The 144,179-nt window shown below is 44.9% G+C and overlaps 1 protein-coding gene across 2 annotated transcripts; it reads right to left on the minus strand.

Moving 5' to 3' along the window:
• Positions 1–442: 442 nt before the first annotated feature.
• On the minus strand, positions 443–93,843 carry RNF149 (ring finger protein 149). 2 transcript variants are annotated; one of them, XM_069204411.1, is made up of 8 exons: positions 93,081–93,789; positions 76,209–76,343; positions 33,588–33,838; positions 28,378–28,446; positions 23,637–23,719; positions 12,467–12,563; positions 8,701–8,893; positions 443–1,193 (listed from the first exon to the last, which is right to left on the minus strand). In XM_069204411.1, exons 1-8 carry the CDS (start codon positions 93,559–93,561, stop codon positions 1,126–1,128), a joined length of 1,377 nt encoding a protein of 458 aa, XP_069060512.1. In that variant the 5' UTR covers positions 93,562–93,789; the 3' UTR covers positions 443–1,125. The 2 variants fall into 2 exon arrangements, with proteins under 2 accessions (XP_069060512.1, XP_069060514.1); XM_069204413.1 differs by lacking the exon at positions 76,209–76,343 and having other exon boundaries at positions 93,081–93,843.
• Positions 93,844–144,179: the final 50,336 nt, after the last annotated feature.

A 144,179-nucleotide genomic window follows, 5' to 3' on the forward strand; every position in this document is an offset into this window, starting at 1 on the left:
GGCATTTCACGTGTAATTTGCATTATTTATTGAGCAATGGGTCAAATTGTGACCAGTAGTCAAATCATATTTTGTAGAATGAGTACTCAAAGAACCCATGTGCCATATTTACCCAAGGCTATTTGTGGTGTATTGGGTTGTTATGTATTCAAAACTTTTCCGAAGTAACCAATACCTGAAGGGGTTGGCCTGAAGCAACCTAATCGTCATGCTATTGACAGTAAGTACAGGCTAATTACTGCAATACCTAAAAAGTACTTCCACGTATAGCCAAGTTGTGAAGAAACCTTAAAAATGAACAGATACTACCACTGTAATAAACGCAACTTATCCTTGAAAACTAACTGCTGTTAAAATGACACACTAAACTCTGTGTCCACGTATCTGCCCAATATATGTAAACACTGTTTTTGACTTAAAATATTTGCAAATTACAAAAAGATCAAAATATTAATTTTATTTTTTTTATGTACAATAAAATCCGGCCTTTCAGCTTTAAATACATGCTACATGTGAACATAAAAACAGGTTTCTGTGCCTAAATGGGTCTAGCCCGTTTAGAATCCATTTACACCTTGCACAACCTTGTCAAGAAAAGGCAAGTGGAGCTTCCGCTGCGTTAAATAAAGTCAAAGGATGCCTTCTTGGTGCCTTGTTGTGCTCCAAAAAGTGTGCTCAATGAGAAGCTCTGTAGTCTGGCAGCCGAGCTCAATGTCCCAGGCGGTATTCCTCCAGTACATCACAGCACCTCACAAGAACCAGGCTCTCTCCTTGTTTCAACTCGCCCAGCGAATCAGGCAAAAGCATCAGGTCCACAGAGTGTATCCATTTCTGTCTTGCAAACTCTTCCTGTTCCTCATCTTCACACCAACATCATGGCGATTTAAGCCACAAAAGGTACATTTTCATACGAACAACTTGAAGGAACAGTCTTTTTTTTTTTCATTTAAAATCTCATTAATAGTTAGCTCTTGTGGAACAGGACCTAGAAAAAAGTTCAAAAGGTACAAATCTCCCACAATTTCTGTGTTTGTATAGACCACGCAGAAATTAATGTGGGCTAATAAAATAAAAAAATAAAATTACTCTAGTCCATTTCAATGTCTTATTTGTGTGTGACGCCGATCAGTGAGAACTGAAACTGCCAATGCAGGCTACATGATCTTCATGCCCGCTACTGGTGCCATCGCCATCTGAAAGAAAAGAAAAATAACAAGTAAATACCTCGAAAAAAATGCAAAGACATTTTCCGAGACCAATGTCCCATACTGGACTTTTTATTTGGATTGTTGAGTAAATAACGTCAGCATCCTCCATACTCAGATTCAAGTGCACTGTCCTGTGTTGGTTCATCTCATACCTTAGCAATAATAAATGGCTGGTGAGACTTGGGTATACCGTCAATGACCGGGCAGTCAAATACCAAGCACCACTCTACTTTGTCCCCAGACATTGCTCACCATGTTCATGGATCAGATGAGTGGGATGATGGCGGAGGTAGGTGTGTACATTCAACAATATCCGTATGAAGCTCAAAATAACACGATCATTATCACCTATGCCACATCCTTAATCCTAAACCATGCCTAAAAAGTATTCCAAATTCTATGTAATTGAACTTCCTCAGGCCACACTTCCTCACACCATCTAAAGTTCAATACAGACGGCCTTACGAAAAGTAAAGCAGATGTTTTTCTCCCTATGTAACTCTGGAAATTAAATCATTCATTCAGAAAACTTTATTTCGGGGTGACACCCCATAAAACATACATAAAAACCACAATACAAAAATACACAAAACAAGTCTAAAATGACTAATTTCATAATAGAAGTGCATGTGTATAATGAAAAGATGGACACTTATTCGAAACTAGTACATGGCAAAAACAATAATTCATTACACAAAATATTAAAAAAATAAAAATTAAAAAAAAACACAACAAGATCAACGTGCTTCCCAATTAACCAAACACAATACATAAAACTCCTAAGCAAAACACAATACAGGGAGGTGTATCCGACTTAAACCCTCTAAAGGAAGACAAAAACTGCCAGAAGCCTAAACTGAGGCACAAAGGGCAAATCCACCTTTTTTTTTTTTTTTAAACTGACCTTGATGGGGTTTTGAGATCGCTGATAGGGCAAGCAGTAACAATGCCGTATGCAGAAACATAATGCAGGTAGGTCAAGTATCTCTTCAATAAGATCATATCAACACCCTCCCAGCTCCTGTGCAAAGTGTCACAGTTGATATAAATCAGGAATAGTACACATAACAATGGCAGGGCATGGTTATCTATCACTTTGATCATGACCGTGTTAGTGAGTGGTCCAGTGGGTGCATCCATGGAAGGCTCCCTCAGATCAGTGAGCATGGCTGTCCAGGGTAGGGAGTCTTTCTCTATTTTGTCATCCCTGCTGACATGTTTCATTCGTACTTCTTCTGCTGAGGGGGCCCATTCAGTCATATTCCTGAGCCAGTTGGCATATCCAGGAGGGACTGCACTCAACCAAGTTATGGCTATTCGGAGTTTGGCTAGCGATCCATCTCCTTGCTAGATCATACGCTGACCAGAAGAATAACACATGCTCCATGTTTTCAATAGCATGATTATTACATAAAGAGCATATGCTGCTATCATCAGAGCAGCCTTTCCACCTTAAGGTGAAGCTTTTGATTTACAAAGTGCCAAAGTGAAATTTTTAAGGAAGGTTTTTTTTTTTTGATTGGCGAGGCTGTAATTCATCCATAAATGTCTCCAACAAAGGAAAGCTTTGAGGGTCTAAAAATGTTGTCATTAATCTCCCATTAGTAACACTCTGGTGCAACAAATCTACTACATGGTTCCAAAATAGATATTATATAAGGCTTTGGTAGCCGGAAAAATAGAAACAGGATTCAACCCTAATTCACCTAATCCCAACATCCCAACACACCTAGCCAGAAACAAACATGTCAGAGCCAGGAGAAGAGTGACCAGTGTATCAAGGTGCATAATTTCAATTAAACTGTCCCTGTAAGGGGTTAATTCACCAATTGTCCATAATCTGAGCCAAAGTAATAAGGGTCTCAGAGCTGCAAAATGTTCAACTTTCTTTAGAGCCATGTCAAATATAAAGGTATCAAGGGGGTACTTTGAGGTAAACTAAGGAGAGATCTGACAAGATCATTCGCTTTTACAGATTAACACCTTAGCTTTTTCAAAGCTCCACATCTTTACTCTGTAGAGAGCAGCAACTTGCACCCTAACTTTGTAAGCCTCCAACACTGGAGATAAATATTATGAAATTGTTGCACGTTGTCATTTTAGCACTGCTGCAGCCCTGTGCTGTGGTATGGACCTACCCTTCGCAATGTGAGGAATCCAAGGTAACCTGCTATCAGGTTTGATTCGTATATATACAAATCTTTCCACCTTTTCCAGATGGCTAGACCCTGAACTAATACTCCCCCTAATAGACTTATGCGGACTAATATTCTTTTGTAAATTTATTTTCAAGCCCTTTAAAAATCTCATAAGGCTTTACACTTGGCCAAAAGGTTCTGTAAATTCCTAGGATGTTCCTGTTAATAAAGTATCCTCTGCAAAATGTAGGGCTTAAGCAGGGGAGTCGTGTACAATCCAGCAAAGTCTCAATGACATGATTAATGTAAAGAGAGAAGAGGATAGGAACTGGAATGCATCCTTGGAGCACACCCCTGTGGACAGGAATGTGTTCTGTAAGCTCCCCCTTCCTGCCCAGCAGCCTAATGTATCAGAGCTAAATTATCCATGTTGGAAATGGCCATCTCTTCAAGGGTCAGTCCAACACTTTTTGCATCACTCCTCCTATGTTTGCTGGATTTTTGCTTCTGTTGCCCTTAGGACCCTAGCACTGGTTAACAGTGGTAAAGTACACAAAGTGCTTGTACTTACTCCCCTATCTATGGTTTGATTGGCATATTTAATTTAAGTGCAAGCCCCAGTAGGGTGGTAAACCAAATATCCAAGGCTTGTAAATTAAGTGCAAACAGTGGGCCTGCAGCACTTTGCAGGAGGCTGGCTCTCTATGTAGTGTGCAAAATCAGGCACACTGTGCAGAGAGTCCATGAAACCACGCGTTGGTTTACAGAGGCAAAAGCTATACCACCTAATGTTCTAATTTTTAGGGTAGCTTGGTCGAGCAGGTAGGCCAATCTTGGAGACATGCAAAGCGTTTGTTGCAATCACAGATCTAATAAAGTAAGACACACACTCAAAGGAATAACTTGAGACCCAGTTACAAAAATACTTCAGATTTTTATAAATGTTTTCAAGACCAAAGATCATCAAAATCAGGTAGGTATGTTTTAAGTAACTTTGAGGGTTGCTTGCAGGTCAGCAGGGCCACCCTGTGTGGTGGGGGGGTGTTCTGGTAGTTTCTGAAGTCCCTCGACTGGTGCTTCCTCCTCATCCTTTGGAGTCCGGTGTGGACTTTTCTTCTTGATGTCCGACACTGAGTAATCAGTACCCCAGGCTATTGCATGGCTCAGCCACTGGCGGGCACAGTGCCACCATACTTGGCACACTTGCAGGGTCTCTCCTCTGGGTCCGTCAGGTGAAATTTGGTCTGGCTGCGGCGTCTGGTTCCTTGGTCAGCAGCCAGTCAGTGAACTGGACTTCACTGGTCTTGTTGCAAAAGAGTGATGCCTTCATTCTGGAGGGAGATCTTCGGCGATTTTCAGCAGAGTGGGGATATTTAAGAGTCCTTCCGATGTCCAAGCAACCCCTCAGTGGTGACTGTCCTGGGTGCAGCAGGCAGGGTTTGGTGCCTTTTTCTTTGTGTAGCAGGAATGCATTTCTCGATTCTCAGTCTTCTTTGTTGTTGGCCTTCTGGTGTCCTTGGAATCTGATCTGCAGGTCTAGGGGTGCGCACTAAATAGTGCATTTTGTGGCGTGACCAATGGGTCATCTACCTTAGGGTGGCTACACCCACTAAGTGACCACTTCCTGTGGGCAGAGGTCACTTCCCTCTCCCCGATTGGCTCTTTCCCTACCATGCAGGAGGAAAATAAAATGTAGGGGTCACCTCCCATGCAACACCTTAGGAGTGGTGCAAGCTGGGGGTGGTCACTCCTCCTGACCTTTGTGCATTTTCCCGCTGTTCCTCCCGCCAAACGTGGGGGTCTGCAACGGGGCTAGCAGCCCGGCTGGGGGTCGAGTTTTAAGGGCGGAAAGCCCTTTAAAGCTCATAGGCAGGGCTGTGCACTTTCCTGGAGGAGGAGGAGGTGTAACACTTCCAGGAAGGGCTTTGTTTTCTGGACCAAGAGAGCACAGGCTCTCACCCCAGGGTTCCAGAATCCTGTCTGGTGGTGGCAGGCTGGTTGTGATCGGCCAGCAACAATGCCAGGGTAGTTAGCTTTTGCAGGAGGCACCTCTAGGGTGGCCCCTGGGTTGAATTTGCAATGAATCCAATACTGGTACCAGTTTGGATGCATCATCCGGAGTTGTTTGATAAACAACCCAGGGTGCAGTGGCCATCATATGCCTGTGAAACCTGTACTGACCAGTGTCCAGCACATGCATGTAAAATGGCTGATTTGTTCACTTACCATGTCCCAGGATTGGCAGGGAACAGTAGGGGCATATTGCTCAAGCATCTATGCCCACACATGCAGTATAGTGCACCCTGCCTTAGAGCTGGAAGGCCTGCTAGAGGGGTGACTTGCCTATACTACGTGCAGGATGTAGTGGGAGGCAGTGTGTAATGGACAGGGCACTCAGTGTACCAAGTCAGTTTTGCATTTTGGGATTGCACCAGGACATTCAGCCTGCAATGGCAGTACTGGGTGCACTTGGATGCATGGTCCCCGAGGGTGACACAATCTGTGCTGTTGTCCTCAGGGGCCTATCCTTAAGTACCTCGTGCACTGGGCACCTTAGTATCATTTACTAGGGACTTATAGGGGCACTTAAATGTGTTTAAATTGTGCCATCACAACAATTTTGGGAAACAGATCAGGACCAGGGAACTTGGTTATCAGGGGCCCTTGGCACTAACAACTTTGAAACCACATCAAATACCAGGCAAAAATGGGGGCTACCCATGTCAAAAGAGGCCCTTTCTCACACAGCTATTGTGCCATCCACTTACATCCACTTAAGTAGCACCTTAAAACATGTCCCAGGCCTGCCATTGCAGCCTGAATGCAGTGTCCCACTGCCTGTCAACTTGCCATCTAAAACCTCTTGCCAAGCCTTAAGTTCCCCTTTTATTACATATGAGTCACCCCTAAGGTAGGCCCTAGGAAGCACATAGGGCAGGGTTCTGTGTAATGAAAAGGCTGGAAAAGTACTTTTAATGTTTGTGTGTCCTGGTACCCCTCCCATAAGATCACATTGGGGATTCCTTATTACAGTCAAACTGTAAGTCCTAAATGTGAGGAGGTAGATATATCATGTTTGGTACCTATGAGATGGTAAAGATAAGCCCTCTTTAATGGTAATGTCAGATTTATCATTACAGTTTTGAAAATGCTACTGTTAGACAGTTGGCATTTTCCTGCCCCTAGCCATTGGTGTCTGCAGCCTGTCTTAGGTCACATGACCTGGGGTAGCTGACAGATAGACTTTGTGAATTTCTACCAGACAGTCACACAATAGTGTGATCAGCTGAGCCTCAATGGGCCATTAACTGGCTTGATGGTGCACAGTAGCTAAGCACAGCCCCATTTGCACCTGAATTGGCTATGCCCCATCGCCTCACAATAGGCCTAATGACTCTGTGTTGTCCCAGCAGCTAGGTTGGATCCAGGGCACGGGAGGCAAGAAACTCTCAGAACTTCAAAGAACCTTTCAATAAGCTTCTTCCACTACCTAGGAGGGCACCAATGTATGAAATAGGGCTCTCTGACCCACTCTTCAGTTCACTACTGGACCTGTGGAAGGACTCTAAGAGGACTATCTGCTGCTGTGTCCTACAGTGCACTCTGCTGCTATAACTGGAAGGACTGCTTTTCTGCCTGGTGCCTTCCTTGAACCCTCAAGATGCCAGCCCTGCTGTGAGCCCTGTATCTTCACTTGCACCCAGGACTTCCAGAAGTGACTCCAAAGGCTAGATTGCTGGCTTCCTGTTCAGAGCTACAGGGACATAACAGGCTCCCACCATCTTAAAGCCGCACCTTTACCTACCCAGATTGAGTCAGGAACCCCCAAGAGGTCTTCATACTCCTGGACCCTTGGTTGTGGTGCTAAAAGTGACCAGATATCCGTTGTTGGCACTTTTATCTTTTAGGCACTATTTTAAACCTTAAATTTTAAAAATTCATAGCTCCATTTCTACTTATTGGATTTTTGTCGTTTTGGTGCCACATGATGTATTGAAATGTATACTATTTTTCAAAATTGGTTTGGAAATTTTCTGGTGATATCTTTACACTTTATTACTGTTTGTGTTAATTTAGTGACTTTTTGTGGTTCACCCTGCAAGGGATTGTGGCTGTTGTTGGACCGGGGCTCACACCCTAGTCAACCAACAGCCTAAATTCTCACACTCCACAAAAGCATAAATCAAGTGCAATGAATCATTCTACCGATGGAAGCACATAAACACTCATTTGCACCAATGAAGGTGGTTGCTTTAGTAGTCAGGTGTTTTTCTGACTTTAGTCTGTGTGGCCATACCACTATCACTCTGTTTTTAAGAAATCTACACTGGCTCTCCTAGAAGGATTTTCTAAGTCATTTAACAACAACCCGTATACCTTCACTCCACTCTAAAATATTTAGACTTTTTTCAGCCCCTGTCTGGCTTTTAAACCAAAAACAAAACACTGTTTAGTTCACAACTTAAATTTCGCTAGGGGTTAAAAATCTGTTGATGAGAAATCAGCTTTGTGCCACCATGTGAAGGTGGTATTTCAAAGTGTGGTCTACCAATGTATACAAGCAAAAGAGTGATTGCCAAGATATTATGGAATGGGCTGATTGTTGTGTATATCCCGGAGTACAAAAATGACGATGTTCAAAAGTGCTGGTCGGCAGTTGACATTCTGAATGAAACAAAATCAACTGGCTGTCAGGAGGATACCACATTTGCACCTCATTGATTTTAGAGTTCCACTTAAATGCCAGTGCCCCACACATAAATGAGGACATAGAAATTGCTCCCAAGTGCCAATTGTTCCATGCTTCACTACAAGAGCACTAAAGTCATCTAGTATGGATTGTCCTTCGTGGGTCATCTAGATGAACAGGAGTTCACCAAGTATCTGGTTTACAATTTAAAAATGCCTTTTCTTTCAAATGATAACTTAGCCTGCATAAATGCATAATTTAGACAGTTCTATGTATAATACACTAAGCAAGTACACCCACTTCCTCCTGGAGGGCCACAATTAGGCAACCCAACTGAGCCTAATCTGGTCGCTTTCCTCCATCTGTTTAAAAAAAAAAAAAGTGAATAATTTGGTTGTAAGAGGTATTTTCACTGTTCTGGTCCTGTCTGGGGTCCAACGTGTTGTGTATATGTGAAATTTCAAGTGAAACAAGGAGCAGTGGTCTTCTTTATATGTGTATGCCTGGAAAGTGGTAACATTTAACTGTGCAGAAGGCCGTACAACAGCATCCCACACTTAGACTTATGAGATCACATTTTATATGCACTAAGTAAATAACTAACATGTAGATAACATGTTATGTTACTCCAGACCTCATTTTACAAGGTTAAAGGAATGTTTACCAAGTAAGGCTGTTGTCTCTCCGGCATCCTCCTTTGGGCTGTTGCAATGCTCTACAGATTCCTCAGTAGACGAAGATGGTAAGTTGTTTACTTCGCTCCTGTTATCCTCCTGAGTGATGCTCAAACTGCCAGCTGACACGCTGCCAGCCATAGAATCTGGAACAGCAATGTCAAGCGTGTCTTCAGCATCCACCTTAAAAATGATAAGGAAGGGTTACTTAAACACTGCCACTTATGCATAGCATTCTCAGCCTCCATGTGGCACGGGTAATCATGTTCAACTTTAATTAGCATTGAGTAGACATCTTTTTTTAACCAGGGGTATGGTTAGGCAAGCTTACTATCACTAGAGAATACTACTACACTTTAGATTTTAAATTTTAGGGGTGGGAGAGATTGCGTAATTATTTCTTCCAGATTTTTGTGTAAATCCATTAAAATTCAAAAAAATTACACAGTTCTAGCCATATGTGGCTTGCTGGTATCACATCATTTGTTTTTCATCCAAATGTGCATCTTGCATTAAATATTTTGTGAGTTAACAGTAGGAGGCTGGTTTAAATAGAAAATAGCTCTTTGTGAGATATTTTCTACGAAATCCAGTATCCACTGGTATAACACAAGACTTTAACCAACATGTGCGGTCAGGTAAAAAAAAAAAATGTGCAAAATCATGTAATGTGAAATTTTGAGAAATTTCAGGTAACACAAAAATTTAAGAATTTTGCCAGCATAATTAAAATTTCGCCCAACCTACAAAATAGCCCTTTACCTCATCTTTAAGTAAACGTTTCAGATTTTTTATATTGTTTTGTAGCAGGCCGTAGAAGACTTCAAGTCAACAAAAGTATTTTCAGAGGCTTCTCTTGTTTTGCATTTCTGTATATTTTACTTATTAACAAAGTATACAAGAAACAAGCAGCTTTGGACGTCATGATTCTAAATGAAATTACAGAGAAAGAAAGTGCAATTTGTAGTTAAGGCGGAGATATAATATGTCTAATTGGAAGTATCAGTGCTAAAAATCAAAATCGTCTGAACGCCAACACCAGCACGTGCTTCAATTTTTCCTTGTACACCTCCAGGCAACCCACCATGCTCCTATATAACACAATCCATTAACGGCAAGACAAGGTATAATAAATACAAAAAATAAAGACACAAGGGGGGCAGGAGGGATATCATGACCCGCTTTACCGCACTATCAGACACAGCAAATGGTGGGAGAATCAAAAATACTCTGCTGAGGTAGGAAAAAAAAAACAAGCAGTGGCAAAACCAACATGTCTGGCTTTAATGTACTTCGATATATAGACAAAGACATTCACAAATGCTATTTACGTGTGTTGAATGGATGCCATTTATCGCATAGAAGCCAGCCTTACTGACGTTGACATTGCTGCGAAAAAAGTAGCAAAAAATATGTTTTTGGCTATCAAATGTGTCTAGCAGATTAATATTTGAATGTGACATACAGTATATTGATTGAATATACTTTTGAAATGGAAGCACTTCTAGGAAGGCTGAATGATGCACCAAATAGCCAATGACATGAAGTGAGAGTGCGATCCTCCTCTAGATGCAGTCAAAAAAGCACCAGTAACAACAGGTCACACAGAAAGCTGTGCTGTTAAATCAGACCTTCATAAGGGAAAGATCAGCCATTTGAGTCTCCACTTTTAGCCTCACAACGATTTAAACACACAGAGAAGAAAAAAAATGTAGAAAGTAAATCAGGAGGACAAGTGGGGGGGCCTAAACCACCACCTCAAATACAGAAAAGGCCGCTATTTGAATCTGAAAAGTAAGGAAAAAAGAAACAAACAGCCAAATCATAAGGCATCAAGGATATTCACAGTTATCTGAGTGGCTGTTCTTGTCCACCTCGCCCCATCGTCTTCCAAGAGTGTGCTCCGAGGGCTTTTTTGAGCGTTGGAGAACAGGGAGGCTCTGCACAGAAGGCGACCATACCGAGTATGGCTTCAGGCTCAGGGGGAGGATTGGTCACGTGTGGCCAAAAGCCGTACCCTAAGGGCTGTGACAGCAAGTGCGGGGAAACAGGAGCAGGGTGCGACCTGTGGCAGAGGCCTGGCAGCGAGTCTCTCTCTCCCCCGAAGATTTGCTCATAGGCATGAATGAACAGTTCAAGAGTCTTGCCATCTTTCTGTTTTCTTTACTGTACTTAGCTCAGTTAAAATACATAAAAAGGACATTTTGTGAAAACTGCTAGCATTAGTCCATCTTAATCTTGGTCATAAAAACACAATCTTCATAAACTGCAGGCTATACAGCTTGGGTCAGCATTGTTTACTGACACATAGAAAATGTAATGTCAAATCACAATGTTGACATAAGCTTCACTGGCTTCAATTTAATAATATTGATTGTGTGAGGTGTACACTTCTATTTAATGGACAGCCAAAAAAATGTTTTTGCACAGTTAGCAGTTATCTAGCCCTAGGACCACATGACTATTGCAGGAGGGATCAAGCTAATGTAAATGTATGAAAATAAAATATTCAGTATATTATTTCACATACATAGGTAACCGTGTCAGCCTTGAACCCCTATATAGCATGGTAGCAGAATACTCACACATAAAACATATTTGATTCCAACTTTGCTTGAATTATGGAAATAAAAACGTTTAGAAATGTGCCCACCAACCTCAAACAGCAAGAAAGTAAATGCACATTTCCAAAGGCTGAAACTTCCCACTGGATGAAGACCAGCTGTCTAAAGCTGAACACCGACAAGACCACAATTGTGATCTTAAGGAAAACCACATCACTGAGAGACTCCACCTGGTGGCCGATAGAGCCAGGACGGACACCCATCTCCACCACCCATGCCAAGAACATTAGGATAATCAGCAGCAAATTCAACATGCCCCCCCCCCGCAATTCAAACTTCTTACCAACACTTTGAAGGCTCTATATAACACTCGACCAGCATACGTCAACAATCATATCTGTTTTCACAAACTTCCAGACAGCTCAGCTCATCCAGACACCCACTTCCACAAATCCCACACATACCGAAAACCAGGTCTGGCAGTCGAGCCTGCTCCTACATTGCTCCTAAAGTGTGGAAGGACCTGCTGCTACACGCAAGAGCCTCCGCCTCGATTCTTGAATTACACAAGAAGCTGATGGCCTCGCTTTTCAAGCAATCACACTAAGCTCTAGGTGTGCGTACACTCCACACCTGCTCAGTGCCAGGATTCCCTCCTGGGTGATCGTGCATTCTAAAAATCCGCATAACACAGCAACAAAGAAATGGAAGTAGCAAAGATAAATTGGGAGCAATGAGTACACACAGCCAGATAGCGCACAAACAGCTATTTTACAACAGAGGAAGACACTCCTCTACAGTATTTGATATGAACATGCAGTAATGCAAGTGACGCTATAATTAAAACAGGTGGTGCTGCAGAACATAAAAAAGGCCGAAATGATAAAATCACCAACTAGTCATAATAACCTACACAGGTGATTCCAATGGTTTCCGTATTTTTATGTCATGCAGTATTATGCCACGTGATCCACGTTAAATGGGTCACAGCAGAGGGGCACGCGCTACCATCTTTCTGACTCTATCATGATTTTAAAGAACTTGCTCCACTGAGAACACACTGCATGATGGAAAAGAAGTCTTTCTACCGCTATTGCCTCTTTTCATGGAGCTCCGACAATCCACAAGCCTTCGCGCACATCATGTGGTTCTCTCTTTGCTGCATACGCAGAAGCGAATGCATTATACCTACCCAAAACCCAAGTGCTTTGATAACATCCAATTTACACATTGGACAAGTTCTGTGTTCAAGCAGCCACGGGTCAATGCACACTCGATGGAAAATATGCCTAGGAAAAACAAAGAAGAGTTTATTAAAATATGTTAATCAAAAATCTGCCAGCATCTAGTTTAATATTCAGCTCTTAAGGTTAAACTAAACATCAACGGTAAACAATGACTATGGTGCGGATACACCTGCAGGCAAGGAAGGCTGGGCGTTCAAGCCTACTACAAAATCGCACTCCTGTCGATTTATTAGGAGTGTCTGTGTCTCTTTCGTATTGTTCAAACAGAAATAAATGTGGTATAAAACAAGGCTTTTAAAAATTTGCAGAGCCTCAAATTATGTTCACATTGAAACTAAATCTAGGATGGAATGCTCTGCATCACTGTTGAGACAGACCAACGATTAAAGGACTCTGCTGCAGAAGCTATCTAGTGCCTAGATGCCATTGGTAACAAACGTCAGCGAGCTGGATCATTCGTTCGGAGCTGTAAAAAGAGATCTATACCACCAGTGGTATAACACAAAATGATGGGGCCCTGTGCAAATGTGATGAGGGGCCAAGAGCCTCCCATTTCTTCCAAATATGCACTGGCCATCGGCTGAATGGGGGCGCCAGGCCCCTCAAGGGCGGCTTTCACTCCCCCAAGCCTCCTATGCCGCAGAAGCCTGTGTTACGCCACTGTACATCACTGAATTAGTTTGCACTGACACCGGTCTTCGACAGAGTTACAAAGAGGGAGGACTGTGGTAGCAATCATAACATGAACTATAACTCATATGCCTGCTTAAAGATGCTCTCATGATGCACACAACGCCGAAGAAATAACAAGATGAGCTATGAAAACTCAGAATGATCTACACAACTCAGTTTCGCAAAGTGAGGAATTTTGGATAGTTCACATCCACATCGATTTTGAAGCCATCAAAAAAACCTTAACGGTTTTTCTATAACGCCAGGTTTGACCTATGACAACACTTGGCCTCACAGAGATGGGTGCGATACCCCAAGTCTGGCGAGGCCTGCATACTCAAGGTGCCTTATGGTAAAAAAAGCTGTTAATTTGTCACATGCAAATAGAGGACCATTACACGTCTAAGGTTAGAAAGTCCATAAAAATGTCATGCTGAAGAACAACGAGAACCACTGCAAGTCATGCAAGATGGGGTTTTGGGCACCTGAAGCAAGGGACAAGTTTCATTATTAAAGCTGCATCAATGGCCCTTACCTTGTACTTGTGTGTGAAACATACCGCAAGCTTTGCATATAGTGAACTCAGCATTCAAGATGTGATAACATGCTTGGAAGTGAGAAGAGAGAACTCCATCTCCCAAAATTCGTCAGAGCGAAAAAGCCTCAGTAGTCATGTATGCGCCCATGCCCAAACTGTGGTAAAATGTTGTCTAGGTACGTCACAATTGGCGGGGTGCACTTTGATAGCGACTCACACTCCTGTAGTCCCAAGAGACTTGCAGAAGCCACAATTACAAGTTCCACCTTGTCCATGCTTCACTTAAATGCAAGCCTCTACTCCATTGGCCACTTTGGCCAAGCGAGGGTCAGAGAACCAATAGAACATTTCAGGGTCACCTTGGAATTAAACAGCGGAGGGTGTCATCAGCATGTCGCCCAATGACACTTCCAGTGACGTAACGTATACAATAGCAGGGGGCGTGTAAAGACCCCTTCAGGACCTAAAGCGCAGCTACAGCCACAGGTTACACAAGGACTCAGTGCTCATGGACCCCACCATATTTATTTCCTTATATTGTCTCTGTTCCAGTTACACGGCTTCAACCCTTTCAGACATTCACATTTCTTCCAATGAGTAAGACATTGTAAGGACGGACTTTGGCAGACACTGTTTAGTGTTCTTTGTAGAACATAAAAAGGGTCCGGGGTAAGAACAGAACTATATAAAGCAAAAGTAAAACAGCCGCCTGTTGCAAAGTGGTCCCCAGGTAGTTGCGTGGCCACCGAATGCCACAGCAGCACCTCATGATCATTATCACAGGCCGCAGAGTACTGATTCAAAGGACTGAGATAGTGTCCCGCTCGGAGGCAAAACCAAAATTTAAGCTTCAGAGTAAACTGCGTGCCATCCAAGAATCCATCTTCCCTTAGAAAATATTCTAGTCAGGTCAAGACAGCTTTCTCCAATAAGTTCCCTAAAAAAAAACGATTTTGTAGAGAAGATGATAGCTGGTTTCTTCATTAATATGTAAAAAGCCATGCAAAGATAAATCCGCAGATTATCTCCACGAAACATGAAGCGACTGCTTTGAAAGTTTCCATAAGAGCCATGGTGGGAGTGGAATAAAGGCGGTCTACTCCACATCAGCACCAAGCACAAGCAGTGCACGGTTGGGAAATAAGTGGCTTTCTCACAAGAGGTGCGCGTGACACTTGGGGCAGACTAGGGGCTGAGCTGATTGGCCTACGCCAGCACGTACTTTATCCATAACAAGTCAATGGAGTTCACTGCATCATATTTCAGTCACAGAAAAACATGATGAACGCGCAGTCTGGGAGAATCAAGCTGCTCACCCATCTGGGTTGTTCTCTAAATGCTGATGGCAATAAAGGCTTTCTTCATAGTAAATGCCATTTTCTGACACTTCCTCTGGCCGAGTCTTAGAGCTGCCTGGCTAAAACCCTATACGGATTACACAAGCTCCTAGCATGTACCCTCAGAACCCTCGACAGGACACTACTGGCCTCTCATTGTCCCTGGATCAAGAACCCCTCTGAGAAAAGCATCCTCATCAATGGCTGTGATAAGTTTGAAATGGCATTTCTGCACAAAGTCACCAGAACTGTCATTGATAGAAGGATTGCTGTGCAAGCTCTGCCTCATGTGTCTCGTGGCTCTCTCAAACATTTCTGTCTGCCCTGAGCCCATCAGCAAGCGAGAATCGGGGAGATCACACAGCTGCTATCAACTAGTGGAGAAAACTGGCCATGCTAAGCAAAAGTAAACTGTGAACAAACTACAGTGGAAATGCTGGCCTCACCACAGATGAGAAAATGTGCAACTAATTAAAACCTGCCTTCAGGGTCATAGGAAGATGTTTGTTCAACACTACCACTGTCGGTTTGTGTGTGGTGTCCAAGCCGAAAGAATGTAAAGAAGACCAGGACAAAAAAAAAAAAAAAGACGATTTTAACATTGCCAGAAGCACAAAACAGGTGCCAAGAGAAGCGGACTTCACAAGAACACGGGAACGTTTGTTCAGATTCAGACAGAGAGTAAAAATTTACTTCTGCGACATGATGTACTCATTCCTCGAGACGAGCTAAACACCACTGCCGCACATGACAAAAGTATACCCCAAAATCAAGACATAGATAACTACATCTGCCTCGACGCTGGGGTACAGTCAACCAAGAAGAAGGTCGGGGGACAGTGTGGTTTACAGATTGTCATGTGAATGTTCCTTGTAACCTGCACACCGCAGCCACTGCTCCCTTCCTCCCATTATTTTCTTGCCAAAGGACAGAGGTTTGAGATCCTTTCCTGAAAAAATGAGGAGGATTGTGTAGTAAGTGTCGAAAACTCCACAGCTGCGCTTTTACCAAAATTCAACAAGACTACTGCTAGGTTGGGGCCATGGGTATAAATTTTAAGAAATGGAGACTACTTGCAAACTATATTTTCTTCCTCACCCCGACCCCCCTCATTTTTCCGTAGATGTTTAAGATGTCATTGCCAAAGTATTTTATGAACTATGAACACATAGAAAATACATTTACAAACTGATATGTTGCATAAAGCGAAACATCGCCTCCTTGTAGCCAATGGGCTGCAGCATGCTTAATACTCTCAAAGCTGCTTGTGCTTCCTCACAAGCAACTGGGATACTGAGATAGCTAATCCAGCTTTGGCAAGAGACAAAGTTCACTGTTTATAAAATTCTGCCAGAATTGTGCTGGCCACATCCTAATACCGGAGGCAGGAACTAGGTGGCATCCGGTCACTGCTGCTTTTGCTAGATATCTGAAATAAATTATTACTGATGAATAACACTCTGCCAGTGGCCTCCCCCAGAGATTGTTTGCCAGTCTATCCGAGACGAAAGGAACCTACCGAAGGTCACTGCAACAGTAGGGTGACCCAGCATTACAAACCAGCGAAGGTCACGGCAACAGTAGGGTGACCCAGCATTACAAACCAGCGAAGGTCACTGCAACAGTAGGGTGACCCAGCATTACAAACCAGCGAAGGTCACGGCAACAGTAGGGTGACCCAGCATTACAAACCATCGAAGGTCACGGCAACAGTAGGGTGACCCAGCATTACAAACCAGCGAAGGTCACGGCAACAGTAGGGTGACCCAGCATTACAAACCAGCGAAGGTCACGGCAACAGTAGGGTGACCCAGCATTACAAACCAGCGAAGGTCACGGCAACAGTAGGGTGACCCAGCATTACAAACCACCGAAGGTCACGGCAACAGTAGGGTGACCCAGCATTACAAACCAGCGAGGGTCACGGCAACAGTAGGGTGACCCAGCATTACAAACCACCGAAGGTCACTGCAACAGTAGGGTGACCCAGCATTACAAACCAGCGAGGGTCACGGCAACAGTAGGGTGACCCAGCATTACAAACCAGCGAAGGTCACGGCAACAGTAGGGTGACCCAGCATTACAAACCACCGAAGGTCACGGCAACAGTAGGGTGACCCAGCATTACAAACCAGCGAAGGTCACGGCAACAGTAGGGTGACCCAGCATTACAAACCAGCTAAGGTCACGGCAACAGTAGGGTGACCCAGCATTACAAACCAGCGAGGGTCACGGCAACAGTAGGGTGACCCAGCACTACAAACCACCGAAGGTCACGGCAACAGTAGGGTCACCCAGCATTACAAACCAGCGACAGTCACGGCAACAGTAGGGTGACCCAGCATTACAAACCAGCTAAGGTCACGGCAACAGTAGGGTGACCCAGCATTACAAACCACCGAAGGTCACTGCAACAGTAGGGTCACCCAGTATTACAAACCAGCGAAGGTCACGGCAACAGTAGGGTGACCCAGCATTACAAACCAGCGAAGGTCACGGCAACAGTAGGGTGACCCAGCATTACAAACCAGCTAAGGTCACGGCAACAGTAGGGTGACCCAGCATTACAAACCAGCTAAGGTCACGGCAACAGTAGGGTGACCCAGCATTACAAACCAGCGAAGGTCACGGCAACAGTAGGGTGACCCAGCATTACAAACCAGCGAAGGTCACTGCAACAGTAGGGTGACCCAGCATTACAAACCACCGGAGGTCACGGCAACAGTAGGGTGACCCAGCATTACAAACCAGCGAAGGTCACTGCAACAGTAGGGTGACCCAGCATTACAAACCACCGGAGGTCACTGCAACAGTAGGGTGACCCAGCATTACAAACCAGCGAAGGTCACGGCAACAGTAGGGTGACCCAGCATTACAAACCAGCGAAGGTCACTGCAACAGTAGGGTGACCCAGCATTACAAATCAGCGAAGGTCACTGCAACAGTAGGGTGACCCAGCATTACAAACCAGCGAAGGTCACGGCAACAGTAGGGTGACCCAGCATTACAAACCAGCTGGCTGACTGCACTTCAATGCGATCATGCAAGTCCAACAACTGACTTGAACAGGGCATGCTGCCATCTACCAGTCTGAGTTGCACCACATCTTGTGCGAGTGGATGCTTCGTGTTGCTGCAATGTAGCTCTGTACTCACAAGACAAGTTGCACAAGTTTTTCACACACAACCGATCGGATCACTGTAGCAACTGTCCTTGAGGCGCAGGCTGTATTTTTGCCGGTTAAAGGTGGTACAGTCCGAATCCTGCAGAATATGATGTGCTTCCTGTGTTTATCTCGACCCCCCCTCTGCACTAGAACACAGTGCTCCGCGGCCCGGGGGCTAGCCTTGGCCGTAGGACAACGAAGCGATGTACAAGGCAACAAACAAGGGCAGATTTCAGAAGCGCCAGCGAAACACTTTCTCAACCAGCGCAGCTCCAAAAGCTGTACAGCGGGTCGCTGATCTGGTCACATCCAAGGGGCAGAGTAATAGATAAATATATTAATTCCCCTCTGAAACCCAAACAACACACCTTCGGTGCTACGCACTGGTGAATCGGCCTCGGCCTACAGTAAACGTGGTGCTTTTGGCAAGAACCTGACAAGCCAACCTGAAGGGCTTCAAGGCCAAACTCCGGGCAAGGGCTTCAAGGCCAAACTCCGGGCAAGGGCGCGCTGTACAAGAACCCGATCATAGCCGGCACTAACTGATTTTCACATTTCTTAACTCTGGGAGTGAATTACTCTCATTAAGTATCACGTTTCACACGCATTTTGTCTGTTCTGCAATATGTGCCGCTAAAAAGGGGAAAAATTAACATGCGGATACCTTTATGTGGACACTATGTGCTTTTAATAAAAATATAATCAAAAAAACATTTACTGGTATGGCCATTATACGAGTGATCTTCTAAAGCCGTGCCATGCATTTTCTTACTTGTAAAGGGGACAAAAGCAATCAACAAGGCATTCAAAAACAAGCGGGCTACAAGGTTACAATGTCACAAACACTTTATAAAGTAGGTGGAAAATAAATCCCTACTCAATTCGAGACTCGAAATGCAGGAAAATAAACAGCCAGAAAGCCCTATAAAAGAATAAATTAAACGAAAAGTACACTTTAATCCTGTTTGGACACTACAGAGAAAGGAACAATTTTTTGGTGGATATGAACAATGTGCGCCTTTGCGCTGTCACTCAAAATTAAGGGAGCCAATGGATAAAGTGAGCTGACCCATGGCAAGCTGTGGTGGACGGAAGCAAAACGAGATCGAGGATTTAAAGGGCCACTGCACCCTGCATGTATGAATGTTTGTTTTTTCCCCCAAGAAATGCATAATCTGGTGAAAAAACTAATGCAGCCTTAAAGGCCACACTTATTAAAAGCATGGGCCCTGGACAAAGCGCGGGAAGGACAGATGTAAACACTGACTTGTTTGTTATACTTGGGCGCCAAAAGCACATCTAGTCTAAGTAGAGCTCCCGTTTTTTTGGTATTTATGTTTTCAACATTTCTGTTTGTATTTATCCGTATTTATTTTTTTGCCAATCTGGCTGGTACTTACACCCATATTTATTTAGTATTGTGTGAATAAATGAAATCGGAACTTGGACATATTCCACAGTTACTTAAACAATACATGTGCATTCATAATGTAATGGCTGGCCGGCGTTACCACATTAAACATCTAATTATAATAAGGTCCATCCACATAAAAATATTAGTATTCGAGCACAAGCATATGTTGAGATATGCAGCTGTTTAAGCAAATCTCATTCTGTTTTTTTTGTGTTTATTTAACTCCCAATGCTCTCAGTATGCACATCTATTGGCCTGGAATTCATGAATGACAACATGGTCAGTCACTTCTGTACTTTTCTGCTTTTGGAAATAAACACAGAAAGGAAAGACTTTGTTTTCTCTCTGTATTTATCTGTAAAAATCAGTAAAAAAAACAAGGAACAATGGGAGCCTTTATCATAAGGTCCTACCTTTCGAAGGCTCCGTTTTCAGCCCGAAGGAGACACGTTGAAAAACCACTGACGCTTCAGCGACTGGAAAGTAAATTATTTTAATAAGGTGTGTTTTCCAACTTATTACTTTAACCCTCAGATAACCACACTCTGGCGCAGTTACCGCTGATCGTGGTGCTTTACTGGAAACAGAACATGTAATGTGTAATTCGATGAAACCCACTACAAGCGGATATATTTTATGTGCCAGGCCTCTCGCAGCAACAGAACCCGTCGGAATGAAGCTGATTAAACGCCTGTTACAATGATCTGCACACTGGTGACGTCGAGTCTCACATCACAACTGCTGCAGATTTTCAGACACTGTTGCTCCCTTCCTTTCCTGTATCTAGCTACTACACTACAACATGATGTTATCCATCTGCGTATCTACAGAGCCATACGCAACAGGCAGTTTACAATCCTCTTCTGGGCTTGTCCTTTGTTGTGGGCACAGATCCTGAGCACAGCAGGATTCTGCTGCTTTATCTGTGCCTGTGCTGCGTCTTCATTTCCCCCGAGGCTCTTTGGGAATTTACAAAACATTCTTTACAAACCATTTTTTGTTTATGCAAATTATGGTTTTCTGAATGGGACTTTTCTGTTAAGATGCGTCAACTGTTTGTGGTGGGGGCAAATAAAAATCTCCAAAATCAGTCAAGCACAACAATGCACCTGCGGTTCACGTCAAAAACTAAACACACACACACTTGAAGAGGCTACCAAAAACAGCCTGCCTGCTTTGAGGACAAACTAACAAGCTGTCATGACATTCAAACACACATCTAAAAAGCTTGGACCTTTACTTTTCTGAAAGTGTTTTCCTAGCCCGTCTTTCTGTTAGAGATCAGTCTGGGTCCCAGGGTAGGGAACTTGGTTAGACATTGTAACTACCTGGATACCGCTTTGGGGTCTCCGTACCGGATGTAGGGTACCAACAGATGATTTAAATCCTGAAGTCTCAGGACTGGTCTTCAATATAAACTCCTCAGAAGCGCCGGAGTTTGGTTGCAAAGATGCCTCCTGGGAACCCAGTTTTACGATGAGCACTAAAGACTGATGTCTGGTGCGAGGATCTCCAGAAATATTCAGACCAAGCCGGGTGTCAGGCCCTAGAGCTTCCCACAGTGTAGTATTCGCAAAATCAACCTGCCAGAGATCAGGTGACCACCGGTGGTGGTGTGAAGAGGTTTACTCATGTTGTACTTTTGAGTAAACACCTCTCCGCATCTCCCAAAGAGTGCGGATTCAACAGAAATCTGTTCACTGATGCCACTGGCAGAGCAGAGTCTCATGTGTATGCGGAGGATGTGGTTAGAGAGCAGGCAGTCGTATTACTACATCACACGCTTCGTTTAAAGGCAGTGAGTGTCCATTGGCACACAAAGAGTTAGACTGACCACAATAGCTTTAGAGGAAGCCTTGAAATGTAAGCAAGGAAATAAGCAATAGAAGTAAGAAAGTTCGATTGCAAAAAATGCATGAGGCTTGTCAGTTCGTCTTTGAAACCCTTGGACACAAGAAACTAAAAGCTAGAAGAAGACAAAGTGGCAGGGACAAGAGTGGGTCCAGTGAGGGGGGACAATGCACACAGTGGACGTGTACATTTCTTCTGTCTTTGGTGAAGTGAGAAAGTGCTTCGGTGCTTGGAGAAATGTGTGGCGCGTGAGGATCACTGTATCGCAGTAATATAATGCAGGGGGGGCATTCCGAAGCAGATACCTTAGGCACTGAGCTACATCGGAAACATATCCTGCTCCCTTGGTAGCGGACTCGTTAATGAAACCTGCGCAGTAATGAGGCCTAATCTGCAAATGCTAGGTAAGAGGACTCTGCTGTCCCCCAGCTCAAGAGTCACTGTCAAGTCACCCAGCCTTCTCATTAATGCACTATTACCTGCTTGTTCACGTTACTCGGTTTTAACATCAGGTACCGTCGTATCACCCCATACTGAAAATCCACACCGAGGATGCACTTAGTTTATACTTTGTTTTTCAAAGTAATATTTATCATCTGGCCCATTTGCTCTTTCTTTTATCACAATGTTCGATAGTGAAACCTCCTGGAATACGGAAACAATGATATCAAACACAAAATCAAAACCGGTGGCAAGAGTTGAAGGACATAAAGCATGTGGATAAGGGCTATACAATATTGTTTTAATATAATCTTGCCAGTCCAGCCTATTTTTATTTTTTTAATCCAGTCTTTTGATATATCATCATCTATCTTTGATTTTGTGAGTCTTTTAGTGATTCTTTTCATTTTCCCTGAGGTCCAAGGTACTTTTTTCCACTGGGACTCTAAAGAACGGAATGACATACCTCTTATCTTCGTTTCAACCACTATGAACAAAACGAAAAAAGTCTCACCCTTTGGCTTTGTCAATGCATGACCTATTGCCTTGGTCTTCTTTTGGCTAGTGTTCAGCAACGGCAAAAAGTAAAAAACAAAACAAAAAAAACCGAGTGTGATGTGTATACGTTTGTATGCGTCGTAATACTACGCCAGCCCCTGCACGATGACATATAGGTATCTGTGGCATGCAGGCACAGTGGTCATTTATTGCTGAATTCTCTCATTTTTATCCTGCTCTACGTCGTGTTTGGTTGCATCACAATATATTCCTCTGCTGTACTCACAGCTAAGATCACCCAAGTTTTTTTATTGGTTTTCTCTTGTTTGGCATGCCAGTACTGGCACTTAATCAGGCATCCTGGTTTATGCTTTTTCACGTGGTGTGAACTCACTTTTTGTCTTCACAATTTTTTCATTTTTTTAATCATGCCACGAGTAGTCAACAATTTGTCCTTCGTTCAGTGCATGGTTGGCCTGCTTCTACATGGTTGCGAGTAATATTTCACCTAGAATATTCTGGTTAAGGGAGAGTCCTTATTACTGGTCATTGGCAATATTATAAAAATACATTGTTTTCTTAAGTAGTCATTTGCAGCCTTGAGAAAGTCCAGAGGACGAAACACGTGTCGGCTGCCGTTTTGTTGAAGATATTGTCAAATTTTTCATTTGAGAAATAAAATAACTACTTCAAATAACTTTGATCAACTGATTACTGGACTTGCTCATTACTTATTCAGTGCGCTCTGGTGTGCGCAAATAATAAGACTCCTTGCGTTCACATTTAACAGCTGGGACTTTATGACTGCCCGCATCAAGATCCTCGGCAACAAGGCTGCTCCTTAACAGTAATGAAATGCTGGGATGACCTATTAAAGTGAAAACGAATTTATGGCTGTGTTATGAAACAAAAAAATCCCAGCAAACCTTCTCCAAAAACATTGAGAAGTATTCATGGCCCAACCCATGAATAAAAACACTGACCGTACTCATTGTGGTAAAGTAATTTTGACTTAAACACAGTGTAATGTCCTAATCCCTTCCGCAGACTGCAGGATCCTAGAGCCATGAGCGTACGATTAGCAACACAGGCCTAAACACTCAAAAACACTAGGAAGAATGGAGCCAGTCAGGAAATACATTTCTGTTTAAGCTATAACATTTTAAAATCTTAAAAAGTAGTACTAAAAGCAACATACTTGCATGGCAGAATTCGAACAACGTCTTTTGGCTTGTAGTTCTCAATGCATACGGCACAGTTTTCTGCATCGACATCGACCCCCTGTAAGAAAATTACAGTCAGCAATGTAAAAACAAATGGTAAGAAGTAACTTCAACAGAAGTTTATGGTCTCTTCATATGTGAGCCTTTGGCCACTGACCATGTAATCCGGTCCCATAGGTTGAGAAACTGGGTCTGGGCACATGAACAGACCTTTCTCTTTTCTTTTTTCAAACAAACCACTTCCTTTTCGCGGCAAGTGATGCTCACACTACTTTATCCACTATTAGACCTAAAAGGCTGCAGAAGTGTAGTACACTAGCTTAGGCACAGGCTGTCCCATCTACGTATTTCTGTTATTCTAAAGCAGCCTCATTCAACCACGGTGGGTTACCCTAAAAGTGGCATTCTTTACTGTGCTAAGTGGGTCTCAAACAGAACAAAAAAAAAAAAACAAAAAAAAAAAACACAGGATACCAGCTACTGGGGGTGTGGTGGAGTGGGTTCGAGGTGAGTGGGGTAGTGTGAGATAGATTGGGAAAGAGTGGGGTAGATTGCGGTAGAGGGGAGTGGAGCAGATCAGACTGGGGTAGATTGTAGTTTAATTGGGGTATATTGGAGTGGGGTAGACTGGGGAAGAGAGGAATGGGATGGATTGGAGTGGGGTGAGGTTGATGGAGGTGGGTTGGAATGGAGTGGGGTTGACTGGGGTACACTGGAGTGCGGTAGAGTGGAGTGTGGAAGATTGAAGCTGAGTGGCTTTCGTTAGAGAGGGGTGGGTCAGAGTAGGGTAGAATGGAGTGGGAAATAGTAGAGTGGGGGTAGATTTGAGTACACTGAAGTGGGGTGGGGTAGAATGGGGTAGATTTGAGTGGAATGGGGTAAACAGGAGTGGGGAAGATTTGTGTGGGGGTATACTGGAGTTGAGTGGGGTAGATTGGGATGGAGCACAGTGAGATAGATTATAGGGGAGTGATAGTAGACTGGGGTGGAGTGGGTTAGACTGAAATGGCATGGGGTAGACCGTAGTGGAGTGGGGTACATTGGAATAGAGTGGGGTAGACTGTAGTGGAGTGTGGTAACTGCTTCCCGAGTGAAACCAACGAAACACACAAAACTGTTCCTCTGCATTGAGTAACACACTGCCACCATGGGACCTGGGGTTCGCAGCCTGTGGTGGATGCCTCAGTAAACAGCATGGTGCGGTTAAACCACAGTACTGGCCCAGACTGTTGGAAACTTTGGGAACTGAGACATAGCCACGAGATGGCTGGAGGACAGCCTTATATGACAGTTCCTCGTGCCACTCTTTCACCCCTTCTCAAGTTCTTTGACAATCACCAACCAGATGCTCTGAACAATTAAGAAGCCAGACTAATCCTCTTTCCAGCAGCTTAGAACAGCAACTGTGCAACCAGAGGGGAGGAGAGAGAGGAGTAGAAGACCTAGTACTTCAAATAACGTTGAAAGCAGCAGATAGACACAAAGTTTGACTTTTCTGTGCTTGGTCCCTGCTCCACAGAGAAAAACGGAAGTGAGGTGGGCCTGCGGTGGCCAATTAGGAGGCAGCAAAGATGAGTGAAAGCCTTTATTTAAAAAATAGTGTCTCGCAAGTGAGCAAATGCTATCAAAGACTCAACCTTAAAAATGGGCAGCTTATCTACTTAAGCGAAATTACCACAAATGAGATTATGAACAATAAATGTAAAAAGGACACACAATAATCCAGCATTATTTGCATGCATAATGGGTTTGGACAAAAAAAAAAAATTCTTACTGGCTCTAGAGAACCACACCAGTCTAGTGAAGGGTCCTCCCCTCACAGTGGGGACACGTCTACTGTCACATCACTAACAACAATGGGACACTACGTTATGACTTGAAAGTCCTGGATCTAGAATAAACGTGTATTGGCAAACCATTTTGGTGGATGGCCAACGTAGAACATATATACTAGTTGCTTCTAACTAGTGCATGCTGTGGGCTACCTCTCTAACTCCTAGACAGACTCTATAGAGAAATATACCCTTATCACTCCTCTGTAGCCTCTAAAGAGCATTACTATGGCTAAGTTTCCCCAGGGGCTTCCTCACTGTCTCTGGATGGACTCAGACCACATGAACTTTGGAGCCTCACTTGGTTCACTGGAATCTCTAAAATACAATAGATGCTCCTTCCTTGGTTGAAAACACATCCTTGTTGAACTAATTCTGATAAACATCATTTGATTAGACCTTTTATTTGATGTGCCTGCTAAATACAGTCCTGTAACTGCTACTGTCAATGGGATTATGAACAAGCATTCTGCTTTACTCAGTCCACTATGCAGACAGCAGTGTTCTGCTACTACATTTTTGATGGCGAGATAGACCTAAACTCCCAAGTGATGAGGCAATTCATAGTTCTCTTTCTACAATTTATTTTTGAGTCAGCAAGGCCAATTGTAAACATGTCAGCTTTTTTGGTGGAACAATGCACAGCCTATTAATCCAGAAAAGATTTAAGTTGCAAAAATGATGTTCAAAGCAACTTTGAATCCTTCCAAATATTGAAACACTATCCTCTGAAGGAACGCGGTGGCAAAAAACGTATCAATTTTGACATCTACACATTTCCTTTTTTTTTAAATTTAATTAAAGATATTTAAAAAAAAAAAAAAAAAAAAAAAAGAACTGCAGCGTTTGGTATTTTGGCAGACAATTTAATCCCTTCCAAGAGCTTCTCAAAAAAGCACTCTTACTTGTATATATTGACGGACTGGAAGCACAAGGAACTTTAGTTGCAGTCGTGCTCACTTGAGAAACCTCCCCGGTGTAATGCAGAAAAAAATCAGTGCCGAGTAGTTCTTTAAAGTATTTCTCAGTCCAGGCAACATTTGCCCATCGTAAATCAGTGAACTAAGAGGCAGCCACAAAAGGCTATCAAAATGCATTAATTTTCTATTCAATGTACTTAATTTTGAAAAATCAAAACTTTTGAAACACTTTACAAATGGATCAGTGGCGAGTAAGCCAATTCCTCAAGGGAGGTCATGTACTGAGTTGAAGGCACTAGGTTTAGAGACAGAAGTTCCTAAGCCTGTGTGAAACCTTGAGGGAACCTGTTCATCACGAACATCACTGGGCCGGAAACATTTTCAATAATGCTCAAAGGCGTCTCTGCCAGTATGAAAAATAAGGACAAATGTGCCTGCATACATACCTATTTAGAACATATTGCCTACTCCTTGTGACAGACTGGTTTTAAACAGATCTCTAATTCCTCCCTCTTAAGAGATGCATTTGGAGAGTGCTTATAAGCTGAAGTACTTCCACAAAAATACAAGTGGTTGAAAAATTCCTATGGCTAAAAGATTAACCTATGAAACAATTACTGCAAATTAAATGTAAAACATACTTGTTAGACTGAGCATGTGAGAGAATAAACTGCATAATATTTACTAATAAACTCCTGTGACACTTTAATGTTTCAAATCATTGCTCTATATGTGTACACACACACACACAAACACACACACGCATAGATAAGCACACACATATATTTCAATGACCTGTTGTATTGCGAGTACTTTATGTTTCACACCAAAAGCTGTTGAGATGGCCTGCATCTTTACGTCTGTTCAATATTTGGGAAATCTTATGGTCTAGCCAAGAATGTGTGGTTTGCTCTTGCCTACCAAAGGGGAGACATCTTTCAATGGAAAAATGAGAATTGTTAAGCTAATTGCGGTAATTTTCAACAATATGCAACAATTGTTTGAGCTTGTTAATAAAAAGAATTTAATAAATATATATTTGGGAAATAATTCTTAGTAGTTTATAGGCAAAAAGAAAGCTGCTGGAATGTGGGCTGTTTGCACACATAGCATAAGCCAGTGGAAACCTGGCGAGGCAGCCCAACATTTTAAGATATAACTGTTTGTAATGACGGAGGGATTAGAAACATTTGTAAGTAAATGATTCCATTTATGTCCTAATGAGACCCAGTGTAACAACCTATCCCAGGACTCAATATTCCCCGACCGAGGGACTAACAACCAGGGAGTCAAGGGGAGTGGGAAGAAAAGGAAGACGTGGAGAGGGAGTGATAGGGAAGGTGGGGGAAGTAAGAGTGGGAGGAGAAGTTGGGAAAAGGAATGGGGGGTAGGGTGCGGTATAGTGAGGGAGAGAGCAGGAGGTGGGTGAAGAGGGGATGTAGGGTGCGCCAATTTTAAATGTAGGTTATTTCAAACAAGCAATAGAAGCCTCGGTTCCAAGATTTCCCATATTCAGCGGAGGGGGGATATCTTTGTGTTATGAGTCAGGCAGCTTTCAGTGTCACTGTTACATTGGATCAGCAGCACTAGATATTAACTGAAAATGAAAATATAATAACAATGCACCATACACAATCTAGATCCTTGCCTACAAGATCTAGCTGTGTCTCAATGTCACTCCGCGACAAGGAACAATATTATAAAACATTTAATACACCAAGTCAGGGAAGTGAGCAGTTGCACTAAAATTACTCATGATATGTGTCATATTTCATTTCCTTACTACTTACACATGCCAACAAGTAATTAACATCCGGCCTAGCCGGATCCAATGTTTGTTTCTCGAGTAGAGCTAAACCTCAAGGATAAAGAGGCACTTTAGTCCCAAATCCTTACCAATGAAAAAGTTACAAGTGAAACCAACGTGGGCAGAGCACAAAATATTCTGCTATGTAACCACTCACCTTCTCTCCTCGCTTTACAGTGTGAAGCTGAAGCTGGCTGATGGCCTTCTTTGTTTCTTTCCGGTTATTCTTTGGATGGAAAAACAGAGTGCCAGCATTAGAAGCCAATAGTGCTTACATGTCTGAAGTACTGTGCACATGAAGGGACAAAATGATAAAAGAAGCTACTGAAATGCCTTTGTGGGGCTCTCCAAAGTATGGGCTGACAGAAAGACACACAAACACACAGATACAAAAGGTTAAGTGTTCCGCAAGCACAGCTTTGGATTAGGGAAGTGTCATTTCTTGGTTTACCTTGAACATATATTTGCCTCTCCTTATTTCCCCTTGGCATTTTTTTAATTGAAGCAACAATTTCACTGGTATTAACAAGAAAACGGACTTTAGTGCAGAATTCATTGAATGTTTCACATATATAGACCACTTCTGCTGTTCACCTGCACAAAAGAGCCCAGGAGGGTGTGCCTGCATCACACAAACCAATCCCATCCCTACCTTTTCCCTCTGTGGGACGGTGTACATACAGGGTAACACAAGACAGTGTCTACATATACTTTACATACATGTCTACCGAAACTCACTCGCTTTTACAAACTTAATACCGTGTGGCCCTTAAACACTGGGTTCCGTGTGCGGACACAATGGACGCATAATAGATGCTGGTGGACTGCTCCTGTAGTTGTTTGTTTGGGGGAAGGGGAGAGGGCATAGTAGGAGTTTACACCACAGTAGCAGGATTTACCTATGCAAGAAGACTGGGCCCATACGGGGCCATATACTTTGATAGTGTATACTGAAGTATTTTGTATGTCATTACTTCATTATGTGTTAATATATGCTTGCTACTGACAAATAAGCAATAAAGTTTGTGAGAAAAAAAAAACAGACCACTTCCGCTGTTTTCAGCAGGTCACAACGCACATTAGTCTTAAGCATTGATGACACTTGTGTCCAAAAATGTAAGATGTTTAACACTGTCATTGTCTTAGCATCAATAAACGAATGCATATCTTTATCACAATCCCCAAACATGCAAAAGTGTACTCCCACAATGCATTTCGGAGTGTAGAATTAGCAAAACAAAGAAGAGGAAAGATCAGAGCAGCCTACGTTTTATTTAATTAAACTGGAGGACGAGGGGATTTATTACTGCCAGTATTGTCTGAAGATAATGGACCTCGGAATACGAATCAAACGAGGTTTCACCAACCATGTTAAAGAATATCAGAGGTTATTTCTCCATTTTTATCAACAAAACTAACTTCCAGCTCTATAAACCAACAGAAAAATAAACACGGCGTCTCTATTTTTTTGCATATGCCACAGGGGTGTAGCTACTGTTGCTGCAGAAGGTGCAGTGGCACCGGGGACCAGAGTCCTGAGGGGTCCATTGAAGGCTAATGATTCCTGTATTTTACTACCACAACAGCAGTTAAATGGGTTATATTCCTTGATTACTCCTGGACTTAAGGCATTCAAGCTATGCTACTGATCTGTTGTGTGACTCGTTAACACAAATAAAAATGTACTTGTTGGTATCCAATTAAAATTAGCCCCACCCCCACATTGCAAAAAGCATCACTGGGATGAATACTTTGGAATAATCTATTAAAGCTTGCCTTTAGATCCTTTCCATTTTCCCAAACGAATTGTGAAGAGAGGTAGAACGAATAGGGGATGTGTGTGGATAGTAATTCTGGCATATAGTTAAGATTCAAGGCCTCGTCATAGCTAAAAAAATTCTCAAAAGGAACCCTGCTACGCATGAAACTAAAATCACATTAAACCATTAGAAGCATCACTTCACCTGAATTATTTCATCTATGAATCTCTGTTGAGGGACAGCGATTCCTTGATCAACTTCAAAAATCCCCGGGCTGCCCTGGTTAAGAGAGTTTTTAGTCTTTTCCCTCCCTACATTCAATTTATTAAGGTACCAGCTATGCTTAATATGTTTTTTTTTTAAAAAGGTGCCAGGGCCCTCGTTAAGAGGTCACGTTAGTGCTGCCAGTGGTAGTACAAATACAACTAATAACCATCATCACTCCTGCAAGTTTGACAATTCAGAATATTCCAGGCCCCCAACGCTTTAAGAATTGCTTGGGCAGCAGTCATTTTTTTTTTTAATGTATATTGAATTAATAAACAACTGTTGTGGTGCTCATATCTAAATAAGATAAACAGCGCCACCACGTGGTAGACTTTCATAGGTACCTGTGTTGACAATTAAGTGTCAATGCTAAGCACTGGAAATCACCAGCTCAAATTAAGCACTGGGTACCAGACATGTATTTTATTGTTTTTTATGACAACTTTCTAATTTTTAAGCTCCATCGCTGGTCTGCTCTTCTCTTAGTTTTGTGAGTTCAGTTTACAATGAAAGTAATGGCTTTGACCGGCCTGCTTCCCAGACCCCAACTGATTCTTTTGAGGGTTTTTCTTACTTAAGTCGTCATGGGGGTAGCTCCCCTACTTATCTCAGTCATGAAGACCTCTTACCATTGGAAACAGGCGGAGCCCCAGTCTTCTCACTCCGGTTGCCCTTGTAGCATTCCCTGATCATTTTAGTTTTTGATTCAAGCTGCAGTACATACAGGTCCCACACCATTGATATGTCCATTCCAGGCATGCTGACCAGAGCCGTAAGCTCCTGGTGTGCCACTGCTTCAGAAACCATCACTCCAGAGCTCTGTGAAAAAGTGGCCATGGCAGTGCCAACCCGCTCCATGATTTTCTTTGTAAGCAACATCTTACCTGTATACAATTCTCACTTCTCCTCCTTTCCATAACATTACTCTTCGTATTTCCTCTCTTTACCAGATTTCTATAGCATTACCCATTTCCCTTGTCATTTCAGTTTCCCTTTCAAGCTCCTCACCTAGCCCCTCCATCTCTTCCTACCACTCACTTGACCCTCCTAACTTGAGATCTCTTCTGCTTCGCTTGGGTTTCTCCACTATCTGCCCCTTGCTTCATCTCATCTGCTCTTCCGCTCCCTGTAGCTGCTCCTGCTGCACCCTACCAGTCAAAGGGCCACCCCCTGCCACCAGTACCAACCAGAGAAGCACCCAGGGCAAGGACTCATATCAGAGCATCACAGCACCCTGGAACAGCAACTCTTGCATTTAGTCCATGTACCAATTCATGTGAAGCTTTCTCGTACGGGAACTACATGGTACTGACATTGTTAATGTACATATCACAAATGATAAACATTTAGTGTCAAGCAGTGCTTAATCTGTGCCAGTGGTTTCAGGTGCTCAGCACCAGCACTTAATTGATAACACTTATGACAGCGGCCATATGGTGGCGTTGTTTGTGTAATGTAGAGATGAGGAAAACTACACTTGTTTATTAATTCAATATACACTAAAAAGAAATAACACCTACACCCTAAGCCATTCTTATAGCTTTGGGGCCTCGAACAGTCTGAATCGTCACACTTGTAGCAGTGAAATGGTCAGTGGTTGTGTAGGAACTGTCGTCGGCAGTGCTGGCAGCAGCAATGGATAGCACAAGCACCAGTGGCCTCCTGACTAGGGCGATGGCACTGAATGATTTACCTATTTATTTTACAAACTAAGCACCGGTGTCAAGCCTCATTTCAATTTCACTCACGCGTTAACACTTTCAAGGTACTCTTGCAACTTTGACTGTAGAGACTTAAGGTCCCCTGTGACCCTGCAATGGGTGCAGAAAGTTCAAATTAAGGTATCTATAGAGCAAGAGTTACATATTTAACGACAACGCCAAAACCATTGGATTTGACAATACTTGTTTCCTGCTATGTGAGATAAGTGTCGAAACCTCTTAATTTGTTTGTCAAGGACGACTGGAACAAAGACAGTTGGCCATACTTTTGACAAGGAAATTCGCACTTCCTCTGGTGAAGTCGGGTTCCCAGGAAGATAAACTGCCAGGGCTGATGGCTATTTCTAGCTCTAAAAAAACTCACTTTGTTAAAAGCTAAGAAAGAGAGGAAGTATGGCAGAGATCACACACTTGAAAGGTGACCCCAAACAACATTAACTTAAGAAAAGCACTTAAAACATTTTAAACCAGGCTGGGGTGGTTCATTGGCAAACCACCTTTTTGGACTACATAGGACCCTTCTGAAAATCTCCAGCGTGCATGGTACAAGTTGTCATGATAAACTCTGCACTGTTTAAACATCACACATTTCTTTACAGGAAATATCTAATCTTGGTGCGATACTACCTGGCAATATCACAAGGTGCACACATTACTTGAATGCTCTTAACCCTGCAATGTTAAGAACAAATGCTCGTCAAAGCGAACCTGCATTACAACAAAATGACTCTAGATGCACACCACTTTATCCGTGCTTGGTCTCTCTCTTTGAGGGCCTCAAAAACACAACCAGGGATCTTTCATTTTTTGAAATAACTTTCACCATTTCTAATTCCACAACACGCTAGCCACGCCACAGTTGTACTATTTTCCGTGGGCTCTCTGCAAAGTCTGTAATTTGTGCGCCACCTATGCTGAAATTTCAGGGCACTTCAAAACAGTTGAAATGACTCATCAAAAAGGGAGTCAAAGGTTTCTATGTTGTTTTAATCTTTTACCAGTGATAAACAGCTCTTGACACCTTTGGACAGAAAGTTATTCTGGGGTGAGCCGTGACTAACAAGTAGTTATCATCGGTGGTTGCTCCAGAAGCGAAGAGTATGGAATGATCATCTTTACTAGATGATTGGTCATCCTGACAAGACGACTGGTCATCTTGATATAGGACGAGAGAATTGACAAGACTGTAGACCATGTAAACTGAATTAAAACTCTTAATCCGAAACTGACCCGATTTATCAGTGTGTTTTTAATATAAAAAGGCATCCCAGCCCGAGTCGTGCAATGATTGCAGATGAGTTTTAATGGGGCTGTTTGGCCCTACCGTCATGATTAAAAAATGATTCCCTTATTGTAATATTAGTCCAATGGCTTTCATCAACATGGTTTTGAGAAGGTCATCTTTTGGCACAAAAGGTGCTGGACAACAGTGAACATCAAGGAAACACAGGCATATGAAAATATGTGTCACAAATGAAAGTACTTGATAGTTTTCAAAAGGAGTCAACGGCCTGATCAATACTCTAAAAACAAATGACAACGATGCCAAGTAATGACACACCCCACACTGTATGAACAATAACAATAAAAAAAAAGAATAAGGGTCACCAAATCCTTACTTGATTTCCATACTGTGCCCCAGTGTAGAGAAACCGCTGGATGTAGTAGAATATCAGCCAGGCCAAAGAGATGATCATCATTGTGATGAAGGCTATTGCTACAAAAACCACAGACTGACCGCTGATGTACTCCTGGACATGTCGTGTGCCAACAGTGATCATCATCTTCACCGGGATTCTACTTCGCACGGGTTCGAAGATCTCCATTCCTTTTGGATACCCTACCATGATCACCACTGTACTTCCAGTCCCTGCGAGAGTAAGGAAAGAAAGAAGAGAAGAATCAATTTACATAACAGTTTACAGCTGCCTTCTTTGGTAGGGTTTATATTCATTCAATTGTTTTTTTAAAAACAACATCAGACCGACAATACAAAGAAAAGTTATGTAGCCAATCTTAACTGTAGTGCTTCTGGTTAACCAATCCAGAAGGGGTACCACCACTATACACTGATGTAAAATCACAACCTAAGGGGGACGGGCATGTGCATCACCGCCATCTCACCAATGGAATACCCCTCAATCTTAGTAAACCCTCGAGCATCATTAGAGCACCTCACCTTCAGTTACTAATATTTCAGTAGCTATGCAAGTAAGGAAAGTTAGTTGGAAGAGTTGAACAGTCTAAAGTTGAGGTACTGGAGTTACTAGAGGAATACACATTTACTTTCTCATTAACTCCGCTCCTCCTTGATTTTAACGTAAAAGGGAACAAAATCAATCTGATGGACCTGGTAGATGGGGCACAGGAGCAAACAAAAACAGACTGAAGTACAACTAGGTCAAATGAGTAACCACCTTGGTGTCCAAGTCAAAAGACAATAATAATCTCCTGCTTGTCCGTTAGCGAATAATGCAACTACACATCACTACAGGTCATTAAGGACATTACTTCCAATCCTTAGCTTTTCACTTACAAGTAATTCTATCAGAAGTGTAAGTTCAACTGAAGCAAAACAAGACTGAATGCATTAGGCTACCACATAAACATACAGAACTGCAAACAATGTCTGTGATGAGAGGCATTTGGTCACCCTATATGAAGACATTGACCCTATGATTTTGGAAGCTGTTTCTAGACTCAAAAGTCAAGGAATCCTTTTTTACTATGATAAAAACAGAATACACAGTTAAAAACGTCTGTTTACAGCCTTTTAAACTTAGATCCATTATTCCTCCTGTAGATCCCCGATTTATGCTTTAACCACAGGAACAGCAGCCAAGTTTTTCTGGGCAACTTACACAAATCATCTTCCCTTAGCTGCTTCAGCAAAAAATGTAAGGCATATCTTTACATCAAGACATGTACAGATGCCTTTTGTAAAGTGAACTACTGGAGCAGTAACAGTAATCGTGTTAATGTTGGATTGAAGTCTAATCCTTACGTAAAACATTTGGTGTAGTCCATGTAGTTGCGCATCAGTTCTTGATTCAAGCTCTATGCCCTGGAAAAGCCATGTTTGATACTTTATCTGTGGAGAAGTGGGAATGATCACAGGTTGCAAGCTATCTCAACCCTTATGCTGTGAACAAAATTGCCAGACACATATGCTGTCTGTGCATCAAAACGGACCCCTCCAGTACTGCTCAAGTTTACTTTCTTAGCAAAGCACACATGGCTCAATTGCTTCTATGTTCTAATGCGAGAGGGATGATTTGGACATGAGCAGATTACACATCATTGTAAGGACAATATTCTATAAACATGTTTGATGGTTCAACAAAGTTTGTGTCGTGTTCTGTTCAAGAGGGACCACATAGCGTTCACTTGCTCTGTCGCGTCTCGAGTCAATCATGTTTTGGTTGAACAGGTGAGCTTGTAGTTTTGCCCTGAATTCCAGTAGGGTGGGACCGCTACCACTATTGGTACAGATGTTTTTCCGTGACCCACCCACTCTTGATTAGATTTACACCTGGTGCTGGGAATAACTAGCCAGCACCACATTAGGGTTCGAAATTGGCTGTGGGGGATTTTTTCCTGCAGGTATGACGATGGTGTGCCTTCCAGGCCTTTGTAGCTGATGGAACACATTTTGAATTCAAATAAGGGCTCTACAAGCGTTCAGTATATTGTTCTGAGTTGTGAGAAAGTGGAATTTTTTTAATTTTTTGGGATCCCAAAACGAAGGCGTTCTGCTGCATTTAGGGCTTTTTGTTGTCTTCATTATGCACGTGGCAAGATCATGCTAAAGGGCAATGCCACAGTCTACGCTGGATATGAACTCGGATGGTGCTTGTTTGAAGGAACGGCTGGGTTCTTTTGAGGAGTTTCAGTTTGTTGTTGGTGAACTTGATTGCTTCTGGTTTGTATATTCTGCGGCAAATCAGCATCCCATAATACCACCACATACATGACCTTTGAATTTAATGGGAACTACCTTGCCAAACAAAACGGAGTGCATCTGAAGCGCTGAGATGTTTGAGGAGGTGGGGTTGGCATAGGACTCGCAGCTTGGTCTTAATTTACTGTGCTTTCAACCGTCCAGGGTTTGATAGACATAAAGCCCTCTCTGTGACTTAACCGAACTGGTCTTCACACAACTACAATAGGTCCATTCACTATTGTAAAAAACAAGTTATGTTACTGTTTGTGCCAAGAGAATGGCTGTGATCTGCGTGCAGCCTCGAAGCAATCACCAAACAAACTATAGTTCTGTGCGCAGTTTCAAGGCTTGATATTTTAGATACAATGTAGCTTGGGCCTCTCTATAAAGTCAAATTGATCAGGAAGGCTTTTTACTAATAGGTCTAAACCGAGCTCCACCACCAACTGCTTTCAATCAAGTGTACGTATATTAAAAGACACAAATAATAAAACAAAACAATTCACTGTCTAATACATGGTAAGCAAAACGTTACTTAACCTATTACTATCGGTTGATACTTGTAGCTGTATAGTTAAGTGCTTTGCACTCTCCTGCCATCAAGTGTTGGGCGTGGAGGATTACAAGTTGTTTTCCTTCAAGTAGGTCTTTGATCCCGAGATGTCTTATGACTTATCCCCGAGACCCACAATGCACAAGGACAAAGACTCCACCTCAGGCTGTTTTTTCTTCCCAATGGGAGACCGCACTTACTGAAGTAAGTAAAGCAAAAGTGTAAATGTGTACAGCTGCACTGTGAATGAATAAATAAACTGATATAGCAACATTTGAAGCATTAGGGAAGTGGGAGGGAGCATGTAAATCTATGGCACTACAAGATTCATTCCCTACTTACAGTGCAACATTTCCCGTTCCTAGCATGTGCTGCTGTGAATCACAGGCCTTGTACGGACTATAAAGCGGTGCAACCACCGCTCCCCCACCCCTAACACCATTTCTTTGCCTAAAGCAGTAGCTAGCGGGTAGCTGAGGCAATAATGTGAAATACATTTCTGAGTGTAATTTGGCCATCTTGCCAGGCGTGGACGTCCGCACAGTAATATCTCATGAAGGTGTGTGCTGTTGACTATGTACTCCCCTACATTTGTCTAAAGGTTTGTTTCCTAAAAATGGCCATTGTAGGTCCCTTTTTCTTCATAGGGTGCACGTTTGTCACAGCATGTAGAATGTGTTTTGCCTTTCAAAAACAGACTTGAATGTATTTAACTATTCACCTTGCAAAACCTGGATTAGAAATGGGATTTCCCAATTGAGGCTTTGCCAATGCAACAGAGTTGCTCTGTCTCTGAACATCTTTTTCCACTTCTGTCTCAAAGTGTGGAAAGAAAATTGGCAACTCAATAGTTTGGTTCACATGAAAAGGGGAACATTTTGAAAGAAAACAAGGTTTTCTGTTTTCAAAAACAACTCCAATCCACTTGAATGAGCGTTTCTTCTACTGTCAACACTTGCAAGTGGTTAGCTTTTCTTAAAGAAGTGACTGCCACAAGAAATGCAACAGTAAGGTCCCATGTGAGAACCAGGGGTGATCATAAGGCAGCTACTCTCTCAAAAGTCCCTCCATGAATATTTTGATGCCTGGAATTTAAAACAAGGAAGTGCCCTGTACGGTTTGCATGCAAGCAGCCACTGCTACTAAAACCAAAATGGATGTGTATGCCAACCATGCAGCCTGAAGGTACAGCAGATAAAAGATGATGTCAAGCACTGATGCCTTAAGAGACCCTTCTTGTTTGTTTAGGAAATAATGCACAAAGCACTTCAACTTTGCTGCATTGCATACATGCCTAGTAGGCGTATGTGCCTTCCTCAGAACTAGCATATAGTCCTTAGGTAATTCAAGATAATCTAACTCTATGACATCAGGTGCAAAGGGTTTAGGTTCTTTTCCTTGAGATTCGGATGTCTCAATTGACCATGAAGCAGAGTTAGGACATCTGCCCTCATGGACAATTTCTCAGTATGATGAACAGATATATCCAGAAGCACTGGGAACCAAGGCTGCCCTGCCCACGTAGGCACAACCAGAGTGAGCCAGAAAAGCTTTCTTAAGCTTTCTCACTACAAATCTAATTAGTGGTAGTGGGGAAAAAGCGTGAAAAGATAGCAACTTTGATATCAAAACCAGTCTTTCTTGATTCAGGTGGACTTTGCCTGGGACCGAGTTGAACACTGCTTTCAGAAATTGATATATCCGCTATGGACAGAGATTAGCCTTTTTATGATTTACTGCAAATCCTAATTAGTGTAGGAGAGACACTGTTGCTCAAGTGTGTGCTAGGCATTGCTGCTATCTGATGTTTTTAATCAGCCAATAATGCAGATACGGAATACAAGCCTGTCACTTTGAACTGGCAGCATTGTCCACTGTGTTGAGATCTGCAGCTCTCTGAATAACAGCATGGTATGCTCTGGCGCCATCTTGAGGGTAGACCTTAATAAGGAAGGCCTCCATGCTGGAATTATCTTGAGGACCTGAACTGTAGTCTCGCCATTTGTCTTCCCTTTCATTTGGTAGCAGTGGGTCACAGCAAGGATCCAGAGTATCCTGTGGCTAACATGGTAGGAGTCGAAAGGTGTACGAGGTAAATCCTTGGGGACGGTGATTTGTGTGGGGACTGCAGTGTAGGTGTAGTTGGGCTTTATGTTGGTGGCCTGGGATATTGTGGCTGAGATATGGGACCAGAGTGCTCTTGCTTACTTTTTTGGGGAAATGGGTTATTCCTTCAGCTTTTCAGATATTTCAAATGTCAGCCTTATCTTTGTGAGAGTTGTGGGGTCTGGCCTCTGCGCTGGTAGAGGACGGGCCAGTATTTTTCCTGACGTTGAATGCATATAGCGTTTCCTCGGCTTAATATTCTCTTAGAGCTCAACTGGTGGTAGTGATGCCCTTGATGTCGAAGTACGTGTCAATCATTTTGTGCCATCAATTTCAGCACCTCACTGCTTTGTTGGTATTGTGTCCGATTGAGGCTCGAAGCTTCTCCCGAGCAAAGAGTGTCTCTCAGCGCAGAGCAGGCTATGTGACCAAGCACAAAGCAGTCTCGAAACCCTTTTTTGGGGCAGCTCGGGTTTTGACGCTATACTCCATTAAGAGTAGTGCTCAGCCTTCCTTGACAAACCGTTTTCGAGGTCAAGCCCTTGAGGATTGATCCTTGTATGCAGGGGGACACGTTTTTGTCTTTGGTTCACCCCTAATACCACAATTTCCTTCCTCAACATCAGGGCACTCCCAAGAAAAGGCTTTGCGATTCCCCTCGGTCTATCCTGGAGAACGCCAAAAAGACCTTTGTCCAAGAAGTAATGGTTCTTGCTATGCTCTGGCTCCAAGAGCAGCGCTGATTCAGGTGGGTCCTGTCGCTCTATCCCATTATGATCTCTGCAAAGCTGCCACATATTTTGAATTGTCTTTTTGTTCTTGAAGTCCTTGCAGGCCAAGCAACTCAATTACTCATGGCCTCAAGATAAACAGAGGTCACACACTCAAAGATGGTCTAACTATGGGAATGTATAGTTGTATTTGGAGATGAAATGGAAGGGCATGCTCTCCATCACCCAACTCCTGCTACTGCCCACCACTAGAGTCATCTTTGTACGACTTGATCCCTTTTCAAAAGTCCTTCTGACCAGGTCGAATCTGAAGTGATGACACTGAAGAGGAGTAGTGTCTGTAGTCAAACGCTACTTGACTGTACTTCAGGGACCACAGAACTAGAGATGAACGTCCAAACCAAATGGTGCATTTAGGTCTTTGGGGAGGAGTCACAAGACATCTTGAACTCAAAGATTACTTCAAAGAGAAACAATTTGTACATGTCCGGCCCACATTAGGTGGGAGGAGTGTTCAAAGCATATGATCTACAGCAAAACATGCTACTAAAAAGTCACTTTAAATTGTAAGCAAGGCTTTTTGTGGATGTTGTGAGAGGCTATAGCAGAACAAGTCGCAAGCAGGTGACAACTCTGCCAAAAGATATCTGCACTTTATACTCTGCCCAACACTTTTATAGGACAGTTTCCTCCTAAGCAGACTATTCCTTAATCCTCTTCATAGCGAAGACCACATGATGATCCATCCGTAAGTGGCGACACAGCTGTAGTCACCCATAAACTTTGGATTCTCAGTAATGCTTCCAAATTGTGTCCTAACAGTTTTTTTCAAGGCTGCAAATTATTATTCTATCTTTTGATATCCGTTTGAGATGTTTTGCCCGATAGCTTTTCAAAAACATGAAACATCTGCTGGAAGCACAGGCTTTTGCTACAACAGTATCCTTTGTTTCAGAGCAGTGTCGTTTGCATGGCCTCACTGACACAAATATCTGCTGACGCACTTTAAAACCTCAAAGCTCCATTTTGTGAAAGGCCGGCACACATTTTGCCTGTTTAGAATCGTGCATTCATCAGTTTTTTTCCCCTCCAAATAAAAAAATAAAAAAAAAAAAAAAAAATCACATTTGCAGGGACTGCTTTTCAACACAACAAATATAATTTATGGTTTATGCACAAGGTCTCAAAACAGGAAAGTGAAGACGGACAATAACGGGTGTGAATGCAGGCAATTATTCCTATGGATCCGCACAAAGAAATGTTCACGTGGACAGGCTCTTGTTTCAATGGGTTGGGGCTCCGTCTATGTGCAAAGAGAATGGTCTGGTACAATTGGAGCATAAATAAGGCTTTTATCTACGGAAAGGAATTTGCTGGGGCGTAAATCATTATGCTGCACACCCACACACAACGTGGTTTATTGGCATGCTGAAGACTGTGACTGCACAATAACAATGTCAATTTGAAACCTGGGTTTAATAAGTATATTTTACATAGGAGTATAATGCTAAACTGGTCTAGTACTCAATAGCTCGAACACAAACGTGAAAAACGTTTCTGCATCCGAGAGGTTTCCTCAGTAATGGTTTGAGGTATCAGACAGGTGAATTTCATAATGGAGGGAATTCCTCGCCTGTAGTGGACTGACTGGGCCGACCTGAAGGATCCTCAATAAGAAGTTTCAGTCTTCAAACCAGATAGGAAATTGCTGCAGTTTTGCCTGGTAAGGGGCAGATACAGGACTTTGGGGCTCGAAATTTTGGTCTACTGTTGCCCTTTAGTGCTTCACCAAGCTAATGAAACCACTCGTAGTGGTATTGAGAGATCATTTGACAATTATGGAGTACCAAGACACGACTGTATTCAGGTTGCAGAAAGGAAGGGGAGTTTGCATCTGCAGATCAGAGTACGGCCTCAAGAACCCAGGCTTCCTTGTAAATTGGGCTCTATTCCCATGGGTGTGTTTGGCTTTTAGCTTAGACTCTCCAGTGGCACCCACCTAGGTCAAGTACCCAGGAGATCAACAATTAACTGAAACAGATTCTGAAGAACCAAAGGGTGTCTGTGTGTTGGTCAGAGTAGTCAGCCTCCTGGCATAGCTGATCCAAGCAATCTTCTAGGGTCCCCTGCAGTACTGTTCTAACCTTCAGCACCTGAAAATGATTCTATTCTCCAAATTTCTTAACTGTTCATTCAGAGTTCCTTTGTCGGGGAAGACCAGAATTACTGGTGGCTGGAGCAGATGGAATCTTGGAAAGGGGAAGCAATTTTCAGCAGAACTTCACAGTTGGGTCTACAAGTTAGATGCAGGGAGATACCAACTAGGGGTGTCTGTTCCATGGATGAGTTTTGTTGCATATTAAATGTTTGAAATTCCTGGCAGGGCCCGCAGCATAGGGTGCTTAGCACAGGACATTGTTGAGTGCTATGGTCTTTTTTTGGTCATATTCTGTATCTCACCAGTTAAGAGAATAAGCCTTGATAGCAGAATGAGATCCAAGCTGTCCGTCTTCCTTAATTAGAATCATGAATGCATTATGTAAGGAAGGCTAGAGAGTTCAATGTTTAAGTTCTAACCCACTTTGAACAGACTCACTTAAGCTGCTCACAATGACAGCCTTTGACCGGTTGTGATCTTAGTGTCATAATAACCCAGAAGAATGCCAAATTATGAGCTTCCTAGTCTTTGTTCCAATTTTGTTTACTATAGCGAGGACCTTCCGCACACTGTATAACAGTGTGTGTGTGTATATATATATATATAAATAAAATCCCATAAATACCATACAACATGGTGAACATTAAGTATAAAAATAGGTGGATACAACAAACTGCATCCTATATAGCTGAAAGAGGAAGGATATCAAGGTGTGCATATAAAAGGGCGTGGATTGGCAATGCACAGACAGAAGTTAGATAAATAGTACACGCTCAACGGAACACAGCTATTGGTGGTACTGGGGGATAGAGGGGCTATATCTTATAGTACAAATACCAACACAACTTAAAGTGCACGTCGGAGAGAGAGACAGGGTGCATTGTAAGAAATAGGTAAATAAAAAGACCAGAGAGACATAAGTAAGTGGGAGATTCCTTTTTCTGCACTGAAAACACCAGCAGCATGTTTTAGGTAAATAAGGTAACGTGGCAGTTACACTGCATGCACAGATCACAGGTTCTTTCACAGAGCTCCAAGTGCTTTTGGGGTTGTTATTGAGCTCCACGTTGCCTTTGGCAGCTGCAGAACCCTCATAGCTTCAAGGTATCCAGAGATAAAAGGCTAAGTCTGAAAACCAGTTCCTCTATTCCCGGCGCATTTTTAGAAAGGCCCAGACAGCAGCAGAGTTCAGAATAGCAGCCTTTTCATGTCTAATTAATGCGAAAATGTCAGTTGCAGTTGAACTGTGAGGAGTAAGCCTAAGGATAGCTCGTCGTTCACAACGCAATCTATTGCACGCATTTAGCTAATCGCAAAGAGATGAAGTTGCATCAATTTGTCTGCAGATGGACATTCAATGCAGATTCAACAGAAAGCAGTGTGACGCAGTTACCTAGTTCAAAGCACACCTGAAGTAGAACACTTAACCAGAATCGATTGTGGGTGGCATATTTAAAAAATAACTATTAAGAATAGCACGAAACGGCCATATATGTGCAATCAAAACATTTCATTTTTTGACCCCTAAGGAATGAACCACAATTAATTTGGAAGTCTGCTTTTTGCAGAGTTTCTGTTCCCATGAATTAAATCTGTCATACCCGTTGAACAGGTAACAGTTGTAAATTACCGATCATCAAACGCATAGGAGCTGAAACCTCTCCTGGTGGCTTGCTAAGGTTTACCAAAATGATAGGGTGAAAGAAAGTCAGACCTAGTCCTCTATTACGAAATGCAGGCATAAAGGAAAACATTGCATAATTCATTTTTTTAAGAAATAAAATCAAACACGAGCTAAAGATAACCTTGTATAAGCCAAACGGCTAATAGCCATTCCCTGCAAAAAAATAAAAGAAAAACCTAGCTGCCTATTTTTGCAATAAAAATAAAATAAAAAATGAACCATCACATAGAATTTAAACTGAACCATAGGATGGCTTTTTAGAAGGAAGTTGACAAAGAACAGGTTTAGAAACTCTTTAATTTTAATGCACAAAGCATGCGTCGTTTCATATTACTGCGAAAAAAGGGTAGGGACTATTAGCTTCGAATTCCTGTAACCTCAAGATGGTAAATAAAGCACGAAGGATCGTCCCCCCCAACTCTGGCACTGAAGTGTGCTTCTTTTTAGGCACATACATCAGGGAAAATGCTACAACTCCCCATGCAAGACAATCAATGGTTCAAGTAGGTTGGCCCACTGCCATATGCTGTGGAGGACAGAAGTAAATATGTATGACAGCTGAATCAATCAATAAATCAAAAAAATTTATAGAGCGTGCTACTCTCCCGTAAGGGTCTCAAGGCGGATGGGAGGGGGGGGGGGGGAGAGGAGGGGAAGAGTGTGGGGAAAGGGCAGGAGGCCAATTTACCATACAAAAAGCCATGTCTTGAGCGGTTTTCTGACGAGCAGGAGGTTCTGAGTCTTGCGGAGGTTGGTGGGGAGGGAATTCCAGGTTTTGGAGGTGAGGTAGGAGAAGGATCTGCCTCCGGTGGTGGCGCGTTGGATGCGGGGGACTGTGGCGAGGTCGGCAGAGCGGAGGAGGCGAGTGGGAGTGTGGAAGTTCACTCTTTTGTTGAGATAGGTTGGTCCAGTGTTGTGGAGGGATTTGTGTGCGTGGATGAGGATTTTAAAGGTGATCTTCTTGACGATCGGAAGCCAGTGAAGGGATCTGAGGTGTGAGGAGGTGCGTTCATGGCGTGGGGGTCCAGGATGAAGCGGCGGCTGCGTTCTGGATCCTCTTGAGTTTTCGCTTGAGCTTGACTGTGGTGCCGGCGTAGAGGGCGTTTCCGTAGTCTAGCCTGCTGCTGATGAGTGCATGGGTGACGGTCTTTCTGGTCTCTGTGTGAATCCATTTTCTGAGCATGCGGAGGGTGTTGAAGCAGGAGGAGGTGATGGTGATGATTTGCTGGGCAATGGAGAAGGAAGAGTCCAAGATGATGCCGAGGTTGCGTGCGTGGGTTGCGGGCATTGGTGGAGATCCTTGGGTGGTGGGCCACCAGGAGTCGTCCCATATAGTTTTGTTGGGGCCGAAGATTATGATTTCGGTTTTGTTGGAGTTTAGCTTGAGGTGGTTTGCTGTCATCCATTTGGCGGTGTCAAGGAGTCCGGCGTGGAGGTTGGTTTTGGTGGTGGTAGGGTGTCAGGTGAGGGAGATGACGAGCTGGGTGTCGTCGGCATAGGATATGATGGTGATTCCGTGTTGCCGGAGGATGTGGCGAGTGGGGCCATGTAAACGTTGAAAAGGGTGGGGCTGAGGGAGGACCCTTGGGGGACTCCGCAGATGATCTTGGTGGCTGTGGAGTGGAAGGGCAGGAGGTGGACTTTCTGGGTTCTTTCAGCGAGGAAGGAGGCAAGCCAGTCTAGGGCTTTGTGTCGAATTCCTGCGTTGTGGAGGTGTGTGTGGAGTATTTGGTGGCAGACAGTATCGAAGGCAGCGGAGAGGTCCAGGAGGATGAGTGCGACGGTCTCGCCCTTGCCGACTCTGGTTCTGATGTCGTCAGTACATGCGATGAGGGCAGTCTCAGTGCTGTGGTTCTTGCAGAATCCAGACTGGGAGGTGTCGAGTGCGTTGCTTTCCTCTAGGAAGTGAGACAGGCGGGTGTTCACTAGTTTTTCAGCGACCTTGGCTGGGAAGGGGAGAAGCAAAATTGGGCGGTAGTTGGTGAGGTCATCATGGTCTGCTTTGGGCTTTTTCAGGAGAGCAGTGACTTCTGCGTGCTTCCAGGAGTCTGGGAAGGTGGCGGTGTCGAAAGAGCTGTTGATTACGGCACGAAGCTTGGGGGCGATGGTTGGGCTGGCTTTGTTGAAAATGCGGTGGGGGCAGGGATCCGAGGGGGAGCCTGAGTGGATGAATGCATAATATTTTCGGTTTCTTCGTCGTTGGTAGGGGCCCAGATGAGTAGTAGGTTGGAGGGGGAGTAATTGCTGATCGTGTCGGTGGTGGAGGTGGCGAGTGCCTGTGGTGTGAAGCTGTTGTGTATGTCTAAGATTTTGAGGTGGAAGTGGTTGGAGAGGGAGTCGCAGAAGTGTTGTGTGTAAGTGGGGTCGATGTTGCTGGCTTTGGGTATGGAGAGCTCTTTGATGATGGTAAAGAGTTCCTTGCTGTTGTGTGAGTTACTGTCTATGCGTTCCTTGTAGTATGCCTTTTTGGTGGTGCGTATGAGTTGGTGATGTTTGTATATGGTGGTTTTGAGGATGGAGAAGTTGGTGGCTGAGGGTTCCTGTCGCCAAGCTTTCCCTGTTTTGCGGCATTCACGCTTGGAGTTCAGTGGTGAACCACGGGGCATTCTTGATGTTGCGGTGGTGATGTTTCTTCTGAGAGGGGCGAGTGAGTCTGCGCAGTTTGTGATCCATTGTGTGAGGTTATGGGCAGCAATGCTGGGTCGTTGGTGTTGGGGGGGGGGGTTCTGAGCGAGTTGGGCGTTCAGGAGTTCCGTGGGGATCTTGTCCCACATGCAGTAGGGTATGGTGTGTTGGTGGTGGTGTGTGGGGGGTTTGGAGAAGGAGAAATGGACGCAGTCGTGGTCAGTCCAGTGGAGTTCGGTGGTGTGAGTGCAGGTTATGTGGTTGCTTGAGGTGAAGATTGCGTCTAGTGTGTGTCCTGCTGAGTGGGTGGGTGATGTGACCAGTTGTTTGAGTCCTAGGTTCGTCAGGTTGTCTAGAAGGGTTGTTGAGTTGTGGTCATGGGGGTTCTCCAGGTGGAAGTTAAAGTCACCAAGGAGGATGTAGTCTGTGGAAGTGAGGGCGTAAGGGCTGATGGCATCACAGAAGGGGGGGCGAGGACCTGGTGGTCTGTAGATGAGGGTTCCTCTGAGGGGGGTGTTGTCATTTATGTGAATTAGGAAGTGCATGTGTTCTGCGCTGTCTAGGGTGTTGTGTGTGTTGGTGGTGACCTTAATGGTATTTCTGTGAATAATGGCGATGCCCCCTCCTGGTTTGTTTAAACGGTTTCTACAATGAATTTTGTAGCCATCTGGGGTGGCTGTGGCTATGTCGGGCACAGATGAGGTATTCATCCAAGTTTCCGTGAGGAAGGCAATGTCTGGTGAGTGATGTGATAAGGTCCCAGAGTTCCATGGCATGCTTGTGTACGGAGCGGGTGTTTAGGAGTATGCAGTTTAGGTGGTTGCAGGACTGCTGTTCTTGTGGTGCATGATGGTGTTGGTGTGGGGTGTGTTGGGGTTGCTGTGGGTTGTGGTTGTGGAGTGTGTTGGGGTTGTGGGGCTTGTTGGTGTTGGAGTAGGGTCTGTTGGGGTGGGTGAAGACTGTGGGAATTTTTGGTGTTGATGTTGTGGTGTCTGGTGGTGTTGTTGTGGGGAGCGTTGGGTTTGGTGTGGGGCGTGTGGGTGTTTCTGGTGTTTGTGGGGGAGCAGGAGAACCGGCAAGCATAGCAGGAGAAAGGTCTCTGCGTGTGTTTGGGGTTGGCTTGGGCTCAGGTGGTGGGTAGTCCTGGGTTGAGGGAGTGGAGTGTGGTAGTTGAGTAGTTCAGTCTCGGGGGGTCTGGGTTCCGGGGGGACCAGGAAGACTGGCGCTGAGCGGGGTCGGGCTTGTCTCTGGCGCGCCAGTGGGGCACCCACTGCGCGCGTCTGCCATTCAGAGGGTGGGGTGGGGGATGGAGCAGCTGGGAGGCGGGAGGGAGGGTCAATGGGTGTGCGAGGGGGGGGCGGGCCACAGGGGACGCAGCAGCAAGGGTAAAAGTGACTGGCCGGAGCCAGTGGAAAAACGGGCGGTGAGAGCAGGCAGCAAAAGAAGTACAGGGGGGTACAGGGGCAGAAACGCACTATGCGAGCAGCGCAGAGAATGACAAGGGTCAGAGAAATAGATGGCTATGCAAAAAACGGCAGTAGAAACGGCAATACAAAATACAAAAACACAAAAGGATTACTTACGCGACAACCAGGAAATGCCTACCACTAGGCATCAGGGATGAGGCGCAGGCGGGTGCCTGCGGGTGGAGGAGGGCCTCGAACTGCTGTCCAGGCGGCAGTATCAGGGGCACGGGGCAGGCTGGTGGAGCCAAGTGGACTCCTGGCCAGAACCCGGTCAGGTAGCTGAACAGATCAATGGATCAAGAAGGGCGACCCAACGCACCTCTACTATATGGGTTTACCATTTTGTTTGATCACATGAAGCTACTGAGATTCTTCAGGCCCAAGGCTAAACAGATGAGTTCAGAAACACTGTACTTGAGGAAATGATTGGAAGTACCACTCTCGAGAAAAGTGTTTGTATTTAAAGAGCTACTAGAGGCAAACTTTCTTTAATGCAAGATCTCTTTGCCATACGATTTGGTGTAAAGAATTCACCTGGCTCACCAGTTCAGCTGAACTGGGTAGTGACGTCCTTAGAGAGAGCACCAACAACAAATACTGGACAGAAGTATCTTTTTGGTGCTCATCTGAAACATCAGCATCCCACCATAAACCCTTAGCTGCTGGACCATTACACCTAACCAAAACTGCAAATTCTGCAAAGGACATAGCTGTAGATCCTTCAATTTTTTCCCAAAGAAAGCTCAACCAGAACCTAGCGAAACCTAGAAAACTTGTACATTTTTCAAAACTAGACACCTAAGGAAAATCCAGGATGCAGCGACTTACGTGGATCTCACCAGGTTGTTTTACCCTGACTCCCCTGCAAACCTCAAACTGTGACTAACAAAAAAAAATACATGTTCCTGAAATTTCTGTGATGGAAAGTTCTGGAACCTGTGGGAAGCCACAAACTTCCTTCCACCCAGCATTCCCCCAAGTCTTCCGATAAAATGGATCCCCACTTGTGTGGGTAGGCCTAGTGCCAGATACAGGAATCAGCCCAAAACACAACATGGATGCATCACATTTTCCCACTGAAAAGTGACCTGTTTTTTGCAAAGTAGGTAGCTGTTGCTTTTGGGTCCTAGCCCAGCCCTACTTAAGGAAACCTAGCAAACTTGTAAATTTTTTAAAAACTAGGCACCTAGAAGAATCCAGGATGGGGTGACCTACATGGATCCCATGATGTTTTTTTTTTTACCCACAATGCCCTGCAAACCTCAAACTTTGCATGAAATCGAACATTTCCCTTACATTTCTGTGTTGGAAAATCAGCAGGAATACAAAAGATTCCTACCACCCAGCATTACCTCACTTCTGCAATAAAAATGCTGCCCCACTTGTGTGGCTGGGCCTAGTGCCCGCAAAAGGAACAGATCAAACCACAGTCAGTGGGATCCCCTGCACGGGGACTCCTAATGACCTCGGCTTGATCCCTTCCTGTGTTTGCACCACTAATCTCCAATAAGGCATCTGCCTTTAAAGCTACAACATGCTGAAGGACATACAGCAGATTTGGATATTGTGAGTGGACAACTGCCCAATCTCATTGTGAGATGTGGGTGCTTTTTCATGGATACATATGTGATGAGGTCTAAGATGAACTGGACATTCAATGGTTGGTGATGCGCTGTCCTAAGTTCAAGGTGAATGTGTCATGGGGTTTTCATCCTGGCTACCAGTCTAGCTGCGAGATTCTACATAAGATGGAGATAAGATTTCTCATATCAGGAGTGGAGTAACGATCCCACTATCACCAATTTGTCATGTGCAGACAAAGGAGCTCCTTGAATCTGAGGAAACTAAGCAAGAGGTCGGCGGGGATGTTGCCTGATCCTACTGGGACAGTGAATGTCCTATCTTAGTACTGCAACCTTGGCTCGGATGCTTACTGTGATGGCCAGCCACAAGATGGCACACGTGGTGAAGGCAATTTAATAGAGTTGCTCGGTTTCGAGTTAAGGAAAAACATCCATGATTAGAAGCCATCCATTGTGAGCAATAAACACGGTCATCCATTAATCATGTGAGACAAACAGTTTGTTGGGGTCAGCCACAGAAACCTGGTAAAAGTCTAATGATTTAATAATTTATAAAAACTCACAATGTTCATTATATCTCAAATTCAAATTAGCCACCATATTCTGTAAATGCTGATCCAAAACGTTTAACTTCTACAGGAGTCACCACTAGTAGGTATTCAACTAGGAAGGTAGCATAGGATACTTTAGTCTCCCAGTCCAACACATCAAGACGTTATCCTATCACTTGATTTACAGCAGTAGGACGGCACTCAAAAGCGTCATTTAACTGAACCAGAGGACATTTCCCCACCACAAGGTACTGTGATGTTGGTACTGGCAGGGTTGCTAAGCGGTAGAGTAGTTTAGTGTGCCATATGGACTGAAAGGGTGGTTTCCTGTAAAGTTCTGGAGCCTTTGAACCCAGTGTCTCTTAGCTGTGATGGACTCATTGCAGGTGCTGTAATGACTAAGGTGCCCTATTTGGGGAATGTAGTTTCCTTCAAGTTATCATGAGGTGTGTGTCACATAGTTTTGAACTAAAGTAAGCAAATAAACAATTAAAGAAAGTGACCCCCTCTCCACTGGCAGAGATTGCATTTAGTAGGCTTGTCAGAAGATTGAGGAAGTGCTGGACCCAATCTTAACTGCAGAGGAAGACGAAGTCCAGAAACTGTGGCTGTTTACTAACTTTGAATTTAAGTTCATACTACTATAAAAACACGAATCCAACACGAAAGTAGAAAGAATATTTATGCCTTCAACGATTAGTAAAATGAGATAGGGACAGAGATTTCCATTCTTTTAGGGTCGAGCGCGCAAGTGCTCTGGCCTGTTGTAATCTCTCTGTGGGCTTTTAACCACGCCCACTCTTGTTATTCATTCTTTGTTGTGTTGTCTTAAATACTTCATTTTATTGGTGCGTTTTGTGAAATGTCCCTCCTTTGTGTGCCGAGTTCCCTCCCAGGTGACTTCACCAAGTGATCATTTTTGTTGGCCATCACACTATGTCATGCTTCCTCCTGCTACAGCGTGTGATGGCCCCTCCTCTGGCTTCAGTTTGCCTTCATCCCAGCCGTGATCCTTTCTAGACATTCATGAGGGGTGCCAATAACTCATGCTCATGGCGGCCATGGTACTTTGATTTGACTTGCTTAAGTCAAATGTTTTACTTTTCATTTTCAATTTATGTAGCAAGTAAAGTCCAGTTTGGAATTTACAATGTTCATAGCTGTAACTCTAGCAAATGTGAGACCCATTGCATTGCAAATGCTTGTTTTACACGACTGTCCTTCACTCATATCGGATTATTCCACAATTCAAAGTATTTGTAAAGTTTAGATGGAAACTTTTATGGAAGCCTCGAGGGTAGGGTGCAAATACCATAGCAAGATAAGAACCGCAATAATATGGATATTACAGAACTGCTTACTGCAAGCATGTCACAAGGACCTGACAGAGGAAAACAACTCTGCTAGTAGTCAAGAGACTACTGGGTGTGATTTTAGGTCAACGCAGGGATTTAACTTATTGTATCCTGCTGTAGTTTAATATATTTGTTTAGGACTACCACACATAACAAAACGACAGGGCATAAACCACTGCAAATATGCAGACCATAATATGACACTAAAAACCTCTTTTGAAGGGGTGTTATGACCCTCAAGACTTCGCCTTCTGAGCGGTGGCAGATCTCCACACCGTGGGAAAGAAGTCCTGGGATAGTCATTTCATGTGATTTCATTTTTTTCTGCATGGAAGCAGCACGCCCATAGGAGTCAGACTTTCTCACGAATGACTGATGTGGTGAAGACATGCGTTGCATTTAATGCTACACCATCACTCCAATATCATCTGAAATCGGCCCTCCTATCAATCAAATCATTCATCTAAGACACTGTGGCATTCTCAAGTCACCATAATGGAATACCCTTGCAGAAATGTAAAAATGAAGTTTACATATTCATAATGGCATTAAAATTAATGTTACATATAGTCAGAGATGAATACTTTCAAACAACACAGCTAACCAGATGCATTGTCGCTTTGTATTCATGCATTCCTAATGTTAGAAATTGTAGCGCATTTCAAAGCTGTATACTAATATTTTTGTTTCTAGGTTTACAAAACCTACGATATTCACCTAGCTCAGCTGTTTCTAACCTTTTCTGTAGCAACCTTTTCTGTAACCTTTTCTACTCAGTGAAAATCATTGCAAGCTTCTGAAAGATAAACGAGTCATGTCTTGTTATCAGACACCCTCGTGCACAGAGCTTCCTTGACTATAAGCCTCATGCCCATAGAGCCAGATAGTATGGTTTGAATAAAATACTTTGACTAGTGGGTACCATGTACGTCAATAAGAACATGGTATTTAGGGATGTATGAACATGTGTGCATGAATGGGATGTATGGGTAACCGAGAGACTGTGTCATATGTACTTGTGGCACAGGACATACCTTTCGCCATATGTGGCACTGTTACATGTATAACGCAAACATACAACCATTTTTTTTTCAAAATAGAGAAATTTAAAGTACAAAAATCTTCATAATGTGGAATATTTTCCTGCACTTTAATCTTCTTCCATTTTAAAAAAAATTACTGTATTTTTCAGTTATAAATATGGCACAGTGCTCCACTGGCCATTAGGAACAAGAGACCTGCTGTTTGCAAATGCAACACTTTGAAAAAAAATGAGAAAATTAAAATGAAAAGCTAGCTTAATCACAAGGTAAATTTCATTTAAATGTTCTCGGATTTAAAAGCGTTGAGAAACATACTTTTGTTCACACACCCAATATAGAGCTGACAAGGACTTTTATTTAGGAGTTAAATAACTTAGTGCTTTGGTTCTTCTCCTCTGTGACCTGGGTTATAGATCTGACTAGCACTGCTCCTTATCAGGCCCTGCTATATGCAGCCTGATGCTATTAATGTTAAATAGACATAGCCTTCCCTGAACTTTAAAAGGAAAAATGTGACCATGTGCTTATTTAACAAGCATCTGCAATGCAGTAGGTCTCGCATTTTCTTGACTTAGCGCTACTGGTATTGTAAATTCATAACCAGACTTTTCTTGCCACATAAATTGGTCAACCCTGCCTCATAATTTCGTCTTTTCCTGCCATATAATTCCAGTGGCACTGCATAAAACTAAAGCACTTCAATTTACACCTTCATCCTCTATCTGCAGCAAAAAATTAAAATGCTGTTATTTAGCAGCGTTTAATTGGGCAAAGCTTAATTGAAGCATGCTAACATTGTGTTTACTGAAGGCACATATGCACTTACAAAATACATGATTTCCACTTAAAAACTATAGTCGAATCACTGAACACATTGGCTACATGGAAAATAAATATTTTTTAAAAGCTAATGCTTGCATATTAATACAATTGTGTCTTAATATTTATGTTTATATGTTGTTTTACTGGTGTGTCCCATATGGTGTTTCGCTGCAATTTACACTGTTTAGGTGGGATTCACCCCACAAAGTTTTATAGCATCAGCAAGCCAGCCAGCCAGTCATTTACACTCTTTCATCTAGCTTTATGTTTTTAGCTTACGAGACCCACAATTGCCTTGTTAGCATACACGAAAAGTATGTTTTTTCTAGGTTCAGCTGTCACTTTACACCGCACGCTAATAACTGCTGCATTCACTTTTAGGAATATTGAATACTAAAGCAGGCTAATTTGAGATTGCAAAGAAGCTAATTTTCTATTGTTTGTGCAGTGCTTTCGTTTTGTTACGACTTTCCCAAGTGTCTCTTTTGGCCATATTAAACGCAGCGCTGTAAGCAAGAGATCAAGCTTTGAATTATTATAAGGCAGCACAGAGGGTTAATATGGCTGCTGAAAGGAACGTGTTGTAGGCAGGTCACAGACTGCATTAAATCTTCAAATGTTAAAATAACTCTGGAGATTGGTGTTATTTCTGTAGAGAGAACATACTTTTCTCTAGTGGAAGCTTGGACTAGTTATAAAGTAAAGCAGAAGGTTAATGTGCCTGCTGCGAGGAACATGAACCAGACAGATCAGAACTAGAAACTAATGTAACAAGCTCAAACAAAAAGCAATATTTACGGGCTGCTGGCAAGCAGCAGAAACTTCACTGGAAGGACAGATGGGGATTGTTTTTGTTTAAGATCTTTTCCCCTTTGGAGGTGTTTCTGAAAGCAAGCCAGCTCAGCCCCTTCACTCCTTATAGCCGGGGGGATTTTGGTTTGTGCACCGTTTCTAAGCAGTACCATAGTACCCCCATAGTGAAAAACAAAAACACGAGCTGCTCAGAATGAAATATTCCAAAAACACAGGCCGATCAGCCTGTGCCCTTAAAACCGAGGCTGTTGTGAGAGGAAGAAAGGGCATAAAAGAGAAATAAGCACAACACACGCCAAAGACATGGTCAGTAAACAACTAATAAAAAAATGAAAGTAATACAGTTTCACATAAGGGTGCCGACGGCCACCATGAGCATCAGCGCGAAGAGACACAAAAAGAACAAGAAGTTTGCTTGCAGTCAAACATATCGGCAAAAGTGCAATTAGCCATGTAACAGGGACGATGGCCAAGGCGGTAACAAAACCACCCTAAGGAGGGACAAACGTAAAGAATTTACCAACTAAAAGAAAGGATTTTTGAAAGGCAAGCCCATGAATGAGTGATAGTGATGGTGTGCGGTGGGCGTGGTTAAAAGCCCAGATAAATAGCAACACGTCAGAAATACAGCGCTTGCGAGCTGTTATGTTCAACCTAAAAATGAACTCCAGGCTGTGTGCTACTTTGAAGGTGCCAGGGAGATACTGGTAACTCGTGGTCGACTGGTTGGAGACACCTGATCTAGCATAATCTTCAATTGGCAAATCAGTGACTAATAACTCAAGGGCGAATGAAAAGTTGTGAAGAAAATAGTAGATTTGGTCATATGGAGGGTATAAAAAAACATGCCCTAGTACAGGTAATGCATAGTTAATGTATTATGCGTTCTCACTGGGAGGGTTGGTTGCCATAATGCCAATGGCCATGGACCAGGATTGCTCTATAAAGCACTCTAGTATCACACTGTATGTCCTACATGCTTTTGCAGTCTGTCTGGCAGAAAAATAAGCGAGATGACATGTTTCACAATGCTTGTGGATTAGATGCTCCCTTCCACCTGGGGTATCAAAGATGCTACGAGAGTGGCGTTTTGGATGCTCATTTGTGCATTCTGTATACCCAAAGAACGGGCAAGAGCAAGGTTTCTTAGCAAATGATAATCACAAAAGCATCTGAGAAGAAGAAAATGAGATTCTGTTTTTTGACTCACTGCCTGAGCAGAGGCAGTCCTGGAGAAGAGCTGTATTATTATTTCAGTCAGCCGAGACAGGCTCTAGGCCTGCTCCTGTTCTTTTTCGGGTTCTCGCCGTCTGAGAGGTACTATTCCTCAACTTCTCCGAGTGCCAGATGGTACCCATCCAAATACTGGAGGTGGTGAAGACGGGCCTTCCCTTCGTTGAGTCACTGGTGTAAAGGGGCTGGCTGGCAATTGGATGTACAGGTTTGGCACTTCATGGTTTCTCCCTTCCAGGAAAATAGATTTATTTGTTTTAACAAATGTTACTAGGCGTTACTGGAGGTGGTTTAAGGAGTATAAGGCAACAACTGGGTAGCTAGTGGCTTTGTGGTGGGGCTTAGCAATTTACGTTTTCCTTAGGTCTAGGATTCAGGTGTCCATTACTTCCCTGAAAAGGTAGAGGAAACACGCTAGCTGGGGGGGATTATGCCTTTTTTCTGGGCCCTTCACGCTGATCGATTCTAAGAGGTTTAATTTGATGAAATGTATGGGGGGAAATCTGCAAAGGTATAGTAATCCGATAACTGAACACAGGAATCCAAATGTATCCATTAACTTGTAATATGGCCCTACAGTGTATTTCTGCCCTCATGTTGCATAAACACATACTGCGTATTCCCTGAATGGCTGAAACCTCCTTATGAAAGATGGAACCCTGTCTCATCTTTTGCTCTTAACACAGAGGGACATGCAGGAGACGATTAGTTATACTTGAAATATAGGCTGTATCTGCATTTAATGACTGCAATATTGTTAAAACGTATTTAGTTATGTGAATGGATCCAAGCGCATTTGCGGGATCCTGGGTGTGTTTTTCAATTTACTGATCTGGGGCCAAGACTTAACCATGAAGCATTAATTTCTAGAGAATACAGAAAATACGTTCCCAATCCCAGGATCTGGAAAGCTATTAGTGCTTTGGTGTTGTGTGTTGCTGTTGTAACTAAAAACTATTATATATTTTGTTCAGTCTAATCAAAAGTAGAAATATGCACACCTTTGGAAACAGAAACCAAAACAATATACTTTAACAGGGCAACAAAGGAAGAAAAAAAAAAAAAGAAAAGAAACAATTCAGTGCAGGAGCTGTGAATGAGCACTATGTAGTAATATTTGAATTTAGTCATTCTCATATATTCCAGCAGTTTCTCCCTCCGCCCCCAAAACTGGGCTCTAATATGCTTGAGGGGTGAAGTGAAATCAGCAAACATTCGCACTCTAGTGTTGTCTAAAGCGCACAATCCTTTCCTGATTGCGAATATTTCGGCCTCGTTTCTACCAGATGCTGTCTAACTAAAGCGTAGCCCCTCCCCCACGGCCACCAAATCTTCCCTAGGCCTTAACAACTGAAAAGGGTGTCCTTGGGAAACGGCAGTGTTGGGTTAACCACAGCAACACACATGAGGGACTCGCACTAATGCAGCTAAACGCCAGTGAAAAGGCTGAATTGGCTGTGATGGAACTGTGGTAGGCTTGACCTTTCACCCTAACGGAGACGCAGCCGGTCACGGCCCGCCTCCAGTAAATAGGAGTTCAGACATCTAAAATCGAAGAGAATGGACATTATCCACTCTCTGAAACAATGGACTGCTAATCCCCAACAATTCCTGAATACTTAGAAGTGACCTTTCAGGCTCGAAACAAACACTGTGAAAGAGTACTTTCTACTATTCAATTATGAGCCAGCGATTCAATTTCGGAGCCGTTCTACCATCAGAGGGAAAAAACAGATTATCTCTTTAGATTATGGGCATTTCTTGCAGCCGGAGTTAATAGCAGAAAGGAAAAAAAAAAAAAAGTGCAAAAAAAATCGCCATGAATACCACAGGTGGTACAAACTCCAAGGACAAAAACTATATCATCTTAAACGATACAGAAAGTCACTGCAGCAACATGTGACAGAAATCGATTTGGAAAAATAAAGAGTGAAATCTGTGAGGAGTTGGGGCACAAACAACATAAAAGGGACAACAGGCTAAAATAAAGATACATTAGAAATTGCAGCAAAAGGATACCTTTAAGGGCAAGTTGTGCAAAGCAGAATGAAGGCGGGAAAGTGTGCAGAAATGAAATGAATGAATTGCTGAGCAACTAGTTGTCCCTACTGTGTACAACAAGTTCATAGAATGGTGGCCAGACATTTGCAGAAAAGAAAATGGCGGCACCCAAATTCATTAACAACAGAAAGCCCTGGCTGAAGAATGTTGCACACGTAATGGAGATCTACAACGAAAATAAACGCATGCATTGGCAATGGGGGCTTGGGGGGAGTAAAGGGCTTGCCCGGTCTCCCCCCGGGCTAGTCGGGCATCCGTGGTACAGTCCACGGCCCGAGTTATGGGGATTGGTTGGCAGGGCAGGATAAGGCGGGCATTGGGTAGGGGTATAAATGGCAAGGGCTGGGTGTGGGCGGCCTCTTTGACCGTCGTCACACCTAGTAGGCGTGTTGTGCTCGTGTGGTGGGCGTTTCTCAAATCAGTTTAAAATAGTGGCAGTATTATATACTTTAGTTTTGGTTTTAAGGTAACAGGTAGGTGGTTGGTGTTGTAATCGTGTTTAAGTGAAGTAGGGGTAGTATTGGTATTTGGTATTGTCTGGCCATTATGGAGCCCAGCAAGGTTGTGCAGGCGTTAAAAGTTCTTCAGGATGAGGGCAGAGAGGACCTCATTAAAGAGGGGGTTTTGGAGGAGGCATGGGTGGGTTTAAGGAGACCCAAAAGGTTGTCGGCAAGAGGAGTGAGCGCGGCGGTTATCGCGTGTTCATCATCGCCTCAGAAGAGTAAAAAATTTAAATCGAAGAGCGCGGAAGGGAGGAAGGTATTGCGCTCACCTGAGGAGTGTTACGAGGCTCCGGTGAAGGTTCCAGGTAGCCCGACGTGGTTTGCGCGGAAACGGGGTGTCGGGAGGTCGTCGCGGCGATCAGGGGGCTCATTAGCCCGGCGCGTTGCAGCTGGGGGGAGAGGGGTGGCCATCTCGAGTGCGGAGGCAGGCTTGACAAGGCAGAGGGCGCAGCGTGAAGTTGTGGGCGTGCGAGGGGCGGGGCGCGCAAGGAAGGCAGTGCAAGCCCAACCGATTAAAGAAAGTGTTGGGCGTACGGCAGCCATATTAGAGGAAAGCAAGTTAGGAGGCGCTCCTAAAATGGCGGCGCCCATCGCGGGAAGCAAAGAAGTGTCGGCTTTGTTAAAAACAAAGCGGAATGCGGCGGATTTGGAGGCTTCCTGGCAGGGAGATATTTCGGGGGAGGTAATTGTAATTTCGGATGAGGAGCAGCAAGGGATTGAGGATGTTGAGGAGGAATTTAGTGAAGGAGAATTACAGTCGGATAGTCAGTTGGTTGCAGGGGTGGATGGTTATGGGTTTGTTCATAAGGTTTCAGTGGGTAGTTTTTCTAAGGAGGTGAGGAAGAAGAGTTTGGTTGCAGAATCAGGTTTGGAGGTAGGTGAGCAGATGGAATTTATGGATCAGGATGGAGTGAGATTTAAGGGTAGATTGTGTGGTAAGTCTAGTGGAGAGTTGTCTAAAAGGAAGTTTCAAGTGTTGCAGGAGGTAAGGCAGAGAGATGCAGAGGAGGTAGGTGTTGGGTGTGACGCTCCTCGGTTTCAGGGCGGACTGAGGGGTTTGACGGTGCATCTTGAGGCTGGGTGGCTTTCAGATGGTCAGAGTCGGACGGTTAAGGCCAGGGCGCCTTTGGCACACCGGAAAGAAGAGAGGGTGAAGTCCGGAGCGGCTTACCTGACAGCGGGGGAGTCAGCAATGGCGATAATGGGTCATGTCGCGGGCTCATTAGATGAGGTCCCTTCCACTAGCCAGGGCGCTACGGGAAGGTGGGAGATCCCAGAAGAAGAAGAGCTGGACTTCGAGGATGAGATGGAAGATCGGGTTTTTCCTGTGTCTTCAGCTGTGGTTACGGAAATTGCGCCATCAGGGGCAGAGGTGGTCCGGGGCGGTCACCCTGCTCGGCGACGTCAGGCTGTAGCGGGGAGTCTACCAAGAGGTGAGGTGGAAAAGGGGATTGGGTGTAACGCGAAGGGTGCTATGGGGGTTTTGTTAACAAAAGGGGTGGATGCTTCAATACAGGTGGATTCGGTCGACTCTGGTGCAGGTAAGTCGGAAGTGGTATTGAAAGAGGATGCCCCGAATGTGGGACTTGATGAGGTACGTAATGTGGCGGTGGTTAAGTCGGGTGTCGCAGTGAAGGGAAACAAATTACCTTATATGGGGGTGGCGATGCCTTTGGGGGCGCATCTCACCCAGAATTTAAAGGAAAGGATTTGGAAGGGGGAATTTGTTGATGTTTTTAAATTACTCCATAGAGAAGTTCAGGCAAGAGAAGGGTCTAAAGAGGAGGAGTGGGAGTTACTCAGGAGGCCTAGGGTGCCTACAAATATAGAGAATTGGACGTCTGCTTTTCTCATTTATGCAAGTGTTTACTGCGAGCGGCATGTTGATTCTTGTGTGGCTATTTTTAAGTATATGGATGTAGTGAGGCGAGCGCAGATGGATTATGGTGGTTTTGGTTGGTTTCGCTACGATGAGGAGTTTCGGGCTCGGAAAGCTATGGATCCGTCCAAGGCTTGGGGTGAAATTGATAATGAACTGTGGATGCAGTGGTTAAGGACAGCGAAGTATGCTCCAACCACGCACACAGCTAGCGGTCTCCCTGTACAGTATAGGCCCTTTCAAGGGCGTCCCACCCAGTTTGGGGTGGGGTTTGGACAGCGTAGCTACTTGCAAGGGAATGGATCTTGCTGGGCTTTCAACAGTGGTTTCTGCAACAGGCAGCCGTGCAGATTTCGGCACGATTGTTCACACTGTGGTGGGAGGCACCCATCCTATCAGTGCTTCGGGGGCATGCAGTGGAGTGGTCAAGGACAGAAGTTTAGAGGTGGTGACAGGGGTAGAGGACAGACTCAGCATGTTGGGGGAAAAGGGGCCTTCTCCTATTGATTTAAGTGTTATTGTGTATTGGCTACAGCGATATCCTAGGGTTGAGGAGGCAAAAGTTCTGTTTTATGGTTTTAAAGAAGGTTTTAGGTTGTGTCATCAAGGGCCTAGGTTGCGTAGGTGGGCGAATAATTTGAAATCTGCGAGACTGTACCCAGAGGTGATTGAAGAGAAGTTGAGGAAGGAATTGTTTTTAGGCAGGATAATTGGCCCCTTTTTTGAATGGCCGTTGCATAATTTAACGATTTCGCCGCTTGGTGTGGTCCCTAAGAAGCAGGCGGGTGAGTTTAGGCTTATCCATCATTTGTCGTGGCCGGCAGGTGCTTCAATTAATGATTTAATCGCAGTTGAGGACACTGTTGTGCATTATGCGTCAGTGGATCAGGCGGTCGCTTTGGTGAGGAGGTGTGGACGTGGTGCCGAAATGGCAAAATCGGATATTCAGTCAGCTTTTCGGTTGTTGCCAGTTCATCCGGAGGATTTTTCTCTGTTGGGGATTCAATTTGGGGGTGCAATTTACGTGGATAGAATGTTGCCTATGGGGTGTTCAGTTTCTTGTTCATTATTTGAGATGTTTAGCACCTTTTTACAGTGGTGTTTTCAGGCTTTGGAAGGAGTGGGTTTTGTCACTCATTACTTGGACGATTTCTTTTTCGTCGGGAAGGCGGGGTCTGGATCATGTGGAAGATCGTTGTTGGAATTTCAGAGATTGATGGAGGAATTTGGTGTGCCTCTGGCTCGAGAGAAGACAGAGGGGCCATCAACTTGTATTAGTTTTTTGGGTATTGAGTTGGATTCAGAGAAAATGGAGTTGAGGTTACCTCAGGATAAAGTTCAGCATTTGATTGAGTTGTTAGATGAGGCAGTTAAGAAGAAGAAGTTGGAGTTGAGGCAGGTTCAAGCTCTACTAGGTCACCTAAATTTTGCGTGCAGAGTAGTTAGGGTGGGGCGGGCTTTTTGTAGGAGGCTTGGCTTTTCGATGAGAGGAGCATGCTTGCCACATCAGCACATTCGGATTAAGGCCGCCATCAAGGATGATTTGAGGATGTGGATGGGGTTTTTGCAGGGATTCAATGGGGTTTCTATGTTGGTGGAGGATGAGGATTGGTTCTGGCAGGTGGAGATATTCTCTGATGCATCAGGAGCGAATGGTTTTGGATTGTTTTGGGATGGCCATTGGGTGGCGGAGGCCTGGCCAGTCGAATGGAGAGAGGCAAAGCATAGTATTGCGTTCCTGGAGTTTTTCCCTTTGGTGGTGGCATTGGTGATTTGGGGCTCTCATTTAGCGAATCGGAATGTAGTATTTAATGTTGACAATCAGTCGGTGGTGGCATTAGTTAATTCACAAAGAGCTAAGGAGGACAAGGTGTTGATGTTGCTGCGAATCTTTTTGTTGCACTGTTTGAGGTTCAACGTTATGTTTAAAGCTAAATACATTCCAGGCATTAATAATGATATTGCTGACGCCCTATCTCGTTTTCAGTGGCAGAGGTTCCGTGGTCTGGCACCGGGAGCGGATTCGGAGAAGACTTGCGTCCCGGGGGAATTGTGGGAGATAGGAAATTGAGCCTATTGGAGCTGGTTCAGATGTCTATAGCCCCGTCGACGCGAAGGAGCTATTGGCAGGCTTGGTTGGAATTCCTGGAAGCAGGTGCGGTAAAAATAGTAAGGGGGAGTGATGTCATTGGGAGGAGAAGGGATGAAGCGGTTCGTTTCATAATGCATCTTATTGAGAAAGGTTTGTCGGCTGTTACGATTGCTGGTAAGTTGGCTGGGATTGCTTTTTACGGTAAGTATTTTTGGGGTTATGATCCAGTGGAAGGGGAGATTTGTAGGAGGGTATTGGCAGGTTGGGCTAGGGCGGGGGGTGCTCGGTGGGACAGAAGAAGGCCGATTACGTCCCAGTTACTTAGGGCCATTTTGCGGTGTTTGAAGAGTGTTTGTTTTTCAAGCTGGGAAGTTCGGCTGTTCTCTTTATGTATGGCGTGGTTATTTCACGGTGCTTTTCGCATTTCTGAGCTGTTGGGAGTGAGGGGGAGGGAGGGTCTTTTGCTTTCTAATGTACAGGTAAGTGGTGGGGATATTGTGATCTGGTTGGGAAAATCAAAAACGGATCAGTTGGGCAGGGGGCAAGAGGTGGTTTTGCGTCGCACGGGTATGCAAGATTGTCCGGTTGGGTTGTGGGAAACTTTTGGGGCTAGATTGCCTGAATCTGCAAGGTTGGTCTTTATCCATCAGGATGGGAATGCGTTGATGGCGTCTCAAGTTTTGGCGGTTCTGAAAATGTGTATTAGACATTTGGGTTTAGATCCAAGATGTTATGGGACTCATTCTTTTAGGATTGGGGCAGCGACGGAAGCGAGAAGACTTGGGAGGAGTGATCAGGTAATCCAAGAGTTGGGTAGATGGAGGTCTCAGTGTTTTCAGCGGTATGTTCGTATTTTTAAATGATTGGGGGGGTTTTTTGGGGGGTTTTCTTTTTTGTTGGAACAGTCTGTTTTGCTTCTTCCCTACTTATTCTTAATTTTCTTTTTCAGCCTCTCTTTTTTAGGGTTGGTGCTGCGTGTCCTGGGGATGGGTAGAAGCAGTTTGATTAACACTTCCTTTTTTCTTTCTAGGTTGCGTTGGGGGCCCAGATGGAGTTTGTGCGGTTTGGATCGTCGGGCATTCTTTTGTGCGATGGGCGGAGAAGCAGGCAGCTGCAAGGCATTTTGGTCGCCAGCTGGGCTTTGATGGGATACGGGTCAAAGTTAGCTGGGAGGGGAAAAGTGGTATGAGGTGGGGGGAATTACTGTATGTTTTATCCCAGAGGCTAAGGCAAGGGATCTGTCCGGATTTGTTGGTAATTCATTTAGGCGAAAATGATTTAGTGGCGCTTTCAGGTATTGGTTTGATCAAGACGATGAAGGTGGATTTACTCCGTATTAAAGAGATGTGGTCAGGAACTCATATTGTTTGGACAAGTCTGGTACCTAGGAGGGTCTGGAGGGGTGCTCATTCTTTTAAAGGTATTGAGAAGCAGAGGCGGAAAGTGAACAGAGAGATGAAAAATTTTTGTAGGTCACATGGGTTTTCTATATTGAGCCATGATAACATTGTGGGCTCAGAGGTGGCTTTGTTCAGGCAGGATGGGGTCCATCTTTCTTTCTTAGGTAATGAGCTTTATTTACTGGATTTGCGTATGCTTATTGCGGATTTATTGGGGTTGAAGCCCTGGGATAGATAGTAGGGTTGGGGTGGGGGCAGGAAAACGCCTACCGGGTTTTCCTGTGTGGCGGGGGGTTTGGGCCAAGAAGCAGTTCGGGTGGGGAAGGGAATCGACATAAAGATGACTGGACAGGGATTTACAGGCAAGGGTCGTTTAGAAGGGATGGGTAAAGGGTAGGTCAGGTCAAGGTGTTTGGGTTAAGGGGTAGTTGTGGAATGGGTATTAGAGGGAGGGGGAGGGGATAGGAGGTAATTTATGTATTAGTGAGGTTCAATTAGTTTTGTGAGGCTTTTGCCAAGGTTATTTGTTTGCCAGACCTGTTCTATTAAAGCGGCCTTTTATCCCTCAATGACGAGTGTTGTGGTCTGTTCATGGTTATGCCCGATGGGGGCTTGGGGGGAGTAAAGGGCTTGCCCGGTCTCCCCCCGGGCTAGTCGGGCATCCGTGGTACAGTCCACGGCCCGAGTTATGGGGATTGGTTGGCAGGGCAGGATAAGGCGGGCATTGGGTAGGGGTATAAATGGCAAGGGCTGGGTGTGGGCGGCCTCTTTGACCGTCGTCACACCTAGTAGGCGTGTTGTGCTCGTGCCCTCCCGCCCTCCCAGGATTTCATTTATTTGGGTTTTTTGTTTTGTTGTTTTGGTTTGTTGGGTGGGGGGTTAGTTAGTATCTAGGATTTGTGGCATTGGTGTTGTCATAGGTTATTCTTTAAGAGGGCAGGTCTGTGCGTAGTAATGCATGATGGGTATGCTTGTGGGGGAGGTTGGGGTGGCTGCCGCTGATAGTCAGGTCTGGCTGCGGGGGGTTTGGGCCAAGAAGCAGTTCGGGTGGGGAAGGGAATCGACATAAAGATGACTGGACAGGGATTTACAGGCAAGGGTAGTTTAGAAGGGATGGGTAAAGGGTAGGTCAGGTCAAGGTGTTTGGGTTAAGGGGTAGTTGTGGAATGGGTATTAGAGGGAGGGGGAGGGGATAGGAGGTAATTTATGTATTAGTGAGGTTCAATTAGTTTTGTGAGGCTTTTGCCAAGGTTATTTGTTTGCCAGACCTGTTCTATTAAAGCGGCCTTTTATCCCTCAATGACGAGTGTTGTGGTCTGTTCATGGTTATGCCCGAAGCCAATAGCTTTGACAGTTGTATGGATTACGGATGAGATATGTGCTCCCTTCACAAACGTCAAACCACTACTGGCGTTTCAAATTCGTATTTGCAGGTGGCATTGACAATCGAGTACAGAAAAAACTTGAAAAAATAGATGTTGCATGAAAACAAGCACTGGTAAAGACATTTGTGGCATTGGCATGTGTAGAACTTATTTGTTTGCAAACATATGCAAAAAATAAAAAATAAATAAAGAAGTGTCTCAGCAGCCCAGCCACACCTGCACTGGCACGGAAGTGTAATGCTTCGGCTTCTCAAGCGGCCAGGCACTTGCCATCAGGCAAAATACCAAAATTCTCAGTGGAAGGCAGCCAAAGGTTGAAGTGGGATCACTCAGTGTACCACGAGGACTGTTGTGGTGAGTGGAAGCAAAATGTGATCGCCATCTCATCAGACTAATAAACGTAGAGGGCTGACTGAAATCCCTTATATGCTTTACATTTAGGCATCTGCATTATAATTTTTATGGAGAATACGAGGATGACATAACAAGGTAAAGCGGTCTCTGACTCACACCTAAAAAAAGGCTACTTTCTTTCCTGTAGAATCCATTTATCTGAAGCTTTTGTCAGCGCAGGTTCATCAGCGCTACCTGGCAGCTCACCAACAGAATTCAGATGTAAAATAATCAGGCATTTCAGTGAAGTTGGAAGGGCACACCGAAATAGCGAATAGAAAAATGGTGAGTCAAGAAAAAAAGAAAATAAAAATGTGGAAGTGGGTCCTTCATCGAAGATCAGAGATCAAAAGAAACCAATGGCTGAAATAAGCGGACTTGAGACCCCTTAAAGTAAGGATACAGTAGGGTCGCCAAGGATGGGGATACATGTCGAACCTAAAAATCACACCCAAACCATGCTATAACCAGCACCTTTTAACATATCAAAAAAACTGCAAATCTGTCAAGGAAAAATTTACTTTTAGAGTTTGCTGCAGTTTTCTGTGTTTTATGCACAGGTGGCAGTGATGACAAGAGAGGTAAACACTTTCCTTCCTACAAGCAACTGGCCCGGATGCCTGAGAAGGCATGGTGGTCCCTGGAATCTTGAAATTAAAGGACTTCTCCCATCCAAGCCTGGGTTGGGTGGAAGAAGTAACAGGGGGGGATGAGAGTTAGGAGACGGCCTAAAGGATCATATGGAAAGAACATGACCAAGACATTGTGTGAGATTTACTCTATAAAGTAGAAACTTAAATGTAGCTTGGTGGGATATTAACTGAATTTACAGGTGGGGGAACATTAAGAATAACAATGTATCACTTGCTTTGCTAGAAACAAAATAAAATACCAAAGACTGGGGAGCTGTAGACCTAAAAAATTTGCTACATGCAATCCCCCCCCCTCAAAATAAATAAATGTAAAGACGCCAATAAGGAGGAATGTGAACACTTGCAATAAAAATGTCCTGAATTAGCACAGGACTGGCCCGAAGTCTGCACGGAAGCAGCCCTAAAGGCATTAATGCAGGTCAGCCCACCCTGCATTCACCCTACTGAATTAATAGTCTGCCCCTGTCACCGATCACAGACTAAGTTCAAAAGAGAGGGCACAAACGGGTCTTGTGGAAAGTGAGATACACTTCCTCATCCGCTTCCTCATACACTGTCCAAATTATAAGAATGACGTAACTTTCTGATGAGTATGGTCACAGGTGCACTGATTTCATAAGGCTCCGCGATTAATGGCAGAAATTTTAGAGCTAGTAAATAAGGCAAGAGAGTGCTTGGCAGCTTCTACATTATTAGACACAGACATTTTCAGGGAAACCACTTTTAAGGTGACAAGTCAGACAAATACAGCATTCCTCTGTATTGTACTGTTCCAACTTAACCAAACATTAAGAACATTCAGCCAATATTGTCTTCAGTTATGGTAAAAATACGAACACTAACAAAAATAAATATTAGTAAAATATTTGGAAAACTTCCAAGGCACAGGAACTGTGGCACCATGATTTCACAGAATTAAACGTGATGCTAGACAAGACCATATTTTGATTAACATTAGGCATTTTCAATTGCTTTTTTTGTATAGCACTTAGCATCCCGATGAGTTGTTGAAGCGCTTTTTGCCGGGCATTATGCTTCTCTGGAACGCAAGGTTAGTGGTTAATTCAGTGGTGATTAGTCTTGTGGTCTCAATTATACCCCAGGCAATTACTCTAGTGTCTTTGTGGTGGATTACATTAGTAGGCGTTAGGTGTAATCATACATGTGCGTGTGGGGTATGAGAGTTCATGCAGATGGTAGGTAGGTGGGTTGATAATCAGGAGCTTTAAGTGCAGGTCAAATTGTACATGGAGGGACTTGGGAAGATAGAGCAGATTTCTGCAATAGCATGCACTTTAACAATGCACAGCTGTAGAAAGAAACAATGTTATATGCATGTGAGATTATTAGGTAGTTTTGACAGGCTCTTGAATCGAGTGAACAGCTTGTCTACTGTTAAACATTTGATAGACCACTGCCTTAGCATGGACAGCTGATCAGCTCAAGGTTTGGAAGTGTAACGTAATGGCTGGCCACACATATAGGAAATTATTAAGAATTTTAGACTGTGCTTGTCTGAAGTGGTAACCTCATGATCAAAGCAAAATTATAAAATATACAGAGTAAATCAAGCAAATATCCAATACAAACATCGACAAGGATATTCTATAAATGCTGCTGCGGATGCCTTCTGATGTCTACTCTTAAGGTCTGTCTCACGGTATTAATTACTAAAGCAAAGTAAAACCCATTTTAATACCTCTGGCTTAGCATGGATGGGGGTGAGTGTGAGAAAGTAGCCTCTTTCTAGCCTTGTTACCCCCACTTTTGGCCTGTTTGTGAGTGTATGTCAGGGTGTTTTCACTGTCTCACTGGGATCCTGCTAGCCAGGGCCCAGTGCTCATAGTGAAAACCCTATGTTTTCAGTATGTTTGTTATGTGTCACTGGGACCCTGCTAGTCAGGACCCCAGTGCTCATAAGGTTGTGGCCTATATGTATGTGTTCCCTGTGTGGTGCCTAACTGTCTCACTGAGGCTCTGCTAACCAGAACCTCAGTGGTTATGCTCTCTCATTTCTTTCAAATTGTCACTAACAGGCTAGTGACCAATTTTACCAATTTACATTGGCTTACTGGAACACCCTTATAATTCCCTAGTATATGGTACTGAGGTACCCAGGGTATTGGGATTCCAGGAGATCCATATGGGCTGCAGCATTTCTTTTGCCACCCATAGGGAGCTCTGACAATTCTTACACAGGCCTGCCACTGCAGCCTGAGTGAAATAACGTCCACGTTATTTCACAGCCATTTTACACTGCACTTAAGTAACTTATAAGTCACCTATATGTCTAACCTTTACCTGGTAAAAGTTGGGTGCTAAGTTACTTAGTGTGAGGGCACCCTGGCACTAGCCAAGGTGCCCCCACATTGTTCAGGGCCAATTCACCGGACTTTGTGAGTGCGGGGACACCATTACACGCGTGCACTACATATAGGCCACTACCTATATGTAGCTTCACAATGGTAACTCCGAATATGTCCATGTAATATGTCTATGATCATGGAATTGCCCCCTCTATACCGTCCTGGCATAGGTGGCCCAATCCCATGATTCCAGTGGTCTGTAGCACAGACCCTGGTACTGCCAAACTGCCTTTCCCAGGGTTTCACTGCAGCTGCTGCTGCTGCCAACCCCTCAGACAGGCATCTGCCCTCCTGGGGTCCAGCCAGGCCTGGCCCAGGATGGCAGAACAAAGAACTTCCTCTGAGAGAGAGTGTTACACCCTCTCCCTTTGGAAAATGGTGTGAAGGCAGGGGAGGAGTAGCCTCCCCCAGCCTCTGGAAATGCTTTCATGGGCACATTTGGTGCCCATTTCTGCATAAGCCAGTCTACACCAGTTCAGGGACCCCTTAGCCCTGCTCTGGCGCGAAACTGGACAAAGGAAAGGGGAGTGACCACTCCCCTGACCTGTTCCTCCCCTGGGAGGTGCCCAGAGCTCCTCCAGTGTGCTCCAGACCTCTGCCATCTTGGAAACAGAGGTGCTGCTGGCACACTGGACTGCTCTGAGTGGCCAGTGCCATCAGGTGACGTCAGAGACTCCTTCTGATAGGCTCCTTCAGGTGTTGCTAGCCTATCCTCTCTCCTAGGTAGCCAAACCCTCTTTTCTGGCTATTTAGGGTCTCTGTCTCTTGGGATTCTTTAGATAACGAATGCAAGAGCTCATCCGAGTTTCTCTGCATCTCTCTCTTCACCTTCTGCCAAGGAATCGACTGCTGACCGCGCTGGAAGCCTGCAAAACTGCAACATAGTAGCAAAGACGACTACTGCAACTCTGTAACGCTGATCCTGCCGCCTTCTCGACTGTTTTCCTGGTGGTGCATGCTGTGGGGGTAGTCTGCCTCCTCTCTGCACTAGAAGCTCTGAAGAAATCTCCCGTGGGTCGACAGAATAGTCCCCCTGCAACCGCAGGCACCAAAGAACTGCATCACCGGTACCTTGGGTCTCCTCTCAGCACGACGAGCGAGGTCCCTTGAATCCAGCAACTCTGTCCAAGTGACCCCCACAGTCCAGTGACTTCAGTCCAAGTTTGGTGGAGGTAAGTCCTTGCCTCCCCATGCCAGACTGCATTGTTGGAAACCGCGACTTTTGCAGCTACTCCGGCCTCCGTGCACTTCCGGCGGAAATCCTTTGTGCACAGTCCAGCCTGGGTCCACGGCACTCTAACCTGTATTGCACGACCTCCTAAGTTGTTCTCTGGCGACGTGGGACTCCTTTGTGCGACTTCGGGTGAGCACAGTTTCACGCATCCTCGTAGTGCCTGCTTCTGGCACTTCTCCGGGTGCTGCCTGCTGCTGAGAGGGCTCCTTGTCTTGCTCGACGTCCCCTCTGTCCCCTGACGCAATTTGCGACATCCTGGTCCCTCCTGGGCCACAGCAGCATCCAAAAACACCAACCGCACGATTTGCAGCTAGCAAGGCTTGTTGGCAGTCTTTCGGCGGGAAAACACTTCTGCACGACTCTCCACGGCTTGAGGGATCCGTCCTCCAAAGGGGAAGTCTCTAGCCCTTGTCGTTCTTGCAGAAACCTACGCTTCTACTGTCCAGTAGCAGCATCTTTGCACCTACAGCTGGCATTTCCTGGGCATCTGCCCATCTCCGACTTGCTTGTGACTTTTGGACTTGGTCCCCTTGTTCCACAGGTACCCTCGACTGGAAATCCATCGTTGTTGCATTGTTGGTTTGTGTCTTTCCTGCAGAATTCCCCTATCACGACTTCTATGTCCTTTGGGGAACTTTAGTGCACTTTGCACTCACTTTTCAGGGTCTTGGGGTGGGCTATTTTTCTAACCCTTACTATTTTCTAATAGTCCCAGCGACCCTCTACAAGGTCACATAGGTTTGGGGTCCATTCGTGGTTCGCATTCCACTTTTGGAGTATATGGTTTGTGTTGCCCCTATCCCTATGTGTCTCCATTACATCCTATTGTAACTATACATTGTTTGCACTGTTTTCTAATACTATTACTGCATATTTTGGTATTGTGTACATATATCTTGTGTATATTTGCTATCCTCATACTGAGGGTGCTCACTGAGATACTTTTGGCATATTGTCATAAAAATAAAGTACCTTTATTTTTAGTATATCTGTGTATTGTGTTTTCTTATGATATTGTGCATATGACACTAAGTGGTACTGTAGGAGCTTCACTCATCTCCTAGTTCAGCCTAAGCTGCTCTGCTAAGCTACCATTATCTATCAGCCTAAGCTGCTAGACACCCTATACACTAATAAGGGATAACTGGGCCTGGTGCAAGGTGCAAGTACCCCTAGGTACTCACTACAAACCAGTCCAGCCTCCTACAGTGAGGATATCTTCTAGACGGTGAAAGCGTCTTGCCTGCATGCCTCTTGCTGGTGGGAGGACTCCTAAACACTTTAAAAAAGCGGGCGAAAGGCCTTTTGTTTCACAAGGATATGCTGATTAGTCATCCTGAGCACTGCCATTCGGTAGATGGCAGGGGCAAGGGGTCGGACTGTAGTGTTTGTATTTCAAGGTGAGGAAGTTCTTAGATCCAAACTGTTCTTTGCTTGTCCCTCGTAGCTGATTTGAAAAGGATGACAAAGCCGGCTGCTAGCATTTCACACTTCATTGTCCTGTGTTGTGGATGCTCTAGCTAGCAGCAAGCCACAGTACTTACTGATGTGAGAGAAGTATTCTGGCTGCGGGAATAATACTCTCCTTTCCATTTGATTTCCGAATTATGAGACCTTGGAACCTACGTTTGAGATGTGTGCAGTTCCCCCCCCCCCCCTCAAACGGGTAAAACGGATCCTTCACATATCCAAAGGGGTATACTCCCACCTCTCTGTGATACCCCAAGTCATAACAAATCTAGAACTAAAAAATTATATGTTATGCTGAATGGGCATAAAGCATGGCTTCTTCAACTTTTCAGCCTGATCTCACGATCTGCTTCTCTTCACTCAATTCCTAGTCAACCTCTTACTACTTTATATTCACCCTTCGCTCCTACATTCCCCCTTCCACTTCCTTCTCACCAGATCATTTCTTCTACTTATTCTCCATCTCATTACCCTCTGAACAATGAGCCCTCCACTGACTTGCTGTTTTCACAATACATTTCCCATACTAATTTCATACCCAAATTGAAGCTCGTTCATCTCTGCTTGCAACTGCACAATCTCATGAATTCTACTGCAGGAGTCAAAAATCTTCCTCCTCCCCTCCCAATTTTTAATCTATCTCAGATGTTCCAGCTTGGTCCATACGCCAGTTCTTGGTCTTAAACTCCACAATACTATCTCTTTTCTCCCACTTCACTTCTCCTCTTGCTCCAGGTGCCCGTCTGCTCTTCCCATCTTAATTTCTAGAACTACTTATTCCTCCTGTCTGTCCTACCACCATCAATTCACTCACCTTTCCATGGTCCAAGGGTGAGACTATAACTTCTATCAACCTTTCTTCTCGGACTGCCTCCCACCTTCCCATTAACCAATACCCACCTTCGCTCTCTAATCACAGTCCTGTATCCTCAATAATGCAAGATCAATGAACAAAAAAACTCCTGGACCTATCCTACATGATAGAATCCTGGTTAGGCAATGATACAATCCAGACACTAAATTAGGCCATTCCACTAGATTAGAAAACTCAGATTAGAAAGTGCCAGTCCTTTCAGAAAGACAGGTTAGCAGCAGGCATATAGGAATGTCTTACCCACTGCCAGCTTCCCAAGATTTCGTTTCTAAAAATGTGAACCGTTACTAACTCACTGTTATCAGTCTAGTAGCTCCTGTTCTTCCTTGCTACTGATATACAAGCCACCTCTGAATAACTCGGCCTTCTCAGATGCCATAGTTAACATTGCCATTAACTGCCCCGACATTTGTATATGGGCAAACCTTAACACCTTGTTCGGCCAGCTAGATGAGGCACAACCCAGATCTCTCCTTTCAAACTTAGAACTTCCATCAATTGGCCATTGTCCCAAACGTTCAGCCAGGCACACCATCAATATAATATTCATCCTACCAGGAAATTTAAACATACGGGAAATCAGCTCATTTCATGGAATTCCTCTTCCAGTCATTCACTTCAACCTAACATCCCCCTCTGCTTTCTTCACATCACCATCCTTGAAAACCCAAGATCTTCAACAGACCAAGGACAAAAAAAAAAACAGAGCTAATGTGTTTGATGCCTAGCAACCCCATGATGTCCGTTCAGCAGTTCTACCTCTGACCCTCCTCTGCCAAACTCACCTCCTCTGAAGACTCATATACCCACAAAAAATAAATAAAAGTCGATAGAAGAGAGACTATCTTACTTAGATGATAGCATATAACAGAAAACTAGAACGTCCATTGAAAAACACAAATAACCCTAATGAGAGACTCAGTCTCAAAATAATCTACAATATGCTATTCAAAAAACAAATATGCTTCACTACACCAGTCACTTTTTGCAAAGCTACATATATATGTAAAGAAGTATACAACCCAATTACAGAATCTATAGTGAACCTCTTCTGCATCAACCACTCACAGGAACATTTGCAATGAACTGGTAGACCACTACATCTCAAAGCAAAGAATCTGGAAGCATACCTCCTAGCAAATCCCTTACATTGTCACTTCAGCCTCCATCACACAAAAACATATTTCATAGCTAGAAATCCAGGCTACTGTCATTCAAGAGACTCGCTGCCATTGCTTTCAAGGAATTCCTCAGGACTAGTAGCACTACCAACTAGCCAACAGACCAATGCTTATGCATGATTTCAAGAACATTCTCCCCTTCACCATACCAGCTAGAATTGTCATCTAAGAATTCCCCTGATGAAAGACAACATTCCTGTGGATCTTAGGACCTCTATCGGCACCCCACACTAAAAAAAAAGAAATTCGAACTCGAGGTATGGTTGTGATTGGGTCTCTTCCTACCTTGCTGAAAGATCTAACCTCCAAAGTGTTCATTTTTCTCGGCACTTTCCTCTACTTGCTGACACACTAGAAGTGTCCATCACGTTCCCTCTATTCTTCAACGCCCACCGATTTGTTTCCTGAACCTCATCAAATATATGACTCTTAACCACTACAACTATGCTGATGACACCCATATTGTCCTAAAGACAGAACCCTCCCTTTGACCTGAATTCCAGTGCTAAAGGTTAAAGCCTTGAAGCAGATCAACAGGTGTTAAATAGCCACTCCAAGTTCAATTTGTCAAAACCTGAACTTTTTCACTTGTAGAAAGCAGAAAAAGTATTATTCACTCAACATTGAGACTTTCCACCAACCTCCTCAATGAATTGGAAGACCTGGAACTGATCCTTAACTTTAAGGATTCTCTTACATCACAGGTACAATAAGGGGCAAAGGGTGCCTTATAAAGCACACAAACTTGATTCCACATCAAGGATTATCTCATTGGGTGAAAGCCACCATCATCTGTTTCGTTGTGTCTCAATGATAGCACCGGACAACAAATTGGGTGGCCTCTACTCTGAATACTACCGCTAAGCCAAAAAACAGCAGCCCATCAACTTCTACACCTACCGCAGGAGACCCACGCCATCATGGCCCTTTGTTATACTGGCTGCCATGGGCAAAATATGTCTCATTCTAGGCTCACTGCACTGCCTACCAGGCTATCCACGGCACAGGACCAACCTTCCTTAAGCTCACACACTGCACTAACTGGCAAAGTAGGGCACTCTGATACACCACGGCGTTACTGCCAATAACCACCTTCTTCAGAAAGTACACCGTTTAGAATGATTTCTTTTTTTTAAACTCCATTCAGTTGGTGAAGTTCTGGAACACTCTCCCAGTCAGAATACAATTCACCCCCAACCTCCTTAAATTCCAGAAAACAGTAAAAATCAAGCTGTTTCAATATATCACCGGCTTTGGGACAGGGCAGAATGTAGGAAGAGGTTGTGTAGCCACAAGCCTGACTCCATCTTACTACTCTCTGCTACACAACATGTGTAACCACAGCTACAGATCTGACACTATAAAAATAGAAGGCTCCTCCAAATCTCATGCAAAACAAGCCTCTGAACCTCACGGAATACAGCACTTTCCATGTAGGCCAAGCTACAGTGCACACACCATCAACCAGCACACAAAACGAGGTAGCCTTTCACCAGACCTTTTATCCCACCACCTGAAGCACTTCAAGCATCAACAGGGATCAGAAAAGCTGTACAAATGTTAAACTACAATACCATACTGGTCTGAAGACGACAGGTTGTATTAACAGAACATAAACATCTGACATATTTCTTAGCAAACTTGTAAGCAATTACTCGGTTTCCTTTAACTTAAAGTCCTAGTTAACCAGGGTCTGTTTCATAGGGATTGTTTCTCATACAGAAAAATTCAAGATGTTTGTGCTCTACGATAAAACATTACAACAGGACACCCAGGAAGGCATCAAATTGGACACAACTGCATTTTATGATTTTAGGATGTTAGTTTTATAAGCTGTAGAAAGATACAGATTTAACAGGATATTGGTTTTATTATAACCTGTAAGAAAAAAAAAACGGGTTTTTAAAGCGGAGCGCCCAATAGTCGTATTCCCAAGATATGGGCTTATGTCTATAAGCTTGTTTGCAGGATACCTTAGCAGGGCGGCCTACTTAATGAGTACTCCTGGTGGCCCTCGGTATTTCTGGAACCTAAATTAACATCAGTTAAAATGCTGGCTCTTAAATACTTGCTCAGTAAAGGCAATAACCGTGCCTGTCTGAGAGTGCCTTAATTTTCCTGCCCAAACTTCTGTCAATCGCAGACCCACTGCAGCTAACCTAGCACCGTAGACTAAGGCCATCAAAAGTGTAACTGCCCTAAAAAGTCACCATTTCATGGGGATGCTTCCTCTGCCACTTTGCCAGTAGCATTCCAGTTAATGATGAAACCCTTTCTAAATGTATTCAAAAGGGAGGATAGGCCTCAGTAACTTTAAGAAACTCAACATACTCCACAAGGAACTGAGTCTTGGGCTACCTACTTTACCTTGTGCTACAAATTTTTGTTTCAAGAGTGGCGAAAATGACTTGATCCCACTACATCAGAAAGGTTAGATATGCAAAGTAACCTCTCACAAACAAAATAACAAACTTCAATTATGTACAAACAGAGAATTTGTACCAATAAAAAGAATGGAAAGCCCAATCTCTTGATGCCTTCAAGCTTGAAAGAGTTTGTGGCAGGAAGTTGTGAAATACTTCTGAATTAATTTACCAAGCACTTCTGTGAGAAAAGAACTGGGAAACCGGCAAACAAATGGACAATAGTAAGACACAAAAGAACTATTAGAATATAAAAATTAACACATTTGTTCAGTGGTTAATGTTTAAAAAACATAATGTATTTAATCAAGATGCAAAGAAAGAGGTATGTGAAAGCCAGGCTCACAGTTTCGCTTTGTACTACTGATGATGTACCAACATGACGGTCGACTCCAGAAGTGATGGTAGTCATCCAATAAAAGAGACACCTTGAAAGCAGCCGAGTGAAGTAAGTCCCTTCAACCTACCTCTGGTTACAAGCCAGAGAGGAACTTTGGCATGAAAAACAGTCAGCTGAGTTCTGAGTGATCAGCCAGCAAGTGCTCCCTATAAAATACCTGTCAGGCGAGCATAAGCAATGAATATCCAAGTGCATTTTCAGTTCTATGAGAGGAAACCCCACCAGATGACCTTTCTATATGGTTGTGGACGAGGAAATCCAATCAGGAAATTGGTATTTGGTTTTGGCCAATTTAGGCAAAACTGTACCTTTCAACCCCAGCAGGAGCCCTGTCCAAGAGGACAAAATAACATTTCCATGCTTTTGACTCGTGCAGGGATTCAGAGGCTGACTAGCATATCTGCATCAACTCTAGAATTACCTTTTTCCAATTTTATTTGTTTGGATCTAGTTGTGTTAACCATGCTTTATTTTCACAAATTAGTATTTAGAATGTATTTGTAAGGGAAGTTCATAATCTATTTTGGTGTAATTTGTTGTTTTATATTCTTAACGTTAACTCTACTGAGCGAAACCGTAACACTTAGGTACAAAGTGCACATTTTAATGATGTGAACAGAGTTCTAATTACAGAGTTAGACTTAGTGAACTGGTTTTTAAATTGCTCACAGAACAGCACCCTTAGTCGAACAAAGAGATCCTACATTAAATTCTGTAGGATATCCAGACTCACTATCCATACAGTGACAACACAAGATGGTTCAGTTAGTACTGTAAGAAAATGAATAATCTTAGCAAATGTCTTGCTACATCAAAGGCATTTTCTCTGTTATGTGTATGTTCGAGATGCTTCTTTCCAGGTCCTCTTTAACGTGACAATTACTGCCATCATGGCAATTTTAATTTGTATCCACTTAATTTCCAGCCTTGCAGCAAACGCTGTTCTATCACAGTTGATGCATATGCTTCAGTGCATTCTTAATGTTGGGACTTCATGCAGCAGTCTCCAAGTTATGTCCAGTCAAAGGATTGTCCATCCTAGACACCGGCTAGAGCCAAATTGCTTCTTCCTATGTATACTTTGTTTTAAACCTTACATCTACAACTCACGTTAAACTTTTTAAGCTCCTATTAGTTGAAATTCAGTTGACCAATGGAAAAAAAACCACGGAAATATAAAGTCAAACTTCAGAAATCAAAAAGACTGATATACTCAACTGCTCCTATTTCAATTCAAAAGTGATGGGCATATTTTCCTACCTCGGGAGGGGTATTTTTTCTCTCTGCATTTTCTGACTTTTAGCCACAGGCGTGTACCGGAGTATCCAGTCAGGGGGGCACTACAGACGAGGGAGATATGCCAACTCATCATTTGTTTAAGTTCCTGTATTTGTCCTTTATTTGAACAAAAAAAAGGATATAAAAAAAATTAGGCGTATACAGCCATGGACTTGAATGTTCTTGACCCAGTACTGTGATAAAGCAGAAGAATTCAACCTTCCTGCAGTAAAGACCTTGACATCTAGATTATCTTAGCACGACTACTACCACATCATTTACATCCAAAAAGACTAGCCTTCACATGGGACTGCTCAAATGGGTGAATATAGAGGACGTGGAACTGGCAAGCATACCTCCTCACTATCTCACACCTCTGCGCCACACGCCCTGCACCCAATCGCTCCATTAGGGGTTACATACTAGCCGATGGTCAAGTTCTTGGCCAAATCACAAGCGACTCAGCAAACTCCTGAAAACGAAACAGTTTAAGCTTGATTTCTGATTGAGCAACGTTTAGAGAGGTTGTGATAAAAGATTATCAGGTATAAGTACTCACCCATCATATGGGACTCCACCTTCTCTATTCCCTACTCTTTCGTCGAGCTATACATTTGCTACATTCTGAAGTGCTCCAAGGTAAACCAAAAGGTAACACATTATGCTTTATAAAACTAGTCAAAAATAAATACACGGTCGTACAGATAACTGTTCAATCGGCCTGAAAATTCTAATACAGCTGCTCAAAACAGGCAGTTCTCTTGCTCCAAGGAGACTACAAGATGAAGAACTACAGCTCAACAAGCCAAATAATTTGAAGAAGGAGACAACTGCATCTTATCTCCTTCAGCTATTTTGTATATCACAAACAGAAAAATAATTGTGAACGTGCTTGGTGAAAATATGAGCATACCGGATCTTGAACAACACCAATACTATCAGGGAAATTGTACAATGGTAAAGATTTCGAGGCTCAAGCACTGTGCATGTTACGTCTTAAGTCGTTTTTAGAAACTCTACAACAAAAATGCATCAAGCTGCCACTTCCATCAGGCCCTCCTCACACAACACTGGAAAAAAACATAACCCGATTGAAGGCCTGAAGCTAGAAGTACCTCCCTCCCTATATCAATTCCAGACTATTAGGTAATTACCAGTGCCCCCAACCTAGTGGGCATTCACACACGGTCCTATACTAAACCATTTTAAAGTAATGGCTTCTGTAAACCCATTTTCCAGCATTTGGTAATAGTTTCATCTTCCGCATATCTAACATGCCTCTCTCTATCTGGGCATTTCATTGCTGAAAAAATAAACTCTTGTACAATGCGTATGCCAATGCAATGTATGCTTTAACTCTCATCATGGGGGAATGAGCTGTGCATCTTGTTATATACAATTATTTTTTAAAAACATGATCAACTTACATTGAACCGCCTGTCTTCTAAAACAGACAAAGGGATGAACAACTTTATACGAGCATTACTTAAAAGGTATATTTAATTTTTAATATATGTCACTTTGCTGCAACTTTGAAGTATGCTGCAGTGTTATAATGTGTTATTTAAACTAACGAAACTTACTTAGCTAGTGTCCTTACTCCAACTCCTGAAAACGTTGTCAACTTTCAGTCTCAAAAGGTTCTATCTAAGCATCCTCAGAATATTAAATCACACCAGGTTACCTTAGGATATACCTGTAATGATCTTAAACAGGGATTACAAGGAGTAATGGATTGGGAGTCCCTTTGGTGAGGTGCAAATCAGCATCTCCAATACATACAACATCAACCAACATCGAAAAAGCAAGGAAGTGCCAAAGTGGTGTACAACATGGTGAGTAGTTTATACCACAAGACTTGCACAATCTTAGGAATTAAAGCATGTCTTTTCTGGGGCAAAACTAGTGAGGAAGGGATGTGCCAGACAATCAAATGCAAAAAATAAAATAATCAATCCAGTAGGCAAGTCACTTACAGCTGATCTATAATTTGAAGTTATGAGATTAAAAAAGAAGAAGAATGGGATGCTTTGTTAGTTAGTAGTATAATGCTTTGGACAACTATAAAGTTTAACGGTTCACTGCTGTGTTGTAAGCGAGGGACTGGGGCATGGAAAAAAGGTTGGAGGAAATACGGATAGAGTAATCTTTCCCAAAAAAGCTAACAGAGGAGTGGTCCATTCGGGGCAGATACCTTAGGTGCTTGGGCTTCAGTTCAATGGCAAAAGTTACTAGTGGCAACAAACAATTTCTAATTAGAACTGGAGAGCAACAGAAAGTGTTTTTTTTTTTAAACATCCCACACAGGGGAGACTGAGCAATTCCAAAAGAACACCCCAGAAAATGTGCAGGTTAATGAAGCAATGGGAGGGGACTGGTGGAGGAAGTAGTTTCCGATGGGACTTCAAATTTCGGGTTTTGTTTTTTAACAACCTCCAAAAAATGAGTGGTGATAAAGAGCGTGAAAAGTGAAATGGCTCTAGTCAGAAACCAACGTTCTGCAAGCTTGGCTTTGCACACACTTGCATTGTAAAATGTAAATAAGTTAATCTGTAGACCCCTATACAAAACAAATAAATATATCATTTCTCCATTCTCTGTACAGTCAGTCTCGAACTGAAACCTGCATGACTTATTATTTTGTGAAAAGTACTTGCTGCAAAGTTCACATTTCTGAGCTAGAATAAAGTCGTCCAAGTATAGACACTGGAGGAAATCTCGAACGCTGCCAGAGCCGTTCAGTCAACCGATCTCTCCTCCAGCTGCATGCACTACCACTGACACCTAAACTCATTAGTGAGTCTCAGTAATTCTTGCAGTCTCCGCACCCATCACTCTTTTCTTCAAGGCTTGAGGTAGTGTTGCTTACTTTGACCCCCAATGGTCCATCTGAATGGGAGCACAGTATATTTACTGTCCCTTTGGTTGAAGGGCATGGTCTCCCCATCTTGACCAATGGCCCTGAGAAGTATTGTTGGAATCCACTGAAGGCGCCTGTGTGGCACTAAAATAACAAGAATAATTTTAAAAGAAAAACAAGCATTGGCAAAGCCAATAGGTCTTGGCAATCCAAGAGCAATTGGCGTTGTGAATGTTATTGTCTTACATAAGTGAATTGACTCCAGCGCCCCCTACACATCACATTAGTCCAGCATGTAAAGGCTCACTGATTCTTCCCTCACGGGCTGGCATTGAATTTCTTATTTTTCCCCAATGGCTCCCCGTGTGATGGGAGAGAATATGTCCAAGAGGCTGAATCTGCAGTTCGGGGGAAAGTCTGAGATGGAGGTCCGTTCTTCAACAAACCCTACCCGACTACAAAGCAGTCTGCTCTGCAACATGGTACCCTGAGGAGGGAGGTCCGGAGCAGAACCTGTCTGACAGAGACCCGGACATCCCTTTCAACAAAGGTGGCTGGGTAATTGGAGGGGTCGGCAGAGGGCATGGAGTGCCAGGGTGCTTTAGCACAGCAGGCAGACTGTGATGGAAGCAACCGTCCCCATGAAGCTTTGGAGGGCGAAACCGGGCAGCATGGAAAGAGAAACCGATCACAGCAGTCGACCTGAGGGAGGAATATAAATAAAACACAAATGAGCCAATGGTGAAGAATTAAAGACCCTATGGCGGAAGGGGGAGGGATAACTTGGAACGCTACAAAGAAGGTTCAGGGCAGGAAGAGAGGACGTGGCGTTACTGCCAGATCTGCGGACTGTGGAGCTGGGAAACAGGGTTCAAGCCACGGCGTAGGCACAACATTCTGTGACCTTGGGCAAATCCATTAATCTCCCTGTTCCTACAAAACAAATGTAACCTTGTGTAAAACAACTGGTGGTTATGTAAAGCGCTCTAATAATACAGTCAGGTGGTGCTGGCGCTATATAAAACTGTATTGGAAAAAAAAAAGACAAAGAACAAGTGAACTGAAAACACAAGTACTGTATGGTGTGCTACCAGACAAAAGAAAAAAGTAACTCCCAAAATAGGCTCTGTGGATATTTACATGTACTTGGTCCACGCTCTGTAGGGAGGGTTAAACACAGGAACGTCACAACATATTCATGCCATGGACAAATGGGGACAAAGCACTTTAGAGCGATGATTGAGCAAGCAAACTGAAAGTCTGTCGGAAGGCTGAAGCCCACAGGTCTCTTCGAGATAGCACATGCACTGTCTAGCCAAGACCTAAAAACTAGATGAAACCTCCCCAGGAAGCACATGTGGCCGGTGCATTAACAAGTGTCACTTCATAAGCCAAATCTTATAGTGAAAAAACAGAATGCCAATTCCCATGTCTTTTACTAACGTCCAATGCACCTTGAACTCACTAACTGCCCGAAGACATTTCCAAATTTGTGGGGCTCCAAAATGCTTGCCTCTCATATGGTTTAAGTTCTTCCGAGCTTGAACACAGAATCTTCCCATCCTCTCTTCCTTATATTTATGAGACAGAAGAATTTCTCTTTTCATATTAAGTAGCTCAGCTGATGCTTAACAAAGCAGCTGGTATTACAAGTGTGGATTGCACTGTTGGTAGAGTTGGTGAGAAGACTGGGGCTTTCCATGTACACAAGAGGCGTTACCTGTTAGGGCTGGGGCCATTCATATAGGTGTGATTAACGTAGCTCCCTCCTCACTCTTCCTGTCACACATATAAAACTTAAAAGAATTTACACAATTTAACAAGCTTTGGGAGAGATTATAACTATAATTTAATAGTGTGAGTGCTTCCTGGACGCTTGGTGTACTACATGCAGTTATAAGCGCCCTTTTTAGTTTTAATATACATCAGAGGAAATTGTTGTTTTTGGTTCCAAGAAAAGGTACACATGGTTTGAATTATTGGAACCTAAAGACACAGTTTAAACACAAAAAGGATGTCTTAAACAGAGTCAGAAGCACTGGCAAAGCAAATGGGCCTCGGCTGTGCTTTTTTGTCTGTTGGACAAGTGAAAATGCGTCAAAATGCATCTGCGCACATAGTTAGCATTCTTAAAGTGGGTTTTCTATTTAATACAACCCATTCCAAGATGGCCACTCATATGCATGTATGTGTCTCAACTTGGGCTTGCTTCCTGCCATGAACCATATGTCACCAGGAATGTGGACATTTTTATTTACCATTCTTACGTGATGGGTGGCCATAACAGAATGATAAGTTCACATGCAATAACAAAAATAAAAATGCCTGCAAAGAATAAAAAAAATAATAATGTGAGGAGCACAGTAGCCCTTTGAAACCACACGGTTCACGTAAGAATTTTCACTTAACATGAGAACTAGGATGGGAGTTGACAGTGCAGGAGCAGGTCCCAGTGGGGGGAGGAGGGAACAAGCACATGGTGGGTAGGAAAAAATAAGAGGGGAAGGAAGGGCAAGGAAACACATGCACTCTATTGGAGTGATAAAAATAAAGGTAAAATAAATTTACATTGAACATGTAGAGCAGGATAACCATGTGGTGTGTAGCACTAGGGAGCAGGGGATAGTGGAACACATGTGCAAGAAAGACAGGAAAAGCAAGTAAAGAGCAAGTGCTGGAAATAAACACCAGAGTATGGCAGAAAGCCACTGATTCAGGAGCAGGGAAGTAAGACAACAAATCCATCTAATCGTGGGCTTGTCGGTGTAATGCAATAGTGTGGCCTACTAATGTCAAAGTTTCAGAGTGTTGAATGCATTATTTTTTTTTATTTTTTTAAATGTAAGCAACTTATATGATACGCGCAGATTGTTATTTGATTGACAAGGTAAACATTCTCTGTGCTCGGCTTGTGCACGAGCTTTAACCCCTTCTGTGCCGGGGACATAATGGTTACTTCCACCGGCACAGTGCTCCTGTGCCGAGGACGTAACCATTACGTCCTGTCACATGAGCTCGGAGGGAACGCTAGCGCTCCCTCTGTGGGCTTCCCTCCCACCCCCTCAAGGCAGGGATGTCCTTCCCCTTCCAACCCTGAGCCCCCCACTCCCCCTAATGACGTCAGCGCCTGATCGCGCACTGACATCATTACAGGGTGCCGGTCTTGCTGGAAGCCATTTGCTTCCAGTGCGATCACGGAGAAACAGTTACGTTTCACCTACGGCAAGTGGGGGGCTTTCACACAAAGAGGCATCGGGGAAAAGGAAAGGGTTTTCATTTCCCCCAATGTGATCGGGCAGCAAGAATGCCCACTAGACACCAGGGATTTTTTTTTCTCCTTTTGGGGTGGTGTGGGGTGGGGGGGGGTGTGTGTGTGTCGGGGAGAGGACCCTTAGGCAAGGGTCGCTCCCCTTTGGGGGCATATGTTTTATGGCCATTTCTGCTCCCCTTAGGGGCAGATCAGCCTGTTATTGTTAGGCGTACCTGCCCCCAAGGGGGGCAGAAACCACTGAAACGCCAGGGATGATTTTTATTTGTTTATTTCTGTGGGCAAGGGTCGTCATGTCTTCCGCGCCCCCCCCCAAGCGGGGCATAGAATTGTTGGCCATTTCTGCCCCCCTTGGGGGCAGATCGGCCTATTTTTTTTAGGCCCATCTGCCCCCAAGGAGGGCAGAAGCCACTTAGGCACCAGGGAGAATGTGTGTGTGGTTATAGGATGGGGGGGGCGGCCCCTTGGGCAAGGGTCGCTTCCCTTAGGGGGGCATATTATTTATGGCCATTTCTGCCCTCCTTGGGGGCAGAGCGGCCTATTATTTTTAGGCTGATCTGGGAATGCCAGGGATTTTTTTAATTTGTGTATTTCTGTGGGGGGCTTAGAACTGTTTGCCATTTCTGCGCCCCTTGGGGGCAGATCAGCCTATTTTTTTTAGGCCCATCTGACTTATGCACCAGGGATAGTGTGTTTTTTTTTTTTTTTGGGGGGTTGGCCCATTGGGCATGGGTCGCTCCCCATGGGGACATACAACTAAAGGGTTTTTCTTCCCCCCTTGGGGCAGATAGGCCAATTTTTTTGTAGGCCCATCTGCCCCTATGGGGGGCGGAATCCACTTAGGCACCAATTTCTAAATGCTTGATGGTGGGGTGTTTGTCAACTGTAGAAGTATTTGCATTTGTGATAATTTGTTTCTCTCCTTTTTGTTCTAGTTCAAAGCTTTTGCTTTCTTTGCTGTGGCTCTTTGCGGTTTTGGTGGTGGTTGCCCTGCGGTTTGCATAGTTGCATGTTTTAGGTAAGTAAAAACAAGTTACTCCAAATGAGTATTGTTGCCATGCATGAATGACATGTTTGTAGGTGGTGTACTAAATGCAGGGTTGTGTGTGAAATTGTCCTTAGATTTGTGCACAATGATATTTGTGTTGTCTTATTTGCTTTTCTTTCTTTCTTTTTAGTGGGATATCATTGGTGACTGCTGTGTCTGTGCAGAGTAGTTGCTGATGAGTAGGTTTTTCCTGCAAGTGAACGGTAGCGTTTTTCAAATACATAACTCTTTGTATAAAGCCACACTTTGTTTATTGCTTATCTTATACAGTGCTGGTTGTTCGTGGTGCATTTGTCCAGTTACTTTTCGCAGGAAGGATCATGGCTAGCCGCAGGATGACCGCTCAGCAGGTTGTTGGTGTGCTTTTTGAGTCATTGTCTGATCATGATTATGAGAGTGACTCTGCAAATGAGGCAGAGGAGGAAGTGAGAGATTCTGGCAGTGAAGTTTCTGTCGGAGAGGAATCTTCTGATGAGGAAGCCACTCTCAGTGCAGATGAAGGGCCTGTTTTAGAGGAAGACACTGATGTGCCATTAGTGCAACAACCTGGGGCTGAAAGGTTTCCCGTTGGAAGACCTGAACTCTGGGTTGCCCCAAACATGGAGCAGCCAGAGTTGCCTGCCTTTACTGGTCTCCCGCGGTGTAGAGTCAATACAGAGAACTTTTTGCCTGTCAATTTCTTTGAATTATTTATGGATGATGTGTTTTTGGAAGAGATTGTTGAGCAGACTAATTTGTAGGCGGAGCAGTATTTGACAACGCTGCTAGACTTAGGCCACACTCTAGAGCTACCCAATGGATTCCCACAAATTTAGAGGAGATGAAAAGGTTTTGGGGTTTGACTCTTTTGATGGGGTTAATAAGGAAGCAGTCACTGGCTTCTTATTGGTCTACTAGTCCCTTGATGGCAACGGCTATATTTCCTGCCACTATGAGTCGTAATCGGTATTTGCTTCTTCTTAGGATGCTGCATTTTGTTGACAATGCTTTAGACTTGCCATGAGATCATCCTGATTCTGACCGTCTTTTTAAGATTAGGCCTGTCCTTGATTATTTTGTAGATTGTTTTTCAGAAGTCTATGTTCCAGGCAAAGAAATAGCTGTGGAACAGTCTTTGGTCCTCTTCAAGGGTTGTTTGGTTTTTAGGCAGTACATTCCTAGCAAGAGGGCACGATATGGAATTAAATTGTATATGCTGTCTGAAAGTAGTAAAGGATGTGTGTATAATTTCCGGGTCTATACTGGAAGGGATTCCAGTATTGGCCCCCCTGGTTGTCCTCCCACTTTTGGAGTTACTGAGAAAATTATGTGGGAACGTGGTACACGACTGTTTAACAAAGGTCACCATTTGTATGTAGATAACTTCTACAATGGAGTGCAGTTGTTCAAGGTATTGTTTAGAGTAGACACTGTTGCTTGTGGCACAATTTGTTGTAACTGGAAAGGCTATCCAGCGGAGCTTGTCTGTAAAAAAAAAAAACCTGAGAGGGGACAGTGCAGTGCCTTGCGGAATGATGAGCTGCTAGCTTTGACATTTTCAGACAGGAGGGATGTCTACATGCTAAGTACCATCCATGATGAGAGTACTTCCCTCGTGACTGTTTGCGGCCAGGTTACTGAAGTGCGCAAACCTGTGTGCATTTTAGATTATAATGAGCACATGGGAGGTGTAGATAAAGTTGATCAGAGGTTGGAACCTTATACTGCTTATCGTAAGTCTTACGTTTGGTATAAGATGTTAGCAATTCACCTGTTCCACTTGGCAACTTTTAATGCTTTTATTGTGTTCAAGGATAGGTCTCCAGAGTCAAAGGTGACATTTGTGAAATTTCAAGAGTCAGTGATAGAGAGCCTTATTGTGGTAGAACAGGCAAGAGTTCCTAGAGAAGCACTGGTGGAGGATGTGGCTAGATTGAAAGATCGCCACTTTGCTGAGCACATTTCTTACACGCCCAAAAAAAGACTTTCCAGCTAAGAAATGTAGAGTCTGTGCTCGAAGAGGTATCCGGAGGGAGACCCAAATGTACTGCCCAGAGTGTCCTTCAAAGCCTGGGCTGTGTCTTGGTGGCTGTTTCAGGAATTACCACACCCAGAAGAATTACTGGGAACTACCCTGAGTGTAAACTGCCTGGTTTATATTTTCATGTGTTCAGTTTCATGGTTGGCATTTCTGCCATGTACTTAGTTAGAGCTTTTGTGTTTGTAGTTTTGTAAATATTTCTAATTAGTTAGTGTTTTTTTTGTTTAAAAAAAAGAAAAGTGATGCCATTGTGTGTGGACTGACGCTTGGCTGGCGGTGTAAATATTGACTTGCTGTTGGCTACTGCAATACACTGCCAGCCAAACACCAGTCCACACACTCCCATCAGCTGGTGAGATTGCTGTATCAGGCATGTGGGCGTAGGTAAGTGATGGGCCCTTGTGTGGCGCTGTCTGTTGATGCGAGTGTTGTAATGTGCTGGGCCTGTGGCTGGCGGCCTGAATGGTCTTGTGCATGTCATGTATGAAAGGTGTATGAATGGACTATAAAGCGGTTGGTGCCCTGTCGTGGCTTTACAGCTCACAAGCTGTGAGTCATTGGTTCAGTTTTTTGGCCTTTCAGTTATTAACAGTACATTTTATTTTTGTGAAATCTCTTGTTAATAAAATTTGATCTACTGAACCATCACTCACCCTCATGCCAAATCCAACCACTATGTGTGGTAAAAATGACAAAACCTGCTCTGCTGTAATCAGGTGGCGCAGCACACCTGTGACACGCTAGGTGTTTTGGGTGGGACCCCTATGATGAAGCATGCCATCAACTTAGTTGGTGGCTGAGGGGTCTTTTTAACATAACCTAAATGGGTTTCTTTTCCCAATTTTAGTGTTTGGAACATAACATAAGTACATGGACACATCAAAATGATCTATTGCAAAACTACCTGTGTTTGCGGGAGAGGGTAGGGGGGCACCTATTTTTTTGGTCCCGGGTGCGGCCTTCATCGAGGGAAACCAACCAAACCCAGACATGTTTTAAAAATAGACACCCTAAGGAGTCAAGGAGGTGTGGCTTACCTGGATACCCCAACATTTTCTTACCCAGACTCCTCTGAAAACCTCAAAATAGGCTTAAAAAACATATTTTCCTAACTTTTGTTTGTAGGATCACTGCTGCGGCACAAACTTCCTCCCACCCAGCGTTCCCCTCAGTCTCCCAAGTAAAATGATACCTCACTTGTGTGGGTCCCCAAAGCAGAGTCAGCCTAAAAGATGTATAAAAGAAAAATATGTGCTTATCAACGTCTTGTGCGATCCCCTCAATCTCTACAGGTTTTGGGCATTTTTCTGTTGCAGGCACCTGGGCCACCCACACAACTGAGGTACCATTTTTATTGTGAGACTTGAGGAAATGCTGTGTGGAAGGATTTGTGGCTCCTCTCAGATTCCAGACCTTTCCGTCACCGAAATGAGAGGGAAAAGTGTTTTTTTGGACAAATTTTGAGGTTTGCAAAGGATTCTGGGTAACAGAACCTGGTCAGAGCCCCACAAGTCACCCCATCTTGGATTCCCCTAGTTGTCTTGTTTTCAAAAATGCGCAGGTTTGGTAGGTTTCCCTAGGTGCCGGCTGAGCAAGAGGCCAAAATCTACAGCTAGGCACTTTGCAAAAAACATGTCAGATTTCAATATAAAAATGTGATGTGTCCATGATGTGTTTCCCGTCGCAAGCATTAGGCCTACCCACGCAAGTGAGGTACCATTTTTATTGGGAGGCTTAGGGGAACACAGAATAGCAAAACAAGTGTTTTTGCCCCTTGTCTTTCTCTACATTTTTTCCTTCCAAATGTAAGACAGTGCGTAAAAAAGACGTCTATTTGAGAAATGCCCTGTAATTCACATGCTAGTATGGGCAGCCTGGAATTCAAAGATGTGCAGATAGCCACTGCTTCTCAACACCTTATCTTGTGCCCATTTTGGAAATACAAAGGTTTTCTTGATACCCATTTTTCACTTTTTATATTTCACAAATTAATTGCTGTATACCCGGTATAGAATGAAAACCCATTGCAAGGAGCAGCTCATTTATTGGCTCTGGGTACCTAGGGTTATTGATGAACCTGAAAGCCCTATATATCCCCACAACCAGAAGAGTCCAGCAGACGTAACGGTATATTAAAAAAAATCTGACTTTGCAGGAAAAGGTTGCAGAGTAAAATGTGGAGAAAAATTGCTGTTGTTTTTTTTACCTCAATTTCAATATTCATTTATTTCAGCTGATATTTTCTGTAGGAAACACTTGTAGGATCTACACAAGTGACCCCTTGCTGAATTCAGCATTTTGTCTAATTTTTAGAAAGCTTTCTGGGATCCAGCATTGGTTTCACACCCATTTCTGTCACTAACTGGAATGAGGCTGAAAGCACAAAAATACAGGGAGTGCAGAATTATTAGGCAAATGAGTATTTTGACCCCATCATCCTCTTTATGCATGTTGTCTTACTCCAAGCTGTATAGGCTCGAAAGCCTACTACCAATTCAGCATATTAGGTGATGTGCATCTCTGTAATGAGAAGGGGTGTGGTCTAATGACATCAACACCCTATATCAGGTGTGCATAATTATTAGGCAACTTCCTTTCCTTTGGCAAAATGGGTCAAAAGAAGGACTTGACAGGCTCAGAAAAGTCAAAAAAAGTGAGATATCTTGCAGAGGGATGCAGCACTCTTAAAATTGCAAAGCTTCTGAAGCGTGATCATCGAACAATCAAGCGTTTCATTCAAAATAGTCAACAGGGCCGCAAGAAGCGTGTGGAAAAACCAAGGCGCAAAATAACTGCCCATGAACTGAGAAAAGTCAAGCGTGCAGCTGCCACGATGCCACTTGCCACCAGTTTGGCCATATTTCAGAGCTGCAACATCACTGGAGTGCCCAAAAGCACAAGGTGTGCAATACTCAGAGACATGGCCAAGGTAAGAAAGGCTGAAAGACGACCACCACTGAACAAGACACACAAGCTGAAACGTCAAGACTGGGCCAAGAAATATCTCAAGACTGATTTTTCTAAGGTTTTATGGACTGATGAAATGAGAGTGAGTCTTGATGGGCCAGATGGATGGGCCCGTGGCTGGATTGGTAAAGGGCAGAGAGCTCCAGTCCGACTCAGACGCCAGCAAGGTGGAGGTGGAGTACTGGTTTGGGCTGGTATCATCAAAGATGAGCTTGTGGGGCCTTTTCGGGTTGAGGATGGAGTAAAGCTCAACTCCCAGTCCTACTGCCAGTTCCTGGAAGACACCTTCTTCAAGCAGTGGTACAGGAAGAAGTCTGCATCCTTCAAGAAAAACATGATTTTCATGCAGGACAATGCTCCATCACACGTGTCCAAGTACTCCACAGCGTGGCTGGCAAGAAAGGGTATAAAAGAAGGAAATCTAATGACATGGCCTCCTTGTTCACCTGATCTGAACCCCATTGAGAACCTGTGGTCCATCATCAAATGTGAGATTTACAAGGAGGGAAAACAGTACACCTCTCTGAACAGTGTCTGGGAGGCTGTGGTTGCTGCTGCACGCAATGTTGATGGTGAACAGATCAAAACACTGACAGAATCCATGGATGGCAGGCTTTTGAGTGTCCTTGCAAAGAAAGGTGGCTATATTGGTCACTGATTTGTTTTTGTTTTGTTTTTGAATGTCAGAAATGTATATTTGTGAATGCTGAGATGTTATATTGGTTTCACTGGTAATGATAAATAATTGAAATGGGTATATATTGTTTTTTGTTAAGTTGCCTAATAATTATGCACAGTGATAGTCACCTGCACACACAGATATCCCCCTAACATAGCTAAAACTAAAAACAAACTAAAAACTACTTCCAAAAATATTCAGTTTTGATATTAATGAGTTTTTTGGGTTCATTGAGAACATGGTTGTTGTTCAATAATAAAATTAATCCTCAAAAATACAACTTGCCTAATAATTCTGCACTCCCTGTAATAGTAAAAATGGGGTATGTCCCAGTAAAATGTCAAAATTGGGTTTTCTAATTCAAGTCTGCCTGTTCCTGAAAGTTGGGAAGATGGTGATTTTAGCACAGCAAACCCTTTGTTGATGCCATTTTCAGGGGAAAAAAAAAAAAAACACAAGCCTTCTTCTGCAGCCCTTTTTCCCCCAGTTTCTTTTTTTTTTATTTATTTTTTTTTTTTAACAAAATTTTCGCTGCATTTTTGCTAATTTGTTGGTCTCCTTCAGGGGAACCCACAAAGTCTGGGTACCTCCAAAATCCCTGGGGTGTTGGAAAAAAAGGACGCAAATCTGGCATGGGTAGCTTATGTGGAGAAAAGGTTATGAGGGCCTACGCACGAACTGCCCCAAATAGCCCAAAAACAGGCTGGGCACATGAGGGGAAAAGGCCTGGCATTCAAGGGGTTAAGAGCCAAGCCAGGCCCGTGGCTCGGCTAGCCGACCTCTACTTCCTGAGAGGCTAACACAGTTCAGTCAGCAGTGATTCTATTGTGAGCAGGCGGAGATGGCTCTTACAAGCCAGATGTTTCTTTGTTCTGTTAGAATTAACATAATGTCACCCGACAACTAGCTCTGCAACACAAAATCAAAATGTCAAATCAAAATCTTCTCTGTCTATCGTTCAAGAAAAAAATACCCACTCCGCCCACAACCTAGCAAATGCGAGGAAGGCAAGTTAACTTATTATTTGTATTTTGACTTCTCTATGTTATTTACGTGAGCATGTTTGCATTACTGCAGTTAGAGTAGCTGACTTGAAAATAGCATCGGCAGGACAGGCAACATTTCCATCTGTGCTTGATAAATTACCACAAAAAAAAAAGGGGAGGTGCAGATGCTAATGCTTTAGATGGTGGAGCTACGTGTGTGTATGCCTGCCTCTGAAAAGGACACGTTTCGTCTGCAAGAGAAAAAGTGTGTGGAAGATGGGAGAGGAATCATCGACACACAAAACCGTCCCGGGTCAGAGTAGCATGCCAACGGTATTGTCCAAATCAAATAAAAAAATAAAAAATAAAAACTCTGCTCTCATTGTCGCGCACACAAAAAAGACGTTTCCGAGAGTTTAGCAAAAAATAAATAAAAAGTAAAGAGATTTAGGCTAAAAGCCATTTGAGGAAGAAAGGGAATCTATCTTGGCACCTAGCACTGACGTGCATGTTCACACGAAGTTCTTGTGCCAAGATCAAGCAATGAAACCGACAAATCAACACTGCCAAGAGACCTCACCTCATACCGACAGGATTATTCTGTTTCAGTTGCATGATTTTCCATCGGGGCAGCTGGGCAAACAGAGCACTTAATACCTTAGCTGAAGCGTCAAGGTCGAAGCCACATGTCAAAGAAAACGTTCTGAATATGTCACACATTTCTAGACAACTCAGGTGTGCTTGACAACTGCACAGGATACCCCACCCCAGTGGTTTTGCACCAAAATAAAAAACTAAAATAGACACTCCAGCCCAGTAGTCAGCGCCTGGAACCCCATTTTGCTGTAACCGCGTACGCATCCCATGATTAGAAGATGCAACAACGTAACCTTTGTTTTGAAGAACGTTTCACAAAAATAAAGGAACTGTGATAAACTCTTTTCGCTGGATTCCTTTGGAGACTTCGTAAGGTCAGAACTCTACTCATTTGTTGCAACAAGCGAACCCCTTTAGTACGGTTATACCTTAAGAAAAACAGCCTAGTAGCCTAGCACTTAATCACTACACCTCAATCACAAACACAGGGTACGGCCGTTTGTTTAGGGGGTGCAGAGCTAAAGCTAGCCCAGGGTGGGGGCGAGTCCCTTTGTAGTCCCGCCCCTGGCTGTTGTATAATTACAGTACCAATTATCGAGAGAGGGCGCGTGAGTGGTTACCCTAAATACACATTCAAAGGCTCCGCCACAATGGGTGGCTGAGCGAGTCAAAGCATTAATTAAGGAGTCGTCCTCTCCAAACCACCCCCCTTCCGTTAAGGAGAGTTGGCAGTTCTGGGAAAGACCCCTGAAGTGCCCTCCTTAGGAAAGCCGATGTCTCTGAAAGACAAAAGAAACGCCCTCTCTTAATATATTCTCCTTACTGGTCACCAACAATGGGTAGCTCGCGCATGCTTCTAGCTGGTGTCGGAGTTCAGAGAAGGGACCATTTCAGAGGAGGGGAAGACAGGGCAAATGAGTTCAACTCCAACAGCGGACATTAAGGGTATCACCGAGGCCGTTATAGAGTGTACAATTCAAAGTACAGGGTCGTCACCTTTAACATTCGGGCAGGTGCTCATCCTATTTCTTTGTGGTAAAGGGATTCTTGATTGCGCGGGGGGAGGGGGGTTAAAAAAAAGGTCACTGGTGGCCAATTAAAAGTTGAATACCTATGCAAATGTAGCTAGAGGACAATCTGATGCGGACCTATGGATAGCGGGGCGGTGTTCGGGGGTAGGAGTCATGCTGCCCTTTGTGAATGTCGCCTTTGTGGGATGCCGGAGTTGCATACAGTGTTTTATGATTGTGTTGCCTGTGTGTGTGACATGCAGGCTGTGTGCAGTTATGGTTGTGAGATTGTCTATTGTGGGGTTCAGGGGTACAACTGTGTTACAGGAAGATTCATGTGTGCAAACTGCCTCCTTACATAGAAGGGCACACAAAAATCAAGGTGCCCCAAGACCGACTAAACACAACATAATGCCAGCCGATCAACCAAGTGTAAAAAAAAAACAGCGAGGGCACCACAACACAAGCGACGTGTTTCTCCAACTAACCTCCACAATTCCAACGTGGAGGATAACACCGTAAATGATTTCGCTTTAGGTTGAACGCTCAGCAGTGTACGTTTGATCAGGGCGCTGTACCAAACAAAAATAAAATACAATTATAAAGAAATCGAAAGGCACCATGCGAACCTTATCGAACAGTCTTGGTCCTACATGCTAGAGCTCTCAAGATGCCTCAAATGTTACTAGCGCTATATAACCCATCCTCCCCCACAACATGAAGGATATGTAAACCACACCTCATATTAAAACCGTGTTTTTTTCCTACGACACATGGATCTTTAATGGTAGAGTGGTAACAACACCAGCGTGTGTGCAGTAGGAGACTAAACACAAAGAGGCCTCGAGGTGGTGTTAGAGCCTTTTACTGTAACAAAACAAGCAGTATTGTCAGGGGCGATGGTGGGGAGTAGGGGATGGCCTCCATGTTTGTGTTGGTCATTCCAGGTAGTTTGGTGTGCATGTCTGTGTGTGTGCGCCTACACATCAGTAACGTGGGTGGCTTCCCTAAAGAGATGGTGAGTCTGAAGGAGGGCCCGCTGTGGGTCAGGAATTCTAGGGGAGGGCTGCGTGTTGAGGTGATCTTGATAGAATGGGTAAAGGTTGGGGCACTGCTAGGTGGATCCATGGCTATGTTTCTGTTGGCATGGGGGTCTCCTACACAGGTACAACACGATGGTACCAGGGGCTGTGTGTGGTATGGCGCTAGACTATAGTGCCCGCCTAGTTCGCGGGGTACCGATGCCGTCGGTACGGATCCTCGCGCAGACGAAGAGCAGGGTGGAACTGGGGCGGGGAGTGGTGGGGGCGCTCACCGATGTAGGTCATGGGCACAGCAATAGGTTGTGTGTGTTGGGGTTCTGTGTATTAACAGCCGGGGGTTGTGCGTGTTTGAGGGGGTAAATGAGGGGTCCCTTACCTATGTGAGACATTGACACGGTGGCGTTACCCGCCTTGGGCTCGTTGTAGATGACCACAGCGGCGGCGTTCCTCCGGGCGGCGTTAAAGACCTTTTCCTTAAAAGTGCAGCCCCCCCGGGCCACCAGCGCGATCCAGGACCCGGCGACGCCCTCCTCTCCTTCCCCGGGAGGATAGGGCCAGGCGGCGGCCCCCGGCACATAGTACTCCGTGTCTGCGGCGCAGCCCTCCAGGGCCTCGGGGGGCGCCTCGGGGGCCAGCGCAGCCCTCGGCACCCCTACCAGACCCTGCACGCTCTCCTTGGGCGAGCTGTCCCCGTAGCGGCCGCTCTCGGTGCTGCCCAGCACCGTCAGGTTAGTGGCCGGGTCCGTGTAGGCCGTGTTCACCAGGGCCGTGTACCACTCCAGGGAGCGGCCCAGGCAGGGCGCCGAGCAGCCCAGCACCAGCAGCACGGCGGCCAGGGGAGCCCGCACCCCCGCCATGGCCCTCAGGGCGCACCGGAGCTCGACCGGGCTCGGGGTTGACGGGAAGCCGATCGTATGAGGAAACCACCGGGCCCGGGACTGTGAGCCAAGGGACGGTAGAACAAGTCAAACAGGAGAAAGAAAGGTGCAGGAGGCACAACCTAACACCACAGGAGCCCGGCACCGGCAGCCAAAACCGAAAGCCTGCACAGGAAGCTTCCTGCTGTCAGAGCAATCACACTGCACGCAGGGGGAGGAGACATGAACGGGGGAGGCCGGCCTGGGAACTGGTGTGCACTGCTGAAGAAAAGGGGGAGAGGGGAGGAGACAAGCAAGGGAAGAGTCAGTGATAAGTAGAACAAGCTGTAGACTTATCTGGCAGAAGGCAACATTAAAGACACAGAAAATAGACCGAAAAATTCCCTGACAATAATGGAACACAGAGGACTCTAACATCTACCCTAACCGATTTCATCACATGCATAGCTTGCATTGTATGCAAATTATACCTAAATATAAATCAATCACCTACCTTTTAACCCATACGTCAGAAAAAATATTTCCTCGTACCAATAAAGCATTCTTGCATCATACGATCATACGATGTAAAATTGTCATTACGACACTGACTCGCACTTAGAAAAACATCAACATGTATCCTTTAACTTAAGGGATGCCTGATAAGCAGGATCGGAGAAACCAATACATTTGCAATGCAGGAGGTTTCATAAACAGGGAAGTGACGTAAGTGCAACTCCCGCACCACCACCCCCGTAGATTATCTCGGGTGATGCTGCGACGGGATCTGGAAGGTGGTGAAGGTTGCTGAAAGACTAGGAATGTGTCTGACTATAAATCACCTGCATGGGAATTTTCCTTATTCAGTTAATTTACATCAGTACTGCTGTAGTGTCCCTATACGTCTCACAAGAAAATGGTGTGAAGTACTCTTTTACAAAGCAATACTCACAGTCTGGGTCTCCCTGGCAAAGACAAGATGTATGTATGTATTTAGAGCTTGTATAGCGCACTAAACCCGAAAGTATCAAATCGCTTGCAGAAAACTTATGAAGATGACAGAGGCACTATTTAAGAGAGATGCTGACCAAAGAGCCATGTTTTGAGCTGTTTTTTAAAGACCGAAAAGTACTCTGTGTCTGCAGTGTGGACTGTCAGGGTGTTCCAGGGCTTAGCAGCCTCCACCGGAAAGGCCCTCCCTCCACATCTGGCTTTACAAAATCTAGGAACAAAGGCCAGTTTATGAGAGGAGGATCTGAGAGTTCTGGGTGGGACATACCAGTAGAATATGGAGTTAAGCTGTTCAGAACTCTGTTGGTGGAGGGCCAAATGGACAATACATAAGGCCTTGAAAACAATTTTCTTCCTGATAGGAAGCCAGTGAAAGGCCCGTAGACATTTCCTGACCAATACATGCCTGGAAATGTTAATAATGAGACAAGAAGCTGCATTCTGTACAACTTGCAACTTGTTGACGCATGCTGTGATAGTATTCATGTAAAGGGAGTTACAAGAATCTAGGCCTAGAGGTGATAAGCCCAATAATAACAGCCTGGCGTAACTCCACAGGAATATAAGAGAAGATCTTCCTCAGGATTCTAATGATATGAAAGCAAGTACTGGTTATACGATTGATCTGGATGTCAAAGCTCAAGGAGTTGTCAAACACAATGCCCTATTTGTTGTCTCATTTAAGTGGGGTGGGAAGAGGCCCACACTCCTCACACCACCAGATACTAGGCCAGATGGATTCCTGAACACCAAAAACTAAAACCTCAGTCTTCACAGCATCGAGTTTGAGGGCACTTTCATTCATCCATTTGTCAATGCTGGACATGCAATGCCTGAAATTCTTAGCAACCAAGGCCAAATCATTGGAAATTGACATGATGATTTGCGTGTCATCAGTATACGACAGTACTTCGAAGCCAAAGGAGCACACCAACACCATCAGGGGAGCAACATAAATGTTAAAGAGAGTTGAACTGAGCGTAGAGCCCGGGGGAACGTCACATGGAAGACTAAAAGTCTCCGCTATATAGTCCCCGCAGTTGACCATTTGAACTCTATCCATGAGGAAAGAGGATACTAAGCGGAGGGCTAAGCCTCCATCCCCGATCTCCTCCAGACGTTAAATCACCTGTGTTGGCCAGACAGTGTCAAATGCTGTAGATAGATCAAGCATTAGCAAATTGGTTGCACCCCCCTGATTGACATGGCGGCGGATGTTATCAGTTACCACCACAAGGGCGGTTTCCATGCTATGGCCCGACCTAAAGCCATTCTGTGAGGGGTCCAAGGAGCCTTGTGCCTTCATAAATTTTACAAGTTCCTGATTTTTTTTTTTTTCCAAGATCTTAGTTGACCATGAAAGGAAAGAAATCGGACCATAGCTCTTGAAACCTTACAGATCTGCATTAGACGTTTTTTCAACAGAAGAGTGATAATAACCTTTTTCCATGAAGTAGGAAAAATACATGATTGAAATATGCACATAAAAGTGTTCTGCAAAAATCAGCAATAGATTCAGGAGCAAGATTAAACATTTGGGCAGTCTAATCAACAAAAGCAGGTACATGGTCATTATACCCAGAGCCTGTTTCTGTGTACCTAAAAGAATATTTTTATTCTTGTAAAAGACCCCTCGTCCACCCTGATTTGATGCTTAAAATAAGCTCTTTAGTCTACTGTAGAGAGATGGCAGGAAATTCCAACAGCTTGTGGGCACTGGAGCACACACCAGCAGGCAGGGAGCCACCATCCAAAGGAAGATTAAAGGTGGAATATATATCCAGAATCTTATTCTGGAAAAAGTGTGTCATACTATCACAGAAATCTTGAGAGATCGAAGCCTGAATCTAAGAAGAGGGAGAGGCCAAATCCTTCACAACCATAATCAGTAGTTTAAAGGAATTATATGCAGCCCTGAATTTGTCTGTAAAAAAAGGCTATTTTTGCTGATTAATCACCAGTTTATTTTGAAACAGCACAGTATTATGCTTCACCTTTTCAATGTTTTTCCCCTCAGCGTCAGTAGTGGTGAGCCACCTGTGCTCTTGTCTGCAAAACTTCAACCTCAACTCCTTAAGTTCTGCCGAATACCAAGGTGCAGATGTTTTAATCATGGTCATAATTCTGGTCCTTAAAGGATTGATAGTATCTAAAGAGGACGTGACCCAAGTGTCAAAGCTATCGGCAGGGAAACCTGAGGAGGCAACCAGGCTGTTTTCAGATGAGTGAAGTGCCTGTTTTAGATTAGCTTGGGTGATCTTATTCCCATTCCTGCAGGTGATGGGCTCTGAGGAGACCTTCTGAGCATTAGGGTAGGAGGAGGGGATGCTAAGTAAAATAATTTGATGGTCTGTCCAACTCAGAGGGTGGACTCCGTTGACAGGTAAGTCAGGTTGATTAGAAAAGGATGAAGCTGCCTTTCTCCTTTTGTGAGAACAGGTTTTGATGTGTTTCTTTTGAAGGTGACATTTCCTCTGCTCTTCAAGGTGTGTTGTATGTGCCATTGCACTGAAATATGCTTTTTTTGTATTTTAGTATTTGTATAGTGTGTACTGCCCCATTGTGGGGTGCTGAAGCACTTACTCACATGGATAGTAAGTTACAGCGTGTAGGGTGCGTTGTAGGGAGAATACTGTATTTTTTAAAAACCTTTGTGGGAAGTGTTGCCATGTAGTACAAAATGATCATTGAGTTGCGGTTATTGTGTTATGGGACGCAGCACCTGGTGGTGTGATGTGAGGGTATGTGAGAAATAAACGTGCAAACTGTAGTTATATTAAAGACTAACCAGTTGGTAGTGGGGTGCTACACCAAAAAAACAGGTAATCAGAGAAAGCCCAGTAATCCATACAGTGACATGTGTCAGACGGAGAGGCTGCTGTATGAGTACAATGATACCAAAAAAGCAAGAATGGGAATTGGTAACAAAAGCAGTAGCTATGCACCATTCTATTTTATTTATTTTTATTATCTACTACTGAGCAAAGTACACCCCATGAAGGAAGAAGAATTTGCAAGAGCAATCAACTCTGGCAAACTTAACAGCAACAACACAACCTTTTAAAGCCCCAGGTTCCAATATCCCTGCTAGGTGTAAGGATTCTAAAATTTGAGCAGGGTTTTATGCCCTAATTCCCTTCAAGGTTCTCAAAAGCTCTCAAAGGTGGAAACGCCCCAGTAGGAGGAGCCTCAGTTGGGTATATGCTATACCATTTTACTAGGGACTTGTAAGTAAATTAAAAATGCCAATCATATGTAAGCCAATTTTACCATGTTATAGGGAGTGAACACAATCACTTTAGCACTGGCTAGAAGTGGTTAAGTATACAGAGTCTAAAAGCCAACAAAAACAAAGTCAGAAAAATAGGAAGGGTGAAGGCAAAACGTTTGGAGTAAGACTATCCTAAGTGTGACAGGTCTAATAATTGTTTTATATTGCTGTTGCAGGATGTGTCTTTCTAATACCACATAACACAAATGTTGTGCTACTTCAAAGCATTACTGTTAAGAGAGTTTGAAAGAGGGGCAGAGAGTTAAGAAAGAGTGCAGGAGATATTTTCATGACACAATTGAACTTAATGTAGTGAACAGGCAAGAATGAAAGGTAGAGTCAGCTTAGGACAAGCAACTGTGAGCTCACATTCTTTCACAGATCTCTGCATCAAGAACTTAAACAACAGTGCTGTGCTACCAGTCAAGAGACTAGTAAGTAAAACCTGTTTGAACAAGTCTTATCTGTAGAGCTGGACTGAGGAGGAGCACTGTCCCTCGGCAATGTGGGTTGGTGGCAAGGAATGGTTACAGGATGCTGACTGACCAAAAGTTATTTGACCAGGAGATAGGTTTTTAAAATTTATTTCAAGTACAGAACCATTTAAAAGTTAAAGTGCACAATAAAAATAAAACAATCAATGATTTTTAGACCAGTTATAAAATTAACACCATTAAATGAATCCAAATAGAAACAATAAATAAATAATCTAATTTAAAAAATAAAGACTTTTGATTTTCCAGATTAAAAAAAACGAATTAAAGAACTGTGTGTAGCAAAATTAGAGGTTAAGAACAGTGTAATGTTCATAATTTTATTACAAGACAAATCATTAAAATTAAACAAATGTCAGGCAAATGGTTTCTGGGCATAGTTGCAAGTGACTTGAACTGTAGACGATTATTTGTGAATGATTATCGACCTTGTAGAAGAGGCCCGATAAATGTGTATATATCAAAGGCCCCAGTTTGAAAAGTTTGTCTATTGTGCGGACCCATGTGGAGTAGGCTGCACATCAATGCAATAATGATGCTTCTATGGAATAAATCTTCAAACAAAAGGATCCCATACAGTGAAATGTCCTCTGTGCAATACAAAGTCTAGGAAGACATTCTTTGCAAATTGATCTGGTGGGAAGAAATTTACTTTGCATTAATTTCATGAAATAATTTGGTTGTAGCTTAGTTAACAGTGGGTGTACCCCAGAAATGCCCAGAAACTTCAGTCAGGTTTTTTAAAATGGCACAAATTCAGAAAATGTAGCTACAAGTGGATATTTTCAAACCAGCAAGCAGCCAAGCAGAAAAATAAATTTGAAGAATGCAGAAGAGGAAAATACCAAATCAAGGTCACTTCGGGGCTAAACTCCATGAGGACCATTGACCAGTATTCAGTTATATCACATCAACAGGTGAAACATTTCTGATGTATAAGAATTTATGCCATATAGAGCTTTTTTATCAGGCATGGGAAAGGAAATAATAGGGGACCAACTACAACTACTGAATATTAGTTTAGAATCTGCTTCTGCTTTGTAAACTTTAATCTGGGTTTTGCTAATATGACCCTGGAGATCATTAGCTGTTGAGTAGGTGGCTAGAGCATATAGGGCATGCTGAATGCAGGCAGCAGTTTAGTCAAAGAGCAGGCGATAAAGTGGACATTAAACTGCGGTAAACCTTGGGCGGTAGATACCGCCGCGCTCAAAATACACACAACCTAACATAACAACACCACATTGGACAATTCAAACTATACACACCTGACACACATATACACACCACACCCACAACACTATAAAACACACACCCACACTACCCACAACCCTTTACGACTCAAAAAAATTGACAACTGAGAGAGAGACACGCCAGGAGCACCCACTGAATCAGAGCCACAGAACACCATCACCCAGACACCATCCATGAAACTCACAGCACACACCCCAACACATCACCCCACACCCCCCCACAAACACCACACTCACTACACCCATGGCACCACAAAGACACCCCAGGTTCTCAGAGAAGGAGCTAAGGGGCATGGTGGAGGAAATCATCTGGGTAGAGCCACTGATATTCGGCTCACAGGTGCAGCAGACATCCATTGCTAGGAAGATGGAGCTATGGCAGAGAGTCGTGGGCAGGGTCAACGTCGTGGGACAGCACCCCAGAACAAGGGATGACATCAGGAAGAGGTGGAACGACCTATGGGGGAAGGTGCGTTCCATGGTTGCAAGACACCAGATAGCTGTACGGAGGACTGGCGGTGGACCCCACCTCCTCCCCAACAACTAACAACATGGGAGGAGCAAGTCTTGGCGATCATGCATCCTGACGGCCAGGCAGGAGTAGCAGGAGGAATGTACTCTGGTAAGTCAAATCTTTTCTACTTCCCTCCCCCCCCCCCACTTGCATGCCATCACAAACTCCTACCCCTACCCTCACCCCCATCACTCCATCACCTCACATATACCGCACCATCACAACCCACCCACCCATCCCAATACCAATCCCTGCATGCAACACCAATGCATGGACCCTCATCACCACAGCATGCACACTAGTGACAATCACTTAGCCAACCAAATCAAAACTCACACAAGCCAAAGCTGCCTTGGTAATAACAACCTTAGCGGGAAACATTCCCATGCACAAGATGTCACACGCAGAAACAATAACACTGCATTTACATCCCCACAGGACCCCTACACAACATCACCGGAGAGAAGGTGCAAGCAACATCAAGTCCCCCCACAGAAGAGGCCCTCAGTGATGACAGCAGCTTTGGACGCCTGGATCAGGATGACCAACCTGGCCCATCAGGGACTTGTGGACAGTCGACTCAGCCACAGTCCCAAACCACCACAGAGCCTCCCCCCTCAGGAAACACCACCACAGCACCCACCCAGCAGGCCCATACCTATGTCCCCAGGACCCGTCAGTCAGCAGTGTGTCCACCACTACAGGGACCCCAGGCCACCCCACAAACACAGGACAATCAGGGACCTGGGTTCAGTGGCAGTGGGCACACAGTTCAGGGCACAGAGGCACAGGACAACAGGGGAGGACTGCTGTGCGACAGGGGGAGGACAGGCCCGGGGAACCGACTCTCCGCGAGGCACTCACCAATATCCTGGGAGCATACCACCATTCCCAGGAGACCATGGGCCAGATACTGGCCAAGTTGCACTAGACCCATTGGCTGCAGGGGGGACAGTACCTGGGGATCAGGGAGGACCTAAGGGACATCCACACCACCCTGGTCACCATTGTAGGGGTGCTGGCAGACATGGCCAACACCATGAGGGAGGCAGTGGCACACCAACGGGCCCCTGACACTAGCCACACTGATGAACAGCCTTCCACCTCCACCGACGCTAGTGGGCAGGAGGCTCCACCACAGGAACAACAGGCCACCAGCACCCCTCCCCCTGCAGAAGGAGAACCACCATGCAAAAGGTCCCTGCGATCCAGGCAGAAGCCAGAGAACATTGCCAAGACCGCCGCCAGGAAATAAGACTCCCCTGAATGTCATCCTTGTGTCCCACTATGTCACCCTGTCCACCTTGAAATGCCATTGCCCAACTCCGTATGCTCTGTTGAACAATGCATCTATGATACCAATATACTGGACTCTATCCTGGACATTCCTCCTTCATCAACCCAGCCCATTGCAATACCCCTTACACTTATTATCACAGAAATAAACACCCTTGGAACTAATACAAGTATGGAGTCAGTCAATTGATTGAAAACTGTATTAGTTTAACAAGCTGTAAACATTGCAATTCAAATGTACAGTTAAATCTACATAGGTATGACCTGTAGTGGGCAGCAGTAAACACACGAGGAGCCAGAGTGGGGCACAGATATCTGACAATAGAGATGCCAATGGGTACAGTAAGTGGCCATAGATTTAGGAAAATCAGTCTGCCATGTACAATGTCCACCACAAAACTGCAATGGAAGGGGAAGTTACAGTGTCTTACCTGGGTGTCACTGGAAGTACTGTTGAATTATAGTAGTTCTGTTGTCCACATCCTCTTCCTCTGCCTCCTCTTCATCAATGTCCACAGGCTTCACCGCTGCCACACGATCATCTCCAGCCTCATCCTCCTGCAGAAAAGGCCCCTGGTGTCTCAAGGCCAGGTTGTGCAACATGCAACATGCAACAATGATCTGGCACACCTTCTTGGGTGAGTAGCACAGGGGTCCACCTGTCAGATGGAGACACCGGAATCTGACCTTCAGGAGACAAAAGGTGTGCTCAGTGATCCTCCTTGTTTGCCCATGTGCCTCATTGCAACGTTCTTCTGCCCTTGTCCTGGCATTCCTCACTGGGGTCAGTAGACATGAGCGGTTGGGGTAACCAGAGTCACCTGTAAATATCGAGGGATACCTGTTAGCCAGACACTCACCGTTAGGGCCAACCCCACACTCATATACCAACATATACTGGGTGGGGACCATGGACTCACCTATTAGCCACACCCTGTGCCTCTGGAGTTGAAACATCACATTTGGGATGCTGTTTTTCCTCAAGATAAAGGCATCATGCACAGAGCCAGGATACTTTGCACTGACATGGGAGATGTACTGGTCCACCAGGCACACTATCTGCACATTCAGAGAGTGAAAGCTCTTTCGATTTCTGAACACCTGTTCATTTCTCCAGGGTGGCACAAAGGCAATATGTGTACCATCAATAGCACCAATGATGGTGGGGATATGCTCCACTGCATAGAAGTCAGCCTTCACTGTGGCCAAATCCTCCACCTTGGGGAATACGATGTAGCTGCGCATGTGCTTCATCAGGGCAGATAACACTCTGGTCAGCACGTTTGAGAACATAGGCTGTGACATCCCTAATGCCATGGCCACTGTCGCTTGGAAGGAACCACTTGCCAAGAAATGGAGCACTGACAGGACCTGCACTAGAGGGGGGATACCTGTGGGGTGGCGGATAGCTGAAATCAGGTCTGGCTCCAATTGAGCACACAGCTCTTGGATTGTGGCCCTATCAAGTCTGTAGGTTAGGATAATGTGCCTGTCCTCCATTGTCGCCAGGTCCACCAGGGGTCTGTACACGGGGTATGTCTCCATCTCCTAATCATCCTCAGCGCTTGAACTCTAGGGTGAAAAACGGTGAGCAGATGGACGTATTCAAACATAAACTCAGATTAACATGCCTTTCATTTATTACAGAAACTTAATGTGAACGTGTAGGTCCGTTGATGTGCCTATGTCTGCTGTGACGCAGTTAGGTGCCATGGCCTGTGCCCCCCTGAAATGGAGGCCGCCTGACCAGTGAGGAGGGACAAGTGGAAATTAGGTAATTCCGCTGATGTTGTGCGCCGTTGCGGGAGGCAGTCGATGACCGCCTTGCAACACATCATTGGTTATCATTGGGGCCTATGGGTTCAAGGAGCCAATGGTGATGTACGGCGGCGGTGACGGTACGCACCACCGCGGACGTGACTGCCATTTTCTATCTGTTCACTCCCTTGCTACCTGACCTTCAACAGGAGAGGACCTACACTGCAAGTGCTGCTGTGACCTGTGTCTGGAAGCGACCATGACTCGAGTGTCTGGGGAAAGGGCCCCTGCCTCACTTCCGAGGAGTTGAGAGACTAGTGGATGGGGTCCTACCCCAGTACCCTTTACTCTATGGTCCTCCAGACAAACAGGTGAGTACACTGTGAGCACGATGCGTGGGGCATGAATGTATGGAGTGCTGTGTGTGTAAGCCTCGTGTGGGGGGGCTGAGGGTTCCTGGGCAGAGTGCTGCATGTTTGGGGGACAATGTCTGTGCGTAAGGGGATGGGAGGATATGGTGGGCCGTGAGTGTAACAGGCATGACGGTCTGACTAATACCCTTTGCTCTGTATCGTTTTCTGCAGGTCAGCGCCCATCAGAAAAAGGGTATTTGGCGTGCAATTGCCAAGGAAGTGTGGTCTTTGACAGGCGGAGCACCCACTGTCGCAAACGGTGGGAGGACCTGCGCCGCTGGGCAAGGAAGACAGCGGAGGCCCACCACCACCTTCACTGCCAGCAGCACCACTGCCAGCAGCAGCAGCCCCAGTGGGCAGCCGTCTGAGGCTGCAGGGGAAAGGCTGGAGCTTCCCCCCACCACTGACAGCACCGCCACCTGCACCAACTCCAGCACCACCACCTGCACCACCAGCAGCACCACTGCCAGCAGCAGCAGTGTGAGAAAGTAGCCTCTTTCTAGCCTTGTTACCCCCACTTTTGGCCTGTTTGTGAGTATATGTCAGGGTGTTTTCACTGTCTCACTGGGATCCTGCTAGCCAGGGCCCAGTGCTCATAGTGAAGACCCTATGTTGTCAGTATGTTTGTTATGTGTCACTGGGACCCTGCTAGCCAGGACCCCAGTGCTCATAGGTTTGTGGCCTATATGTATGTGTTCCCTGTGTGATGCCTAACTGTCTCACTGAGGCTCTGCTAACCAGAACCTCAGTGGTTATACTCTCTCTGCTTTCCAAATTGTCACTAACAGGCTAGTGACCAATTTCACCAATTCACATTGGCATACTGGAACACCCTTATAATTCCCTAGTATATGGTACTGAGGTACCCAGGGTATTGGGGTTCCTGGAGATACCTATGGGCTGCAGCATTTCTTTTGCCACCCATAGGGAGATCTGACTATTCTTACACAGGCCTGCCAGTGCAGCCTGAGTGAAATAACATCCACGTTATTTCACAGCCATTTACCACTGCACTTAAGTAACTTATAAGTCACCTATTTGTCTAACCTTCACCTGGTGAAGGTTGGGTGCAAAGTTACTTATTGTGTGGGCACCCTGGCACTAGCCAAGGTGCCCCCACATCGTTCAGGGCAAATTCCCCGGACTTTGTGAGTGCGGGGACACCATTACACGCGTGCACTATACATAGGTCACTACCTATGTATAGCGTCACAATGGTAACTCCGAACATGGCCATGTAACATGTCTAAGAGACAATTCCATGATCCCCCGGGTCTCTAGCACAGAACCCGGGTACTGCCAAACTGCCTTTTCAGGGTTTGCACTGCAGCTGCTGCTGCTGCCAACCCCTCAGACAGGTTTCTGCCCCCCTGGGGTCCAGGCAGCCCTGGCCCAGGAAGGCAGAACAAAGCATTTCCTCTGAGAGATGGTGTGACACCCTCTCCCTTTGGAAATAGGTGTCAGGGCTGGGGAGGAGTAGCCTCCCCCAGCCTCTGGAAATGCTTTGATGGGCACAGATGGTGCCCATCTCTGCATAAGCCATTCTACAGCGGTTCAGGGATCCCCAGCCCTGCTCTGGCGCGAAACTGGACAAAGGAAAGGGGAGTGGTCACTCCCCTGACCTGCACCTCCCAGGGGAGGTGCCCAGAGCTCCTCCAGCGTGCCCCAGACGCATGGCCAGGGTCACCAGGTGACGTCAGAGACTCCTTTTGATAGGCTCTTACCTTTCTTACTAGCCTATCCTCCTTCCTAGGTAGCCAAACCTCCTTTTCTGGCTATTTAGGGTCTCTGCTTTGAGGAATTCTTCAGATACCGAATGCAAGAGCTCACCAGAGTTCCTCTGCATTTCCCTCTTCACCTTCTGCCAAGGGATTGACCGCTGACTGCTCAGGACGCCTGCAAAACCGCAACAAAGTAGCAAAGACGACTACTGCAACCTTGTATCGCTTCATCCTGCCAGCTTTCTCGCCTGTTTCCTGGTGGTGCATGCTCTGGGGGTAGCCTGCCTCCTTCTTGCACCAGGAGCTCTGAAGAAATCTCCCGTGGGTCGACGGAATCTTCCCCCTGGAACCGCAGGCAACAAAAGACTGCATCACCGGTCCTCTGGGTCCCCTCTCAGCACGACGAGCGTGGTCCCTGGAACTCAGCAACTCTGTCCAAGTGACTCCCACAGTCCAGTGACTCTTCAGTCCAAGTTTAGTGGAGGTAAGTCCTTGCCTCCCCACGCTAGACTACATTGCTGGGTACCGCGTGATTTGCAGCTGCTCCGGCTCCCGTGCACTCTTCCAGGATTTCCTTCGTGCACAGCCAAGCCTGGGTCCCTGACACTCTAACTTGCAGTGCACAACCTTCTGAGTTGTCCTTCGGCCCTTTTCTGACTTCGGGTGGACTCTGGTTCACTCCTCTTCCAAGTGCCTGTTCCGATACTTCTACGGGTGCTGCCTGCTTCTGTGAGGGCTCCCTGACTTGCTGGGCGCCCCCTCTGTCTCCTCATTCAAGTGGCGACATCCTGGTCCCTCCTGGGCCACAGCAGCATCCAAAAACCCTAACCGCAATCCTTGCAGCTAGCAAGGCTTGTTTGCGGTCTTTCTGTGTTGGAACACCTCTACAAGCTTCTTCACGACGTGGGACATCCATCCTCCAAAGAGGAAGTTCCTAGTCCTCTTCGTTCTTGCAGAACACCAAGCTTTTTTCATCCGGTGGCAGCTTCCTTGCACCCTCAGCTGGCATTTCCTGGGCATCTGCCCACTCTCGACACTGTCGCGACTCTTGGACTTGGTCCCCTTGTCTTACAGGTACTCAGGTCCGGAAATCCACTGTTGTTGCATTGCTGGTGTTGGTTTTCCTTGCAGAATCCCCCTATCACGACTTCTGTGCTCTCTGGGGGTTGTAGGTGCACTTTACACCTACCTTACAGGGCCTTGGGGTGGGCTATTTTTCTAACCCTCACTGTTTTCTTACAGTCCCAGCAACCCTCTACCAGCTCACATAGGTTTGGGGTCCATTCGTGGTTCGCATTCCACTTTTGGAGTATATGGTTTGTGTTGCCCCTATACCTATGTGCTCCTATTGCAATCTATTGTAACTTTACACTGCTTGCATTACTTCCTTTTGCTATTACTGCATATTTTTGGTATTGTGTACATATATCTTGTGTATATTTGGCATCCTCATACTGAGGATACTCACTGAGATACTTTTGGCATATTGTCATAAAAATAAAGTACCTTTATTTTTAGTATATCTGTGTATTGTGTTTTCTTATGATATTGTGCATATGACACCAGTGGTATAATAGGAGCTTTGCATGTCTCCTAGTTCAGCCTAAGCTGCTCTGCTATAGCTACCTTCTATCAGCATATGCTGCTAGAAACACCTCTTCTACACTAATAAGGGATAACTGGACCTGGTACGGAGTGTAAGTACCCCTTGGTACCCACTACAAGCCAGGCCAGCCTCCTACATTGGTTGTGCAGCGGTGGGATAAGTACTTGTAACTACTTACCACTTTGTCATTATGTACTTTTCATAAGAGAATAATATACAAAACAAGTTCAGTGTATGTACACCTAACCAAAAAGTTTTGCTTTTCTTCTCTTACACTATCTGCTAAGTGCTGAAAAGTACTTCTAAACTTTCTAAAAGTTTCAAAAAGTTTGAAAAAGGTTTTTTTCCTGTTCTTTAAAAAGTCCTGAAACTTTTTCTCTCTTCTCACTGTCCCTAAACCTTCTTCTATCATGTCTGATGTAGGAACTTCTCTTATAATGGTCAATACAACATATGACAATCTTAACTTTAAGAGTCTAAGGAGTCTCTGCATTGATAGAGGTCTAGTAGTAGGAAAGAACCCTTCTAGAGAATTTCTATCTAACATGCTCATTGAGAATGATAAGGCCCAGGGTGGTACTTCATCAGAAAAGTTAGATAGCTCACACTCTGACTCAGGGGAGGCCCTGGAGGGAGGTGTACAGGGTTCTCTTCCAAATCTGCCCCCTAGCAGACCTCATAACAATGCTGGTAGTAATAGAAGCTCTCATCATAGTAGAGGTACTTTTGTTCCTGAAGGCCAGGTTGTTAGAGTGCAAGCTGTTAGGGGCAGGTCTCCCTCTGTTCATTCCAATATATCTTCTGTGTCAAAACATTCCCAACCCAGCCACCCTGATGACAAAATGTGAGAAAGGGAACTCAACGAGTTGAGAGTGGAAGAGACCAAGCTGAAGCTTAAACAGCAACAGCTGGCTCTAGACAGGGAATCCCTAGACTTAGAGAAGGAGAGACAGAGGTTGGGGTTTGGGCCCCATGGTGGCAGCAGCAGTATTCCTGATAGTAATCCTGTGAGAGAGCATGATTCCAGGAATCTGCACAAGATAGTTCCCCCTTACAAGGAGGGGGGTGACATTAACAAGTGGTTTGCTGCACTTGAGAGGGCCTGTATGGTACAGGGAGTCCCTCAAAGGCAGTGGGCTGCTATTCTATGGCTATCTTTCAATGGAAAGGGTTGGGATAGGCTCCTTACTGTGAGAGAAAGTGATGCCAATAATTTTGCAGTTTTGAAGGATGCACTCTTGGATGGATTTGGCTTAACCACTGAACAATACAGGATTAAGTTCAGAGACACCAGAAAAGAGTCCTCACAAGACTGGATAGACTTTGTTGACTGTTCAGTGAAGGCCTTGGAGGGGTGGTTACATGGCAGTAAAGTTTCTGACTATGAAAGCCTGTATAATCTTATTCTGAGAGAGCATATTCTGAATAACTGTGTGTATGACTTGTTACACCAATATCTAGTGGACTCAGATCTGACCTCTCCCCAAGAATTGGGAAAGAAGGCAGACAAATGGGTCAGAACAAGAGTGAACAGAAAAGTTCATACAGGGGGTGACAAGGATGGCAAGAAGAAAGATGGTGAGAAATCTCAGGATAAGCATGGGGATAAGGGTAAAACCAAAGATCCTTCTTCAAATCCTAAACACTCTTCAGTGGGTGGGGATAAATTCTTCCTCTTCTTCTCGACATACACACATTAAAAAGCCTTGGTGCTTTGTGTGTAAAAATAAAGGCCATAGGCCAGGGGATAAGTCCTGTCCAGGTAAACCCCCTGAGCCAACCACCACTAATACATCAAACTCTAGTGCCCCTAGCAGTAGTGGTAATAGTGGTGGGACTGCTGGCAACAGTCAAACTAAGGGTGTAGTTGGGTTCACTTATGGGTCCATCATAGAAACTGGGGTAGTCAGTCCCAAGACAGTTTCTGTCACACCTAGTGGCATTGGCCTTGCCACACTGGCTGCTGTTCCCCTTACAATGGATAAGTACAGGCAGACAGTTTCAATAAATGGTGTTGAGGCCCAGGCCTAAAAGGGACACAGGTGCCAGTATCACTTTGGTGACTGAAAACCTAGTGCCTCCTGAACAACACATCATTGGACAACAATACAAGATTATTGATGTCCATAACTCCACTAAGTTTCTTCCCTTAGCTATAGTTCAGCTTAGTTGGGGTGGAGTTACTGGCCCTAAGCAGGTGGTAGTGTCACCTAGCTTACCTGTAGACTGTCTCTTAGGTAATGACCTAGAGACCTCAGGTTGGGCTGAGGTAGAGATTTATACCCATGCAGCCATGCTGGGTATCCCTGAGGAATTGTTCCCTCTCATTTCTACTGAAATGAAAAAGCAAAGGAGAGAAAAACGCCTGAAAACTCAGGACCCCTCTCCAACAACAGGTAAAAAGGGTATCACAGCATCCCCTAACCACCCTGCCATTCAGGATACCATTCATGTGGTGGGAGAAACCTCTCCTGTGGTGGCACCTGTACCAAGGGAATCATCAGCTGGCATAGCTGTACTACCTGAGGTGGAAGTACCTCTCTGTGGGATAACTACTATTGGTGAGAAAAAGAGCACCATTTTAGATAACATGGAGCATCCCTCCAACCCTTCCAGAGAAACTTTAGTGCAGAAACCCTGTACTGCCTCACAACACTTAGGACAGCAGCCCTGCCCTAGTGTGGAGCTCATAGGACAGCATCCCTGCCCTGCTCCAACTCAAGAGAAACAGCATCCCTGTTCTCTCTTACAGCCATATGACAAAGTTTTTGCCCAGCGATGGCTTTACTGAGACAGCATCCCTGTCTGGCATTCTCATCACTAGAAATAGGTCCAGTGGACAATTTCCACTGTTCTAAACTAAAACTTACTGATAGAAACTCTGAAAATATATCTTCACATTGTTGGTTAGCTAAAAAACTTCAAACAGGGTGGTTTACATCCCCACAGGGAAGTAACCATATAGTGGATGATAAAGGGAGTAACCAGTCTATTGCAGAGCTACTCTCCACTTATCACCACTTAGACAATAAAGTCTCAACTGGCCAAGGTTAGCCTATTGTCCTTCGTTTGGGGGGGGGGCGGGGTTGTGTGAGAAAGTAGCCTCTTTCTAGCCTTGTTACCCCCACTTTTGGCCTGTTTGTGAGTATATGTCAGGGTGTTTTCACTGTCTCACTGGGATCCTGTTAGCCAGGGCCCAGTGCTCATAGTGAAGACCCTATGTTGTCAGTATGTTTGTTATGTGTCACTGGGACCCTGCTAGCCAGGACCCTGTGCTCATAAGTTTGTGGCCTATATGTATGTGTTCCCTGTGTGATGCCTAACTGTCTCACTGAGGCTCTGCTAACCAGAACCTCAGTGGTTATGCTCTCTCTGTTTTCCAAATTGTCACTAACAGGCTAGTGACCAATTTCACCAATTCACATTGGCATACTGGAACACCCTTATAATTCCCTAGTATATGGTACTGAGGTACCCAGGGTATTGAGGTTCCAGGAGATACCTATGGGCTGCAGCATTTCTTTTGCCACCCATAGGGAGATCTGACTATTCTTACACAGGCCTGCCAGTGCAGCCTGAGTGAAATAACGTCCACGTTATTTCACAGCCATTTACCACTGCACTTAAGTAACTTATAAGTCACCTATATGTCTAACCTTCACCTGGTGAATGTTGGGTGCAAAGTTACTTAGTGTGTGGGCACCCTGGCAGTAGCCAAGGTGCCCCCACATCGTTCAGGGCAAATTCCCCGGACTTTGTGAGTGCGGGGACACCATTACACGCGTGCACTATACATAGGTCACTACCTATGTATAGCGTCACAATGGTAACTCCGAACATGGCCATGTAACATGTCTAAGATCATGGAATTGTCACCACAATGCACAATTCCATGATCCCCCGGGTCTCTAGCACAGAACCCGGGTACTGCCAAACTGCCTTTTCAGGGTTTGCACTGCAGCTGCTGCTGCTGCCAACCCCTCAGACAGGTTTCTGCCCCCCTGGGGTCCAGGCAGCCCTGGCCCAGGAAGGCAGAACAAAGCATTTCCTCTGAGAGAGGGTGTGACACCCTCTCCCTTTGGAAATAGGTGTCAGGGCTGGGGAGAAGTAGCCTCCCCCAGCCTCTGGAAATGCTTTGATGGGCACAGATGGTGCCCATCTCTGCATAAGCCAGTCTACACCGGTTCAGGGATCCCCCAGCCCTGCTCTGTCGCGAAACTGGACAAAGGAAAGGGGAGTGACCACTCCCCTGACCTGCACCTCCCAGGGGAGGTGCCCAGAGCTCCTCCAGCGTGCCCCAGACCTCTGCCATCTTGGATTCAGAGGTGTGCTGGCACACTGGACTGCTCTGAGTGGCCAGGGCCAGCAGGTGACATCAGAGACTCCTTTTGATAGACTATTTCCTTTCTTACTAGCCTATCCTCCTTCCTAGGTAGCCAAACCTCCTTTTCTGGCTATTTAGGGTCTCTGCTTTGGGGAATTCTTCAGATACCGAATGCAAGAGCTCACCAGAGTTCCTCTGCATTTCCCTCTTCACCTTCTGCCAAAGGATCGACCGCTGACTGCTCAGGACGCCTGCAAAACCGCAACAAAGTAGCAAAGAAGACTACTGCAACCTTGTATCGCTTCATCCTGCCGGCTTTCTCACCTGTTTCCTGGTGGTGCATGCTCTGGGGGTAGCCTGCCTCCTTCTTGCACCAGGAGCTCTGAAAAAATCTCCCGTGGGTCGACGGAATCTTCCCCCTGCAACCGCAGGCAACAAAAGACTGCATCACCGGTCCTCTGGGTCCCATCTCAGCACGACGAGCGTGGTCCCTGGAACTCAGCAACTCAGTCCAAGTGACTCCCACAGTCCAGTGACTCTTCAGTCCAAGTTTGGTGGAGGTAAGTCCTTGCCTCCCCGCGCTAGACTGCATTGCTGGGTACCACGTGATTTGCAGCTGCTCCGGCTCCTGTGCACTCTTCCAGGATTTCCTTCGTGCACAGCCAAGCCTGGGTCCCCGACACTCTAACCTGCAGTGCACAACCTTCTGAGTTGTCCTCCGGCGTCGTGGGACTCCCTTTTCTGACTTCGGGTGGACTCTGGTTCACTCCTCTTCCAAGTGCCTGTTCCGGTACTTCTGCGGGTGCTGCCTGCTTCTGTGAGGGCTCCCTGACTTGCTGGGTGCCTCCTCTGTCTCCTCATCCAAGTGGCGACATCCTGGTCCCTCCTGGGCCACAGCAGCATCCAAAAACCCTAACCGCGACCCTTGCAGCTAGCAAGGCTTGTTTGCGGTCTTTCTGCGTGGGAACACCTCTGCAAGCTTCTTCACGACGTGGGACATCCATCCTCCAAAGGGGAAGTTCCTGGTCCTCTTCGTTCTTGCAGAACACCAAGCTTCTTCCATCCGGTGGCAGCTTCCTTGCACCCTCAGCTGGCATTTCCTGGGCATCTGCCCACTCTCGACACTGTCGCGACTCTTGGACTTGGTCCCCTTGTCTTACCGGTACTCAGGTCCAGAAATCCACTGTTGTTGCATTGCTGGTGTTGGTTTTCCTTGCAGAATCCCCCTATCACGACTTCTGTGCTCTCTGGGGGTTGTAGGTGCACTTTACACCTACCTTACAGGGCCTTGGGGTGGGCTATTTTTCTAACCCTCACTGTTTTCTTACAGTCCCAGCGACCCTCTACAAGCTCACATAGGTTTGGGGTCCATTCGTGGTTCGCATACCACTTTTGGAGTATATGGTTTGTGTTGCCCCTATACCTATGTGCTCCTATTGCAATCTATTGTAACTTTACACTGCTTGCATTACTTCCTTTTGCTATTACTGCATATTTTTGGTATTGTGTACATATATCTTGTGTATATTTGGCATCCTCATACTGAGGGTACTCACTGAGATACTTTTGGCATATTGTCATAAAAATAAAGTACCTTTATTTTTAGTATATCTGTGTATTGTGTTTTCTTATGATATTGTGCATATGACACCAGTGGTATAGTAGGAGCTTTGCATGTCTCCCAGTTCAGCCTAAGCTGCTCTGCTATAGCTACCTTCTATCAGCCTAAGCTGCTAGAAACACCTCTTCTACACTAATAAGCGATAACTGGACCTGGTAAGTACCTCTTGGTACCCACTACAAGCCAATCCAGCCTCCTACAAGCAGCCCCAGTGGGCAGCCGTCCAAGGCTACAGGGGAAGGGCTGGAGCCTCCCCCCACCACTGACAGCACTGCCACTTGCACCACCGCCAGCACCGCCACCTGCACCGCCAGCCGCACCACTGCCAGCAGCAGCAGCCCCTGTGGGCAGCCGTCTGAGGCTGCAGGGGAAGGGCTGGAGCCTCCCCTTACAACTGACAACACCGCCGCCAGCCCCGCAACTGCCATCCACTGAGCAGCTGTCACCGCCGGCGAGCAGTGTGTAGTCGTGACTACATGGGCTGTAGTGCGTTCTGGCCCCTGCAACACCTGTAGGTGTGACACCAAGGTAAGAGACTGTGACCTTGCACCATCCAGGATCAGCATCACAGGGCACAAGGTCCCCTCCAGAACCAGTGGAACAAGGCATCCACTCACCCCCTCCTTGCCAGGATGAAGCACACTGGGCACAAGGCCGCCTCCAGAACCAGTGGAAGAAGGCATCCACTCACCCCCTCCTTGCCAGGATGAAGCACAATGGGCACAAGGCCCCCTTCAGAACCAGTGGAGAAGCCATCCACTAGAGAGACTGTGGCTTTTCACTCCCCAGGACCAAGCAGTGGGCAAACCACCCACTAGAGAGACTGTTGCCTTGCACTCCCCAGGAACAAGCAGTGGGCAACCCACCCACTTGAGAGACTGTGGCTTTGCACTCCCCAGGACCAAGCAGTGGGCAAACCACCCACTAGAGAGACTGTGGCTTTGCACTCCCCAGGACATTGCAGAGGCCATGTAGCCCCCTCCAGGAGCAGTGGCGTTGTACCATCTTCCGGCTGAGGTGCCCCCCCATTCCCCGTCCACCTGAGGTGCCTGTGTGTTTTTAACCTGATTCCCCTTCAGTTTTCTCTCCGTATTGAGGCAGGAGTCAAGTGTGGCCTTGGCCTATGTGTTATGGCCCTGTGGGCCATGGACATTTTGGAGTGGGCATTGTCCCTCCATTTGCATATATTGTACATACTGTTTAGTGCTTTAAGGAGGGATTTATCTACATTTTTAATATTACACTCACTTTAATCAATTCCTTTTGTCCTTGCGTTATTCCTGAGGGTTACAGGGTGTGTATGTGATGTTGTTGCATCTGTTTGTGTGTATGGTGTTGGGGATGGGGGTGTTGCATGTGTGTGTCAGTCTCTTTTTCCTCCCCCCTCCCTTGTGTGCTAGGTACGGTACTCACCGTGGTTGTCTTCTCCGCCGTTAATGTCCCTGGTGTAGGAGGAGGTAGACCAGCATTGGAAATATGTGCAGTTCGGGCTCTATGGCGTCGTGGTTCTTCTTTGAGTGTCGAGAGGTGAGTCGTTTCCCTTCTGTGTACTGTTTCAGCCGTGCTTTTGATAGCGTTAGTACCGCCCCAGAAAAGGTGGCGGATTGGTGTGTCATAATACAGTGGGCGGTACATTGTCTTCCGGCTGGCTGTTGGCAGTTACCGCCGCGGTGTTTGTTGCTACCGCCGTGGCGGTCGGAGGGTTAAAGTGGCTGTATGTGTTGGCAGTTTCCACCGTGGTCATAATTACATTTGTCTCACCGCCAGCCTGTTGGCGGTTTTACCGCCGCTTTATCACCGAGCGCCAGGGTTGTAATGAGGGCCAATATTTTGAGAGGCTGACACTTATAACAATTTTGGTCACATCGGAGATTTGTTTACATAGTCAAAGGCTTTACATAAGTCCACAAAGGTGAAACAGAGTGGGGAGGAGAGGAGACCTTGTGCAATGCTCTTTTTGCCATTATTGCTATGGCCACAGAATTGTGGGATATAGAAAATGCATGTTGAAAGCCAGTTTGGTTATAAGAATAATATTGTTAACCCTGATTGACCAATGGTATTTTTTCAAATAAGTTAGCAGGTGGACTGGGAATGAAGAGAAGCTGAGAGAATGTTGGATGCTTGTGGGTTTCCTTCATTTACTGAACAATTACTCCTCAAATCCATATCTAAGGAATTGAACCTATCACATAGATAACACTATAACTAGACTTTTCCCCAATAAAGACATAGACGAGCCATAAGGTCTTTTGGCTGTTGAGGACTTGCTGTTCTTAATAAATTTTTCACTACCTGATCTGGAATGATCGTATTATACGCAGCTGCTTCAAAAGGAACTGTCAAGCCACGTATCTGAAAAAACTTTAAAAAATGTACGATGCCCAGGTTTAATAGCTAATTTTATCAAAATAATATTTTCTAGCATAGCTGAGGTAAGAATTCTCAGCAAGTGATCAGAATAATGTGTAATTTTTATGGGCAATGGCATTCAACATTGTAATACGATTTTTATGCACATTGACTTTGTTGGACCTGGCCCCTTTTTAGGGTTATCCCTAAACTTGTTGCCTTCTTCCACCTATTTTTATTACCTGTTTTTGTTGGCTTTTTCGACTCTGAGCACTTTAACATTGCTAACCAATGCTAAAGTGCATATGTTCTCTGTCTAAAATGTAGTGTAGATTGGTTTATCTATGATTGGTATATTTGATTTACTAGTAAGTCCCTAGCAAAGTGCACTATGTTTGCCCAGGGCTTGTAAATCAAATGCTACTAGTGCGCCTGCAACACTGATTGTGCCAACCACATGAGTAGCCCTGTAAACATGTCTCAGAACTGCCACTGCAGTGCCTATGTGCGGAGTTTTAAACTGCTAATTCAACCTGGCAAGTGCACCCACTTGCAAGGTCCAAACCTTCCATTTTACTACACATAAGTCACCCCTAAAGTAGGCCCAAGGCAGCTCCATGGCAGGGTGCCAAGTATCTAAACAGTAGAGCATGTACTGGTGTGTTTTATATGTCCAGATAATGAAATACTGCTAAATTTGTTTTACACTATTGCAAGGACTATTGTTCCCATAGGGTAACATAGGGATTTCCTTGGAATATTTTTTAACTGTAATTTCCCATTGGGAGCAGATAGAGATGTGGTGTTTGGGGTCTCTGAACCTGCAATTTAAAAATAAAACTTTTGGTAAAGTTGGCTTTTTAATTGCAAGTTTGAAAATGCCACTTTTAGAAAGTGGGCATGTACTTGCTTAACTATTCTGTGCCTCTGCCTGTCTGTGGAATATACATCTGGGTCAGGATGACAGTTGGGTTGTTTTATGCATTCACTCTAGACAGTCACAGAAAGGGAGCAGAGGTGTGCCCTGGATATCCTGATGGCCCATCAATGGGTTGCACTGGGCTCTGCCCCAGCATCACACCCAGATTTGTGTTCCATTTTTTGATCCCCCGGTTTGTGGACTTTTCACTGTGGGTGAACCTCACTATTGGTGTCTCACCCACAGTAATCACCTGATAAACGGACTGCACATGTGAACCGCCAGTGCCCGCCTTTTTAAATAAGGCCACTTACATGCAGCAACGTTAAGGTGCACTTGGCTGGGTACACATGAACACAAGTGCACACATGTTGTGCACGGCCCAGTAACAGTTCACAGCTAGCTAGGGGCAATGGAAACTCTGCAGGTATAGATATTCACCTTGCATAGGCCTCATTGGGATAGTGTACACTATTAGGGGTGCCTGTCTTCTGGAACCTTCCTCACAATTTTCTAAACTCTTGCACACGGGGAAGACTCTGTCTTACCTGCAAATTTTCTACCTGCTTCACTGCTGGATCCTGGGACTGCCATGGAGAACCAAAAGGAGGAATAGCCTGTCCCCCACCTAGGACCCTGAACTTTGTCCAGTTGACCCCAGGACCAGTGGGTCTTCCCAAGGGCTAGTGAAGCTGGCCCCCCCTACTCCCACTGAGGACGAGTTGGGGGAAGCCCTGGACTTTTCTGCACCCACAAACAAAGCCCAAAGGAAAACTGTGTAGGGAGACCAGCATTTGGAGGCAGGTACCACTTTGGAGGTGAGGAGGGTTGTTGCAACTACTCCGGTGGACAGAGCTCACCATCAGGAGTAAAATAAGCAGAGGATCATTCAAATCGGCCCAACAGGCCTGAGTTATTGCATTTTTAAGTTTGGCGACCTTTGACCCAATTCCTCCCTTCAAGTGCGTGGGGATCCTCAGCCATTTCATCAGTTTCCCCCGGGGTGGGCCCGGGAGATGGCACAAGAAAATGGCGGGGCTAATTGTTGAGGGAGAGGGCATGCGTGGGGCCCCTTCCACGTGCTCGTTTCCCACCTGGGGACTGCATCCCCTGGGCAGACTTATGCTGGAGAGGCCTGGGACCCCATCCCCAGAGTACTGTTGACCATGGGGGAAGCGCTGTCACACTTCCCTGGGATTTCCAAGATGGTGGGACCGCTGTCACGCTCCCCCGGCAGAATGCAGAAGGATTCGTGGACCCCATCCCTTGGCCCTGTGGCATCTACTGAGGATGGGGGGAGTGCCGCTGCATCCCCCACTTGGCCCGCATTCCCTGCTCCTTGTGCGCGGGTCGGGGACAGCTGGAGGCGGCCACCAGCACACACACCTGCCCGCTGGAGCAGCAGACACAACAGTGGATTGCTGACTACAGCTGCAACATGTGGATGTGCTGCCAGCACGGTTAGCTGGTGATGGCAGCTGTGGGTGGGCCCCAGAGTTGCCCGCCAATGGTGGCAAACCTCTGGGGTGCTGTGTGGGATGTGGCACACCCCCCACCACGAGAACGCAGCAAGAGTCCCCTTTATTTGAATAGAAAACCAGTAAAAGTTCAAGGCGGCTTTCCCCGGCACAGCAGGAGAGCCAATACTATAATATTCACTGCACTTCGGAAACTTGCCCCATAGTGCATTGCAGGGCCTTTCCTTGGATTCACATTTTAGCCCATAACTCAGCCTGTGGTGGTCCTAGGACGATGGGACCACTACTAACACGTTCAGCACGTGTTCTTTCTGCCCAGTTTATCTTCTGGGTCCCCACCCTAGGTTGGGGGGGGGGCGGCAATCATTACCTCTTTCACTTTTCAAAGGCATTTCTAAGCTTCCTGGTGGCTGGAGCTTTTGTTTTGCAGCTGAGGATAGTTTGGTTTCTGGAGGTCTATTATATGTTAACAATTTAGAAGGCCTGAAAATATGTGCATTGCACCCTCTAGTGGTTGAGAATATGGTTGCATTGTAATGTCTTGAATGCAATTGCATTATAATGTTCTTTGTTGATATGCTCTCTAGGGGCTGAATGTATGGTTACATCCCAAAATGCTATTTTTATTGTGTTGTCCTATAGGAGCTGTTGTGATAATTACAGTCTAATACCAAGTATATGAAAGAATACATAAACACCTTTCTGATAAATCTTTTTATTGGGTTTATATTATTGGAAGTGATGAGATTAGAGGAGGATATATATATGGCCAGATGATGAGAGATTAAGGGGGTCATTACAACCCTGGCGGTCCAAGACCGCCAGGGCTGTAATGACGGAAGCACCGCCAACAGGCTGGCGGTTCTTCCCAGGTCATTACGACCTAGCGGTTGTAATCCACCAGGGTAGCGCTGCTAGCAGCGCTGCCCAGGGGATTACGAGTCCCCCTCCCGCCAGCCTTTTCCTGGCGGATTGAACCGCCAGGAAAAGGCTGGCGGTACGGGGAGTCGGGGGGCCCCCTGGGGGCCCCGTGCAGCTTTTCACTGTCTGCTATGCAGACAGTGAAAAGCGCAACGGGTGCAACTGCACCTGTCGCACGGCCGCAACACCGCTGGCTCCATTTGGAGCCGGCTTCTGTGTTGCGGCTGAGATCCCCGCTGGGCCGGCAGGCGGAAACCAGGTTTCCGCCTGCCGGCCCAGCGGGGATCTCCTGATGCCCGCGGCGGGAGTGAGGCCGCATTGGCGGCCGCCCGCCGCCCGCCAAGGTCATAATGAGGGCCTATGTGTGTTTGATGCAGTGTATTGGAGAGAGATGGGTCTGCTGTCTAGGTAGACTAATGCAACCCCTCCAAAGAATTGTGTTTTCCCCTATATCCAGAGGTTTGACTCCATGGCGAATTACCCATCATTTTATCCTTTTATCCATCTAAGGTCTGATAAAATGAGTAACAATGGATTCAGTAACAATAAACATCCCTTATCTATCATTAGCACCACATGACATCTTTTATCTTCCCATGCCAACATATTGGCATGTGAAGATGGATGGGAGAAGGAAGGAGATAATGGGTGGTTATAAACAGAAGAGCAGGTGTGGGTGGCAAAAAACTAAAAAGTGACAGACAAATCAGAGGATCAGTTTTGCTGGGACCCCAGTGACTGGAGAAGAATGGTAGACTCCACACTGGAGCCACTCTCACATATGTGAACTGCAGATCCACGCCTTCTGGGCAACTACGTTAACCTAAAACCCAGCTTTGCTACTTTGGTTTTCAACAAAAATAATCATATGAAAGACAGAATGGAAAACAGTAGATCAAGGAAGAATGGCCCATATGTGTGTCTTCTATCCCGAGACCTTGAAAAAAGTCAACAATTTTTCTGAGCCCAGACAATCTAGGAAGAGGCTTATACAAAACTGCAGCACACAACATCTAAATCTACAATGTATGAAATACCCCTAAATTCCCTTGTTATCCATGGGACTGATTGATTGTACAACAGGGACTGAAGAGCCCCTCAACCTCCTACATATGTCACCATTTGAGCCTGGCTTATTGGAGGCTTCAGCAGGATTACACAAAAATCGGAACCAGGGAAACATTCCTTGGAAGGGAGTGCTCCAGAAAGGACCCAAAGACTGCTGTGTTACCAAGGCTAACAGCAAATCCAACTGAGGAAAGGGGATTACCTGCTGGAAAAGAAGAGGGGATGCCTGTTGTCTAGAAGCCTGACTACCTGCCGAGAGAGGGAAGGAGTCTGCCAGTCCATAGGAAAAAGGAGCATTGACTGTCCAGAGGGAAAAGCCCAGAAAGACCCATAGACTCAGAGACACCCAGAGGACCCAGACCACCTGACAGCAAATTCAGGATTAGCATGAGGGAAATCGGTGGGTGTAGTTTCCACAGGGGAGAGTCATAACCAGGATCACTGCCCTACATATTGGATTGAAATGTGCATTATTATGACTGCTGTGTGATTAAAAAGTACTTTATTCTTTTAAAGAGACAAGTACATTGCTCAACATTGACATTTGTGTGGTTGATTGTGGAGTTCCTCATTGACAAGCCTGTGAATGTTCACCCTTGCTACCCTAAGAGTCAAGTGAAGAAGGGGCGTGGCCTGAGGTCGATGGAGCAACAGGCGTAAAGCGGAGCTCCCGACGGCCTCCAGCGCTTAACCACATCATCCTGATCCCCTGACCCCCGGCCCCTGCCCCGGGACATCCTAATGTTCAGGGACACCCCCGCTGAAGTCGAGGCTCGCAGCGGAACGAGTCGAGCTGATCCCGGGGACGCGAGCGACTCTTATGGGAAGACGGAGCCCTTCGTCAAGATGGCGGCTCCAACAGCAGAGCGAAAACAAGTCGAGATCCCGACGCACGAAACCAGCAGCATCATGAAGTGAGTCGGGTGGCCGAGGGAGGCGGGCGCTGGGACGCCCATAACAGAAAACAGAGGAGGGAGCGGCTGTCGCCTGAACGGGGTTGGTCCCGGCACAAGAAGCGGAACCGCGAGGCGCTGGAGTACGTGGCGAGCCCGAACGGGCCCGGGCAGTGAGTTAAAATACCCGTCCAGATTATCAGACAGTGACGGGCACGCAGAACCCGAGCTCCAAGCGGTGAACATCACTGAGAGGTCTGGGGGCCGGTGAGGGCCCGGCGCATCCGCACACCAAACCGAGGGGGTGAGGACCGGGCGGGCTGAACGCAGCCGCTTCGCGGACGGTCCTGGGCCCACCCCGAACATCGGTCCTCCGGTCCCAAACACAGTGCCGTAAACGAGCATGGGATCGATACCTGGGCTAACGTAGAAAGCATATACCTACCTTGCTGCAAAGGTAGGCCCCTAACAAAATAAACAAAAAAACGCTTGGACATTTATCAACAAGCCAGTGCTGGGAACCCTAAGCATCAAAAACGCACAGCACAGAAACCAGAGCAACAAGCAGATTAAGACTGAAATGTAAAAGGGAGCAGTGAAAGGAAATAAGTATAAGAAAATAAAGGCAAACTCACGTCGTGGGCACAGGAATAGACAGCACAATAATATTTGAAATTTACAGAGACCCTACCAGGAGGAAAACAAAGAAATAACTGGAAATGGGGAAATCAAGAAAGAAAGATGGCACCTTGGAGGAGAGCAACCCCCATAAAGAAGGAAGAAATGAGGAACCAGAAAAAGAGACCACCCTGGACACATTACTACAGGCAATACAGGCATCCAGAGAGGCACTGGAGCTAAAAATAGACTCACTTTCGGTGGACTTGACACTACTACGGGATGACCATAGGCGACTCACGGACAGGGTGGTTGCCAACGAAAAAACTCTAGATTACCTCACCCCTGAATATACGAAAATCTCCAAAACGGTAACTGAATTGGCAACTCGGATCAAAACACTCGAAACACAAGCAGAGGACGCCGAAAACAGAGCACGGAGGAGCAACCTTCGCTTAGTGGGCATACCAGAGAAAACTGAACTTGAAGACCCAGACATGGAAACCTACCTGGAAAGATGGATACGCTCAGAAATAGCTCCAGAGGGCTTATCACATTACTTTGTATTAGAAAGAGCCCACCGTGTGCCTGCCAGACCCCCCCCCTCTGGGAGCCAGACCGCCCCGATCATAGCAAAATTACTACATTTTAAAGACAGAGATTTTATATTAACACAAGCAAGGAAAAAAGGGGTGATCAGGATAGGTGATCGGTGGGTCATGATCTTCCCGGACTTCACCAGAGATACTCAAAAACAAAGAGCCACCTTCATGGAGATCAAAAGGCGACTCAGAGCAAGGTCAATACGCTATGTTATGCTGTTCCCGGCCAAATTAAAAATTATCACTAACAATGAGACCTTGTTCTTTACTTCGCCACAGCAGGCACAGGAATGGCTAGATACCAGGGGGACAATTGGACAAAACAACGAGGGACGATCCACACACCCCCCAAAAGAAACTCGCTACAAGAAAGATAGACCCGCTTTGGGCTCTGCTCCACCACACGATCAGGCGCTACAAGAAAGAGAAAACGTGGTGAGAACCGCGGTGGCCCTGAGTAGAGAGGGCTCGATGCTTGCCCGCTCGCCCGGCCCTCAGTCAGACCGAGAATCAATGTCAGACAATGTCTCCCGTACATCGCTAGAAACGACAGAAAACTTACCGCAAGTCACCCCAGGAACATCCTTCGAGATCATCTGAAAAGAAAAAGATGCTATCATGGATCCACCGAAATCCACACAAGGTGAAAACTCATCGGACAAAGCACCCCAAGAAGTATCACCATACCAAGGGACTTTGCAAGGAGATCATGGAGAGCAACCACATAAGGACCATTAGCACACAGACGACCTGACCCTGCGGACGGCCGCCGTCTTGAACAGCAAGTAACTTTGGGGTCTGGGAGAAGGGGTACACTCACTCAAACAATTCATACACATGGAGGCCAGGGATGGGTTATCCGACCCTAGCCATGCTAATCACTTATTATACATAATGTTTCTCAAGTTTAGGGAAGTTTGGATGGGGATAGTTGGGAATCCGGTCCTCTGGAGAGGAAAGTTGGACACAATAAGAAACGTTTGGTTATAGTTAACTCAACAAAATTAGCTGACCCTGCTCCGGTCCGCGCCACTCAATTTCAAACCCCCTTGCTGTCACACCCCCCACAATGGTTACTAGGTAAGATCTATCACCCCATACCACCTATAGCCACACCTTATGGACAGAGAGTCAAACTACAAGTTCCTCACGTGGAACGTTAGAGGACTAAACAGTATACACAAACGGTACAAGGTGTACAGTCAACTTAAGAGGCGGGGCATACACATTGCAATACTACAGGAAACACACCTCATTGAGAAGGAGGTCACTGCACTGACAAAACGTTGGAGGGGAGAAGTATATGCAACTGAATATTCAGCCTACACGAGGGGCGTACTTATATGGATCCGCCCTGGTGTCCCATTTCAGAAAGTGAACACAATCATTGATAAAGAGGGACGCTATGTGCTAGTCGCTGGACGTTTGGGAGGAAGAGATATCACAATAGGGGGCATATACGTGCCCAACCATGACCAAATCACATTCCTGAACAAAATTTCAAACAGGTGGGGATCACAGCTAACTCAGGCCATAATTATGGGAGGAGACTTCAACTGTATTGCAAACACTGAGACAGATAGGTCGCTCCCGCCACTACCCCACTCTCCAATACTTAAGACGGCCAATAGCTTTACGAGATGGCAGAAGGACTGGGGCCTATTAGACTCCTGGAGGCACCTACACCCCTTAGAAAGGGACTACTCCTTTTACTCACACTTGCATCACCTGCACGTTCGGTTGGATACCTTCTTGACATCCCCTGAGGTGAACAGCACAACACAGACGGCTGAATATTTGTGCCGAACCATATCCGACCACAACCCATTATTACTCACTCTAGATTGGAAACGAGAACGTTCCCCGATACCTGTCATGACCACACAAACATGCCAAGTCAAAACAAAGAAGTGCATGAGAAAAGCAAAGAGATATCCTCAGTGGAGACAGCAAAGCCCAAACTGGAAGAAGGTTTGCAGAGTAATCTTGCGCTTATTTCAAAAGAAGAATCAAGAAGAGAAGATCCAAGATGGCCGCTGTGAGTCCTGAAGGTTAGTTACAGTTCTAGTCTTGCAATCGGTTGGTTGCTAGGTTACGAGCTCTCCAGCTGGAAGCCTTGCACTTCAACTGAGGTCTGACAGGAATCAGCTGTGTGGAGAGAGAGCGCGCTTCAGAACAGAAACTCCTGTGAGGTAAAATTACATTTGAAGATTATATTACAGAAAAAAGATAAATATAGTGAAGGTTTATTCAAAGAGTTTGATAGTAGACCGTTCCGTGGAAATCGGCAAGGCTACAGAGTTAATGTATAAATTAACCTTATGTTTACAAGGTTCTTGTTTAAGATATTAAAGTCAAAGAAAAAACGAACTTTAAAAGAGCAAGTATCTACAAATGTCAAGGTTATAAACAAAGGCCAAGTTTAAAGGAGAAACGAACTGTTAACAAATAAGCATTTACAAATTCAATGGTAATAAACCAAAACAGAGTTTAAAAGAGAAACGAACTTAAATAAACAAGCATTTACAACTACAAGTTATCGACAGATGTCGAAGTAAGGAAGGAGAAACTAACTGTAATAAACAAGCATTTACAAATACAAGTTATCAACAAATGTCGAAGTAAGAAAGGAGAAAAGAACTTTAATAAACAAGCATTTACAAATACAAGTATTGACAGAAGTCACAATAAGACAGGAGAAATTAAATAACATCAGCTGATTTGAAGAACGCATTATCACCAACTATATATATATATATATAGCAACTTAAAACCAATCTCTAACAAAGGTTGAGAAGTTCTTCCAGAATCAGTAATAAGCATTTTTTTAAGAAGAGCTATCATTTATAGAGAGAAGCAAGGCTACAGAGAACTCAGGGTGAGTGAAGAAATAATAGAATTAAAGAGAATTAAGTGTTGAGAGTAGAAAGTGAAAAAACTGATGTTGTATGTCCCTAGTAATTGCGACTGTGACTCTTGCAGGTGCTGTATCCAATCTTAGATGTGAAGAGGCAGACTGAGTACTGGCGTTCATCATCTCTGTGGCAGTCTCTCTACCATCCCATTCCCCTTTCCCCCTCCGGGGTACTCAGCACGAAGGATTAATATTCGTTGTGAGTAGCTCGGGTCAGGACTGAGGAGTTGTCTTCTGATTCTGAGGAAATCGAATAGAAGTATCCTGACAGATTGAAGTGCCGTCACCCTAATTATAGGGAAAAAACAGATTTCCTCCTGAGCAGAATGGCAGAAGGAATTGATATAAAAGCATTAGCCACCGTTTTGGAAGGGTTACAGAAACAATTAAATAACACCATAGAAGAAACAGTCCAAATAAAACAGCGAATAAATGAGTTAGGGAACACCGCTAAATCAAATGAATCTGTGTTTTCACAAATCCCTAGCCCTTCACAGTCTGCAGGTATATCCACTCAAGTAATTCATGCGGTTTCCCCTATTATTCCTTTGGCTCAACCGGAGCGCTTCGGTGGGGATCCAAATAAGACGCAGATTTTTCTGACCCAATGCTCATTGCATTTTTTATGTAGACCGGTCATTTTTTCCGAAGACCAGTCCAAAGTGGCATTTATATTGTCTTATCTGACAGGAGATGCGGCCGCATGGTCCATGCCAATAATTTCTAGAAATGATCCTGTTTTATAATTTCCAAAATTTCAAGGAAGAGTTCTTAAGAATATTTGATCGGCGAACTGCAGCTCAAGCCACTGACAATGAACTACTGGAAATCAGGCAAGGTAATAAAGATCTAGTAGCCTATCTGGCTCATTTCAATAAACTCATTGTAGAGACTGCCTGGCCGGAGTCAAAAAGAGCCGCCATATTTTATCGTGGACTGAGAGATGAATTGAAAGATGCCTTAGCACAAGTTCCAAATAGACCCACCGAAATTTCGGAGTTAATTGATCTTGTGTTACAGATTGACCACCGGTTAACTGAACGAAGAGCAGAAAAGAGAAGAGAGTATTGACCATTTCCCCTGAGAATTGATCGTGTAAGAAATGATCATACGAGAGCCGGAGAAGGGATAACGATAGAAGAATCAATGCAAATTGGTTCCATTCGAGGTCCTTTATCTAAGGAAGAAAAAGAGAAAAGAAGAGTGAATCAACTATGTTTATATTGCGGTGCATCTGGGCATTTTGTTAAAAACTGTCCCAAGGAACCCAAAGCTCTTCAGTCGGGAAAAGGCCAGCTTCATCAGTAGAGGGAGTTGCCCTGATGAAAGCAGAACCCAAGACAACTCCTTTAGATCAACGAGTGGCGAATACCTTACCAACCGCCGCGCCACATTTGGTACAAACAGTATCAGTTAAGACCCTTGAGAAGGAAATTCAAGGGATCTCAGTTATGATAGACTCTGGAGCTACAGGCAACTTCTGTGATATCAAATACGCTCGTAAAATGAGTATTCGATTTATCAAGAAATCTACTTTAGAAGTAGTAAGAGCTGTGGATGGAACCAATCTTTCTTCAGGACCCATTTCCCATGAGACCGAACCAATTCAGATGCAAGGTTTTGGTGGACATCAGGAGCAGATAATCTTTAATTTGATAGATGCTCCACAATTTCAACTCATTTTGGGTCTGCCCTGGCTTACAGAACATAATCCACAAATTGATTGGAGTAAAAGAACGATCAAGATGAATTCCTCTTACTGCAAAGAGAATTGCTTTCATGATGGAGTGGAAGTGTCCACCAAGTCCCAAGCGGCCTGTTTATCATCACACACTTCAATGATCTGTGCACTAAAGACAGCAGAAATCCCAAAAGAATATGAGGATTTAGTCGCCGTTTTTGATGAAAAGGAGGCTGAGAAATTGCCACCACATCGACCCTACGACTGCAAAATTGAACTGGAGCCAGGTGCGATATTGCCATGTAGCAGAATATACGCATTGACCGAAGCAGAGAATCAACATTTAAAGGAGTATTTGGATCAATATCTTGCTAATGGTTTTATTCGTCCTTCTGAATCTCCAGTGTCATCCCCACTATTTTTCATACCAAAGAAGGATGGGAGTCTTCAAACTTGCATTGATTATCGAGCCCTCAATCAGGTTACCATCAAGAATCGATACCCACTGCCTTTAGTGTCAGTTTTATTAGATCAAGTAAAGAATGCTAGAATCTACACCAAATTGGACCTGCGAGGAGCATATCATTTGATTCGAGTGGCTTCAGGGGATGAATGGAAAACCGCTTTTCGGACTCGATACGGATTATTTGAATATCAAGTGATGCCTTATGGGTTATGCAATGCTCCCGCTGCCTTCCAGCATTTCGTTAATGATATATTACGAGAATTCCTCGACCGGATTGCCGTGGTTTATATAGATGACATTTTAATCTTTTCCGACAATCTACAGGAGCACATTTCCCATGTTCGATCCATCCTCACAAGGTTGCAAGAAAACCATCTCTATGTAAAATTGGAGAAGTGTGCATTTCATGTGGAACGAGTTGAGTTCATAGGATTCATTTTGTCACCAGAAGGCGTTAGTATGGATCCTGCCAAGATAAAGACAGTGCAACATTGGCCTTCTCCTTGCAATGTCAAAGAGATCCAGAGTTTCTTGGGGTTCGCTAATTTTTATCGAAGATTCATATCCAATTTTTCTCTAACAGTTACACCCATTACTCGATTGTTGAAGAAAGGAGTGAAGTTTGAGTGGACAAAAGAAGCTGAAAATGCTTTTAATTTTTTGAAGAATTCCTTCGTCTCAGCTCCAATCTTGCTTCACCCCAATCCAGATGAGCCATATTATGTGGAGGCAGATGCTTCAGATGTTGCCATAGGAGGTATCCTTTCCCAGCGTCATAAAGATACAGGTCAATTACATCCAGTGGCCTATTTCTCTCGAAAATTAACACCACCAGAGATAAATTATTCAATTGCAGATAAGGAGCTATTGGCAGTCAAAGAAACTTTTCGTGAGTGGAGGCATTACATTTTGGGAGCTAAGCATAAAGTGACCGTTTACACGGACCACCAAAATTTACAGTTTTTAAAATCAGCTCGAACTCTAACAGCTAGACAACTGCGTTGGTCCCTATATTTTGCAGACTTTGATTTTGTTATCACTTTCAGACCAGGAAAAGTAAATGGGAAGGCAGATGCTCTATCTCGAATCGATACCGGTGCAGTTAAAGAGCCTCCAGAAAAAGATTTGATTATTCCACAAGAGAAGTTCATATCTGCCATATTGTATGAAAATGTAACCAAAGAAATTCAAGAAAACTTAACATTCGAAGGAATGCTGAAGTGGTCCAAAGAAGGCCAAGGAAGAGAAATCAAAAAAGGTTTGGCATACTTTAAAGGTGCATTGTATGTTCCGACTGTGGAGCTGCAAGAAAAAATTCTTCAGGCTTATCATGACGATCAATTGGCTGGACACAAAGGAATTCAAAAGACTCAAAATCTAATACAACGAGAATTTTGGTGGCCAAAAATGAAAACTCAGATAAGACAATATGTGTCAACTTGTGACAAATGTCAAGGAGGGAAATCAAATAGAACAGCTTCACAAGGTCTGTTAAGACCTTTGTCCTCTGCACCCCATGCCTGGCATACTGTTACTATGGATCTTATAGTGGACCTCCCTAGTAGCCAAGGTTTTAACTCTATCCTAGTTTTTGTAGACACTTTCACTAAAATGGCGCATTTCATTCCTTTGAAAGAAATCCCTCGAGCCCCACAGGTTGCACAGTTGTTTACACAACACATAGTACGCGCCCATGGTATCCCAAAAATTCTAGTTTCAGACAGGGGGTCCCAATTTGTTTCTCGCTTTTGGAAGGCCTTTAGTAAAAGATTAGGAATTGATTCTCGTTACTTTACCAGTTACCATCCTGAAACCGATGGGCAAACAGAGAGAGTGAATCAAGAGTTAGAACAGTATTTAAGACTCAATTTATTCGATAAAGAGAAGGAATGGCCCAAGTTAATGTGGGCAGCTGAATTTGCTTACAATAATGCTGTTCATTCCACCACTGGGTTCACCCCCTTTTATCTGAACCATGGTAGACATCCTAATGTAATGTTGGGTAAAGAAGATGATTCAGTGCCTGCAGTAGAAGAGATGGTGAGGGATTTGCAGACCACGTTAGTTAGGGCTAGAAAAAACATCATTCAAGCAAAAGACTCATATAAGACTCTGGCTGATAGAAAAAGAAGAGAGAGCCCCATTTATTCGAAAGGAGACAAAGTTTGGTTATCCACTCGTCATTTACATCTCAAAGGAAATCGCAAATTTCAGCCACGATTTATAGGTCCATTCAAAGTTGACAAGATGATCAATCCAGTGGCAGTTAAATTGCAGTTTCCAGCTCATCTAAAGATACATCCTGTTTTCCATGTCTCCTTGTTATAGAACAGTCCTCCAAATTTACGTCAAAACTCCCCTTCAATTCCTATCCAGATTAGCTCTGCAGAAGAGTATGAGGTCAATCAAATCTTAGATTCCAAAATCCGTAATAGCCAGCTTTATTATCTAATTGATTGGAAAGGTTATGGTCCAGAGGAACGATCCTGGGAGCCGCACGAGTATGTACATGCTTCAAGATTAGTGAGAAACTTTCATAGAACCTACCCAAGCAAACCTAAATTGGAGAACTGTTCCTTGAGGGGGAGTACTGTCATGACCACACAAACATGGCAAGTCAAAACAAAGAAGTGCATGAGAAAAGCAAAGAGATATCCTCAGTGGAGACAGCAAAGCCCAAACTGGAAGAAGGTTTGCAGAGTAATCTTGCGCTTATTTCAAAAGAAGAATCAAGAAGAGAAGATCCAAGATGGCCGCTGTGAGTCCTGAAGGTTAGTTACAGTTCTAGTCTTGCAATCGGTTGGTTGCTAGGTTACGAGCTCTCCAGCTGGAAGCCTTGCACTTCAACTGAGGTCTGACAGGAATCAGCTGTGTGGAGAGAGAGCGCGCTCCAGAACAGAAACTCCTGTGAGGTAAAATTACATTTGAAGATTATATTACAGAAAAAAGATAAATATAGTGAAGGTTTATTCAAAGAGTTTGATAGTAGACCGTTCCCGTGGAAATCGGCAAGGCTACAGAGTTAATGTATGAATTAACCTTATGTTTACAAGGTTCTTGTTTAAGATATTAAAGTCAAAGAAAAAACGAACTTTAAAAGAGCAAGTATCTACAAATGTCAAGGTTATAAACAAAGGCCAAGTTTAAAGGAGAAATGAACTGTTAACAAATAAGCATTTACAAATTCAATGGTAATAAACCAAAACAGAGTTTAAAAGAGAAACGAACTTAAATAAAAAAGCATTTACAACTACAAGTTATCGACAGATGTTGAAGTAAGGAAGGAGAAACTAACTGTAATAAACAAGCATTTACAAATACAAGTTATCAACAAATGTCGAAGTAAGAAAGGAGAAAAGAACTTTAATAAACAAGCATTTACAAATACAAGTATTGACAGAAGTCACAATAAGACAGGAGAAATTAAATAACATCAGCTGATTTGAAGAACGCATTATAACCAACTATATATATATATATAGCAACTTAAAACCAATCTCTAACAAAGGTTGAGAAGTTCTTCCAGAATCAATAATAAGCATTTTTTTAAGAAGAGCTATCATTTATAGAGAGAAGCAAGGCTACAGAGAACTCAGGGTGAGTGAAGAAATAATAGAATTAAAGAGAATTAAGTGTTGAGAGTAGAAAGTGAAAAAACTGATGTTGTATGTCCCCAGTAATTGCGACTGTGACTCTTGCAGGTGCTGTATCCAATCTTAGATGTGAAGAGGCAGACTGAGTACTGGCGTTCATCATCTCTGTGGCAGTCTCTCTACCATCCCATTCCCCTTTCCCCCTCCGGGGTACTCAGCACGAAGGATTAATATTCGTTGTGAGTAGCTCGGGTCGGGACTGAGGAGTTGTCTTCTGCTTCTGAGGAAATCGAATAGAAGTATCCTGACAATACCAGACTGGAGCCTCAGGGCCGACACATTAGAAGACCACGCCTTCTGCCAAAACATAAGAGAAGCAATAAAAGAATATTTTGAACACAACCAAGACACCGCATCCACAAGAGCCCAAGAATGGGAAGCATTCAAAGTTACCCTAAGGGGACTCTGCATGTCTGGGGTAATGGGGGTTAGAAAAACACTAGAGGGAGAGATTAACAAGAATGAATTAGAATTGAGAAACCTAGAACGCAATAGACCTGACAACCCAGAACTTGCCCCAAATATCTCAGAGATTAAGAATAAGATAGCTCTAGCCATGGAAAAACTTAGACGCTTTGACCACAGGAAATACACTACCAGACAACACGCACAAGGTGATAAGGCGGGGGCTTTACTAGCATGGTTAGCGGCCCCACCTAGACAACAATCACTAATAATGGAGCTAGTAAACCAGACGGGAACCAGAGTATTTGGCCAAGGAGGGATCAACATGTGTTTTACAGAATACTACTCAAACCTATATGCCCCCCCAGCAACCCCTTTAAGACCTGAGCAATTGCACGACCTTGCACATATCCAGCTTCCCACTTTGGGCGAAGAGGATCAGCTAATATTGGGAGAGCAGATATCAACTCGGGAAATTAGGGAAAGGGTGGAGGAAATGGCGAGAGGGAAGGTACCCAGGGCAGACGGACTACCGGCAGAACTATACAAAGCATATGCTGATCTTCTAGCACCCAAACTAAGCTTCCTTTATGAAGAGGCGATTGAAACAGGGGTTCTGCCCCCATCCACAAACGAAGCCATTGTTGTCCCACTGCCCACCTACAGACGTTTGCTCAATTCGTCCACTATCCATGCTCAATATTGACTACAAAATCTTGAGCAGCGCCCTAGCCGCCAGGCTGCTACACCATATGGAACACCTGATAAACAAAGATCAAATAGGCTTTATACCAAACCGTAATACAGCCACGAACGTCGGGAGACTCATTAGCATAATACATTCCAAATCCCCGACCATAAACACAGCAGCAGTCCTGGTGGTAGATATCGAAAAGGCATTTGACAGCCTTAGATGGGATTACTTGGAAGTGGTGATGGAAAAGATGGGATTAGGGCAGGGATTTATTAAATAGGTGAAATTATTATACTCATCCCCAACAGCACGCGTCCGCACGGGCAAAATAATATCCCACGCATACAGGATAGGAAGAGGCACAAGGCAAGGTTGCTCGTTGTCACACCTACTCTTTGCTATTGCAATGGAGCCACTTGCATACATCGCTAGATCAGGAGCGTACTTTGAAGGACTTGTGATAGGTAATCAGACACACAAGATAGCGCTCTATGCAGACGACATGCTGATATTTCTAGGAGATCCCAACACCGAACTGCAGGGAGCGATGACACTACTGGAGCTTTTCAGCAATACTTCTGGTATCTGTATTAACTGGCAGAAATCCCACCTATACCCACTAAAACAGGGATTACCCCAGATCGCCAACATACAGGGACTAAACTGGTCCCAAACCACGTTTCGATACCTAGGCGTCCACATATACCATGATATGGGAGATTTATTGGAGGGAAATGTTAATAGAGCGATCCGGAAGCTGAAAACGGACGTTCAATTCTGGAAAACATTACCTTTGTCAGTGACAGGTAGAGGAGCCCTGGTGAAAATGGTGACCCTGCCTAGACTGTTATACAGCTTTTTCACGCTACCTGTAATAATCCCTCGATCAATCTTTAAAGAGATCAACGCAATTATCACTAACTTCATATGGGGAGTGAGCCGCCACAGACTACCCCTACACAAACTCCAGCGGCCGACGATAGAAGGGAGCCTGGCAGCCACAGACATAGAACTATACTACCTAGAGGGGCAACTTCAGTGGTTAGCTAAGAAGTGGCACTCAATTCTCTCCATAGAGACAGACATGTGTTCCCGAGATCCCATGACCACAGGTATTATGGGAATACTCCTAACACCAAGAAGAGGGCATAAAACAGAACCCCTAGAATTGCAAGTATGGAGCCATTGCTGGAATCGAAGCTTACAACGCACGCGAACCATACACCAATATTCCCCAAATTTACCCCTGGCCAGTCTAACTACATTACCAAAGGGCTGCAATATTGTAAGAATCACAAAACTTGAGAGGGCAGGCATTAGGAATGTGGGGGACCTCTTTAGGGATGGAGAACTGTTAACGTATGAAGACCTAATGACCCAACACAAAGTCCCTGCCGGAATGTTCCTCACTCACAGAGCAATCATAACCCTAATACAAAAACATTGGAGGCAGGGCTCCAGAGAACCCTCCACACATGCCAGATGTCACAGCATATGCACAATAGGTGGGCACAAGAAGATGGTCTCAACGCTTTATAAATCACTACAAAAAGACACATTACACTCCCTGGATAGATTGAAGTACCAATGGCAGAAGGACATCCAAGAAGACATAGATGACAATCTATGGGGAAAAATCGTAACGCACATATATCGAGTTTTCCGAACTGCTAGATTCAAACTGATCAATCTATACAGACTACACAGAGCATACCTAAGCCCCGCAAAGATAGCCTCTATTTACCCCGGTGCGAATAGTCTCTGTCTTCGTTGCACAGCACCAGATGCAGGCCTACTCCACATGCTGTGGACTTGCAGCACAGTGAAACACTACTGGGAAGAAATATTGAATACCCTCACAACAATATCAAAAAGAAGAATCTCACCTACTCCAACAGCAATAATACTAGGGGGTTTCTCTAGACCACATAAGAAAAAAACCATGAACAAGTTTATAGATCTAGCGCTGATACTGGCCAAACGAGAGATCACAATGCACTGGAAAGCCCCCAAGGGCCCACAGACTCAAAGATCGAAAGAGGCAATGATCAAATGGGCTGGAGCTGAGGGAAAGACATTACACCAGGAAGTGGCAAAGGGAGCGGGAATCCCAGAGGGTGCCCAGGGTTGGGATGATTTGCTCGACCGCCTGAAAAACCCACAGGAAGACAAAGAGGACCAAAGTTCATCATCGGACACAGACTAAGTGGAAGACTAAACACAGAAGCGCAAACACACACCGATCACACCAACCTAACGAAGCTGGAAACATATGAGGAAACGACCTAGGGGTTATATAACAACACCCATGAAAAGACACTACAAGGGAAAACAAACAAATTAATAACACCGGAGCGGGGACAGAGGGGAACTCAAGGGAGGGGGGAAATAGGGAAAAGTTGTAATTGTTCATTCTTTTTTTTTCCACTTGCAAGAAAACTAATAAAAATAATTTAAAAAAAAAATGAGTCAAGTGCAGAAAGGATTATATTTGGTCCGGTTTGCAGAGCCATAGTAGAATGGGCCTCAACACACCAGTAGCAAATTACCTCACCCACCACGGTTGGCCACAGTAGCCCCTGTTGCCCATTTTCCCCAGGAATGTGGTCAGACAAGGACCATTCTTACGTTAGGCTCACAATACAGCTGGTCACTTTGGACCCCACCCTGAACTGATTGGCATGCCGTTCAAGAGGTGGTTACATGTCTAAGAAACTCAGATGTCTTCAGCATAGTTACTTGAGAGCAGGGGCAGAGACTCTTGCAAAGGCATTATTGATCACTTATTGCATGCATTGTAACTTAGCAATCTGAAGCTGTGACATCATACAAGGCTGCTATCGCGCTTCACTGCCGTCTCCTAATGGAGTTTTACCTCCTGGACACTGAAAGCAAATAGGTGGTCAAAGACATTTCTCAGCAGTACTGTATTACTTTGCTGCACCAAAGGTTTGCTGGGACACAACATTTCCATCCAAGGCTATTTTTCCTTTATCATTTTTTCATGTATATTGGTCCCGTCAATTACATTTAATTGGCCAAGCCAAAAATTGCCAGAATGCAGTGACTTGGTACATGGATGACAAAGCAGGAAGCAAAGTGTCCAGGTGATATCGAGGTAGCAAGTAACCCTAGGGAGATGACTTACTGACCCTCAGTCTGTGCATGCCTGAAAAAGCTCATGTGGGACATCACACATTCTCCTTACAGCTACAACCATTATTTTGTATTGTAGAAAATGAATGCTACTGGTTATTTTCCACACATCATTGTAAAATGTCACTAGTTTCTTTCGAAATACAGTCAAATTACATTGCTTTTTATTGGGACTAGTCTATAGGGCCCTGTAATGCAAATTAATGGCAGCAAAATGGAGTAGCAAATAAGACTGACACATTTTTATATTCTATTGACTAATTATTTGTAATATTCTCACCACGATCTATGTGTATCCTAATGCAGAAGTGTGAATGTATGCTGCCGCTGTAAAGTGATGTAGTTCCTCAAGCCTCACCCGTATTGTATTAAATAATACCATTTTCCTTTTAAAAAGTGTGTTTAAAAAAAGACAAGGAACAATAAAAAGAGGGTGACCCCCCACCCCACACCGAAGCCTATGGGACACATTTCGAATGTGGAATGGATGAGATTGTTCCTATGTCAACTGATAACCTTCGCATGGGGGTGAGTGGAGTATGGTGAAATTATTGGTTTGACACAGCATTTGTTCCAGATGCCCAACGTTTTTTTTGGAGTCCACTACTGGTGTTAAGGAATGCCAGGGTTCCCAAATACCCTGATGCCTGGTCTTGATTTGACCTTCAAACCTCTTTTTTTTCTCACCACCCACACGTCCTTCCTTTATCTCACTCTTAATTGTGTATGTTTTATGGCTGGGTGTTTCCCTTTGCCCCTCGTTCCCTATGTTTCCTCCTTCATTCTCTCATTTCTATCTTGCTCTCTCCATGGAATGGTGGTTGCATTCTATGTGAGGACCGGAGGCTTCTGATTATGCTTCTCTCTCTTTGCTGTTTATTAAACTCAAAAACTCAGCAGTCAATGAGAATTAATTTTTTTCATAAACTACATTTCCCATAATTCCAAATGTGACATCACAACCATATCACCAATCATGGCACATATCCCCATATATAAACCATATGGCACCAAAAACTGTCCTCTTTCTTTGCTGTTTCACATTCAGATAAGTAGTCTACAAAATTGTCTTACGATATCTTTAATGCGATCTTGTTTTTTTTTTCAAGTTTATTATTTTCATTATTATTGTAACACATTTTCTTGACGCTTGGCCGTATTATCAGTTTGTGCAGCAGAGGAGGGTCCCGGGAGACGACGCACTTGGGCACGAGGACGGTAGTCCTATTTTTGGCTCGACATCCTACACACGTGCGTCCTGTGGGCCGCAAGCCAATTCCATATCAGGACCGGAGGCGAGGATTATGCAGATCTTTCTTCACTTTTTATTAATTAGCAAGTTCAAAGTTAAACATAAAACAAACAAAAAAACTTCAAGTTCCATGAAGCCGCCGCCATGGTAACTAGTATCCAATGAGGATCCTCCAATCACGTCGGTATAAATATCCCCAAATACGTCACACTTCCTCTTTCTTCACTGCTACCAACCGTCAGATAAGTGCCTTTTCTGCCTCCGGGTAGTTTTTCTCATAACAGTGTTTGACTGCTTCGCGCGTTTGTCACTTGATACTTTTCTGTTGTAGCAATGAGCGTTGCTACGGGAGTCTCTCACAACGAGCGTTCCGCTCGAGCGCGTTTTATTGATTTTTCTGTTCTTTTCTCAAGTCGGGCCCGACAGAGGGCGCGCGGCGTATTTCAAGCGCGTTTTGAGCACGAGTGTTTTCTTCAGCACTCAGCGCTCGGCTTCAATATTAATTTTGGTCTGGTGTGGGGCTCGGGGGCGCATTTCGGCTGGCGGACAGTATTTAATTTTGGCAGTGCTTTCGCAGCCATGCCGGGGCTGTGACTTCGAGCCTCAACTGGACCAGTTTTTTCATTAACGTTTTCAGGTTTTTGCTCACAAAGGTAATACTCTTTATTTCCCTACCCCGTGACACCTATTTTGGTAAGCTTTACCCCTGAGGGGAAGAATTTTTCTTGGTTTGTCTTTGACTACTGCTTGACAGAGGGGGTAGGGAGTACCCGTTATAATATTTTATTGGGTGTATTCTCTGTCGCAATATTTCTCTAGTCTGAACCTCAGCATGCACTCCTCTCAGGAACATGAGCCTTTTACCAACATGTCCCCAGGTGAGGGTCCCTCTCACAGCACCCTTCCCCCTGGGGTGGATGCTTTGTTCTCACAAGCGATTTCACACGCATTGGCCCCTCTCAGAGACACCGTCGCTAAACTCACGGAACAGGTATCCAAGGGTACGGGCATGTTTGGTTTGACGGGAACGGAGGGTACTACTTCTACCCTTACGGCTCCCAAGAAAATGCGCAAGCGCGACGCGGGGCACCTGGAAGATAGCGAATTCTTATCAAACTCCAAGACTGCGCGCGCGCATAAGCGTTTACCCTCCCGGGAGGGTCGGTTGCCCGGAGTAATAGGTGATTTGAGTCACCACCTATGGAACCCTGACTTTGGGTCACCCAAAGGCATCGTGGGAGGTTCAGACGAGGATTCCTCATCTTTGGATGATGACTCGGGTCGTCCTTGGCGTCCTGGTGCTTCCCTACCAGATCCTTCTGACCAGGGGGATTCTGACTCTGATATGTTTGAACCGGAGGGTATTTACCATCCGCGTTCCTCGGAGTGGCGTCCAGACCACAGGGTGGCCGAATATGTCGCCAGTAAAATTAGACAACCTCTGGACAAAGAGGTGCGCGCCCGTTTACGGGCGGAATGCCCACGTCCGTCTCTTTCAGATAAGGTCGCCTTTACCCCGGATATAGATCCAAAAATGTGTACCTTTTTTGCCAAGTACACCAAGGATCCCAAGAAGGGAATTGACCGATCCTGGAGGGCGTGTCAGGATAAGCTTCTCGATGTGTTGGGACCTCTCACTCAGATAATTCAATTGGCGGAACGCGCCAAGCAATCAAACACTTCACTTCAGACGGACATTGTCGCAGGTTGGGCCCAGAGAGCAGTCTGTCTCTTGGGCAATGCGAACTGTGCCATTTCGGCTGAAAGGCGCAGGTCTTTATTAATAAAAATTGACCCCAAATTGGGGGAGCTTTCTAACTCGGAGGCAGGGGCTGTCGCCCAAGGCAATTTATTTGGTGACCCTTTTGTCAAAGAGTTGGGTAAATTCGTGGCCACTTTTTCGGCTCTCGATAAAGCCCAAACATCCATCAAAAAGATCTTCCCCAAGAAGGTTTTTGGCGGGGCCGGACGAGGCAGGGGTCACTCTTCCGGCCGTCCTTACCAGCAAGGCCCCGGTGCCTTCCGAAACAACGGTTGGCGTGACGGCAGACAGGCAACTTTCTTCCCCAACAGAGGAAGGGGGAAAGGCAGAGCCTCTAGGATCGCACGAGGAGCAGCTAATGCCCCAGGAGGTCCCTCTGGTAAGTCTTATCCCTTTTTCCCCTCGAAATTTCGGAGGGAGATTGCGGTTTTTCAAGAACAGTTGGAGGCGCATTACATCCGATGCTTGGATCCTTCAGACAGTTTCAGGGTTCCAGATAGAATTCTGGGGTTCCCCGATTCAGGGATCTCTGCCACCACCAATAGTGTTTTCAACAGCAGACGCCAAACTCATAGATTTAGAAGTTCAAGATCTTCTTCACAAAGGCGCCATATCCTTCACATCCCTTCACCCCACAGGTTTCGTAAGCAACATCTTCTTAGTAGAGAAGAAGGACGAGGGTTTTCGGCCTGTTATCAATCTTCGTGCATTCAACGATTGGGTTGTTTACAGGCATTTCAAAATGGAGGGTATTCATATGCTCCGCGACCTCCTCCTACAGGGGGACTGGATGGTACGTCTAGATCTCAAGGACGCTTACCTCACCGTCCCCATATTTCCCCCTCATCGCAGATTCCTGTAATTCATTTGGAACAATCAGGTCTTCGAATTCACCACTCTCCCTTTCGGTCTTTCTTCAGCACCATGGTGCTTTACCAAACTCCTCAAGCCAGTGGTGGAAGCTCTGAGGTTGCAAGGCATTCGTCTCATCATTTATCTGGACGACATCCTTTTAATGGACCAATCCAGATCTCAACTTTTATTCAATCTGAACACAACTATTGCTCTTTTCCAGGATCTGGGGTTTGTAATCAATCAACAGAAATCAGAACTTACTCCGACCCAGTCACTAATCTTCCTCGGGTTTCTCATAGATTCTCGGTCGGCTTCCCTCAGTCTTCCGATGTCAAAGATATCCAAGATAAAGAAGGAACTCAAGAAAGTCCTGCGACGCGACATGATTTCGCTACGTCAATTAGCCAGAGTGGTCGGCCTGCTTTCCTCCTCAATTCAGGCTATTTTTCCAGGTCCCCTACATTACAGAGCCCTGCAGCGCCTGAAGGCCTTTCACCTTCGCCGAGGGGTGACGTATTCCGAACTCATCTCCCTTTCTCAGGAGGCAAGGACGGAATTACATTGGTGGCTGGACCACATGGAAGCATGGAATGGCAGAGCCATTTTCGGAACCGCCCCAGACCTGGTGATAGAATCGGATGCCAGTCGCCAGGGATGGAGGGCTCGTTGCGGGGACATCTCGTTTGGGGGTCCCTGGACACCGCGGGAGCTCAACATGCATATCAATTGTCTGGAGCTCCTGGCGGGATCGTTTGCGATCAGGTCTCTGACGAGAGACAGGGTTTCATGTGTAGTACTTCTACGGATGGACAATGTATCGGCGGTACAATACATAAATCGTTTAGGGGGGACGCGATCGAGGGCCTTAGCGGAACTAGCAAAGGATTTTTGGCATTTTTGCCTTCAACACCAAATCTCGGTCACAGCGGAATATCTTCCGGGAGCCCAGAATGTGCGGGCGGACTGGAATTCCCGTTTTCTCACGGATTCCAGCGATTGGCAACTACATCATTCAATTTTTCAGGCGATCATGGCTCGTTGGGGTCCTTGCTCAGTGGACCTTTTTGCGTCCAGATGGAATGCTCACCTTCCCCTATACTTCAGCTGGCGCCCAGATCCGGGAGCGGCGGCAGTAGATGCGTTTCTCCAGCACTGGGGGACACTTCAGGGTTATGCTTTCCCACCGTTCCTTCTTATCCCGCGAGTCGCAGCACAGGTTCGCCGTCAAGAGGCGACAGTGATTCTAGTAACCCCCTGGTGGAGGTCTCAGGCGTGGTTCCCGACTCTACTGGAACTCTCTTGCGAGTGTCCTCTTCGTCTCCCGGTCTTTCCCTCGGTCCTCCGGGACCCGTTGGGGTTTTCTCAACCCCTGGTCCTTCAGGGTCATCTTTCGCTCATGGCTTGGAAGGTTTCAGGCATTGTTGGCAAGACAGCCGACTTTCGCAAGAGGCTAAACAATTCATCTCACAGGCATTGGCCCCTGGTACATGCAAGCGTTATAGATCCGCATGGGGCAGATGGTCTCGTTGGTGTATGGGCAAACACCTTGATCCCATGGGGGCCAGCATTACAGACATCATCAACTTCCTTGCAGAATTAGCGGAGTCCGGTCTCGCTTACTGTACGATCAATTCTTTTCGTTCGGCCATTTCCGCGGGTCACCCCCCTCTGAACAATCACCCTATCGGCGAGCATCCCTGGATATGTAAACTCCTCAAAGGTATTAGACTCTCCAGACCTCCACAACCCAGATACGCAGAGCTCTGGGATGTTAACATAGTTCTTAATCTTTTAACCTCTTGGCAGGATAATCAGTATTTGTCAAGAAAGGAGTTGTCAGCCAAACTAGCCATGCTTTTGTGCCTCATTTCATGTAAACGGGTGTCAGATATCAGAGCACTGGATGTATCATCTCGAGTCTTTACTCCAGAAGGAGTCACGTTTACTATTTCAAGGAGAACAAAGAATAATACCAGGTCAGTATCCTATCCAGCTTTTCCTGATTCCCCAAAGTTATGTGTCGTTAGATGTCTCAAGGTCTATGAAGAGGTGACCGTGAATAATAGACCCCCAGGTGAAAATCAATTGTTGATTTCCATAAAGAAACCATTTAAGGCGGTTTCTTCTCCTTCCATTGCCAGGTGGGTGAGATGGATTCTATCAGAAGCAGGTATTAATATTCAGGTGTTTGGCGCCCATTCTACTCGGGGTGCCATGGCTTCAAAAGCCATACAGGTGGGGGGTAGATTAGAGGACATCATGCATGCGGCTGATTGGTCTTCTGAATCGACGTTTAAAAAGTTTTATTTTAAACCAATTCATGAAGCAGCCTCACTAGTGGTGGGTAAGCTTTGAACCTGCATAATCCTCGCCTCCGGTCCTGATATAGAATGCGAAATTTCCTAGCTATCGTGAAGGAAAGTTTCAATTCTATTAAGGACACGGAGGCGAGGATTATCCCACCCACATTCTACTCACAAGTCTGTTCCCACCCGATCACTAGTCTTCGTATTGAGGTGGTATATATATTGCATTCTTCTCTTATTCATTATCTTTGCTCATATGTCTAATTTACATTAAGTGCCATTCAGGGCTATTATGCTTGTATTTTGATTAAAGTTTTAAGACTTATACGTTTCCATTCTGTGATGTCATTGGAATTTGACTTTATCTTACCAGTGTAGTCACTAATTACACCATCTTTTGTAGGTACCGAAACTGCAACCAATTGACTCTACCAGGATTCTTTCCGCAGTGAAGTCGAGGAAGTGTGACGTATTTGGGGATATTTATACCGACGTGATTGGAGGATCCTCATTGGATACTAGTTACCATGGCGGCGGCTTCATGGAACTTGTAGTTTTTTTGTTTGTTTTATGTTTAACTTTGAACTTGCTAATTAATAAAAAGTGAAGAAAGATCTGCATAATCCTCGCCTCCGTGTCCTTAATAGAATTGAAACTTTCCTTCACGATAGCTAGGAAATTTCGCATTTGCTGGGTTTATACTGGTGCCCACGCCTCAACTCGGCAAGAGTGAGTCGGCTCCAGCGGTGTATTTCAGGTGGTTGAGCTGATCGTCTTCCCAACCCCACTGCCTGTGCTCTATAATTGGCCATACAGGCTTTGCCTGAGGGGCATGCTGTTACTCTAGAAAGGGCTCTGATTGCAGTCTCCTGCTGCCTTTGTACACTTCAGTGTCTCCCTGGACAGCCTCTTTTGTCCTTGAGTTGCCCCCCCCCCCCATTAATTGCTTCATTAACATAACAAAATTAAGAACATTTTTGTACTGATCATCCTCACTGCCAATCCTTATTAAAGTTACCATGGCAGACAGACAACCCCCTGATGACTCATTCTACCAGGACCAGGAGGACTTACTCCTATCAAAAGACATTGTACATGCCCACAACACCTCTGTTACCCAGTCAGTGAAAAAAGTTCTAGCAATAGCGCTCCAACCCATCACTAGACTGCAAAAAAGTACACCTTGAGTGTGCCCCATTATGGCATGTCTGCCCCCATGCCTCCATCTCCCAAAGGCCATTCCACCCAATCTGCAGAATGGTCCCGTGCTGCTACCATGCCCTGTTTATCCCAGTCACTCTCTGCAGACCATGACTATTCTGTGCAACCCTCCAACAGCGCGCAACCCGCCCCTATTCCCCCCCATGTGACGTTTCTGATGACTCCCACTCCCTATCGGACATCGATTCCACTCACCCTCAGAAGCAACACCGCTCCTCGACTGATGATCAACTTCCCGTCTTTACCAGAAAAACTACCAATCCCATGTCAGCATTGTCCTTTGACAGATTTTCAGATTACACACCCCTTCCGACAGTCACTGACTATGCCCAAGAAAGATTTTGAAAAGATTTTGATGAGGACATGAGGAATCATCTCCAATCTAAGTGCCGCCGTCCTGACATTCCTGACAAAGTAGCTCTAACTCCAGAATTAGATCCAAATTTGGATACGTTTCTCAAATGGTCTGCCAAGGATCACAAAAAGGCGATTGATATATCTTGGAGATCATGCCAAGATAAGGTGCTCAACCTGGCGGGTGCTATATGTAATATTCCAGATGTTGCAGTGTCCACAAAGGAAACAGGCTCTGCTATCGACCCAGACACCCTCGGAGGCTGGGCCCTATGTTTATTAGGCACAGCTAATTGCACCATTTCCATTGAATGAAGACAATCCATCCTCTTAAGGATAGATCCGAAGCTGGCAGAAGTTGCATCAGGAGAACCAGGACCACTAGCCAATGGGATCCTATTTGGAGACACATTTGTTAAGGATTTAGGGACATTTGTGCATACCTTCACAGCCTTGAACAAGGCCCAAACCTCCCTGAATAAGATTTTCTACCAATGCCTTTTTTCAAGGACCGTCAGGTTCCGAAGGCGCCCGTCTGGCCGAGCCTTCTCATGAAGCCTTCATCCAAATATAACACCTCAGGGAGAGGATATGTCACCCACAAGGATACCTTCTACCCAGCCAGGGCTCGTGAAGGATGGAACCAATACCACAGAGGGGGCTCTCACTCCCAGACCTCCAACACCTACACCTCCTTTTCTCAAGGTAAGCTTGATTCATCCTTCCTCAGTGATTCTAGGGGGCAGAACCAGACACTTTCTGACCAATTGGTCCTTGGTGACGACTGATTCTTGGTTAATGAAAATTATATTGGGGTTCAAGATAGAATTTTACGGAATCCCTCCAATCCATTTTTCCCTTCCAGATCAATCCTTTATTTAACAAGAGATATACAAACTCTTATGGAATGCGGCATCTCCTTGTGTCAAGCAGACCCCTTGGGTTTTATAGCAATGTTTTTGCGGTTAACAAAAAAGGATAGCGTCCTCGATTGGTGATCAATCTGAAGGAGTTCAACAGTTGGATCTATACCACCATTTTAAGATGGAGGGGATTTACCTCCTCAGAGACATCCTCAGAGAAGGCGACTGGATGGTTCGCCTTGACCGGAAGTATGTGTTTCTTTCAATTCCGATTTATGCATCTCACCAGAAGCTTCTCCAGTTTGTGTGAAACAACTAATGGTTTCAATTCAATGTCCTCCCCTGTGGTCTATCCTCTGCTCCTTGGTGCTTTGCCATGGTCATGTGTCCAGTGGTAGAGACTTTACAAGCCAGGGGTGTTTGAATGATAGTTTATTTAGACGACATTCTTCTTGTGGCCCAGGACATTCACTCCCTTACCTTACACCTAGAATTGACTATTCAGTACCTTCAAGATCTGGGTTTCCTTATCAATGCAAAACAATCGGCTCTGATTCCCTCTCGTTGGATGGAATTCCTCGGATTTCAGATTGACTCTTTTTCTTCTCTTCTATCCATTCCAGACCAGAAGATACACTTAAGATAGAAGGAGATCTGCTCTACTCTCCGCAAAGACAGGATTTCTCTGAGAATTCTAGCCAGGATTGTGAGCCTTCTAGCTTCCTCCATTCAGGCAATCTTTCTGGCTCCCTCACACTACAGGGCCCTCCAACAGTTAAAACTCCGTCACTTACAGTGTAGCCTGCCTTTCTCAAACTCATAACTCTCACTCCGGAAACCAGGACTGAGCTTCAGTCGTGGCTAGACCACATTTCCACCTGGAACGGCAGAGACATTTTTGGC

This window comes from Pleurodeles waltl, chromosome 8 (genome assembly GCF_031143425.1).
Source record: "Pleurodeles waltl isolate 20211129_DDA chromosome 8, aPleWal1.hap1.20221129, whole genome shotgun sequence".
Classification (NCBI taxonomy): domain Eukaryota; kingdom Metazoa; phylum Chordata; class Amphibia; order Caudata; family Salamandridae; genus Pleurodeles; species Pleurodeles waltl.

What these genes read in the sequence shown, in the direction of transcription:
- RNF149 (XM_069204411.1), bottom strand. Translation starts at nt 93,561, where the DNA reads ATGGCGGGGGTGCGGGCTCCCCTGGCCGCCGTGCTGCTGGTGCTGGGC. An exon ending in GGGCACAGTATGGAAATCAA is followed by an intron (nt 28,447 to 33,587) that starts GTAAGGATTTGG and finishes TTCCATCCAAAG; the next exon opens with AATAACCGGAAAGAAACAAA. An exon ending in AGAGACAACAGCCTTACTTG is followed by an intron (nt 1,194 to 8,700) that starts GTAAACATTCCT and finishes CTTTTCTTTCAG; the next exon opens with ATGGCGATGGCACCAGTAGC.